The following is a 144,179-nucleotide window of genomic DNA, read 5'->3' as shown; positions in this document are numbered from 1 at the left end:
TTACACAGCGAGTCTGCGAAGTTGACTATGACATCAGGTGAATCGTTCAGAGGAGATGCACTGCAGATATACAACCTCAATCTCCTGAAACCGTGGAGAGAGGCAGTTCCTGTGGCTCTAGCAATGGTGTTTCCTTAGAGGGAGCAGCTTTGACCAGAGGTAAGTTCCAAAAGTGCAGCCCAATTCACCCCTGTCCCCTGTGGAGACCACCTCTCACACATTGAGACTCCTCCAGATGTGGTTGTACACAGCCGCCCACACCGGCTCCCTGAACACAAAAAAATGTGGTTCGCAAGGAACTGAAGGCTATGCTCGACATGGGAGTTATTCGAGGAGTCCTACAGTGACTGGAGCAGCCCATGATTTTGGTGCCCAAAACCGACTGGTCAGTCCGTTTTTTGTGGCCTTTACAAAAGTCAACACGGTGTCTAAATTGACACATATCTGATGCCTCGCATTGATGAACTACTCAATCGGTTAGGCGTGACTCCCTTTTATTTGACACTGGATATAACTAAGGGGTATTGGCAGATTCCCTTGACTCCAATGTCTTGTGATGAAACAGCCTTTGCTTAAGGGCCTCGCCCAAGTGCCCTACAGCAACAGCTTGACAGTGCTGGGGCTTGACCCCTGATCAGTAACACAGAGCCTTAACCGTTCAGCCACCACTGCCCACAGTATAGATAATTTAGATAACATAATCTTTTATAGTAACAATTGGCAGCAGCATTTACAACAGTTGACAACACCTGAGGGCTGCCCTGATATCTTATACATGGGTGGGACTCACAGCAAACCCAGAGAAGTGTGTAATCGGGCGGGTGGACATATGGTATCTGGGCTTCCACTTGGGTCATGGGCAAATTGATAAGACAGCAGCAATGGCTGCCTGCCGAAGACCAAAAAGGGGGGTGAGGCAGTTTCTGGGGCTGACTGGCTATTATAGGAGGTTTGTTCAAGTTCAAGGTTGTCCACAGGCCGGGGGAGCAGATGGTGGTGGCGGATTACCTTTCCTGCCGGAGAGGGAGTCAGCTGCAGGCTGGCCTGAGTCAGGCAGCAGTGGGGGTACAGGCATGGACAAATTTGTTGGTACCCTTCCATGAAAAAAGGAAAATCCACAATTTTCTCTGAAATAACTTGAAACTGACAAAAGTAAATTGCATCCATCATTGTTTATTCCATATTTAAAAAACACCAGACTTTGCTTCTGATTTTTGATTCAAACAGAATATTTTAAATGATAAAACAAATGAAAATGGCATGGATAAAAATGATGGGACCCTTAACCTAATATTTTGTTGCACAACCTTTAGAGTATCTGTAGCTCTCAATGAGACTTCTGCACCTGTCAACAGGTAGTTTGTCCCACTCTTCCTGAGCAAACTGCTCCAGCTGTCTCAGGTTTGAAGTGTGCCTTCTCCAGACTGCATGTTTCAGTTTCATAGATTCCATAGATGTTTGATAGGATTCAGATCAGGGCTCATAGAAGGCCACTTCAGAATAATCCATTGTTTTGTTCTTAGCCATTCTTGGATGCTTTTACTGTGGGTTTTGGGTCTTTATCATGTTGGAGGACTCATGACCTGCAACTGAGACAGAGACACTGGGCAGTACGTTTCGCTCCAGAATGCTTTGATAGTCTTGAGATTTCATTGTGCCCTGCACAGATTCAAGGCACCCCGTGCCAGACACAGCAAAGTAGCCCCATAACATAACTGAGTCTCCTCCATGTTTCATAGTAGGTATGGTGTTCTTTTCTTTGAAAGCTTCATTTTTTGTCTGTGAACATAGAGCTGTTGTGACTTGCCAAAAAGCTCCAGTTTTGTCTCATCTGTCCAAAGGACATTCTCCCAGAAACAATGTGGCTTGTCAAAACAAAATTCCAGTCTGGCTTTTTTATTTTTTTCTTTCAACAGTAGAGTCCTCCTGGGTCTTCTTCCATTGAGCCCACTGTCGCTCAAAAGTGCTGGATTGTGCGATCAGACACTGATGTACCTTGACCTTGGAGTTCAGCTTGTATCTCTTTGGAAGTTTTTCTTGGCTCTTTGTCTACCTTTTGCACTATCCTTCTGTTCAATCTGGGGATGATTTTCCTCTTGCGGCCACGTCCAGGGAGGTTGGCTACAGTCCCATGGACCTTAAACTTCTTAATAATATTTGTAAATGTAGTCACAGGAACATCAAGCTGCTTGGATATGGTCTTATAGCCTATGCCTTGAACATGCTTGTCTATAATGTTCTTTCTGATCTCCTCAGACAACAGTCTCCTTTGCTTCCTCTGGTCCATGTTCAATGTGGTATACACGATGACACCAAACAGCAGTGACTACTTTTCTCCATTTAAATAGGCTGAATGACTGACTACAAGATTGAAGCCATGTGTGATACTAATTAAGAAAACAGTTAGCCTGAAATATGACTATAATCTGAATATTTATAATCTTTTCTAGGGGTACCAACAAATCTGTCCATCTATATGTGGCAGCAGGGGCATTGTCGAGCATCAGCTGTGGACATAGAGGTGGCTGGTCGAACCAGCAGGTAACACATGATGATTCTCCAGCATGACGATGCCCATGTGCAAGTGAGATCCATAAAGACATAGCTTGCTAAGGTGGGTGTAGAAAAACTCGAGTGACCTACACAGAACCCTGAGCTCAACTGCACTGAATTGGAATGATGGCTGCATGCCAGGCCTTCTCACTCAACATTAGTGTCCAACGTCTCACACTCTTATTGTTGAATGGACAGAAATCCCTAAAGTACTTAAGTACTTACATTAGCACTTTAAAAAAAATAAATTGTGTGTATATAGTACTTTCAATAACATTTGAGAATGGTCATTGGAGATCAATCATTTAGGAATGATGGAAAACACATGCAATAAACGTCTGCAATCCAAATTAATTAAATGATTAATTTTCCTATGCCCAAACATTTTGGGCTAGTCTCAAGTCTTTTTCTGTGGTTTTCTGATGTAAATATACAACAAAAAACCTCAATAAATAAAAAGTAGGTTACATGATGTACTCATCACTAGGCCCCAGCAGAAAATTAGCAACAGGGATGGCATACACTGGATGTACTCCATGTTTCAGTGTCAAAAATCATCACACACATACACACACACACACACACAAGACTGAAAGTGAGTCTGTTCCTTTTTATGAAACATGTTTCCAGTTTACTTACAAACTGTGTGGGTCTACAATTAAACAGCTACCTTTCAAGTAAAAAAAAAAAGAGTGGGGGTTGGGGGTGGGGGGACATTTTCATATTAGGTTTACAGAATATTAAAACTAAAAATCTTTATAAAATGGAAGTGTTATTAAAGTTATAAAAAAGGCTTACTTACAGGGCTTACTGATTATGCTTAACAGATTAACAGAGAAAGCCTAATAATTAACATACTTTTTATTCTGTGACTCAGTTCCATTATCTATCAGTTTTCATTATCTAATTCCTTAGCCCTATGATAACTGATAATGAGATGAGGGCAAGATAAATTAATTTTCTGCCCTACTTCAATAAATTTTGTGTCAGTGTTTTATAAGCTCAAGTTTCAAGTTTATTTGTCATATGTACAAGTGTCAGTGACAATGTACATTGAAATGCTGTTAGTGAGGCTTAGGCAGTCCACAGCAGTACAATAACAATAACAAGTAACAATAACAATAACAAAAAAACGAAAATACAAATAAGGTGCAGGTGCAGTACTGCTAAAATACTAAAATAACTGTGGAAGATAAATTCTTAATCAAATGCTGAAAGTTTGTCAAAACAATATGGACTGCTACAATGTACAAGAAATGTACAATTCTTGGTTCTTACTTCCATTTAAAATAATAATAATAATAATAATAGGGAGGTGTGTAGAACAAAGGCTTTCATGTCTATGGCCCATCTAAAATATTTTCATGTTCTTGTACACTGGCCTAGATACAGGGAACAGGGAAATTGCTTGCAGCTGAGACACATTTTTCAAAATGAAATTAATCTTCCCTCTGCTGTTTCTCTGAGTGAAAACCAAGATAAAGAACTGCATGAAATGTTTACTTTACTCTGGAGGCCCTATTGAATCCTTTTCTCTGCAGTTTCATGCAGACTTAAACCATTAAAATGTTGGACAAAACATTGTACATTGCACAGGCACTTGCTTCTAACAGCGTTTCAAATAAATCTGTTTTTCCCGACCTATAAAAAAATTTATTACATACTACTACTTAAAAAGTATTAAGAAATTTTAATTGTCAGAAAAGGTAGGAAATGGTGCTCTTAAATGATTGCATTTCCCTTATTTTCCTAAAATGCTCGAGTATATTTGTGTTGCCAGTATAATTCACACAGTTAAGCATGTTTTCCATTAATGTTTAGTAGTTTATATCTGGTCTAAAACTACAAGGTTGGAATAACATTATACCTAAAGCCTTAAATAATATGTGGCTGTGAAAGAATGTGTGTGTTGAATGTTTTATATGTTCTGATGTATATGTAATAAAATTATTTGATTTCTTATTAAATAAAATTAACAGTCAAACTATTTCGGAGCAACCAATTAACCAATTTGACAACTAACTTAAACTCATGCAAACTTTAACCCAATAATAGTAATATTTACCTTCTTCTGTGTTATCCTCTTCCTTAGTCTTTTTCAAAGCAGCCTGTGAATTGTCCTCTTCTAAATCCTCAAGCAGGTTCTTTTTTCTGGGCACAAACCAGGTTGCATGCTGCTCTGCCATAAGTACATCCAAGTCTATTGTGCTTACAGAGCTCTTTCCACCATCCAGGCTGCAGCTACCAAACTCTGCATCTTCACTGTGTCCATTGAAGTCACAAACTTTCTTCCACTTTTTTATAGCTAGAGGCTGGTCTTCTGAGAGGCTGAACTGCTGTCGTTGAAGTTGGATCTCTGCCTGTAATATCTCCAGTGGGTGGACCTCATCCTGACCTGAGGTGCTAGAGGGTGTGTGGTCCTGCTCTATGCCTGGCATTCTTGGGTGATCTACTCCTCTGCAGCATTCTGATGTTGAGATAGTGTGGTCAGTGAGACCTATGCTCTGCCCTGTCTGCGCATCCAACAACCCACTGCCCACCATATGCATCTCAGGCCAGCCACCCAACAGAGGGTTGTGGCCAGTTTTTGCTGAGGCTGGAGCATCAGAACTGCATGAAACCTCATCCTCGTTTACACAGTGAGAGTCTATGTCATTTGTGATGTCAATCCTAGAACAGCAGTCAGCTGATGTAGATATTCTTTGGATGTCTGTGTCCAGGGTTGACATTAGGTCAGGTTGATCACCCAGCATGAGCTCACTCCCCTTTCCCCTTGAAGATGAGGTGAGAGTTTTCTCGTGAGGTGTTTCCCCTCTCCTCTCTCCAGTGCCAGCTGGTAGTATGGCATGTTGGTCAGGACTCATAACAGGGTTGCCACTGTTGGATGGAAAAATAATCCCAGGGCTCACATGGCCACTGTCTCTCTTTCTCCTCCCTCTCCATTTCTCACTCCCTGTCGTAGCCTTCCTCGGACTACATGGTGTACTTTCCATATTGTAACATGGGGAGAGGGAACTGGTGTCCTCTTGCACCGTCTGGTCTGGACCCACTGGTTTGGCAGCACCTGGGAAATAATCTGGCCCAGAGACAACAGTACCATTAGCTGTGCTGTTATTCATTTCCTGCTCTATTGGATTAAGCTTTCGTTTCCCTTTTCCCTGGTTCTTGTTGAATGTAATGTTAATGTTAGAAGCCCCCAGGCTGGCAATCATGTTCTGGCAGGCTGTGGAAAGTGCTGCTAGACAACTCTGTCCAAAAACACTGTCCTTACCACTTGCTTTGTCAAAACTATCCAAGGACAGAGCCCCTATTTTGCTGACTGTGGTTTGCTGTCCTGGTGAAAACTCTGAGTGGGACGTATAATTCCCTGGAGATGTGCTCACTCCCTGGGCAGTATTTTGTACTTCCCCCTGCTGATTCTGACCACCTATAGGTGGCCCTGAAACATCATTGGGATGCTTTTCTGATTGTGTATTAATAAGTCTTTCACCAGACCCAGGTGATTGCATCTGTTCTATGTTTTCCATGTTGCTACCAATTTGTGGGTTTATTCTTGGTGTGTGTAAGCACTGTATATGGCCTTCTTCAGGTATTCTTATAGATTCCTGCATGTCCAAGCTATTAACACTTGTGGCAGCACCATTTTGCTGCCTATTATGAGCTCCTGCCTTTCCACCAGAGCCACCTCGGTGCCCGTTCAGCATCTCACCAGATAGGTGGGCCCCAGAAAACCAGCCACTGTCAGAGCCCAGGTATGAGTTCTGCCCATCAAAATTCACTATTTTCCCACCCCTGTCTCTCTCAAAGCCAGACTGAGACATGTCATCCACAAGCCCACCGTGTACCATAGTGTTCTGTTGAACATCTCCAAGGTGACCAAGCTGCTGCTTTTTGGGCTGTTTCATTCTCTGCTGCTCATTTCGAGAGGCCATTTGCTTGATCAACATGGCAGCATTCTGCCTCTGCTGCACTGACTGGTGGTTAGGCCCTGCATTTTTTATTGGCAGGAGACTGTCGGGGGCAATGAACTCACCAGAAAGACCTAGGTAGGCTGAGAAAGAGAGGTTCTTCAATCCAGGTGGGCTGTGCATGCTAATGTTCGTTGGGCCCTCTCCTCCATGGGCATTAGGAAAATGTAACCTAGACCTTTGGCCCTTATTCAAATAGGGAGAGTCACAATGCTGCCGCCTCTGACTGGAAGTCTGCTGGAGAAGGAGAGGCTGCTGTTGCATGTTGAATATGGGGTCCCCATAGGAATGCATCCCTTTGTTCTCTAATCTCTGAATTTGATATTCAAGCTTATGTTGGCCAGGCATTACAATGCTGCTCTCGTGCATACTGGTATTGGCGGAGCCAGTGTCGTGTTGTTGTGGTTGGGGAAGAGAAGACGGGCAGAAGTTTTGTCTGGCTATCACCTCTGTCTGCTGCTGCATTATAGGATGCCTGGCACCATGCTCCATCCCCATTGGCATTTTGCACACACCTCCAAATCGTTCAAAGAACACATTATGATGTGATGGGGACTGCTGCTGCTGAGCCTGGTGGTGTCCTATAGAGAGGCCCGGCATTCCTGGAGCTTGGGACAGGTGTGAGATGTGAGGAAAATTGGCCCCTGATAAATGTCTCCCTGTCCCAAAATGTGAGGGCTGAGAATCTGGCTCAGAAGAGGAAAATACAGATATGGTGACATATCCAAGTGGTGCTTCCTTGGAATAGCTGTCCAAACCCTCCACACACTCATGTTGGAGCATGTGTCTAGTCTCAAAATTCTGACTTTCTGATGATGATGACAATGACGATGAGGAGGAAAAATGGCCATGAAAGGAACGAGTCCGATTCTGTGACTTGTCCAGAGGTGAACAGGGGACAGGTATGAGGTGGTTTCCACTGGAGGGTGTGTAGGGTTGATGGTCTGACAATGAGCATAGCCTTTGGTGCTGCTGCCAAGAGAATGGATCCCCTGACTGGCCCTCTGCAAGAACGTCAAATCCTTCTGTGAATCCCTGCTGAGGACCCACACTACCCCCATAATCCATTGCCCTACCTTCAAGTAAGCAGGAGGATCCAGCCCCAGGGTCACCAAAGTTTCCCCTGAAGAGTGACTGATGTTGATGTGCATGGGCCTGATGGCCATGGGGAGGGATGCAAGCTTGCAGATTATTAAAAAACCCACGAATATGTGCCTCCTGTTGCTCTGGCTGCTGCTGAAGTCCTCCTGCATGCATATCTAAATGCCCTTGTGGATGGAAGACACTGTATTCCTCTCCTCCATTCATATTCATTTTGAGCTCAAGGACAGTAGTCTCACTATGGGGATCCATTCCAGGCTCAACTGTACCTGTTGGGCCTCCATAATTAAAACCTGGGCTGCTTTGATGGGATCTCATGCTTGCTTTTGACTGGTGTGCCTTTTTTCAGTGCAACGAGTGGTTCCGCTATTAATGTGGTGATGGAATTGTTTGAGCTCAAACATAATTCCCAAGGTCAGTTCCATACTAGGGCCTGACTGACTGGAAGGCAGCGTTTGGTGTCATCCTTGCTTTTATTCTCAATCAACTCAAGATGGAAAAACGGGTGAAAATATTTTTAAACAATGCAAAAAAAAAAAAAAACTATCACTTGCAATATTAATAGTCGTTGAAATGGAGCGCTGAGCAAATTAAATATTAATGTTGCTAACAAACACATCAATAAATTTTACCCTTAACTCACCAATGAAATTCCCCTGCTTCAGAACATGCACTGCTATGTTTTCCTTCAGCTGAATGATATTCACGACAGTGCTGTCAAAGCAATCGGTTGTCGCGTCCGAAACTGAGGGAAATTATTTATTTTTACAAGGAGGAGCGATTTAAAATATACTTTATACAAAAGATCAAAGAAAGAAAATAAGAAAATCTCGAGGTCTGACGGACCATGTCCCCTACAAAAAACACTTCCACTTTGCTGTTATATGCTCCGAGCGAGAGGACCTCGAATTCATAATCCTTACAATGAAGTGTGAACTGCTGCGCTACACAAGCATTCTTTTCCCCCAGTGCCACCACAACAATGCTCTGGTGAACCTTTTCTACGTCCTTTAAACTGCATCCAGGAAAGAATTTCCCTGGGTTGGTTTGAAAGCACGGAATGCGCACGCTCCAGTTCCGTGCGTTAAGGACTAGACTGGAAAATACAGTCGCAATGTGCGTCTTTCTCCTGTATGCATCAGACTCAATAAGGTTCCATTAGAGCTGCACATTTTCTGTGCGACTGCGCCGTCCAGGTCAAATATCTTCAAAGGCAGACGACTCGGGCGCGCGCGTGTTGTGCGCGAGTCTGCTTTCAAGCTGCGCTACTGAGAGCTAGACTCCTCGCTGTTCCAGCTGGAAACAGTACGTAGTGTGTGACATCCCGCTGTCTAAACGCTCGGCACTGCGCGCAAACAGCGCGTTTCAGATAAGCTGCAACAAGTTTTGCATATCTCCGAGCTGCTCAGGCGACCAATCACAGCTGCGAGAGTTTCGGCGTCAACGGAGGGAATGAGCTCTTAAGGTGATACAGGGGCTTAGCAACGTACACAATGAGTGCTGGAATTTTCAGCCAAAATTTTTGTTGTTACTGATGCGTGTTTTGTTGTAGCATAAACCACTACTCGTGATAATTGTTTGAGTGTATTGTTTTTTCTCCATACCGTTATTTACATATAGGCCTAAAATCTGCCTGCAAATTGAATACATTGTTTGGTGGAATAATTTAATTTCACTGCAATTTCATTATAATCTAACAATATGTCTCCAAGTAAGTGTTTAACCAAGACTCAGATCATAATCGCCTTATTAACGCACTTAAAACAATGCATTAGCATTTCTATTTAGATTAATGGTTCTATTAGCCTAATTCTGTTTGAATTATAAATTAATCCAATTTAATGCCTTGACATCCAGGTTTTGAGGTAGGCTTATATTAGCGCTTACCAGGGGAGAAGACAGTGGACGCCCTTTTCGTTTTCTCCCCTTCTGTTTTTAAAAGTAGAATGCATTTACTTGCATTTGCATCAATATTCCTTTGTAGATGCCCGAGCTCTGGCTCTGTCGACACTGGTTTGAGATTTATATCGCTATCAGTTGTAGTATAACCTGACTTCGCCGGTTGCTGGCTACATTTGAGAGAGAGAGATGTTTATTATTTCAATGTTTGAAAAAAAAAAAAAAAAAAAAAAAAAAAAGCTCCAAAGTCCAACAGCTGATTTTAAAAACTCAGCTATTTATATTCGTGCTTGACTGTGTTTCACTTTGTTTCTTTGTTACACTTTGTTACACGGAAAGACCCCATTTTTAATGAACACCTAATGCCTAAATTTAACTTCCACTCATCACAGCTTTCCTACGTATAAAGACTTCCTTAACGACAGTGCCATCTAGCGATATACGTGTTGAATGGACCAAAAGAGGCAAATAGGTGGTCTTGAATTCCCTCAGCTTCATAGCTCTCATAGGTCTCATCGCAGCTTCATATCTCTCATCGCATTTGATCCATCTTGATATAAGTACCAGTTTATACTGACAACATATCGCAAGAAAACTTTCATCTATTAAGTGTCCCAAGAGAATTAATATTTTTAAAGACCAAAATAAGAACAGTTTTGACAATATGCATAAGAAACTATTCTAAGTTATAGACGTGTTCAAAAATTACTTTATGCTACTTCAACTCATATCTTGACCTTAGTAGTATAAGGGTGGGTGAAAATCTCTGTGAAAATCTGTGTGAATATCTGTTTTGAGATATGGTGCATCAAAGTTTTGACATTCAGCTAGAAAATCTTTAAAAACCAGGGACAAATTTAAGGGTGGAAGGAGGCTGAGTTGCTACCATAACCGCCCCCCATATTCCCTACGCCTGACTAACTCTAGCCTCAACACTTTTTTTTTTTAAGACTTTTAGTTTTCCTCATTATCAAGTAATATTAATTAAATCATGTATCAAACTCAAGGTCTGCAGGCCACTGCCTCGTTTCATTTGGCCTGAGTGAACTTGAAAAAAATATCAGTGGAATGGCCTTCAATACCTACTACTCAACTACTACTCAACATTTTCACACAATCTAGAATCCATGTAGTGTAGTGACAGCCACCAGCATGCGGGAGCTCACATCTCACAGTGCTGAAACACTCCTTAAAATCAATCTGTTGTCAGCTGTGTTGGACGCAAGTCATACTCACATCTAAAACAATTCAGGTACATGTTGGGTGTGGGCAGTGTTGTAAAAAGGAATTACTTTTGATGGGATGGGGACATATACAAAATAAAATCATGATTGTTTTTGTGATCATTTTAAGGTACAATGTACCAGCAGTGTTTCCATTTTAATAATGTTGCCATAATGTACATTTATGATAGTTCTACTAAAATAATGTTAATAACAGAGGGAAATTACACATTATCTTATAAATCCTGATCTACTTATTTTCCTCTTACTGCAGTAAACATCCAGGAGGCTATTTCATTGTGCCTCATCTAGATATCTCTATGCTTTTAGTACGGCTATTACGTAATAGTGCATATATTTAAGTAGTTTCTGTTAGCTCTTCTTCTTCCTAGAAAAAGAAGAAGGAAAGAGAGAGAGAGAGAGAGAGAGAGAGAGAGAGAGAGAGAACATTTCTAAACTATTCCTTAACAAGATGTTTTTACCAAGAAGTTGTGATTACCTTTCTGATCCTAGATGAACCCGGGGGTTCTATATAATATATTTGTTTGGGACAGAAAATATGTTTTACCAGCATACAGTATTTCGATCAAATACTGTATGCCCACTACACATCAATAGAATCCCCAGTGCCCAAACTTAAGTTGAGACTGGGACAACTTCCTCAGTCTGATGCTCATGCTGGCAGGGCTGAACTTAACCATACACTGCCTAATGTTAATGTATATATTTTGAACATTGTTTCCCTTGAATATATAATGTTTTCTTTGGATCGAACTATGGTAGGTTATATTGCTAAAATTGGACAATTATATACATTTTATTAATGTCAATAAATGTCAAAATCATATTCCAGCAGTGTTCGAAACAGTCAACCACAAGACTCTCTTGTCCATGCTCATGAGTCCTGGAATTTGTTACATGGAATCGCAGTGGTTTACTTCCTACCTGGAGGGAATCTGAAACTCCCAGATGATGCATCCCCATATCAGGATCTTGCGATCTCCCTGGACAACTCTCAGATCTCACCATCTCTCACTGCACACATTCTTGGGGTAACCATAGAAAATCTCACATTGCTAATCTGACATGCTCACGCCAGTTTCTCCTTTACAACATCATTCGTCCATTTCTATCCACGGAGGCCACTCAGGTGCTTGTTCAGTCCCTTGTAATTTCGTGGACTACTGCACCATGCTTCTGGCAGGTCTGCCTCTGTGTGCCATTCATCCACTGCAACTGATCAGAATGCAGCTTCATGACTAGTTTTCAGCCTTTCCGAGTTTTTCGACACCACCCCATTGCTACACTCCCTCCACTGGATTCCTGTAGCAGATCAGATTTAAAACACTGCTGCTTGCTCACAAAGCCAACAATGGCCCGAAACCCACCTACCTTAAAGCATTTATCACAACCTGCTCTGCACCACATTCCCTCCAATCCTTTAGCACTGCTAGGTTGGACCCACCAAGGTGAGTACAAGGAAGGCATGTATCAAGGCTCTTCTCTGTTCTGGCAGCTACTGGTGGAATGAACTTCCCCTACCTGTCTGAATAGTCCCTGGCTGTCTTCAGATGATGACTAAAGACCTACCTCTTCATGAAGTACGTAAATTAGCACTTTGATATTAAAAATAAATAAACAATATAAAAAAATCCATGTGTTGTGTTTTTTTTTCATATATACTATCCTCCTTAATACGGTTTTTAGACTGATAGTACTCTTAGTTTCTGATCTACTGAAACAGTATATGAGAATACATTCTCACCTGAATGTGAGAAACCTGCTCTGCACCACATTCCCTCCAATCCTTTAGCACTGCTAGGTTGGACCCACCAAGGTGAGTACAAGGAAGGCATGTATCAAGGCTCTTCTCTGTTCTGGCAGCTACTGGTGGAATGAACTTCCCCTACCTGTCTGAATAGTCCCTGGCTGTCTTCAGATGATGACTAAAGACCTACCTCTTCATGAAGTACGTAAATTAGCACTTTGATATTAAAAATAAATAAACAATATAAAAAAATCCATGTGTTGTGTTTTTTTTTCATATATACTATCCTCCTTAATACGGTTTTTAGACTGATAGTACTCTTAGTTTCTGATCTACTGAAACAGTATATGAGAATACATTTATTGATTGAGACTTCAAAGCACTTCTGTAAGTCTCTCTGGATAAGGGCAAATGCCATAAATGTAAATATTAATATCATGGAAAGGTTAGCACATAATTCTAAACTGTTCATGTGTATAGAACCAATCCCGGTAAAACCGGGCGCAAGGTAGAAGAATTCACCTCGGATAGGACACCACTCCATTGCTGGGCACCATGCACACACACATTCAGACACTTACTCACAGCAAGGGGAAATTTAACATAGCCAATCCACAGACCTGCATGTTTTTAGACAGTGGGAGGAAACCCACACAAATGTGCAAGACTCACTACAGACTGTAACCAGAGTGCAGCATCAAACCCAGGACCCTGAAGCTGTGAGGTGGCAATGCTACCCACTGCACCACAATGCCACCCAAATGTGTATACACAAAAATAATTATTGTGAACACATTTAAAAATTAGGTTGTTTTGCTACCATTATAAGGCCTACAGTTTCAGTAGTATGCATTAGAACTGGTCCCCCAACAGAATTACTATATTATTTCATATGGCAGTGGGGGTAGAGCTGTCTTAGGCAATCAAATATACCCAATTCTATTTGTTAATGGGTTTCTATAGAATCAAGCAATGCAGGAATAAAATTTGAGAAAACAAATTTGTGAAATTACAATTTTGTAGACGTTATTGTATCGGAATAGCACTACAAATTCAAAAACTGTTTTCATCTTGATAGAGCACTGAAAAAAAGTAAAACATTTCACAAATCAGGCTGGTTGTTTTGAACTTGCTTTATATATGTAGATGTTCAGCAATTTGAAGATAGATGGACTGATGTTTAATTGTGTCTTAGAATATTTAGGTGGATATAGCTGTATTGAGAAATCTAATTTGCAATATTTGCATGCAGAATGATTAAAATCATTAAATCATAAATGCAAATTCAGTTAGAACCTACACTATAGAAAATATAAATATAGACTAATATTGGCAGATTTCATAGTCAGTGATGATATTATCAAAGAAGACAAGATGTATCATTACCATATGTACTGTACTGCACCACGGATTTATCTTCACTGCAGTGGAGGACACAGCATCTTAATAGGAGACAGTACTTATCTCAAAAACCAAATTTTATATGCATGTTGATATAGAATTTTTACCCTATATCAACTGTGCATAACTGATATTATTAGGTTTTACAGCTGAACATAGTTTCATTACAATTTGTTGTGAAAATCAGGGAATATAAGTCCACTCATAAGCAATGCACACTGTCATGTCTTCATTAGACTTTTTCCAGTCTTCAACTGTATCAATACGTATCATCTCATCCTGAAGCATCAGACACCAACACCCATGCCACAAGTCACTGACCTCACACTTTTTCCCCATTCCGATGATCTTAACATTAACTGAAGCTCTTGACCTATTCCTGCGTTTGAATGTCAATGAGATGGATCCAAGGGGCTTTACAGAGGAAACAAAAATGTCAAAACTATTGCAAGGGAAAGCAAAACTATTGCGAGGGAATGCAAATATTATTGTGACAGAATGCAAAACTATTTGCAGGAGAAGCAAAAATTACTGAGAGATAAAGTAAGAATGGTTATCGCAAGAATAACCATTGTGGTAAATGATAACTTGGATGATAAAATAGCAAATTTGTGCTATTACCACTTCTACTAGGCGTACTCTCTAACATCCTCCCAAAATGCAATGTAATTGTACAGATCACACATTGTTTTATTTAAATGAACTTGATCACACCACTTGGTATACTTGTGCGAGTTCCCTCAGAAGTAGGAAGTCGGAGCTCTGAATTACACAATTTTGATGTAATAAAACCGCCATGTATTCAAGCTACAAAGTGGACGCCTCCATATTTTGCAACAAGCTGGCCAGCCAACTGTCATGAGTGATTTTCCTCCTCAAAGCAGCAAACAGTATAGTCATATATAGCTTATTACATAATAAGCAAACGTCTGTATGTTATGCAAATATGTGTATATAGTGAAGTGAAGTGAAGTGAATTGTGGCCAAGTATGGTTACCCGTACTCGGAATTTGTGTTCTGCATTTAACCCATCCAAGTGTACACACTCACACACACACACACACACACACACTGTGAACAAACACCCGGAGCAGTGGGCAGCCTTTTTTGCTGCAGCGCCCGGGGAGCAGTTGGGGGTTCGGTGCCTTGCTCAAGGGTCTCACCTCAGTCGTGTTATTGAGGGTGGAAGAGAGCGCTGGTCATTCACTCCCCCCACCTACAATGCTGGACCTGAGACTCGAACCCACGACCTTCAGGTTCAACCTTTGGGTTGCAAGTCGGACTCGCTATCCATTAGGCCACGACTGCCCCCAAAAAGGGGCGGTTTGTTTCTGCCTGGTTTCAAACCAGGGACCTTTTGCGTGTTAGGCGAACGTAATGACCACTACACTACAGAAACCATATACTAATTCATTTAAAGGTAAGAAGTACTACTTTGTTACTGTTCATCCAGTGAGCAGCCATGTTGATTTGACGTCACTTGCTGAACTCAGAGGGACTCGAAGTAGAGAAGACCATCCAGAGTTCCCAAATAGGAATTCTGAGTTGAGGGGACATTTTCTTTGTTTTTTTCTTAGTAGGAGGTCAGGAATTATGAGATACAACTGTTAGTCAAATGCAGCATGGATTTTATGTTCAGAGCATGCTTAGGGAGAGACAGAACAAGTGGTGGTCAAGCAGCAATATTCATATACCACAGATGCATATACCATGCATATACTGTTTTCAGGACAGGGCTTCCCGTGCTGTCAGGAAATAAACTATTTTTCTCAGGGGTCACTCCAATAACATCATTCAAGAGCAGCCATTTCAGAATGAAAGGGCACAGGGGTTAAGCAGCATCTGTCATCCAGAGGACAACAATTATGCATGGACATCTGTGCATATTTTTTCATGCATATTTTTTCATTTTTCAAACACACTAGTTAGACTAATCAATGTTAACACAAAAAATGTCAGACTGCTTAGGCTTCATAATTATTAATTACTATTATTACTACTATTAAACATGTTTACACCAATTAGCAATACTTTTACACCAAGTATCTAGGTACATTGCACAAAGCTCTTTATTATCATTATGATCACAGGTCCTAATGTTCTCAAAGAAAATACCACTTTTAGAATACAATTTTCCCAATCTTTCTCGCATTGCAGGAAGGAATAAGTGGGATTATCTGGGGCCTGATACTAATCAGTGTTGAATGTTAGGAAATGATACTTTTACATCCAAACACCAGTAAATAACCTTGTGTTACATGTGACACATGGTTACATAGTGTTCCTGTGTAAGTCTGGTTCCATCACAATGATATCTCAACCACCAGTAAGAATGCTGAGACCCTGCTTTTTTTGTTGCCTCATAACAATGGTGTAATCCATTCATTCATCTTCATTAACTACTTTCTCCTGGACAGGGTAACAGTAGATCCAGAACCCATTATAGGAACGCCGAGAGCGAGATGGGTACACACAGTTGAAATACAGTTGAATACACTGGACACCAGCTCATCACAGGGTATCATGCTCACACAATCACACCTAAAGCAATTCAGCATACCCAGTCCACTTACTGTTTTGTTTTTGGGATATGGGAAGAAACCAATGAACCCAGAGGAAACCCACAGAAGAAACTACTGATGTACCTGGAGGAAACAGAGACTCTGGAGCTGTGAGGTGGTGTGAGAATGCTATATGCTACACCACTGTGCAACCCCTTTCTTTTGTTGCACAGCATTTTGGCTTATTGCATGAAAGTCTTGTTGCTTGACATGGGCCATGCCTTCAGCTCTGAATTGGCATCGATTTGTGGGAATATCATTTGGAAGAATGGTGTTCTATCCCTCCAGTTCAGTTCCAGACTTGTAGATTCTATTCATTGAAGCTTTTCTGGTGGATCATGGTGGCCCAACACCTTACTAAAACACTTTGTATTGTTTTTTCCTTTCTGTATATCCTGAATACCCAGAATATTTAAATATATAAATACATAAATAATTCCATTTACAGTAATTCATTTATAAACAATGCATTTTCAATATCTTTATCTGTACAGTGTGGGGTATTTTTGAAAAATGAACATCCAAATGCTCCAAACAGTGTGAATTAGTCAGCATGAACTGGTGACATTGGACAAGCATGCCATTCTGCAATAAAATAGTATTTACCTATGATAATAACATACCAAATGAAGCCTGTTCTGCTATGGATAGCCTGCTCTGACTATTATTCCTCTGCCAGTTGGGGAAGAGAGGAAGAAGTGGGTAACAGGATATCTCTAAAGGCAGACCAGAAGCATTTCCTATGCATATTGTGCCAATTCAACTGGTTTTTCCTAGTCCCCTGATATCACCGAAATAGTTACATGCATGTGTCACACACACACTTTGCAAGAAAAAAAAAACAATTGTAAAAAAAAAAACAAATAGGTTCAACTGTACATGAAAATACAGTTGAATACAAATAAAAACGTGTTGTAACTAATAATGAATGTATGTGCAGAAGACAGTGGTTCTCGATTCCAGTCATGGGCCCCATACTCTGCATATTTGTAAGAGTCCCCATCTCTAATATCCTTAATCTTCAGCTAATTATGAATACCTTTATGATCTGATCAAGTGTACCAGGTGAACAAGGCTTTACTAATTACTAAGAAGGCAAATAAAAACTGATGAATTGTGGCAAAAGCAGACCCATGGGTTTTTAAATGCTGAATTCCTATAACTCCAATCTTTTCCATTGAAGATGAGATTAATTTCTATCGGAAACCACAGTATAACTCATGCACACACATTTTATTTGTAGCTCGTCTTTCAAGGCAGAGAGATGGCAAAGGGTAAACAAGAAATTCCATTTAATAAATTACAAAGTGAGAAAGAGCAGATAAAATAATTGAATGAAATGCCTTCAAGTGCACCTCCAGGAAACCTGCAATTCTAAGTAACTCATTATGTACCAGAAGATAAATTGCAGATTTTCTGGGCTAGTTTTCTTCAAGAGAAACAAACATGCAGTAAAAGGAAACACACACAACACAAAGTGTGTGTGACTATTCACTATAAGTTTATAAATTCAATGCAAAGAAAAGGATTGTGAATGTGTGTGTTTGTGTGTGTGTGTAGCATGTGTGTAGCTGCACATTGCCTTAATTACTCTACATTATCAGTGCAGGCACTCAATACAATCCCTGCAGCTATGTCTGAGACTAGTGACTGATAGGGCCTACAAACCCAGCCAGCCTGAAGTGATATCGCCACACACATACTAGACACACACACTGTGGAAAGAATTCTGCCATTAAGTATTTAGAAATATATAACAACCTTTAAAACTGGAAGAGTGGGAAGAGGGGGCCTGCAGGGGCTATATATATATATATATATGTATATATATATATATATATATATATATATATATATATATATATATATATATATATATATATATATATACATATATACATACATACATACAAACACACACCAATCAGCCATAACATTAAAATCACTGACATGCTGATATGTGACGTTAATAACATTGATTAGCTCGTTACAATGGCACCTGTTAGGGGGTGGGATATATTAGGCAGCAAGTGAACAGTCAGTTCTTGAAGTTGATGTGTTAGAAGCAGGAAAAATGGGCAAGCATAAGGATCTGAGCGACAAGAGTCAAATTGTGATTATTAGACAACTGATTATTGTTGAAACAATTGTGATTATTAGAGCATCTCCAAAATGGCAGGTCTTATGGGGTGTACCTGGTATGTAGTGGTTAGTACCTACGAAAAGTGGTCCAATGAGGGATAACCAGTGAACCGGCAACAGGGTCAAGGGTGCCCAAGGCTCACTGATGTGCATGGGGAGCGAAGGCTGTCAGCACAAATTGCTGAAAGTTAATGCTGGCTATGATAGAACGGTGTCAGAACACACAGTGCAACACAGCTTGCTGCATATGGGGTTGCGTAGCAGCAGACCAGTAAGGGTGCCCACGCCAACCCCTGTTATGTGTGTGCATATTTGCATTGCTCTAACCCCTCTCTGTAATTCCCGCCTTCTCGCACACCAATTGGTCAATTATAAAAAACTTGTAGCAACTATTGGCCAAATTCCTGCCTCTTAACCATTAGCCTACTCTCAGCGAATGCATGAAAGCAAAGCGCCGTTGTGTACGGTTGCTTGACAATAGCAGCAACGGACAGCTGTCCTCAGTTGAAACAATGCCCAAACGAAAGGGCAAATTTACAGGGGAATTACACAAAAAATTGCCATGCTTTCGTCCCAGTCGAGATCCATGGGAAGCAGAATGTTTGAAATGTAAAGCTGGCACTTATGTGTCAGTCGCGAGTAAAGGTCTAAGCGATTTAGGAGGCCACATTAGCTCCACAAAGCAAGTGTCAGCAAAAGGTGAGAGTTCACCAGCTAAATTAACTGACTACTTTTTGAGACCAGGTTAAAAAAAAAAAGATGCAGTGACTGCTGCTGAGGGAGTTTTTGCATTCCACACCGCTAAAAACACGATCGCACAACACATCAAAGAAACTCTGGACCAGGAGGGTTTTTTTTTCCAGATGCGTTGCATTTACAGGTGACAACTGCAATACGATGTTCGGGGGACTCAGATGACCTGAAGAGGAAAAGAATGTGTTCGCAAACTTAAAGATGTCAGAACAAGGCTCTAATTGGGGTTGGCTGCCCAGCACACATCTTAAACAATTATGTTCATTACGGGGCAGACATGTTGTTGATGTTGAAAACATCATCTTCAAAATATACTTTCACATCTACACTGTGCGCACAGAGAGTACTGTGAATTTGCTGATATTGAATACAGAAGTCTCCTTTCTCACAGCAAGACACAATGGCTGTCACTATACCCAGGTACTGAGAGGCTGCTACAGATGCTTCCAGCCTTGAAAGCATTCTTTTTGTCACAGGAAAAAACACACTCCTTGATCAAGACGTTTTTTGGAGATTAGTTCAGTGAGATTTACCTCTGGCACATGCACTCTCTCGTGTGTATTCCAATCGCACATTCAAGAGTTGGAAAAGAACAACTCAGTTGTGGAAGTGAAGAAAATTTTTCAACCACACTATGCTTCTTGAATGCAAAACCAACAACTTAATGTCACTTCAAGTGGGACAATTGGCATAAGCACAAGGATAGACTTGATAAGAAGTGTGACCAGTTCAGTACTCAAGTGCAGGGTCTGTACAGGTCATTCCTGGAGTATCTGGAGAAGTGGATGGAACCCATGGAGGAGTTCTCGTCCTTCATGTGGATGGATCTGAGTGAGCGACCTGACTGGAACAACGCGGAAGCCTGTATTAAACAATTGGGAGAAAAGGGGGTACTACGTGACGATGCAAAATTCCTTGATCAGGTCACCAATCTGAAGAAATTCATAGAAGATTGTAACAGTGATGGAGATTTTGGTGATCTGCAAGCACACCAGAAGTAGACCAAGTATTTTGAAAGGTCCAAAAGCATTGAGTTTCATTCCAAGCTGCTGAAGACAGTTTTTTTTTTCCACTATTCCGTCTCATAATGCTAATGTAGAGAGAGTGTTTTCACTGATGCAAAGCCAGTGGACAAAGGAAAGGAATCACTTGTCTGTTGAGTCACTGAAGGAACATCTATGTATTTATTACAATTTTAAACACATGCCTTGCAAAGACTTTCATGCCTACTTGATCAGTCATCAAGGACTGCTGGGGCAGATACGATCTTCAGGAAAGTACAACTGCTCACAGCAAGAGGACTGAAAAGTCAAAAGTGTCAAGGCACAATTTTTTTTTTAAATGCCATGGCCATATAATGTAATTTTTAATTTCATGTCATCACAATGCTTCATATTCCATGACCATTCAAATGTGTAAGTGATTACATTCGCCGTAGAAGGTACAATCGCCAAAAAAAAAAAAAAGAGGCATATGTATTTTTTTTCCATTACGGTTGAATTATTCAAGTAGCTAAAGGGAGGCAGAGAATTATTTCAGATAGCTAGTCATGTTCATTTTGTTTGTTTTAATGATGCTGAAAAGAAAGAAAGAAGGTATAAGGCATAACTGCCGGATGATGACCCTGTAACAAGATCAAGTAAAGTGATGCGGATGCTATACCGATTATACTGTATGTCCTTACACTGTAGTATATCAGTGAGAAATATCACATGGCATCAGTTATTTTTAATCACTCATTAATTATTCTTTGAATAAAGTATCATAAAGTACAGTTTAAACTGCAGAACATACATTTGGTTAATTTTAAACAGTTAATTATAAGTTAAGTTTAAATGGTTAAGTGTACCTTTAAACATAACTATATAATAAACTAATGATATAAACAAGCATATTTATAAGAATTATTTAAAATCTACATTAAACTACACTTTATTGCCTAAATAAAAAAAAATAAAAAAAAGATTAAATTAAGTTGATGTGACAGTTAAACATACTTTCATTTCAGTGTGAAAAAATACATTCACTGAAGGGTACTTTCTAAGTTGTATTAAAACATACTTAAAAGGCATTTATTTAAAATATTTTTTTTAAATAATACATTAAAAATGACATGGTAGTCAAGTATACTTTTGTTTAAGTATGCTTCAGCACGTGAAGAAATACATTCACTTAAGTGTACTTCTTAAGTTGTACTAAAGCATAATTTAAAGAAATTACTATAAAATATACTTCTTGAATAATACACTTAATTTGCATTGACAAATATATTATTGTTTAAGTATACTTTAGTATGTCTAGAAATACATTTATACAACTGTATTTCCTTACAGCATACTAAAGCATAATTTAAAATGTATTGCTTTAAAATATACTTTTTAAATAATATACTTAATTTGAAATGACAAAGTATACTTTTGTTTAAGCATGTTTTTCTATGTTTAGAAATACACTTATTAAAATATATTCACTTACAGTATACTAAAGTGGAATTTAAAATGTATTACTTTAAAATATACTTTTTACATAATACACTTAATTTGAAATGACAACGTATTATTTATGTGCCATTTACGTTGAAAACTATATTTAATGTGTATTTTCATAAAGTACATGAAATGAAAAATGTACTTTTAGTATTCTTATAAACTTAAGGTAAACTTATAATATACTATTAAAGCACTGAAGTATGCTTCCTTCTCACAACGGCAGACAAAAGAACCATAAGTTTATTGTAATTTTTTTGTGTTTCTTTGAATGAAAGGATGAGAACTGTCTTATTTACCATGTTATTCGGAGGAAACGTCTACTTCTTCTTCTTCTTATTATTATTATTATTATTATTAGTAGTAGTAGTATCTTGTCTATCACAGATTCATTATTTCCAAATGGACTTGGTTAATAATATGGTTCAGGAGTTCACGACAGTCAAAAAGCAGCTAACCCTAGTGAAGAAAAATATGCATGCAGTATACATGCAGCCAGACTAATTGTCAGTATATTTTAAGTGTGTTAATGATTAGTTAACTTGAAGTGTGCTATTTTGGAACAACTAATTCTGTGCTAAGTATATTTTAGTTGTAATTAAATTGTAGCAAAGCATAACTTTAAGTGTATTTAGTGTACTTTTATGTGCCAAATTGGAACAACTTCAAGTATACTTAGTACACTTTAAGTATATGCCTGTGTAAGATAATTTTGCATGCTTGATTAGTGATATTAAAGTGTACTTTTTTGAATTACAAGTACATTACAAATTAATTAAGAGTGTCTTCAAAACACACAAGCAATATACCATAAATATATTATTTTTGAGTAAAAATATGCTAATTTTTTTCCCCAATGCTGAATGCGCTTTTTGTCAGGGTCATTACAAATACCATGTAACTTCAATAACAGACATTTGTATTTCAACCCAGTGGCATGACAACAAAAAAAAAAGACCGGCCCCCCGGGAATCCTCCCGCTGCTCCCGATTAGCCAACCCGGGCCTGTACCACCCGTCACTTACCCTGCTCCTCATCACAGACCAAGAACTGTTACTGTTGCCGTTAGAAATAAAACTTTTTGTCGGGTTGTTCACCGAGTTTCTGCCTCTTCTTTTCCTTGAAATCTCCGTCGTACCCTCTTCCAGCATCGCGGGCATCTCGAGGCACAGCACCGAACTTTAGCAACGTCTCTCTCTCTCTCTCTCTCACTCACACGACTAGCTAGCTAGCTAACAGGCTAAGCTAACTGGAGACTGAGATGATGGCTAATTCGCGGCCTCGCTGTCAAAAACAAGAAGTGTGAATAGCAACTTTAAAAAATGCACAAATCCCCTCAGACAAGAGCACAAACAGTTAAACATCAACTACCAAGTGTGTAAACTGCAACGCTGCCTTTATAAAAAGCTAGCTCTATGAAGTTAGCAATACCAAGCCAACTAAGTTCCCCGAACAATATTAAGTCTATCGGATTAGCTAGTAGGCTAACTGTTAGCACTCTGTAAGCTTCAGCCACAGCACTGATAGCGAGCTAAGCAAAATAGCATCGGCTAATGCTAATTTAATTGCTCATTTCGCCCAAAATTCATCTGAAACATTTCAAAAACACATTCGATAAAAGGTTACTTTCCTGTAGAACACATTTTCTTTTGTTCATATGGTGTGCTGTTGGTATAAAATTAGTCATGGATTGATGTTTATACATTGGACCTCTCTGTGCCATTGTATAAATTTATTAAAATACTTAAATCACAATTACAAGAGTAGCCTTTTGTGCAGTGCATACACTTTATTTAAAAATGTTTTAAATGGGCTTTCAACGCATTTATCATATGTTTTATTACTTTCTGAAAGCAGTAATGAAGTGAATTGCAAGCATGAAGAAGTCCACTTAAAAATTACTCCAAAATTTAACTTGAAGTATACTACAACTTCTAGGTTATTTAATAATGTACTTTGAAAGTATACTTTCAATGAATTGTTACAATGGTCATTTTCAGCACACAGTTAAAAATAATACTAAAATATATTTACATAAAGTGCAAATAAATACACTTTTAAAAAAAAATAAAACGTTCAATTCAAGTATATTCTTGCCCCATTTTCTCTACTTGTTGATGGCCTTCAGCAGTCAGATGAAACCAAGATGTCAAGAAAATCCTACAGGAACAGTTGATCTTTATTTGGGTGAACCTGAAGGTTGTGGGTTCGAGTCTCAGGTCCGGCAGGGATTGTAGGTGGGGGGAGTGAATGACCAGCGCTCTCTTCCACCCTCAATACCACGACTGAGGTGAGACCCTTGAGCAAGGCACCGAACCCCCAACTGCTCCCCAGGCGCCACAGCAAAAAAGGCTGCCCACTGCTCCGGGTGTGTTCACGGTGTGTGTGTGTGTGTTCACTACTGTGTGTGCACTTGGATGGGTTAAATGCAGAGCGCAAATTCCGAGTATGGGTCACCATACTTGGCCACAAGTCACAAGTCACAATTAACCACACCTTGATTTGGCAATTTTATTCCACTCTTCCTTGTAAAAATATTCCAGCTCTATCAAATTGCAAGGGGATCTCCTGTGTCAGCCCTTCCAAAGTCATTCCACAGGTTTTTTATAGGACTTAGATCTGGGCTCTGACTGGGCCATTCCAAAACATAGATCATGCCTTTGTTGACATCCACATGTGCTTTGTGTCATGATCATGCTGGAAAGTGAAACTTTTCATGATCTTCAGCTATCTAACAGCCAAATTAGACAAATTAGACTGGAATTTAGAGTGATCTATGATTCCCTCTCTCTTGCCGAGAGTCCCAGCTGAAGAGAAACAGCCCCATAGCATGATACTGCCACTACTGTGTTTCACCATTGGTATAGGGTTCTTTGGTTGATAAGCTGTCTTTTTTTTTGCACCAAACATATCTTTTAGAATTAAGCCCACAAGGTTCTACTATGGTCTCATCAAACCATAACACATTTTGCCACATAGCTGTTACAAAATTTAGGCAGGCTTGGATGTTGTTGTTGTTTTTTTTTTTTTGTTTTTTTTTTTGTCAGGAAAGGGTTTTGTCTAGTCACCATACCCCATAGCCCAGATATGCGAAGAATACCAGAGAATGCCAGTGACCAGTACGTACCAAACATTCTTTCATCTCCTTTAATGCTGCTGTAGATCTCTAGACAACTTCCCTGATTTTTTTTAATCTTATTCTTTTGTCAATTTTGGAGGGATGTCCTGTTCTTGGTAATGTGATGCCCCATTTTCTCTACTTGTTGATGGCCTTCAGCAGTCAGATGAAACCACGATGTCAAGAAAATCCTACAGGAACAGTTGATCTTTATTTGGGGTTAATCAGAATCACTTCACTGATGACAAGTGTATGAAAATTACTTCTGAACATGAATTTGAATGTGATTGGTTAATTCTGAGCACAGCCACATGCCCCATTATTATAGGGTGTACATACTTATGCACCCAGGTTTTTTCTTTTTTTCCCCCTTTGTTTCTGCAGTTTCACCAGCCCTAATCCAATCAGAATGACTAGACCACTCAGATACTTCATTATCACTGAGACAAAGAAAAGTCCATGCCTCAGGTATTGATGATCATTAACAATGGCCACCAATTCAAAGAATGAGGAAGTAGCACCAAGAGCCATCACAGACAAAAGCTGATAGCCTCAGTTACCATGCTTGTTTGACTCACAATAAAGAGAGCAGGAATTGGCAGAAACCTCCTACTAGAAACTTTGCTCAACATAATCATTCAGCTGATGCTATACATATATAGGAAAACAGTTACTCTTAAATTTGTATTCCTACAGTTCCAAAAGGAATGTCAACCATTACTGATGTCTGAATCAGAAAAAGGTCTTTAAAGTACTTTAAAGTGTCATACGGTCACCATGTGACTTTGTGTTGAAGATCTCACAGTGTGTGTGTACTGTATGTGCACAAGAAGGTACCCAAGTAGCCAGGGGAGGTTATCCAGTGTTCATAGAACAGAGTTACATACATAACCATACAGAATTACGTTCTTTTAAACATTTTTCAATAATTGATTTTACTAATATGTCTAATCATTACATGATATTACTAAATCTGAAACATGTATTTTGTAACTGTACTATAAGCAATTGCTGTTAATTTACAGCCAATTTTCAACACTACTCTACTGTATTTATGTAATATGGTTTTGTACTATAGTTAGCAATGCATTGTGGGCTGGTCCATTTGAAGCAATTGCACAGTGGCACTAAACAGTATGCTACTGTTTTAAATTACAGAACAATGCAGTATTTTTTTTTTGGAAATTGGGTGTTGCACAGTGAATATAGGAGTTTGAGTACACGTTTGACAATAAATTGGTATAGTCTTAATTCTAAATACTGTTTTGTCAAAGTTCGTTTGTTAAGTTAATTTTCCGTTAGAAAAAAAAATCAGAAACAATTTGCCATTAGGAATGCATGAGGAGATTTTTTTCAGAAACATCATTTGGAAAGCAGTTTTTCCAGAGGAGGACGCACAGTTCGGAGGACATCTGCTATATATATCAACAAGAAGTCCTGCTTCATCTGCATCAATCAGGTTGTGCATCTACAAATTAGACGGTAATTAAACACAATCTTATTTTCCTCGCCAGTATCTTATTCGTAAAAGTAGTATTACCAGAAGTAATGTTAGAAATCAAACTGATATTCAGCATGCTGTCTAGCTAGTGACTCTATAATTTTACAGTGTCACTTATCAGTGAGGCTGAGATTTGAATAACTCAAACATTTATATTTAAGTTCATTTTAGAGTCACCAAGTTTTATCAATCTGTTTTGGATCATCTGTGAACTTTCTTAAGACTGGAAGTTGTTGTTGCTAGCTAGCTAGCTGGCAGTCTTTTGCCCATTGTTAATAACTGCAAATGCAACAAAAAACACTAAACAAACTTGATGGTTGAAATGGTGATAATTTCAAGTTTAAAAGTGGCTTAAGTTTAAAAGGAAAGCGAGCTGATAGTGTTTACATTTAAAACACAATATAACTGATACATTGATTTCTTTCACTGTTGACTTCATAGCCAACCAAGGTTAATATTGCCACTTGGTTTGAGATTAGAAATTTGATTACAGACTTTTTTGTTTATTTTCCTCCTTAAAAACATCATTTAAAATGTCTTTGTCTGTTCCCTACAGGTATGTACCACTGCAGCTAATGTTGAGACAACCCTCACTGTACCTCCAAGTCCTCGCCTGATACTGCTTTTATGCATTTCATTGATAGACATATTATATACATAGACATATTGCATTGCTATTATTCTTTGAGTTTACAGATGTTTTTGCAAGGTGAGATGCAATCTGATGTTGCTATTACTTGAAGCTTCAGGTGGAACAGGGCAAGTCACTAGTGGGGCGCTGGATGATCACGCTTGAGGGCCATGTCATATCTGAGGGCATCACACCAACTTTTTTGATGGGACTTGCTGCTGTGTTTGCAATTTATTATATAATAAAAAAAACCTTCAGTATCAAGAAGAAGTGGCCTGTACTCTGGAATTCATTCAGAGGTAAGACTCCTTTAATTTCCTTGTCGTCAATATAGATTTTTTTTTGACAATTGCAATTCTTGAAACCTGAATTACCAGAAATCATTACTTTGCATACTTAAAGGGATAATTTGGATTTTTAACATAAGACGGTATTACTTACTTACTGGTATTGACACAGACATTAACTCAGGCAGGCCCGTGATCAGAAATCTCCCTGCCAGCTGGTAAATTTTTGGGCAAAAATGAGTAGCGGAACATGGAGTCAGGTACCGAAAACATTTTAAGCCACAACACATCAAAAAACATGAAACATTCTCACAAGAATACAAATGACATAGAGTATATTCAGTGACTCTTACTGCTTGTTGCCCCTGTCTGATCTCTCTATATCTTGAAAATATTTTTTTTGTTGAATTATGCTAGTGTATTACTCAAATTACACAGCCTGTAAGCTTGAATAGAGGCATAATATGTGAACTGGCTCCAGTGCGTAGTAATACACTGGCAATTTTCAACAAATAAATAGTTCCAAGATATAGAAAATCACGCAGCAGAATTCTACAAAATACCTCATGTTATCAGTACTGGTTAGAAACCTAATGTTAGAAAACCCAAATTACTCCTTTAAGACTACAAGGTGTTCCTAATAGTTTTCAATTCAGTCTCTGATCGTAGACTATTCTGATTTCAGGTGCTTCCTTTGTATCAATCCAGAAAGAGGAACAAAGGCCATGTTGTTTCAGAGATTTATTTACAGTGGTAACACTGGAATAAATCTGGAAGAGGAACAACAACCAGCCGGATGATGGTCATCTGTAACAGACTGGGAAGGTTCCTCTCTCAATCAGGACTGTCAACACCCACCCAAGCTATTTCTGAAGTTAAGCATGCACCTACCTCACAGGTCTCGTTTTAAAGGTACAACACCTGCCTCCTCACAGGACTCTTTTAAAAGGTAAAAAGGAACCTGAACAGCCCCCCCCCCAAATGTTGTTATTAATGCTAATTTTCAAAATGTTCTTATTTTTTCGTATATTTTCAAAATGGTCTTAATAGTGCAGTTTGATTTCCAAATGTTGCTAATGATGCATTATTTTCACAATGTTCAAACTGATGTATATTTTCACAGACAGCAGAAAACAAACTGTAGTAAATTTATATATTTTACATATTTTAAATTGCTTTTTGAGAGAACATAAGTGTACCTCACAGGATTCTTAAGTTAAAGACTTCCTCTGTATTAGTTGGCTCGGCATTAAGGCCAATTGTTTGATACAATTTCAAATTCAAGATAAATCAATTATAACAAATATTTGGAAGGAGTTTCAACTAGGTCTCAGGTGTTTTCATCTTTTGCAAGGAGCAACCTCTGACATGCAATTTATGAATTTTAGTTTACTGCCATTGTTTCGAGCAGACATTAGGCAGCTTTTATTTTGCTACTCAAAATCTGTTTGGCTTGTTTCTTGGGTCGTCCAACAGGTCTTTTTTGTTTTGTTTTTTACAGCAGCAGAATTTATGTTGACACTGCCCTTTTAAATAAAAATTATTTTGATTTATAGCCTTTGTAAATTGTTTATTGCTTATTTTACAGATTTTTCAGAATAATGTATTTAAAGTATTTTAAGCAGCTGTCTATAGCCCACAGAGCAGTAATGTTCTACTGTTAATTGCATTGAAGATAGATAACTTAGATTTTCTAAACAGCTAAATTGAGTTAGTGTATTATCAATTATGCCTTTCTACAATAAACAGTGAAAATTTAAAATAATCTAATTTAAATGCATATACTGCATTTTATTTTTATAGTAAAAGGCTATTAAGTAATTTCACAGTATGAATACTGTAGAATTACAGTATATTGCTGGCATCTCTGCTGCCAGTATTTTAGGCATATAGATATACTGTGAACAATACCCAAAAGCAAGTGTAAATGGTGTTTTTCAGCCTGTTAAATGTTTTTTCACAGTTAAAGGGCAAAATGTATTTAATATTAATAGATTTAGATAGACGTTATTGGATTTAAAGCCCGGGCTGTATTAATTTATTGCTTTTCACTTTTATAGTGACTACATAGAGTAGTTAAACATTCAACACACTATTGTTTAGGGTATAATAGATAAGGATTGGATTGAATGCTGCTTATCAACCAACATACATTTCTGCAAGCAAAATCCTCAATTAGATTGATGAACTTAATACTTCTCATTAGATCATATTCCAATTACATTATAGTTTAACAGACAATGTTTTTTCTCCTTTGTGCCACTCTCAAGGATCCTGACATCAAAACTGCAAACTACAATATAACTAGCCTACAGGTTTCGTAAGAAAGCCAAAATGTTTGTGCAGGTTTTGTGTGAATACTGATTATCTGTAGTAGAATATTTAAGGCAATTTTTTCTGAATAAGATAAATGTTCTGTTATGTTTTCTTTAATCCATTTAATATTTTGTTCACTCGTTTAAAATCTTTTTTTTTTTGGCACTACTGTCATGGTTTTTGTTCTGTTGTTATGGAGTGCTCTCTTTTCTCTGCAAATAGCTGCATTACAAACAGTCCAATACTGGTTTTTGTTCTGTTGTTATGGAGTGCTCTCTTTTCTCTGCAAATAACTGCATCTGCAAATAGTCCAATACGACTATTTGCCAATTTATTGTAATCACATTACTTCACCCTAAAAATCTTGTAGGGTACAAATGCAATGTTATGTAATATATATATATAAAAAAACAGAAAATACCAATACAGTGCTATGTAAAGATGGCAAGCATTCAAATAAACACCTAATAGTAGTCTAGTATATTGCCAATATATTGCTGCAGGAATAGTCCTAGTTGTAATTATCACAGTAATCACTGTAATGCAAAGTTGTCTTAATTTAACAATCTTGCTTACACCCTCATTATATTCTAATTAATATCCTATTATTTTGCATGATGAAGTAGAAGTACATTTTCAGAAAGTGTGAAGCTTATTCAGGGCAGAAAACTAATACTGTTGAGACCTACAGCAAGTCACTGCACAGGCCACAAAAATATATACTTTTTTTTTTTTTTTTAAATTGTGCACACAATTTAATCAGGTTCGTGAAATCATAATGTGCATGGAATGTAGGCATTTTATCATGCATTTAATTCACTATTTTGAGCTGTCAAATTAATAAAATAATACCAATATTTTTCTTAATTTGCTGTGCTGTCCTGTAAATGAAAATGTGCTCATAATTTAAAGGTTGACCAAGCATTCATCTGCTATGGTTACAATTCACTTTAAGTAAAAGCAGTTCATAATGTTTTCCATATAAAATTTGGACCTTCAGATAATGTCTTGGATTACTAATGATTAATTAATTAAAGTCATATTTATTATTATTATTATTATTATTATTATTATTATTATTATTATTATTATTATTTATTGCCCTTGAATCCATTTAATAGTTTTTTGAGTGCATTTGCACAAAACATGAATTTCATCATGACATATTGTGGTTACATCAAACTGACACAGAGTGGCACTGGACTTAATAACACTCTTCACTGGAGCCAATATCATGCAAGATATTACTCAGTCCCATTGCTGGTATCAAATAGGACTCTTGGTGGAAATCTCAGAAATCTTGGTACTGAGCATGCCTAGATCATTTTGCAAAAAACTGGTTTGTCTTCATTTGGCCTGCTTCATCATTCATTTTTATTCGGATCTCTGTGTACTCCCAGATTGCAAACTCAAGACAAATTGGGTTAGTAACAATAGTAAATTAACTTGATTATAAGGGCTAAAACTATTAAAGACGGTCAACCACAAAATATTTTCAATATATTAAGCAACAACTAATTGTTTATTTAAATCTCGCCTACTTCTCATTTCTATATTATAATATTAGATTTATCTTTCTTTTTATTTGGTGCGCATGCAACATCATATTATTTCAATAGTATCACATTAATAAAATAGACAGCATGATTCACCACATTATCAACTGCCCTTTTTTTGAGGGGGGTACTTAAAGGCAAGTACTAGTTTTGAAGCGCATGTCCTAGATGCAATTAAAGAACTCCTGCCCCAAAGACTCAAGAAAAATAGTGACCTCAGCGGCACACAGGGGATTTCAATAATCTGACTGGGCTGTCCAAAAAATCTAGTTCTGCACCTATACTGCACACGAATCAATATTAGAAACTTAAAAGAAATTTAACTGCATGCATTTGTGTACTTTTGCTTCAGTTTTTGTGGTTAAGGCATTCCCATAATTTACTTGTCTCCCCAAAATATTCACCATGTCAGAGGCACATTAGGAGACTCAGGGGCAATGTTAGATGAACTAATGGTATTAGTACATATGTGTAGTTGTTTAGTGGTGCCACTGAAAGACCATAAATTTTAATACAAGTGAAGGTCTAGGAACTGGTTGGAAAAAGCCAAAGTAGCACTACAGTTAGGTTAATCATATAAGCCATGCATATAGAACAGGGCACGAGCCTTAATCGCTGGAGACATGATTCTCATTAAGTAAAGTGTGCCAGCGTTCAATCCTCTTGTCTTTGTTCTTGAGACACTCGTACCAGTGCTTAAGACGCTCGCCTTTGGAACTGATGCCTAGCTGACATCCCCCTGTTAAAACATAAAAACAACACATTTTGAAAGTATACCTCACAACAAATGATAATGCCACCAATAATCATTAATTATTTATATATTAAGCTCTTTTAATTCATATACACATTGGATCCATTCCTGTCTGTGTGGTACAACACTAAAATGAGGTTGAGTGAAAATTAATACATTGTCAAGAGGTATGGATAGGTGATATCCAGTCAATTCATGTCCTTTCACTGACTGAATGAAAACTGAATTGGCACTAGTGGGTCGGCACAGTGACCCACAGTATTTTCATAATGACATATGATTAGATTTTAGTTAGAGGTTTCACACTGATATTTCAGTGGTAGAAAGAAATCAAATGTCACATTTGTGAGCACTACAGGACATAGTGTTTATATTAGCTAATTGGCCATATAGCAGTAGATTTGACCAGGGATTAATTAGTTTAGCTAGGCATGATATTGACTTGCTAAGTTATAATATTCTGTTGTGTAATGGCACATCAGTCTCCTTAAAAATGAGTGATCACATTACTGTCAAGTGTTAGTGTGCTACAGAAACTAAAAGCCAATCAGATAAAAATGGATGTGAAACCTTTATATAGACCACTACAAGGTTTGGATTGATATTCCTGTTTAATTTTTTTCACACGGCAGATACGGATGGAGATGCAGGTAAACAATGGCATTATTTAACAATCTTGCAGGATAATCCAAATATGAGGGTCAATGCCAAGAGCTGCAGGTGGAGTGGTGGGGGGATGTTCTCTGTGAGGGGAGCTGGTGTTCCTGGCTTCTGTCATGACACATGAATGATGGGGATAGGTGGCTGTGACGTGGCAGGTCCAGGTTTGTACGTGACTTCATTTATTCACTGTAGAATCTTGAATGGCCCGATGTAGCGATGCGATAGTTTTCTGCACCCTTCTGTAATACGGATGTTTTTGGTGGATAGCCAAACTCCGCCACCTGGTTTGTAGCATGGAGTCTCGCCTCTGTGATGATCTGCGAACTCCTTGGTTACCTGGGCGGTGTGTTCAAGCTGTTGGTGGGCTTGTTCTCATATATGCTCACTCTGCCTGAACCATTCATCCACTGCAGGTGGTCGGATTAGCATTGGAAACGGCGGTGGCTGGTATCCCAGAACACACTGGATGGGGGTTAACTTGGTGGCTGAGTGCCAGAGTGAGTTCTGCGCATACTCTGCCCAGGGAAGGAATTGTGCCCAGTGTTCCATCAGGTAAGGTACAAGGTACATTGCTTTGGGCACAGGAGGAGCATGAAGAAATAAATCTGTGAATATCTCAGAGAATTTGGGGCCACCAGTACTTGCCCTGGTAGAGTTGGTGGGTCTGGTGAGTGCTGGAGTGTCTGGTGGCCGGGGAGGCATGAGCCCAAGTGATCGTGGAGTTTGTCGTGGAGATAAGCGGCACATACTTTTTCCCTGTTGGGCAAGACATGGAAGTTCTCACCTCTGGTATGTTCTCGACCTCTCGATCAATTTCCCATGTTATAGCCCCTACAAAGCTTGATTGTGGGAGAATGCACTCTTCTGTGGTATTTTTTGGGAGGGGCTGGGTATAGTCAAGAGAGAGAGTCTGCCTTGGTGTTCTTCAATCCAGGTTGCCGACGTCATAATTGCATTCTGCCGGGGACAGCTTCCGGGAAAAGAAGGTCACTGGATGGAGCTTGGGTTTTTCCCCAAATCGCTGTGAGAGGACAGCCCCCAGCCCCGTCTCAGAGGCGTCTACCTCCACTGTGAAAGGCTTTGAAAAATCGGGGCGCTTCAGAATGCGGGCCGAGGTGAGTGCTGCCCTGAGGTGTTCGAAAGCTTGGTCTGCTGCAGAATTCCACTGCAGCTTCTTGGGTCCCTTCCTCAGCAGAGCTTTAAGGGGTGATGCGATGATGCTAAAACCTCTGACGATATGATGCTAAAATCTCTCAGTGTTTGCAAATTCAGGGAAACTTTACAATTCTTTGAAATTGGTGGAGGCCAGTTAGTGATGGCTGAGACCTTGTCTTGGTCCATGGAGACCCCCTCTGGGCCAATGAATTTACCAAGGAAAGCAATCCTTGCCATATGGAACTCACACTTTTCTCCTTTGAAGTAGAGTTGGTTGGTGAGGAGTTTGGCCAGCACCTGTTAGACATGGGCGATGTGTGTCTCCTTATCTGGGGAATAGATGAGGATGTTATCAATGTAGGCGATGACAAATTTCCCCAGCATATCCCTTAGGACATCATTAATCAAACACTGGAACACTGCTGGCACTGAAGACAGCCCATATGGCATGACACAGTATTTCGAAGTGGCCAAAGGTGGTGCTAAAGACTGTCTTTCCTCACGGTTCCATACCAGGTTGTTTTACTTGGTTGAGGCCTTGATAGTTCATGGCTTGAGTTTCTTTCGTGGGCAAGGGGTAAAAACGGCTACGAGGTGGTGTGGCTGAGCCAGGAGCTTGATGGCACAATTGCAGGGACACTGTGCTGGCTCTGACCTTGCTTAAGACCTCCTTGATTTCATGGTACTCAGGGGAATTTCCACTTGGGACTGAATTAATTTTTTAAATCATATCATTTTTGAACATCTAGCCATTTACATTTATAAGTAACCATAGTTTCTTTTGTCCTCATGTACTGGAAACAAATGGCTTACAGTCAGTGATATTTCAGGTGAATTTTAATTAGTGGTTAGGCCACAGCCCTCTCACCACTGCAGCCTGGGTTCAATTCCCGGCCAGGGAACCAATCCCAGTGCAACAGTGCGCTCTCAGTGCTGGTCCCAAACCCATATAAATTTGGGGAGGGTTGTGTCAGGAAGGGCATCCCACATAAAAACTGTGCCAAATCAAATATGCAGAACAATGATCCACTGTGGTGACCCCTAACAGGAGTAGCTGAAAGAGGAACAATAACTGAACATAAAAAAAGTTGAAAAGATTCTTCACTTGACTGGTGGTTCCTTTAAACAGTTATTTAAATATTACCCCTTATTGTTAGACACACCCTATCCTTTCCCTTCATGAGAATTAATGTTAAAACCAAAAATTTTGTGACAATCAAAAGCCAAAGAGTCAAATTTGCAAACAGCAACACACCACACTTGATGTGTTCCATCTCATGTGCCCCTTGCACCTCTGTTGCACCACACTGCTCCCCAGCTGGTGAGGGAGGGTGAGGGAGGCATTCAGCATCTGGTGAGGAACTGCCCTTAAGGATACCTCTTTCATGTCTCATGTCTCCAGCAATTCAGGGCTGGGGCCCCTTTCCTGAGATGAGGACATATCAGTGTTGGTGGTGTTTGGGGTGCACTCATAGGCTGATGACCCATTTCTGAAAAAATTCCTTAGGTCTAGCAGGCTCCACTGGACACGACTGCCACAGCTGCAGTCAGCAGGCCTAGCACTCTTAGTAGGAGATATCATCAGATACAGTGGCCCACTAGTAGAATCGGTGCTTCTGTGTTAAGGAGCTCTTCTGAGAGTTCACTCTGAGACTGTATCTGGAGGTGGAACAGAAGAGCTAATAGTCCATGTTTGAGAGAACACTGATACCACTGGCCATCAAAGGTGACAAGGCAGCCTGCATGCCTCTCAAGAACACCCAAGTGGCTAGAGACAGCCTGAAGGGTAGAACTTTGAACTGATTAAAATTGTTAAAATTGTTAAAACACCCCTGTTAAAATTGAAGGTTACTGTGATGTAGTGTGGCTGGTAGCTTAAATCTACCACAACCAGAAAATGGAGTAAATGGGGCACCACAGTGACATTACTAGGAACACAATGTCCCTCAAAATTTGGCAAAACGAAAAGAAAAAACAGCAACATTAAAGGAGCTGCAGGAATATATTGCAAGTACTGGTCAATCCCTGCATGTGACCACAATCTCTCAAATTCTTAACATGTTTGTGATATGGAGTAAGGTGAAACATTCATCTAAGTCTGCCTAAATTTTGCCAAAACATACATACAATCACCCCAAACCATGTGGCAAAATGTGTTATAAGGTATAACTTTTCGGGCATAACTCTAAAAGATATCTTTGGTGCAAAAACATGACGGCTTATTACCCTAAGAACACCATACCCATGGTGAAGCATGGTGGTGCCAGCATCATGCTATGGGGATGCTTCTTTTCAGCTGGGACAAGGGCTATAGTCAAGATAGAGGGAATCATGGATAGCTCCAAATACCAGTCTATTTTGGCAAAAAAAAAAAAAGACATCTGAAAATAAAGAAAAATAAAGAAAATTTTCATCTTCCAGCACAATAATGACCCAAACTACAAATCCAAATCACAGTTTTGGAACAGCCTAATAAAAGCCCAGATCTAAATCCTATCGAAAACTGAAAACTAATGACTTGAAGAGGGCTTTGCACTGGAGATTCCCTCCCAATTTGATAGATCTGGAGCACCTTTGCAAGGAAGAGTGGAATAAAATTACCAAATCAAGATGTGCTAAGTTGGTAGACTCTTACCCAAAAAGACTGAGTGCTGTATTACAAGCAAAAAGTACTTAAAAAGTATTAGTTAAGGGGTGTGCACACTTGTGCAACCAGGTTAATTTAAGTTTTTTTTTTTTTTTTTTTTCCTAAAATGTTTCTATTTGTTTTTCACTTGAATTTTGTTGGTTGCTATATCACATTAAAGATGAAAAATATTTTATCCTGGTTTCATTTTTTTACATCACAAAACCCTGCAATTTTAACAGGGGTGTGTAGACATTTTATATCAATGCATTGCAATGCACAGAATCAAATCCTGCAGCAAAGGGCAAGGTATCTTCACTGCAATCCTTCCCAAGTGGATGTTTTGTTTTAGAGGTTGATAAAATTACATGATATATATTGGGTTGTTAAACTGATCTTCATGCAGTTACAAAAGTCAGTTTTTGTTCAAATGTAAAGCAAATCGCATATGCACATATGCAATGTTTAGTCCATTTATGTCATCACTGTATTGAAACAAAGATCTGACAGTATCGAAAGTTCTGGAATCGAACAATTTTTCTTGTCTTAGAATTAAAAATTGGTAAAATTACCATAGTTTCAATGCATCATCAAACGCTAGACATGGGGAAATGGAAACATGGATGTATGTACCATGCAGGCCCACGAATGTGTCTTATGGCTACATGGCAAGAACTATGTAGGTAAGAAAACCATAATCTTTTTTTTTAAGAACATACTATGAGAACCTTTTCTAAAAAGCAGGGTCTATTTTCTTTTATCTTCCCTTTGTCCAAGAGGAAAAGAACTTCCTAGACCAGTACAGCAACATTTTTGGGGTCTGAAATTGATAGGATGCTGAGGCATGGGAAAGTCAGGGGCCAAGGATATAACTAGAGTTTGTATCCCTGTGGCAAGGAATACAGGACAAACCATGTAGGGCCAGCCACACCTGACACCATGCGTTAAACAAACTGTTGGAGAGTTTCCCCAAACTCTTCTGCCCTGCTGTTAGAGGTAAGGCATCCATCAACTCCGTAGGGGCCAGCTTCAGGGGTCAGTTTCAAGATGTATTTCGGATGTTTTTCTCAACATGTAAGCCACTGTTGAGCCTGAGAGTTTGTGATTTGAGGCCTACCCAGGTCGGATGTGGGTGGCCACAGAATCGAGGTGTAGGCCTGCTAATCACTATCATCAAGTCAGCCTAGACATAGCCTCACATTCAGTGCAGGGGCCTCGAAGCTGAGGGTTCAGAATCAGAATCAGAATCAGAATTAGCTTTATTTGCCAAGTGTGCGCGCAGACACACAAGGAATTTGTTGTGGTTTTCTTTAAGGTGCTCTTGGTACATACATACATATCTTACATGAGAACAAAAAACATTTAAATAGTAAGACTTAACAATAAAAAAATAAATAAATAAATAATAATGTGTATGAATCTGGAACAGAAGATTTATGTACATATTTGTGCATTATTTACTCTATATACAGCTGTATAAATAAAGAGATATGCATATGTATTTACATAATACTTGAGAAAGAGGTAGTAATTAGAGATGGAGGATGAATTACAGAAATGAATTATAGAATAAAAAAACACAGGTAATGATTCCTGTGTTAGCTGTTTAAGCTGGAGATGGCATGGGGGAAAAAACTGTTTTTATGCCTAGATGTTCTAGTGCACCAGAGATCTGTAACGTCTGCCTGAAGGGAGGAGTGCAAACAGGTTGTGGCCGGGGTGAGAGGAGTCTGTGATGATGTTAGCTGCCCGTTTCTTCACTCTGGAGTTGTACAAGTCCTGAAGGTTGGGCAGGTGCACACCAATGATCCTTTCTGCTGTCCTAACAGTCCGTTGCAGTCTTCTTGTATCTGATTTGCTGGCCGACCCAAACCAGACAGTTATAGAAGAGCACAGAACCGACTCAATAACAGCTGAGTAAAACTGTGTCATCTGCGCCTGTGGCAGGTTGAACTTTTTCAGTTGACGAAGGAAGAACAACCTCTGCTGGGCCTTTTTCACAATGGAGTCAATGTGAATGTCCCACTTCAGGTCCTGAGAGATGGTGGTGCCCAGGAACTTGAATGACTCCACTGCAGCCACAGTGCTGTCCATGACGGTGAGAAGGGGGAGAGCAGGGGGGTTTCTCATGAAGTCCACTATCATCTCCACAGTTTTGAGCGTGTTCAGCTTCAGGTTGTTGTGACTGCACCAGACAGCCAGCTGCTCAACCTCTTGTCTGTAAGCAGACTCGTTGCCGTCCTGAATGAGACCTATGACTGTAGTGTCATCTGCAAACTTCAGGAGTTTGACAGAGGGGTCCTTAGAGGTGCAGTCATTTGTGTAGAGGGAGAAAAGCAGTGGGGAGAGAACGCAGCCCTGAGGAGCTCCAGTGCTGATGGTGCGGGTGTTGGATGTGAATTTTCCCAGCCTCACTAGCTGCTGCCTGTCTGTCAGGAAGCTGGTGATCCACTGACAGATGGAGGTGGGTACAGAGAGCTGTGTCAGTTTATTTAGAAGGGTATCTGGGATGATGGTGTTGAAAGCGGAGCTGAAGTCCACAAACAGGATCCTTGCATAAGTCCCTGGTTTGTCCAGATGTTGGAGGATGTAGTGCAATCCCATATTGACTGCATCATCCACAGACCTGTTTGCTCAGTAAGCAAACTGCAGGGGGTCCAGCAAGGGTCCAGTAATGTCCTTCAAGTAGGCCAACACCAGTCTCTCAAATGACTTCATGACCACAGACGTTAAAGCAACAGGTCTGTAGTCATTTAGTCCTGTGATTTTTGGTTTCTTGGGTACAGGGATGATGGTGGAGCGTTTGAACCTGTGTGATCTGTTGTCTCTACAAGTGACAGTGTGTTGGGTATTTTAAGTAAGTACCACATCACTGTCATCACATGACTTTGTGGTAAAGGCCTTGGCATATGCGCACATGCACAAGAGAATATACAAGTGCTAAACATCACCGCAGACAGTTAAAAGGGGTGGAATAGAACCAACATTTGTGGAACTGTGGTAAAATAATTAGCTTCCTAATAAAACATTAGCCACTTTAATCATGTGAGGTAAACAGAATCCAGAATTCATCTCTGCATAGTTGAGATTTGAATTTTTAGTTTCAGGGAGAAAAACGGTGTAGTTATCAATTCAAGGACTTTTCTTTAAAAAATAAAAATTAGATATGAATTAACAGTAGCCCTGAAGCACCTTCATACATTTGTTTTTGTGCCTCAGTACTACTCTAATTGCATAAGGTAAGACATATTATATAAACAGATTTCATAACTCAGATGCATATATGGTAAAACACCACTCATTTTACATTACATTTGAGAAGCAGAAATTAAATGGATGTAGAATGGATTGTATTCTTAGCCCTCAAATCTATGATAGTTGCTTCCTATTTTGGTTGAACTGTTAAATTATTACAAACAAGTAAAAAAGGACAGATTTATAAACTGTTTTCTGAAGCTCAGACCTTAAGTCCACAACCGTGACATAAAACTAAATACTGCAATAAGATTAAAAGCAATTAGTCCTTATGATGTAAATTAAATGATTAATTAAAATGATGTGCATATGCTTCACATATAAAACAAATAATTGTATTCAACAAGTATTTGTTGCAAAAAATACATTTCATTCCAAACATATTACTACACCACACACTCATACTGTACCTATGTAATCATTGGATTTGCCAATATCGTAATCCCAGACTGAGATATCTAAGGTCTTCTTGGCCAATTCAGCATGTTTTATTTCATAGCTGAATTCCTGCAAACAGGAATGAGACAAGTATAGAAATGTCAGTATACCTGGTTTAGCCTAGTTTCTCAACTTAACTTCCTTGTCATTTGGGGCTATTGTTCTAGGAGGAATTATGACTTATGATGAAACATTCAAGAGAAAATGCTAGTAATTGTGAAGTATGTGCCATATAGCTACATAACAATCTGAGTCCTATCACCATGGGTCATTGTTATATCAGCAATTTTCTAACAGCATCCATGAGCAACATCTGTGTTAACTGCTCTATGTTAAGCCTCAAAATTGCTAATCACCCTTTGAATTAATTCTAAAATTGTCGTGAAGATTGTGTATTTGTTTATAGTGTATGTTTTTCAGCTCTTACTTCATTGAACACAGGGTTTAGAGTTTTCTTCTTAATTTGGGTCTTGTTCTTAGCCTTCTTCCCCATGTCCGGCTTTAGGCATCTGAAACCATTGGATTTGTAGATAGTAGGACCATGCACCAATACACTTTAGATCAGTGGTTCCTGATCCCAGTCCTTAAAGCAGGTCACATTCCCCAAAATAATGTTGTAATATAATATACTCTAATATAATAATATAATTTGGTTATGACATGCACTTTCTGTACTTTTCCATTTTCCATTCATTGTTCATATTTACAAATATTTAGTTACATTTGTGTCAATCTAAACAAAGCTGTTACTCAGCTGGGTATAGAAAAGTGAATCATAAGACGATTATTCAAAAAAATATTGTAGTAAGTATAATATATTTTTCTAATATGAATAATATGGACTTTAAGTTGAAATGCATTGAAATGGTTTTACTGGAAAGGACTCACATTTTGACGAAAGGGTCAGAGTAGCCATTAGTATCCATGGCTGCTAGGTGAACACAGCGTATTACACCAACAATGAGACAACTCTGGTGGCTGTTATACGTTAGGGATATCAGGATACGACCTCTCTCCTGTACCTCTGCTCCATCCTTTCCAGGCTACACAGACACATATAGTCACAGATATACACACAGACAAATACAACAATACAAAAAGACTGAGCAAGAAAGTGGCAATCAATATCTTTTCATGATTTTTTTTAACAAAGAGCTATATATATGATGACAAAGGTGATGACACGAAATATAAATTGTCTTCTTGAAGGTTCGTTGTGATATTAGAATTATGTAATATTACTTATTAAGAATTTAAGTATTATTAGGTTAAGTCATATAACTGAATTCATTAATAATGGTTCAAAATGCTTCTGAGAACCTGGAGTCATTAAAAATTTGTACAAATGTAAACAAGCAGGGGCAATGCAGTTTTAATTTGTTGATTTCAGATAAATAGAAATATAAAATGATTTTGATATTTCTTTAAAAAAATGTAGAATTGTTACAAATTTGCAAAAATATATACCTCATCCTCATAAAGGGATATTCCTCTTGCAGGACAAACAGCTGCAGTCCTCTTTGTCTATAGGACAAAGGTAATAAAACATCTATAGTATGTAATGAACATAAAGTATTAATGATTTTCATTTTCATATGTCTGAGAGAGAGAGAGAGAGAGAGAGAGAGAGAGCAAGCGAGAGAGACTCACCAGGACAGCTCTCTCTAAACATACATTGAATTTTTTTTTCTGATTATATTTGAGTTTCTTCAGAGCTACTCTGGTCTCCCCAATAAACTGATTGTGCCCAAACTTGTCTTCATCACAGACAGAGATTCTAGCAAAAAAAAAAAAAAAAGACAGAAAGAAGAAAAAGAACAAACTTGGAACAGACCAAGGATCAATGTGTGTATGTATGTGTTTTAAATCAATATGCTCATCATGAGGTATCAAAGATGAAAAACATTTAGGTTTGGGTATTTTACTGGACAAACTTTATTATATAATATGTACCATAGTACAGATATTACTAAATGATATGTAATGAAACAATACAACACAACATTTATGAAAATGAAATCTCAACTTTTTTTTAAATGAGCAGAAAATAGAATTAGTATTTATGTATATAAATTCCTCTTCATGGATTGAGACCTTGTTGTGGTGAAGGGCCTTGTGTTCTTGGGTAAACCTCAGGGCTATGTCATCAAGACCTTAATGATCCCGGGGGGGGGGGGAGAACAGATGAGCGCGGAGAAATATTAGACAGAGCGATCCTTGAAAGGACCCTCATGAAATGTCCAAAGAAGACTGCGTACCCTGCCTGGAATAGGAATTCGGGGCCCCATCACTGAAGCCGGGCCTAGGGGTGGTGTCTGCAGGGCACTCATGTAACCCAATCAGGCTCAGTTCAAAATGGTGCTATGGAACTGTCTTGTGGCCTCACCAACTTAAAGATGAAGGGGGAAAGGGGGGTCAGATGCAATGCCTGGGTGGCAGGCATATGGTAGACAGTTTAAATGGACTAGATCCTTGCAATAGAAACTGGCCTTGCAACTGTGGAATGTCACAGTTGAAAGAGCCTGAGTTAGTGTACGAGATGGAAAGGTGTAGGCTAAATGTAGTCCTCCTTACATGCACATAGTAAGGGTTCTGTTACCAAACTACTTGATCAGAGGTTGTCTCTCCCACAGGAGACAGGCCTCAGGTGGCTGTGGACATACTCAATAATCCCAGGCTAAATAGCAGTTCCAAGTATTCAGCCTTCATGGAGAAGGTGGAGCAGGAACTTTAGAGGGTACCACTTACTGATTTCATAGTGCTCCTAGGGAACTTTAATGTTCATGTTGAGAATGCTGGAGATACATCAGGAACAGCACCCAAGCAATGAAACTGTCACAGCCAAAGATTGTCAATAACAAACACATTGTTCAAACACAAGGGTGCTCATAATTGTATTTGGTACCAGAGCACCTTGGGCCTAAGGGTAATAATAGATTTTGCAATTGTATCATCATACTTGAGGCCATATGTTTTGGACACTCAGGTAAAGAGAGGGGCAGAGCTGTTAACTGAACAGTGGTGGTTGGATTCAGCAGAAAAGGCACCAGCCAGATTTACCTAGTACACCCAGAAGAGCATTGGTTGCTTGGGTCTACCTAGTAGAACCTTCAGTGAGAGACACATTTAACTCCCACCTCTGAAAGGACTTCTACTGTTTAGTGAGTGAGGTCAGGAACATTGAATTTGAATGGACCATGATCAATCGTAGAGGCAGCTGCAAGAAGTCCAGAAGGCTGACAGTGCATCCCATGGTGGTAAACCTAGGATACCTTGGTGAGGGAAGCTGTCAAGTTGAAGAAAGAGGCCTTCCAAGTAATGCTCATGGAGGCCTTTGCTGATTCAATTGAGAGGTATAGGAGAATCAGAAGGGCTCATGCAAAAGCAGTTGCAGAAGCAAAAGTTTTTGCATGGAAGAAGTTTGGAGAGGCCATGAAGTTTGGTGCTGCCTCTGGCTGCCATAGAAGTTCAGTGCTCTCTTGTTTTTGTTTGTTGACTTTTTTTGTTACTCTCTGGAAAAAAAAATGCACTGTGTTTATAGTCAAGAGTTACTTATGAATCTTAGGGTGATCATGCCTGCTAGCATGATACCCAAGTCCTCACAACAATATTTGCTCTCCCTGGACATCCCTTATACACCAGTGGAGTTACCTCAGCAACTCAGATCATACAGTGAGCCAGATGGTGCCTACATGACTTCAACAGTTGAACAGAGTCAAACCAAGCAGGACTACAGTGAGAAGGTGGATCCCTGAAGCAGTGGAAATGCTCCAGAACTATATGAGGACCACTTCTGATGTATAGGTATTTAAGGAAATACTTTTCTTTTCTTTGATATTACACCTCCTACTTGTGTTGCTGTGTCAACTTGAATGTCCCCTGCAGGGGATCAATAAAGGTACAGCTTATCTTATCTTAGTAGCTACTGTATTGTGTTATAGAAGCCTTGCTTTTTTCTGGTCCACCCCTGGGTATCTGGGTTGCTGCTTCATGTGTTCCGGTCTCTGTATGAGTGCAGTGACAGTTTTGACTGCATTCTTCGTATTATGTCGAAACCGTTTAAAATCAGTGTCCATCCAGGGTGTCTTTGTCTCCACCGCTGTTTGTGGTTTTTATGGATTCAGTAAAGGGGCAAGCAGTAATGATGTCCCCTTGGCACCATCCGAAGTGGACCTCTGTGAAAATCAACATCTATTAATCTGAGGCCAAGGTTCTCTCCCAGAAAAGAGTGGGATGCTCTCTTTAGTTGAGGGGAGAGACCTTGCCCTTGGTGGAGGAGCTTATGTATTTCTTGGGTTCTTAATCACCAGTCATAAAAAAGAGAGTGTGTGGGATTGACGAATAGGTTGGTTCAGTGACAGCATTGTTACAGTCACTGTACTGGGCTGTGTTGGTGAAGCATTAGCTCAGTTTGGGGACAAATCTCTCTGTTTACAGGTCAATCTATATTCCTATCCTATGGTCACAAGCTGTAGGTAGTGAACAAAAGAATAAAGTCGCAAGTAGGGACGGCAGGAATGAGGTTGCTCTGGAAGGTGGCTGGCTTTCCTCTCCCTGAGAGAGGAGGAGCTTGGCAATTCAGGAGAGCCCCAGAATAGAGCCACTGCTCCTCCGAATCAAGAAGCACCAGCTAAGGTAGTTCAGGCTCCCACTAGAGATCAGGCATGTCCCACTAGACAAAGACGCTGGTGCTGACCTTTTCAGCCTGCTGCCACCACAACCCCACCAGGTAAAGCAGAAGGAAAATGAATGAATGAATGAATATAAATTGCTGTTTGGTAATATGAAATACTAAACGAAAATATGAAATACTAGAAATAAAAAGTTTTAACCAACTTTAGTCTTTCAGGTTATGAATCCTTACAAATTCTCTTCATGTGACTTTAGCTCCATGTTTTCTAAATTAATCTGGATAAGAGTGTCAGACAAATTACTAAACGCAAATTTTAATTTTGCAGAGGATTTTGTACCAATGGGCCAGTGACTCTTCTAAAAAGCACCCAAAGACAAAAATGAAGCAATGTCAAAGAATTGTGGAGCATATAAAAGAGTTTCAAAACCATTCTACTCACTTAGCTGGGGCGTAGCACTCAGAATTGTAACAGTGTAGCTCAACAGTGGAAGTTAGATTCACAACAGTCAGTGTGAGACCAAGAGTAGGTGAGTTAATTTTTTAATTGTTAAATGCCCACAGATGCAGTACGTGATAACTAGTATCCTTTTTATATATTTTTACAGATATTTCAGGTATGACAAACAGATGGAATTGATATCAAAACTAATAAAGACTAAGCCCCAGTACCTCCATTTGGAAAAGTCAACTCTAGTTTTGCACCAAAAAACCAATACAATAAATTTTGGGATTATTGTTTCTGCTGTCACATTTTTTGCAAACATTAATGAAACATTTGTTCTTATCAAATTTAAAATTTCCTGCATTTTCCCTCCTAGTGGCTTAGATGCCAGCAACTACTATCTTTCAATTAGACCACTGTCTTAAGTGCTGTCCTAAAAAAAATCTGTTTGACGTTTCTTAGTAAGCACTTTGCTCTCTGCATATGAAATTTCAGACTGCTATGTAAAACCATTTGTGGAAAATGAGCTTTGCCATTTTCTTCACCATTTTTGTTATCAAAATTCATATAATTCATATAATCTCTGAACATGCAGCTGCAGAATGAGGCTGTGCTCATGAAGGATGAAGATTGCAGTACATGCTCATGTACTGCAAACTTTTACAAGTTCTGCAAGTAGAACTACATCCTCATGTAGACTGAAAAAATGCTTGCAGTGCATGCTTATGCAGACAGAAGACATGGGAAAAAATGCCTGTGATAGAAATGCCTGTGATGTGGACATAAGAAATGCTCATACAGAATAAAAAAAAAATACTGCAGTATTGGGAAACAAACATTTGTTTAATAAGCCAAATGCCTATTAAATAAAATAAAATAATATGGTATTTGAAAACTTAACATGGTATCTTTAACATGGTATCTGAAAACTATCACATACCTACTCATTTTCATACATATTTCATGTCGTTCCTCCGATTTTTAATTGGATTTAATTCTGGCCTTCTCAGCCATTCCGAAACACAAACCTTTTTCCAAGCCATTCTTTTGTAGTTTTTGCCCTGTGCTTTGGCGCATTGTCATGTTGGAACATATTCAGTATTTTTGCTATAAATGCTAATGGCTAGTTGACAGAAGCATGTTCTTCTTAACATTTGCTTGAATTTTTCTCCGTACATGTTGCCTGTGGTGGTAACAAGCTTTCTAGTTCCTCCTGCTGCAAAGTCACCCCATAGTATGATGCTTCCACCAACATGCTTGAGCACAGGAATGGTGTTACCTGGCTGTTGGGCTGTATTTGGTTTGCCCCAGACATTACACTTTCGACCAAACAGTTCAAATTTTCCTGTCATCAATCCACAAAATCTTTCTCCAAAAGCTCTCAGATTTTCAATCTTGGTCTTTCACAGAAGTGGCTTCCTCTGGCCACTCTCTCCCTAGAGGCCAGATCTGTGAAGAGCTGATGATGTTGTCGAGGTCTGCAAAGGTTCTCCTACTTCAGGCTTGGTCTGTAATGCCTTCATTGTTGTAACTGGACTCTTGTACACTTCTCTTACAATTGCCCTTCTTGCCCGAACACTCAGTTAGGCATGATCTTGGTGGTGTCTGGATTATGCCATAGTTTATTCCACTTAGTTATAATGGCTTTGACAGTGCTCCTAAGAATGTTCAAAGCTTTGCCAATGACTTAATAACCTTCTCCATCTTTTTGCCTCCTAACAACTTCATCTCGAAGTTTCATGGGCAGTTACTTGGTCTTCATGACAGCAGGACTGATCTGATCTGCCATTTTACCTGCAAGACCTCCCGAAATCAGAGATATTTATTGTACAAACATACCCTGTTTAACATATTTATTGTGATCTCTCAAAAATGACTAGGTTTTATATTTTGGTCCATTTCTCATGAACAGCAAGTCCTACAAACAAAATTCTTTTTCCCACTGATCCCTTGGGTTCTCCCAAACAAAAACACATCAATAATCATTTAGCTCCACCCACTTAGATTTTTTTTGCCAATTTGCATAATATGCAAAACCTACTTTTGTGAACTAGTCCTAGGATTTTTGGGCTATCTTCACAAATTTGGTGTCAAACTACTCAGCGAAGTGTGCAACTCAATAACTATCAAAAATATGCTGACATTTATAAACAATATGGCCACCTCATGTCAATCAATTCTACTGAGGCGGAGCCTAATTTACTCAAACAGCTGTAACTCATGACTACTTGTGCATATTCACACAAAAATTGAAAGGCTTATACAAGACCAGATTCAAAGGTGAGTTGCATTGTTTGGGGTGTAGTCATGAAAAGGGGGTGGAGCTAAGGTCAGATAACTGTTTCTCAGGAACTGCAAGTACAGTCCAATCCAACAGTTGCCTTTTGGACGATTTGAGTCTGCCCACTTAAATTTGTGACTTTTGCGTCCTAGGATTTTTGGCCAATCTTGATAAAACTGATGTCAAACTACCCAGGAGCATGTGAACATTAATAATTATCAAAAAACGTTGATATAAATGGCCACCACACATCAATCAATTCTAAAGAGGCAGAGCCTAATTTACTCAAACAGCTGTAACTCATGATTGCTTGCTTGGATTCGCATGAATCTTGACATACACTTTTAACAGAAAACATTGCTAGCTCTTGTACACTAGCTGACAAGATATCTGTTAATGCAGGTATTATTCACCTTTTACCAGTTCCAGGGCTTCAATCAAAAATTAAACATAAAGAGCTAGAAGCCTCTAAAAGAGAAAAATCAAGTTTCAATCTTTTTTCAAATGCCAAATAATAACATACAACATTGCTTTCAAATCCTTACTTTAAGGTCCCTCTGTCATCTATAGGAAAAAAATCCACACTGAAACATTTGCATGTCCAATTTGTTGGCCTTTTAGTTATATGGGCAGCAGTGAATGACCTTGAATGACTAACTATTGACTCCGTTCTCAAATTTGAAGCGCATGTAGATAATCTGAGATGTTTGATAGTGTCGCCCCAAAGGTTTGTTGATGGAGTAGAGGGATGCTAATGTCCCATGATGGTCTCAATCCTGTTACCTTTTGTTTCTCACTCTTATTTATGCTGTTAAAGCTAGACACAGTCCCTGTATTCATTCTGATCACAATGTTTACCATTATACATTGTATAACAAGGCCATACCTAATAATCTGTTATCTCACTGTCGATTTGTGCATGCAATCCTGCAGCCGGATGTGATGCCGGATCCTGTCACACATCTAATACTGTGGGTCCTCTGCTCTAGACCTACCTGATTCATGCTAATGCTGTACTCTTGCTTGTTCCTTCTACTTTCTGCTTTCCTAATTTTTAGTCTGATTTGCCTGTTTTCTCATTTATGCCACTGGATCCATGGATTAGTCTAATACCCACATCTTTGACCTCTTGTCAGTTTTTTCTGATTTGACTATGATTATCCAAATCTTCATGTTTGTGACAGTACCCATAAAATACTGACATGAAATCTGGAAATAACAGAAAAGATATATACATATATGTGGGTGATACATTTATTATCTAGCCCACTAGACAACTGAAAGCCTTAATGTTCAGCAAGTTTTTGACCACCATTGACCTGAAGTATCTTCACTCCGCATTGCATATATTATTGGAAAAAAAAAAACAGTTCTTCCCATAGTAGCACAGCAGTTATGCTCATACCTACATATGAATAACATTCAAGTCAGGATTTAGGCCTTATCATAGCAGATGGCACTGGTTAAAGTGGTAAATGACCTCCTACTGGCCTCTGATCAGGGTTGTGTGTCCTTACTTGTGTTGCTTGACCTTAGTGCTTTTGACACCAGTGATCATACTATTCTCTTTGATAGACTAGAACAAGTTGTTGGAGTTAAGGGAAAGGCCCTCTCCTGGCTCAGGACTTATTGGACTAATGGTTATCAGTTTGGAAATGTAAATGGTGACTTCTCTATGCATACTAAAATAAAGTTTGGTGTTCCACAAGGTACTGTTTTAGGCTCACTGCTTTTTTCTCTATATATGCTACCTCTGGGTAAAATTATTCATAAACATGGTATTAGCTTCCATTGTTATGCTGATGACACACAGTTGTATGTTTCAGCAAGGCCAGATGAGAGACAACAGCTTGCTGAGGAATGTGTAAAGGACATTAGACACTGGATGCTTATTAACTTCTTTCTATTTAATTCTGACAAGACAGCAGTACTTGTACTAGGACCACATGCAGCTATAAGTAAGCTTTCTGATTACATAGTAACTCTGGATGGCCCTTCAGTTACACCCCTGTGCAGCAGTAAAAGACCTTGGTGTGAATATTGACTCCAGACTTTCATCTCAGAAATATTGCTAAGATAAGTAATATAATGTCACTACATGATGCAGAAAAACTAGTTTATGCTTTGGTTACCTCTAGATTGGATTACTGTAATGCCTTGCTGTCTGGATGTTCCAGCAGGTGCATAAACAAGCTCCAGTTAGTCCAGAGACGTTACCACATCACCCCAATATTATCCATACTGAATTGGCTCCCAATCAAATTTTGCATTGAATATAAAATACTACTATTGACTTATAAAGCACTGAATGGTCTTGCGCTGCAGTACCTGAGCGAATTTCTGGTCTTTTATGATCCACCATGCCTCCTGTGATCAAAAGATGCAGGCTATTTGTTGGTACCTCAAATAGTGAAGGCTACACCAGGGGGCAGAGTTTTCTCTTACAAAGCCTCATAGTTATGGAACAGCCTTCCAATTAGTGTTTGGGACTCAGACGCAGTCTCAGTGTTTAAGTCTAGGCTGAAAACATATGTGATTAGTCAAGCTTTTTGTGAATATTTTTTTTCTTAGGTAATGGAACAGATCTGGAAGATTCATGGGCATAGAGTGTTTTGGTGAACTGGGATGTTTGGATACTGTTATCCCCCCAATCTCAGGCATTCACTCAGGTTTGTTGAAGGTGGAGTGGCAAGCTGCTTTATGTCCCAGGCCACCGTCATGTCTGTGTTACCTTCTGGCTCTTCCTTTATTTATGCTGTCATAGCTAATATTGCTGTACTCCCTGCTTGCACCCTGCACACACTGTACATTGTCTTTAACCATTGCATGACAATGAGCATATCTAATAATCTCTCTCTTTCCCTCTGTTGAGTTACACATTTACTCCTTAAGTAGCAGTGATCCTGACCCCTTCTGCTCTCCAGACCTGCCTGATCCATCCTGATGCCCTACTTCTTTTTGGATTTCTCATCACCTGAAAACCACTCACTGCAGCTGAGGATGGCCCCACATGGACAGCCTAAAGATCAATGAGATTATTGTGTATGGTACCTCATAGAAACCAAAAAGATGGCTGTGGATGTTCTTCCTTGGATAGCCTTAGGACTGCAACTGCTACAAACAGTTTTGCACTCAAGTCTCCATCATTGAACAGTTGACAACTTTAACAAAATAGGCTTCAAGTTAAAACTAGAATGAATTCAGAAATAACTCTGATGCTCAAATTCATAAGTTGCTTATCAGCTTATAAGTTCCTGGTTGCACAATTGCACTTTTTGACTATACAGTATACAGTTACAGAAGGGAAATTATTTACAATCGTACTATCTGGTGTCATCTAGATGAGGAGGTTCCCGTTTGAGTCTGGTTCCTCTCAAAGTTTCTTCCTCATATTGTCTCAGGGAGTTTTTCCTTGCCACTGTTACCTCTGGCTTGCTCATTAGAGATAAATGCATAAATTTAAAATTTATATCCAGAATTTATATATTTCCGTAAAGCTGCCTTGTGAATATGTCTGTTGTTAAAAGTGCTGTATAAATAAACTTGAATAACTGAATTGAACTGAATATTATTCAAGTCTGGTCTGGTGTCTTTTTCTTCATATGACAGCTCTACACAATGCTTTATTTTGATTGATTGTCAGTGTATCCACAGATCTGTGTGTTGCTGATTCTGAAAAGGTAATATGTTATCCATGCAAGCTGACTAATCAGACTAGTAAACGCTTATATATGTGCAGCAGGTGGTGGGATTCAGAACGTAGCATGCAATATAGTTAGCATCAAGTGTGTTGCACCACTGTGAAATGCACTTTATTTAAATATACATTCACTGTCCACTTTATTTGAAAAACCTGTACACCTGCTCATACATGCAAGTATCTGCTCAGCCAATCAAGTGGCAGCAGCACAATGCATAATATCATGTAGATACAGATCAAGAGTTTCAGTTAATATTCACATCAGACATGAAAATGGAAAAAAAGAAAGTGATCTCAGTAACTATGATTGTGGCATGGATGTTGGTGCCACATGGGTATTTGTGAAATTGCTCATCTCCTGGGATTTTCACACATAGCAGTCTCTAGAGATTGCACGGAATGGTGTGAAAAACAAAAAATAAAAAGTGTTTGCCTTAATATTGGAGATTGTGTTCAAGTTTGAATACCGACAATGCCACAACCATCCATGTCCAGGAGCCAAGGCAGCTGGTGGAACGGTTGGCATACTCTTCTCTGTCAATCACAGCAACACTAGCCAATTATGGGCATCTGTGTCTGTCCAGTTTCAGTGAGCCTGTGCCCACTGTAGCCTCAGATTCATGTTTTTGGCTGACAAAAGTGTAACCTCATGTTGTAACCAAATTGCCTCAAGGATCAACTTGTTGTGCATTCTGAGATGCTTTTCTGCTCACCACAGTTATAAAGATTGGTTACATGAGATACCGTAGCCTTCATGTAAGGAACTAGTCTGGCTAATCTCCTCTGACCTCTCTCATTCACAACACATTTATGCCCACAGAACTGCCACAATTGGATGCTTTTTGTTTTTGGCACAATTCTGTGTGATAGTTGTGCATAAAAATCCCAGGAGATAAGGAGTTTTTAAAATAGTCAAACTAGACCATCTGGCAACGACAACCACGCCATGGTCAAAGTCACTGGGATCATATTTTTTTCCCATTCTGACAATTGTCATGGACATTAACTGAAGTTGACCTGTATTTGCATTATTTTATGCATTGAGCTGCTGCCACATGATTGGCTGAATGTATTACAGGTGTTCCTAATAAAGTGGATGGTGATGTACATACCAAATAAAAAAGCAAATAGGGTTTTTTCTTTCACTGGTTTTGATGCATGTTTTATGACTTGATTGTAATTGTAGGACTGCTAGGAATAAAGCCTTAATAATTCATTTGCTCTTTTATTTAAGCAAAAACTGTATCCCATACAGGCGCACAGTCGATCAAGAGCTAAAATATTGCCTCACTTCCTGATCAGTGGTCCTTCTAAGTTGCAAAAGAAAGCACTGGTGAGAAATGGACTGTTTGGTAAATTTGTTGTTGTTGATATATATGAAGTGTCCCGCATATTAAAAAATGAGAAGATTTGTAGGAGAAGTGGTGTTCTTGTTCACTAACTCATTACATCAAGGACCCTTAGCACCTTCCAAGGAATCAACAGAAAAAAATCATAATTTCCTGTTGAGCAGTTCAAAAATTATGAGCAGTTTTACTAATTTACCAATAATTATAGCACCCTGTAGAGGTGAATTTAGAAAAAACTTGGAGTCCCTTAGGTCCTGGGGTCTCATTTATCAACCATGCTTATGCATAGTTTTGTGCATAAACCATGCATGCACATATTTTGATGCATAGAATGTAATCTATTAAATCATTCTTGTGTGCGTGTCTATATTTATCAATGACTGTCTATGTGAATAAACAACATGGTACCATTTACTTGCATTGTGCTGTTTTGAAGCTTTTTTGGTTGAAAGCTTGCATCTTGACTGAGTTTGAGCGGTAGGTCAAAATTAGAGCAAGATATGGCTGGTTGGACAGTATCTCTCGTTTGCCTATGTAGGTCGTGGACATGCCCCTGCTTCAGGCCGGTAGTGTGCACACTGAGAGCCATTACTGGAAGTGCAACTTAAGATGGAGCATCCAATGCTATCTTAAAGGGGTAAGTACAATGTTATTAATTAAATAGTTAATTTGTAAATTGCTAAATTGTGGTTATATAATTTGCATAAGTATATTGATTTCACCATTGTCAGGAAAATATTTTAGAGCTTTGGGTCATGACTGACTGAACTACTTTTTTCTCATATTTATATTTTCTGGTATTTATATCTGATATTGGCAAATCCATCATGTTAAACAAAGTAATGTAAGTAAGAGCAGTTAATGCCAGTTAATACCAATCTGAAAATATACTGGTAAACAACAGTCAATACAATCTATTTTTTGAGGAAAAAAATTGCTGTCCTTCATGATATTCATCTAGCTCTGACACCTGCAGTAAGTTACAGAGGAGTGCACTCTTTTACACTCTGCTCTTTCTTTCAAGGGAGTTTGAGTGACTAACCGTAACAAGCTACATTTGAGCGTTAACTAAGGTCATACAGTCAATAGTAAATTGTTATTAAATTTAGCTAGTGTTAACTTAGGGTTGACACCTTCAGTGAGTTACTGTATATAGTCTAATATAATAATTTTGTTATAATTGTTATAATTTTTTATATTTAGTTGTTTGTTTCTTTGTTTTTGGTCCATATACAGTTAAACCAAGGGTGTCAATCTCAAATTCTGCCCTGGCCACATCAGCATTTCTTTGAGAACCTGAAGGCCAGTAATCTAAGGCTATTCATTTTTTAAACATATTTAACACAGTCTGTCCACTTATACCAGTAACCTAGGCTCTGAAATTAGAATAGGACATTTGTAGGAAAAAGAAGAGCTAACAGAAACTACTTAAGTATATGCACTATGATATTATATTATTAATACATTTTTATACTAATTAAAACTATTTTAATAAATGCATTCATTTATGAATGATTTGTTTAATCACTTTTTTCTGTGATGTAACTGGAGCACGAGAATGCACACGTAGCCATAAAATTAAATTTATTAATTTTTTTTTTATTTCTTAGAGAAACCACTTGTAAAAGTGCCAAATAATTTTAATTTTACTTTGTGCAACAGTATTAGCTTCATTGGTGGTGAAGTTCATCTTCTTAGACAACAAGCAGAGCCATGAGCAGGGTACTTGGTTTTCTAAACGGAAGCTTTTTACCATATACAGCGTATTTGGTGGCAATTCTTTACGCAAATAATGAGGCCATGCAGGATCAGAACAATTAGATCGAATGTGTGGGATTTATCAACATTCATTGCATACAGCCGTGCATAGGCATGTGTGACAAACTTCCTTATGCATACTGGCATTTTTTACACACAAATATAGAACTTGTTCTACACATGCTTTGATACATGAGACCCCTAGTCCTTCACTCACATACTGAATATGTCACACCAATGCCAAGATTTACACTCTCTTCCTGTTTTGTGACTTCACTGTCAAATTAATGTGCAAGTTATAGACAAACTGTCCCACATACACTGATCAGCCCGTTTACTGAGTTTGGCTGGACGACCAGCTCTAGGAAGAGTCCTGGAGGTTCCAAACTTCCATTTCCCAAACTTCCAAACTTCCACTTCCAGAGCCCACTGTGCTTCTGGGAACATTCAAAGCTAAAAAAAAATGGTTTTATACCACTGCCAAGATCTGTGTCTCAACCCAATTTGATCAAGGAGGTCTACACAAAGATAACTGGCCTTAATGGCTTGATTTTTGGACATGGGCTAGGAATTCTGGGAATTGTGGGACAGGTGTGTGCCTTTCTAAATCATGTCCAATCAATTGAATTTACCACAGGAAGACTCCGATAAGGTTCTAGAAACATCTCAAGATATTCAAAGCAAAAAGGATGTACCCGAGCTCAATCTGGAGTGCCTTAGCCAAGACTCTGAATAATTAAATAAATAAGAGGTTAGATTTTCATTTTTAATAAACCTGCTCATTCATGCAATTATCCAATCAGCCACTCATGTGGCACCATTGCATGGAAACCATTCCATGAAGAAGCTGTTCTGCGAGCAAACAGGGGTCCTGCCTAGTATTAGACAAAACAATAGTTAAAATTTTTATATATTATATTATATAATAGAGTTATCTATCACTGGGAACACTGGGAGCAATATTCACAAAGGGGCAATTTAGTGTAGCCAATCCACCTATTGGCATGTTTTTAGGAGATGAGTGGAAATCCAGGGACATGGGGAGAATATATAAAACGTGCACATGCAGTAAACAGCTCAGGTTTGAACCAGGGGCCCTGGAGATGTGAGGCAGAAACACTGCAGTGCTATGCAACCCTGCCAAATAATATAACATAACATGTTATGTATATAATTAATATATAAAATAATATAAAATATTAGTTTATCTTTACCAGACCTAAGAGTCTTGCGCTGTATGTCTTCGTCTGTCAAGCCATGGTACACCAGTGTCTCATTCCAGTTGGGGTTACGGGTGTTGTGGAGAGTCTTGGTGCGTAACTTAGTCGACTGCATTGACAACAGAGAGATGCAGAAATACTTAAAGTACCAATATAATTATCTTTAAGGCTTGGAGAAAGGTAAAATTTGGTAATTATTCTAAGCTGCTGTACATATTAAAGTAATTATATGACCATGGAGAATTTCTGTTTTTAGATAACTGGCATAGATTGATTAAGTTTACTTTCTAAATTTCCTTTCAGCAGTGTAAATATTCATTGTTTCATTGGATTCCTCATTGTTCCACATTTATTTATTATAAATTTCTAGACTTCCTTTGTATACTATTATAGGCTTGCCAGGGTGACTAATAATTAATTCATTTTTTAAATAATAATTTTATCTATTGCACTCCTTCTAACGACCTTCAGAGATGAAAATCACCAGGATACCTTCTTGTGCATGTGCACACACATTCCGAAACGTTCAACAAAGACAGCTGGTGACTACGGTCAGAGCTAAAAATAACCTGTCCACCAAATCTGGCAAGAGCATCTCCTCAGTTCAGTTCATCAGAGCTTTACTGGCATGAATGTTATAAATCACATTGTTGCCAAAGCAAACAGTGCAAGTAGATTAAACCAAAATTCATACTAAAACAAAAAAAACCCACATATATACACATATTTAAACATTACAAACATTATAAACAGGAACAGTAATATATATATATATATATATATATATATATATATATATATATATATATATATATATATATATCAAACAACAACAATAACAAGAATCTGACAGGTGAGTGTGTGAACATGGTGTGTGTATTCAGGGTGTGTGCAGGACACTCGGTGTCTCGCTGTCCCTCAGACTCCTCTCCTATTACATTATCCTATTACATCATCTCCTATTACATCATCCTAACATCTCCTATTACCTCCTTTTGTCTCTTCAGGCTGTGGTGAGCACATCTGTACTTTTTGGGTCCATTCAGAACTACATGGCTACTAGCTTGTGTTTCCTTGGTGGTTGCTAGCTTTGATATCTATCACTTCCATGCTGTCTGCAAGTTACCTAGGAACAGTTCTGTACCTCAGTATTGGATGTGTGTTTTCCTGACATTCTGAGCTCCCCCATCATCTGTAAGTTGTGGGCCTATGGATACCTAAAGTGGTTCTCCATGTCATTCTGCACGCTCCTCCAATGAACTTGTGAAGTTACCTGGACTCTGCTACTATGCCTGTAGGGGCCGGAGTTGAATAGAGTTTCCTTCTATTCTACTCTATTCAAATAACACTGAGAAAGTATACATAATGTGTCAAAATCTTATTCAATAAAAAGTGGAAGTAAAAAACATGTTTCGCTTGTCATATTCATGACTTAGGCCCATTCGATTGACATATAGCATACAGTCACTGGCTAAATAATAGAAAAAGAGACTGTCAAGATTTGTAACAAGTAATTTCAAGGTCTAAATAAAAATTGAAGGATTAAAAAGTATGTTTTTTTTCTGGGAAATACACTTAAGTAAGTGTATAAAGAATATAAATGCCCTGAATAAATATAAATACCCCGAAATAATACTTAAGTATAGTCAGGAAGTGCCTAAGTGCATCAAGCCCGCAACCCACTGACAGCAATAAACTGTTGCATTTTTTTTTTTTTTTTTTGATGCTTTTCGAGGCTTGTAGCCCAGCTTCTTTCTGTTGTTGTTTGTTTGGGGGTTTCTCCCTACAGTCTCCTCTTCAGGAGGTGAAATGCATGCTCAATTGGGTTAAAGTCTGGTGATTTACTTGGCCACTGTACAGAGGAGGGTGGGACAATCGGAGAATCAGTTCTCAGGCTATAAGGAGTGCCAAGGGAAAGAGCACTCAGCAGTACAATGACAGGTGAGTTCCATATTGAGCAACAAAATAGTTCATAGTTAACTCATGGACAGTGTGGGAGTTATGGATAACAAGGTCAGCAGGCTAATAAGGGAACCCAACTTAGCTAGCTGCCATTTAGCTGGAGTAGAGTCCAAATGGCTCCAGAACATATAAAGTATACTTCAGCCAGGAGCCTATCACCAGTTTTGGAGGACAGGTTACCTAGCAACCATAGTCACAAGCTCTTATGCAGCTCTTATGCAGTTCTTATCTTATTTCTTTTCTCAATGACTTTTCATGCCCACTTGACTTCTGAACTGATTGTATATACTTTGCAACACTTTTTGACACTGGAAACTTACTCCCCACTTTTCAGGGATTTCTTACTCTGAACCGCGCACCCTTTCCCCGTATTCTGCTCGCAAATGTCCAGTCCCTTGAAAACAAGATGGATGATATCAGTGTTAGAATTAAATTCCAGTGGAACTTTAGAGACTGCAACACCCTTTGTTTCCTAGAAACTTGGCTGACAACCCTCATCCCGGACCAAACAATTACACCTCTGGGGTCCTTCTCTGTTTTTCATATGGATAGGACTGTCTCGGGCAAGTACAAAGGTGGAAGAGTCTACATGTGCTATGAAGCTAGCTTCAGCCCACTGTGCAAGTGCAGCCACTCAGAGCATGGCATGACAAAGGTTCTGAAGAGGGTAAATGACAAAAACGCTGCCGTCCCTGACAGTATCTCTAGCCGCATTCTGAAATCCTGTGCTAAGCAGTTAACTGCTGTGTTTACCTCAATCTTTAACACATCTGTTGCTCGGTCTGTGGTTCTCTCATGCTACAAAATTTTCACCAATCTACCAGTGCCCAAGAACAACACATTGACATGCCTGAACAACTACCATCCTGTAGCTCTGGCGTCCGTGGTGATGAAATGTTTAGAAATCTTAGTGAAGGACTACATCTTCTCCGCCCTTCCCAGCTCGTTTGACCTGCTCCAGTTTGCCTCCAATCCCAACAGAGGTACAGATGAAGCCATTCTCACCAGTCGTGATTGGTCTGATCAAGAACAGTGATGAGCAGGCCTATCTGAAGCAGGTGGACAACCTAGCTCAGTGTTGCCTGGCTGATAACCTTGCACTGACTGAAGGAGGTTTTGGTGAAAGCCTTTTTTTCCAGGAAGCAGTGAGCAGGAAACTACCCACGACTAATCACTGATGGGACTGCAGTGGATAGAGTGACCAGCTTCAAATTCTTCGGTGTCCACATCACCGAAGCCCTCTCCTGGTCAATCCATACCCACAACACAATAAAGAAGGCAAGGCAATGAATTTACCATCTCAGACATCTCCGGAAGTTCAAGGTATCCTTCCACATTTTAAAGACATTTTATACCTGCGCAATGGAGAGTATCCTGAAGGTAACATCATTACCTGTTATGGGCACTGCTCCATTCATGACTGCCACACCCAACAGAGAGTAGTATGTTCAGCACAACATATGACCAGAACTACACTTCTCTCCCTGCCAGATACCTGCAGCAGACGTGTCACGGTGGGAGCCCTGAAAATCATCAAGGACACTTCCCACCCTAGGCACAGACTGTTCAGACTGCTGATGTCAGACAAACGCCTCTGCAGTCACATGGCCCACACTGAATGGATCAGGAGGAGCTTTTATCCACAGGCCATCAGGATCTTGAATGCCCACTACCTGGACTTCAATTACTTTGCACATGCCACTTTAGTGCACTGAACATTAGACTGTCTGCCTGCCTATGTACCTATACATACACTTTCTCTATTATGCACTAGGCTCATTGTACACCATGTAACCACTACTATTTGAACATGGCAGGGTATCCCTCCTCTCCTACTTTTAGTGCCTGATCTTATTTATCATATTCTTTATTATTTTTCTTATTTATTACACTCCTTTGCATTTTTCTATATTTTACTTGTTTACTATCTTATGTCTATGTATATTTATTTTATCATATTATTACCTTTATTACTCTTTACTCTTGCTTATTTTCACAGTCCCACTCTGCATTTGACAAATAAAACCTTTGAATCCTTTGAAACAAAAAAATTGTATGTGTCCTGTGTCCTCTGTCTTTCTCTCTCTCTCCCTCTTTCTCTCTATTCCAGCATTCAACTCATTGCTTGTTCCCCCCTTAGATCACTGGGCTGCACCGTGTCCTTACAATGGACTTGAATTTTTCCACAACCTTATTCATATGTGGGGGAGGGGGTGAGTGGGGTGCTATCCTGCATGAAGCCTGCACAGAAGCCGCTCCTGCCTTGCATGAGGCCTGCACCGAGGCTTCCCCTGTCCAGCCCAAGGCCTATGCTGGAGGATGTCACGTCGCCAAGGATGTCACTCCGCCCCGGCTCCTTCGTGGATGTTGCTTCACCGAGAATGTCGGCCCTCCTCACTTCGCTGAGGATGATGCCCTGCCACCCGCCTTCATGGATGATGTCACCACTCTCTCTGCTCCTGACTCCGTAACTCTGCTTCCTGCTACTGATTTTGATGACAATGCCTGGAAAGCCCTTAATAAAAAATCCTCTGAGTTTATGCACTTGCATTCTGCCTCTGACCACCCGTTAGCTACTGGAATGTTATTAATTGTTCACTATAGTATCACAGTAAATTTCTGACCAATTAAAGAACACTCATGCATGCAAAGGCTCTTGAAAATTGCTGCAGTGTGAAGCCAACCTGACCAAATGAAACAGATATAAAATATCACTTCTAATGTCAACTCTAGTGCACACTTTACCAAACAAACTAGGTGTGAAAACAGCCGTAGTCTTCTATTCTCTATCACTAGAGAAGTGACCTTTGTAATTGAAAGGAATTGAATGATTGCAGATAAGTACTTGTTTTAGTCCCAGTTTTTTTTTTGTTGGGGATGATTTTCTTGTGCAATGTTGTGACAGTAAGTGAAACACAAATAAAAACAGAAATCAGTGTTGTAAATGCACTTTGACCTGTATTATTCAAAAACAGTACAGAGATAAGAGATATTTAATGTTGTACTTTATCAGCATCATTGTTTTTCGTAAGTGTATGCTCATTTTGAAATTGATGCCTGCAACAGGTGATTCAATCATGCGTGGGTATAAAAGGGGCATCCAGCAAAGGCCTAGTCCTTTATGAGCAAGGATGGGTTGAGGCTTGCCATTTTGCCAAAAATGCTACCTGGACTCTACCTGGACTGATGCACAGTAGAAACATGTATTGTGGTTGGACGAACCAAACAGTCAGTTTGTTTAAGGAAATACAATAATGGACATCATTTTCTCTGGGCCATCCAGATTGTTACCAGCTTAAAGTTCAAAAGCCAGGGTCGGTGATGGTGTATTAGTGCCCATGGCATGGGTAACTTCTGTGAAGGCACCATTATTGCTGAAAGATATATACACATTTTGGAGCAATATATGCTGCCTTCTAGGCGACTACTTTTTCATGAACATTCATGCTTACTTCAACAAGCCACATTCTGTATGTGTTATAGCAGCATGGCTGTGTAATCTGAGAGTGTGAATGCTAGACTGGCCTGCCTGCAGTAGATACCTGTAGGGAGTGATGGTGCATTATGAAGTGCAAAATACAAAAATGAATGCCCCATACAATTGTGCAGCTTGTAAACGGAAGAATGGCAAAAATTCCACTTTTACAACTGGTTCAGTTGGAAACCTGTGCAGAATGAGAATGAGACAGGTGGGTGTTGTAGTCCTTGGCAGCCATATTTGTAGGCCGTGCGTGTCGCCCTCAACCCACACCTGCTTAAGGCAGGTCCATCTACATAATTATTATTATTTTCCATTCCTGTTCAGATAAGGCACTAAGAAGGTATCTTTACCTTTTTAGTGTTGATCAACTTGTGGAAAATAGCCATAGCCAACCCCCTAACGGCCCTTTTGGAAAAAGTTCCAAAGAAACTTAAATTCCACTCAGCAACTGACCAATCCTTGCAAAGCCTCAAGGAGGCATTCACAACAGCATCCATCCTTAAACACCCTGACCCAGCTAAGCCTTCCATTGTGGAGGTAGAGGCCTCTGAAACAGGAGTGGGTGCCTATCACAGAGGTTCAGAGAAAATTCCAAGCTGCACTCAGTGGCCTCCATCTACAAATACTCACTCCCACCAAACAAAACTATGACATCAGGAACTGCTGGTCGTGAAGCTAGCTCTGAAGGAGTGGAGACACTGGCTGGAAGGCGCACTACACCCGTTCCTCATTCTCACTGACCACAAGAATCTCGAGTATCTAAAAACTGCCAAATGGCTCAAGTCCCATCAAACAAGAACGGCCCTCATCTTTGCCAGGTTTAATTTTAGAATTTCATTCCTACCTGGCTCCAGAATAATCAAAAAAATCATCTCCTCCTGCACCACATGTACTCCATCCACTAGAAAGCTAGTCCCTTTGACAATCCCACAACACCCCTGGTCAAACCTTGCACTAGATTTCATGACAGAACTCCCAGACTCCCAAGGAAACACTGTCATTGTCGATCAACTTTTCAAGTCACTCAGCCTGATCCCCCTACAAAGTCTATCCACAGCCTTTGAAACTGCAGAGCTACAGTTCAATCATGTGTTCAGATATTTTTGCATACTAGAGGACATTGTGAGAAGCACAATTCACATCCCTACTCTGGAAAGGATTTATGGAAAATCTGGGAGTGGCCATCAGTCTCACCTCTGGATATCACCCCCCAAGCCAATGGTCAAGTTGAACAACCTCCAACCTTTACCAACCTCCTCTGTTTCCCTGGAACACTAACCCCACAGATTCTCCTTCAGTGTATGTGTGGTTCAGGTGGAGTGAACAGTGAACAAGTTTTCCTGGTTTTTGTGATTTTTACCTCTGCCACTGATATCTTGTTTGTTAATCGCTGGACCTACTGCCTGTCCTTGGCCAAGTTTAACCAAGAGTTTCTCGGATTTGTTCGTTATTTGCCAACTTTAATACAAGAACCGACAACTGCAGCCATCTTTCTCACCTGACAGTTGTTGGTCATTGCTGCAGTGTTTTGGCTGAATTGAAAGAAAGACAATTCAGTTCTGCCACATTTAAAGCGCTACACAGTGGAATGCAATACCGCATGAGCTGACTGCATTTTGAGTTTTGCAATACTGATACAAATAAAGCATTTCATTGTTAAAAGCAAATCCAGATACCATTTTTCAGTTAGGACATCATGTGATGAATATCTTACTTTTGCTCATTGCATTTAACATTTTCCACTGTAATAATTTTAAGTGACATGAGTTCCTCTCCATATAAGACATTAAAAGATGACATCTTGTTTTCTAACCAAATTCCCACAAATTACTTGTTTTAACACTTGCTTGTTCAGCTAAGTGGTAGTCCACATTTATTTTCCTTTAAAAATGTTTTAGAGCTCTATCTTTAACAACTTTATGGTAAGGTAAAACATCCATGTATACCACATACAACCATATATATGTATATGTATACCACATACAACCATAATAACAATTTAGTGCATTGTATAATACAGCAACACAGCTAACACTGTGGCCCTACAGTGGTGGTTATCTGCATTATGCTAAGTGGTTCTAACAAGTTGTCTAATGTCTAATAAGTCACAGAGATGAAACAGCTAGAAGCAATAAATGCTCTTTTACAAACCTTGCTTGCACCAGGTAGCAGATGCAGCTTGACATAGGGATCAGCTAGTCCATTGGAGTCCATTGGTTTCAAACCCTGAAAGAAAAAAAATGCATTCTTTTAAATAGGTCTATAATCAATCCCTGGAAAATGTGTCAAATTATTATATATTAAAATTATTTTAGGGACAATTGAATAGAGCTCTTATTTTGTTTTTTCCCAGTTGCTTTTGCACTGTCACTTTCAACATTCTTCAACTCAAGTTGCAAAACACTATACACAATGCTCAGTGTATAAGCACAACAATCAAAGTAAGAACACTGGAACATTTTTTTTTGCTAATACATGGAACAGTCTTCACCTGGTTTAACAAGATCAGTCACAAATCTATGCTCAGTTCTCCATTATAAAATGGTCACAGACATGTACAGAAAAAATGTAGCAATAGTGGGCACCTAGGGCAAGAGGTGAAGGAAGACACAGAGGTAGAGGAAGAGAAAAACAATACATTTCAAATGAAAAATGCCACACTGATTGAAAATGTTATTAATCACGGAATGGGCATGTGGGAAGCAGCGCATCCCAATTTGAGCTGCTTCACTGTAGCAGGAATCATCAGAACCTTCAGAACAGAGAACAGTTGAGTAGGTAAACTTGCAGAAAATCTTGCTCTCAAGAAACAAGATGCTTTCATGTTTGAGCATGACCTTTCACTGTTCAGAGTAGACCAGCAGCTGGTGGATGAAACTGAATGTTCAGCTGAGAACAAGAGGCTGAAATTGTGGACATGATTTTTGGCAAGTAATGCGATGAGACATTGAGATATTCAATTACATATACTGGAGGACAATGAATTCTTTCAAAATATACACAGCGTTTCCATAACTAGCATTGATCAGCATATAAGCTTACATATATAGCAGTGTGCCTTTGACATGCACAAATTCAAAGTATTCTCCTCACTGTTTCTTTATGATTATGTTTATTCAAAGAATCCTAGAACTTGATGCAAGTGCTACACCAGCTGAATTCATCTTTACTGATGAGGCAGGATGTATTCTGTCTACAAGGCGCTGGTGGGGAAGGGGTGGAAATGTCATCCTTTGTGCTGCACTTGGTCAGAAAGCGGTGATCCATAAGCATGCAAAGCTTGGGCCTGATAAAATATCTGCTGTTCTTGATGCACTCTATGACCAGTTGCTCAAATGTAATGCCCCAGACAACACCACATATCTTGTTGTATGGGATAATGTAAGCTTCCACTGTGCAACGTGTCAGATAATGGTTCACCGACCAACTTCATATCAAAGTAATCTTCTTCCACCATGTTCTCCTTTCCTTAATACAAGTGAGGAGTTTTTCTCAGCGTGGCATTGGAGGGTGTAGGATCGAAATCCCCATAAGCAAATCAGTCTAATGCAGTCATTGGAACAAGCCTGTGGTGATGTTGGTGCTGACACTTGGATTTGTCATGCATGAAGTTTTTTCCCCAACAGCTTGGCCAAAGAAATCATTAACTGTTAAGTGGATGAAAGCCTATGGCTGAATCCAGAAGACAGAAAAGATAATCACTGATGTACTGTAGCAATTGTAGAACAGTTCAAATGTTCTGAATTGCTTTGGTAACTCATTGCTTTCCTACAAGAGATTTTTTGACAATAAGTGTTTTGTGTGAGTCAGAATTTAAGTGTGGCATTCAAATCTGATAGTTGGTGCTTCAAATGTGATAGAGGACTATGTCTGTTCACCCACTATGTCATTGTTCCCTGTGTGTATAGAAATTTGCACATGGAGTATTTTGTAGTGCCGGCAACAATTTTGTGACACTTGTGTATAGTGTTGAAAGTTGTGTGTTAGCAACTGGGGAAAAACTGTAATACGAGTCCATGCAAACACAATTAGTGCTTAAATAGACATTAAATATCACTACTGTTCAATTACACATAATGGTGTACTCCATCTGGTGGATAAAGTAGTGATGGGAATTCTGACTCTATTTAGTAAGTTACAACACCCAGCTCAGCTCACAAATAACAGCCTTTTACAACTTTTATGGCTTCTGATTGACTCATTGTAGCTTTTTTGTCATTACTTAAATATATTTCATTTAAATTGTTCAGTGTGGTCTACTTCTGACTACACTTTTGTTTTAACAAAGTAACATAATATATGATATAACGTCTATTTGTGTAAATGTAAAACCAACAATCTGCTACATATTTGCATTGACAAATACAGTTATACAGGGTGTCCCAAAAGTCCCCATACATGGGGAAATTAACGCTTTTTAGCAAAATGTCTTCCAAAATTTTTTATAGTTTATATCCTATTTTTTTCAGATAGCCTTTAAGAATGCCTTTGACAAAAGAAGAACGTATTGAAATCATCAGTTGGCTGGATTGGGAAGCTGTCACAAGGTTGCGATGGACTTTAAAAGCAAACATGGCAATCACATCACACTCGACACTGTTGCCAAAAAATTCACAAAGACTGGAAGTGTTGCAGACCAACCAAGAAGTGTATGGCCACGAACATCCACTGATGAAGGCACAACCAATGTGGTGCTGGCATATATAGTCCCCTACATATGGACACTTTTGTGACACCCTGTAGTTTCTATGTGTATTTATTGTCCCTGCTTTGTCTATGCTTAACTTGAACTGGAATTTGAAAAATAGTACAGTTACTTTACCCTTCTATTCATTTCAACACATTACACTACGTACAGTACATTAAGGGTTATTTGGCCAATGACCCCAAATGGGCATTATGAGTTTTCTGTGACTCCATTTTTTAAAAATTCCTGATTAATAATTTAGGACTACATTTTACATTTTTTTGTAACATTTTATTATGTCAGTAACATATTGTGGCAGGTGGGGGCATGGTCCAAACAGCTTGTTAATATGCATTAACAGATCAGCCACTGGTGTGCCACATTAATTTGCTTACTCCCCCACTTCCCCCTGATAGGGGAAAGACTAAAGTAGCAGCAGAGCAGTCAGTTGCTTTTACTGTACTTGTTATTCTGTTCTAACCAACATCAAACAAACAAATGCTCTTCAGAAATGTAAGTCAGTCCTGAACGTTTACCTATTAGACTCATTCGTGAATTGCACATTACTAGGAGGAAGAAGGTGTATACATGTCTTTTATAGACAGGCATTTATAGACTTTTGCTACTATTACCTTAGCTCTTATAATGTTGCACTGAAGGCTGTTATTCTCTTGCTCATAAAGCAAGCTGAACTCGAGAGCTCCCAGCGTTGCTGCAACAAACACATTTTCACACTTTGTTAATTGTATAAAGAGTATTACTAATATAAGAGGAAGGAATACATATATTTTTTTCAGATCAGATGTGACTATACTATGACATTATTCATGCTTTTCATGAATCTTAAATGAGAAAACCTTCTCAGAAAATCATAGTCATTATAATGAAATGCTAACCCCATTTGGACTTGGAAAAAAAAAAAAAAGCAAATGTGTCCCAACTTTATAGCAGATTCTGATATCGAGTACTGCATATTTTTCTGATCTTAATGGAATATGGAGTAGATATGGAGTAAATATGATAATATGTCATTATTCTTGTCAATTGTAGCCTATAGAACAGTTTCTCAATTTGGAAAAGACATCACTGCTTTGAAACTGTTAGCTTGCTTACTCAGTCACATTAGATAGAAACATAGAAAGCTTGCCAGAAAGTTCCACAGGAGCTTTGGTTCAGGAGTTGTATAAAGTTATGTTCTGCAAATTGCTATTTGTTGTTATAATTTGTGAATGAAAATGACTTCTTTTTCCAGAAGCCCTGTTTTTCAGTGTTTTCCATGATGCTTACTAGGCACCATTATTATAATAATTGAGTAATGGATGATGAAAATTAAGTAAGTCTGGGGCTGCATCTTTGGTCACCAGAGGGAGGCACAGGACTGGTCAGAAGTAATCAGGAGCAATGAGCAACACCTGGCCTCCTGGCTACTTAAGAGGAGCATACAAGCTCTTATGTGTTTAGTCTTTGTTTCAGAGTTCTGGCAAAAGACTTGGCTGGTAATTTCTGGTATTTAAAAACTAGAGCTATATTTTAGTCCTTACTCTGCATTAGGTTGACCTTGCCTTGTCACTCTCTCGAGTTCTCGAGAGAAAAAAAAACATTTTGTTTTCTGGTTAGCTCCCTGTAGCGAGCGGTCAGAGTTTTTTCCCCTGGCAATCCTGAAGTTTATAACTAATATAAGTTTGAACGTTTCCCGATTAAGTCTATAATTTTAGTTCCACCTTTTGGTTTTTGTTTTCATGAACCCTTCTGTTTTTGTTTTGGTTGGTCTTGGGTGAGTGTCAGACCTTTTCAACCTGGAGATCGCAAGTTCAAGTCTGACACTGGGTGATCTTTAATTTGTAATTGTCTTCTGTTCATCCTTCCTATTTGTTCTGCACTTGGGCCACACCAATTAAGCACTGGTTGGTGTCTCACTCAGTTTGCGTGGGTCTTCCATACATGGAGGCCTGGATTCAATTCTAGCACAGGTTGAGTCACCACATTACAAATACTTACTTTTTGTGAAGTACACTCTGGTTATTTAATGCTTCTAATCACTCTTAAGCAATTATAAAGTGTCCTTGAAAGAAAATGTGCCACAAAGCAGATCATTAATCATTGTTATGTAAGAAGAGAATTCATTAATGTTTTGTCATGGTATCTTTATATATCTAAAAAAACAAACAAACAGAAGACGTAAAGAAACATGCCAACATCATCTGGAAGAGAAGTAATTGACAAAGAAGTAGAGAGTCATTGCCTTACATAACAATTCACTAATATCATGAGAGCACAGTTGAATTCTCAAATCTGACTGGTCCGAAGGTGTTGTCTTATTATCCATAACAGCAGCTTTGGCAGTAGTCAATGGCTTTGACAGCTTAAATTCAAATTAATTGCAAGCAGCATTTTCAGGGGCCAAGCACCCAGACTTGGTAAGCCACACGCTCACAGACACGCTACAATTGCTGCCTAAGAAATCACAGGAAAGCAGAGCCATAACTCTGCAAAGAGATTCAACAGTGATTTGTAGTTTCACTCATGATGTGTATGTTTTACCACGGACAGTGGTGGAATTCACTGACTGTAGGAGGAAAGGTCTAGATGAACAAATGGGCAGCACAGTGGCATTGCTGCAGCATTGTTTAGACAGGTGTTTGGTGAAGATTGGACAAAATTTGGAAGGGAAGTACCAAAAATTGCAAAACTTCTTGGGTACATTCAGGGCTTGGTCCTGAAGACACTTTTTCAATTTTCATGATGATACGTAGATGCATTGCTGAGATACACCCTCCCATCCAATTCTTTTGATAACTTTTGTGAGGCTTACTCTGAAGATGAGGGTGCCAACTTTGGTGATGATTGGGGAAAATTTGTAGGAAGTACATTTGAACTTCAAATGTTGGTGTGCATTCGCTTCAGCATACTCCAGGGAATTATAGGAAAAATGAACTGAATTTATCAAAAACTCTGTAAAAGTTGTTACAGTTCCTGACCACAAGGTGGCCCGGTCACAAGACTTCTTGGTTGCATTCAGGGCATGGTCCTGAAGATACATTTCTAGTTTCATGATAATACTTAGCTGCATTGCTGAGATACACCCTCACATCCTGTTTTTTGTATTTGCCAGCGTGTTGCAGGAGAACGGGTTTGAATATCAAAATTCTTTTGATAACTTTTGTTCAGACAGCTGAACAAATGATGTCAGCCAAATGTTATGAAGTTTGGACAAAGTTTGGAGCACGAGTAGCAAAAATGGCAGTTAGATGTAAGAATTTTTGACATGTTATTGCAACTTTTGACCAAATTTGTTGCATAGTCTCAGGTCATGGTCCTGAAGATGCCTACCAAGATTTGTGTCAGTTCGCAAAATCGTTGCTGTGATAAAGCCTCACTTCCTGTTTGGCGGCTTTGCTGTCAGATTCGTTGGCCCATTACGGGCAAACCCTGTGGACCATTCAAAATTCTTTTGATAACTTTGAAGATGATGGGTGCCAAATTTGGTGATGATTAGACAAAATTTATAGGAGGAGTAGTGAAAAAAAATGTTTTGACAAAATCCAAGTCCGGAAAACCTAATTAGGTGGAAATTGACATGGTATTGAACTCGTCTCAACTCAGGGAATCCAGGGATGCCTGGCTTTTAAACTTTGGACACACAGTTCAAAAGTTATGACCATAAATGTACTTCCAAATTAGGCCCAAATTTGACTCGATGGTGGCGCTAGAGCATTGGCAACACTTTGGTCAGAATGTTCCTTAGACTCTCCCCAATAAGTGTGCCAAATTTCACAACTTTTTACCAAACGGTTCTATGGGCTCCCATAGATAGTCTAGCCCCTAGCCAGAAGAAGAAGTAGAAAACATAGAATAACAATAGAGTGCCGATGATTGGCCACCTAATAATACTATAGAATGTTATGGTTTCTATATTTCTATATAACATTTAATTCACAGTGACTTGTATGGTGGACAGTATAATAACAAACAGACTTTTTTTTTTAAACTGTGCCATTATTTATGAAAGAAAAATGTATAAAAAGCTCTTTTTATGAAGATATGTGCGAAAGCGTGTTCAAGCGCCGATTTGTGAATGGAGGACGAAGCCGGAGAAGGTGAGTGGTAAGGAATGCACACCTGCGGGGAGTTTGACTAATGAGTATTCCGCGTTGTAGTGAGCTGGGGCGAGGATAAGCGTGAGAGAGAAGAGCGCCTCGAGAGATAGAGCCCCGATCCAGCACAGAGCCGTGTGCGTGCAAGTGTACTGTATGTGTGTGTTGAACTTAAATAGACAGTGGAAAGCGGAGAAACAGAGAATAAAATGCCCAAGTTGTTCTAAGCCTGCCTCCTGCTTCCTCATTTTCACCCAAACCCGGGAGATTGCTACAGTATGTATTTAACATTTATGGAAACATTCATGAGTGTCATTGCTTTGTAAACAAACTAGTCTCACAGGACACATTTGCATGCAACATATATGTTGCACCTTCTATACGGTGAATATCAACATTCTGTTACAAGCGTACATTACATAGCAACATATCAAACTTTCATATGCTCTATATGTGACGTTCTTCACCAACATACTTTAACCAAGCCCACCTCTACCAATACGCTATTTGATATATAATAAACAATTTTACCTATTTTGTAAACACACTGGGCCTCATTTATCAATCTTTTATTAAAGTTGTGTGTAGATCTTCGCATAAGCAAAACCGAACAAAAATTTTCTGCCGGATTTCGGAAACGCCTATTTTCTTATCATATCATCTTTCGTATCATACTTGTGTGCATATGCTGCTCGCCCACAAAGTGCAAAGCGCATTCCTGACACAGCTCATTTGCATGTAGTGACACCCACAAAACTCCATAAAACTTCAAATGCACAGACAGCTGGAAGCATGAAATGAAGATCAGGTTAAATGCTGAAAGGTAGATATGGAAGTTATTTTGATTCACTTCTATGTCAGTAAATATTTAACAATATACAATATTAATAATAACAAACATGCTCTAAATCTTCTGTCAGCTAAGGCATTTCTTCATGGCATATGGATATGCACAGACAGACCTGCCCATCCTCTGTTTATACAGCGCTATTTCTTTTGTCATAACTGAATGATTCATTTTATTTGATTATTTTATGGGTTTGTTTTGACTCATATTCTATATTTTTAATAATCTTTAAAGAATGCCAATAATATTGTAATTCTTAGTCACTGACCTGAACTAGCATGAGGATGTGTTTTTGATAGTGACTGTAAAACACTTCTACAGTATAAGTGGATAATGTATTAAATGTATTATCTATTAGATGCTGCAAATGTAATATGTAATATACTAAATGCTGTAAATGTAATAAAAATAAGCAATTTAAACTTGACAGTATATTCCATATATAAAAGTGCAGTAATCCATGCAAATTATATCATTTGAAGTCCATTGAGTTTACATTAGTTAGTCTTCTTATGCATGAATTTACACACGCTAATGAGGACGAATAGAATACGAATATTTTTCCAAATTTACAGGATTTTCATGAACACCACCAAAATTACTTAAAAAATTACTTCATACATTCTTCGAATGATTTACGATCCTTTAGTATCCAGCTAACCCATTGTGTTTTATTACCTACTCAGTAAATACTTTAACATATCAACATAAAAAGTCAATAAATGACAGTTACTCTTTATTTATTTTAATTCTAATATTTATTCATTTTTCCTGTTTATTCAAATGGCTAAATTGTTGTAGTTAACAATTTGCAAATACGTATCATAATAAAGTAGGTATTGTTAGTTCTAGTTAGTGCTAGTTCTTTAAATCAAGTTAATTAATGCTTACATTAATGCTAATATAATGTTTATTAATGCACCCTCACTTAAAATACTTAAAAATGCTTCATAATACATCAACAATATGGTAGTTATCATTACTATCCTTAGTTAACGGTTAACAGACATACTGTATTACTTAACAGTTTAGTCATCCTTACTACTGTGTTAAGTAATGTTTACCAATGTACACGTTTTTGTACTGTAAAGGGTTATCAATATATGTAAATAGATATTTATTAGAATCAGCAATATGTCTAAACAAACAAACACCATCAACTTCTCTGGTGATTATGAAAATATTTTTTTTTAAAAATGTCTGGCACAACCACACATACCAATGCTGAGATTTTACAGATTATTTTGGTGTTACAATAAAGAAAATAAGCCACTTAATTAACCTAATCTAATTAAACATAATATTATTAGATTAATCAATTAAATAATTAGCCTATATCTAATTAATGGTTACTGTATAAAGCTGTAATTGGTGGTGACTAACATTCATATGGACATGGTGCCAATCTTTCTGCAGCAAGAGATATTTCAGTTCAAGCCAAATGTAGCATGCATCCTTGAACTATCTACATGTACCTATGCTTTCAAGTTGGTCACAATCAGTTATCTCATACTTGTCAGATGCCTCAATTATGAGTTAATTGAGGCATCTGACAAGTATGGAAAACTTCAAAGAGAGACACAGTTTTTTGTCTTCAAGTGTCTTCTGAGTTAGAGTGTCTGAAAGCAAGACAAAGCCAGAGAGAAGAAAGTGTTGCTCTGTTTTGAAAGTTGCATGGGCTGGCTAAAAATGCTGCCATATGAGTGGTGGTATCATAAAATTTACAAGAAAATTTTAAAAAAGGCTCAGGATAGCTTGATCTTACTGGTTTCATCAGAGTCATAGCTATTGGTTTCATCCTCATCTTCCTCTCTTCCAGGGGTCTGTTGACAGGCATGTGCCAGACTGAAGCTGTCAGGCTCACTCTTTTCCTCTCTTTCCACAGGGGTCACTTTCTCCTGCAACCCATTGCCCATGAAGGCCCCTTTCTCTGTTATTTTTGGGAAGATATAAACCAAACAAAATAAGAAAACTAGAAATCTTCAGACAAGAAAGTTATAACTATGAGTAGTATGGCATGATTTTAACTCACTCTGTTGAGTTACACAGACAGTAGTGGATTGGTGCAGTTTTATCATAGCAGATCTGTCTGTTTCTGAATAACAGGTACCAACAATAATGGCAGGCTTTGGAGCGACAGATGGCTTGGGAGCAATAGTTGGATGACCTTTCAACTCTGGAGCTACAAGACAGATGCCAAACATATCCAATGACGCTCATGTAGATAATATGAATATGACTGTTTTATATTTTTGCTTATTGAATAGGTGAATAAGTAAGCTGTTTATGGTCTCTAATTAAGTGGGAAGCTAGTGAATGATAGATGGTAGTCAGCTGATTTACACTCAATGTGGAATTTGTATTTGTAACTCAGTTCATTTAGCTTGTTTTTAGCTAGATTAGATAGCTAGTTTTAGCTAATTGTTTTAGCTAGAGAACTCATGATAACTGGTAGTGACTAACGAGAGTGTGTTGGTGAATTTCTCTAACTTCAGTAATCTCAAACTAGGTAATATCAGATGATATATCAGTTATTTGTGCCCTCTGCTCATCTGATCTGTGTTTTTTCAATCTCTAGTGAGTGTTTTAGCTAGTGTGCTAACATCTGCTTTGTGCCAAACTTTTTTGACAGGTTGGAGAACAAAATGCATAGAGTAAATAATAAAATACACAGAGAGCACAGACTGGGAAAAAAAAAAAAACACAACCAGGCTGCTGTATCAGGCAGTCACAGTAAAAGCAAACTGATTGGCAGTAACTATCTAAAAGACTAGCTCTTATTGAGAGGTTTTGCTGTTTCATCTGGTGCTCTAACTTTGACAGTTACACTGATTTGCTCAAAAAAAGTTTTTAATGTGTCCTAAACTGCATACTATCTCACTAAATAGTATGTCACTAGACTATTGTTGCTACTGCTTTTTAGGCATACTACTTAGAGTGTGTTTTGTTGTTTGGACACAGCCTTGAATTATATCTGAACGTGTGCACATTCAGCCCTGAGATTAATGCATGCAGTGGTGAAAGATTATAATACAACCCACATTGCAAGATATTCTTCTGCAATTAGCTCAAAACAGCGTTCCAAAAATCTTAATATAGCTTCAAAAACAAAATAATGCACCATTTTGAGTAAACAGTTGTAATATTTCTAGAAAAAATACATTTTAAGAATAAAGTTTTTTGGGGGCAGAAAACAACAACAACAAAGACTTAGCAGAATCCAGTTAAATGATATTAGTTAAATGTTATAAGTTACCTCTAGCCTGCACTTGAGTCTGGGCAGCAGCTACAGATGTGGCAAGAGCAGCTTGGTTCTCAGGTATTTTCTCAGAATTAGGCTCTTTGCACTTGGCTGTTGGCATGGCAGAAGGCAAAAACTGTTTAGGGAGGCCCTTAAAGAACCAGGCCCCAGATCGCTTCCATACCTTAGAAAGAAATATGAAACAGACAAAATTAGGAAATTGCATATTTTACATGAAATCACAAGATCAACCTGTTTTACATAAGAAATTGACAACAACAAGAAGTCAGTTGGGTGTTATAATTCACAATATTCTTTAAAGAGCTTTTTTACAATTTTTTCTTTAATTTGCTTATTTGCAATTTTTGGAACAAACCCTATATGGAAGTTAATAAATCTCTCCTTTACCTCTCGTTGTTCACTACAGATCTTGCACAGCCATACAGATGGTGGTCGGCTGGTAATATGCATGCCACATTTGGTGCACATGTTCTGCAGAAAAACATATTTTTCATTAAATTTCATTCATTTGTTTTGCCTGCTGCCTCCAAAATGGAGTACAAAAAAAATGGATAAACAGTTGGTCCACTGCAAAATAAATTAGAGAAAGAAAATGTCAACCATGTCAAATTTATATCATTTAGGCACTTTTTATTGACAATTATTGATTGATCTTTCTGTTCTGAAAAAGCACAGAGACTCATCAAGGATTGCTTATTGCACCCCAAACTGTGAAATAAAATATAAAAGTTGCAAATCTGGATTACGACATGCGCCTATACCATCTAGTATGTTCATGAGGAAGTCTTCATGAATTGTACTTACTATTGATGTTTCTACGAAATTTTACTTGAATTTGGTTATGGCAAATTAAATGTCTTCCCCACCAAGTCCTTGTCTGATTGGCTAAGCATAACATGGCAGCCAATTGATTGTATTCATTTTAGCTTCACTGAACCCCAAATAAAGACCAGCTGTTTCTGTAGGATTTTCTTCACATCTTCTTGGTTTCATCCAACTGCTGAAGCCATGGTCCGCAAAGAACTTACAAAGCATGCATGGTACTTGTTGAACGGTATCAATCAGGAGAGGGGTACAAAAGAATTTCCAATACAACAGATGTACTATGGAACACCATAAAGGCCATCATTAACAAATAGATAAAATGGAGCACCACAGTGAAATCAACAAGAACAGAATGTCCCTCCAAAATTCATAACAGTATAAGACAGAAACTTACCAGGGAAGCTGCCAGAAGACCAACAGCAACATTAAAGTAGCTGCAGGAATATCTGACAAATACTGATTACTCTCTGCATGTGGCAACAATCTCTCATATTCTTCACATGTCTGGGCTCTAGGTGGTAGGGTGGCTAGAAGGAAGCCCTTTCTCGCAAAAAACATCCAAGCTCAACTAAATCACCCAAAACCATGTGGCAAAATGTGTTATGCTCTGATGAGACCATTTCCAAAACGCATAATAATTCCATAATTCCAAAAGTTATGTTTGGTGCAAAAAAAAAGCACATCACCAAAAGAACAGAATACTGACGGTGCAGCATGGTGAGGGCAGCATCATGCTTTAGGGCTGATTTTCTTCATCCAGAACAGGGGCTTTTATCAAGGTGGAGGGAATCATGAATAGCTACAAATACCAGTCAATTTTAGTGCAAAACCTTCAGGTGTCTGCTAGTAAGTTGAAGATGAAAATGAATTTCACCTTACAGCATGACAACAACCCAAAGCATATATCCAAATCAACAAAGAAATGGCTTAACCAAAATAAGATCAATGTTTCTGAATGACCTAGCCAGAGCCCAGAACTGAATCAAACTAAAAATCTGTGGGGTGACCTGAAGCGCGCTGTGCACAGGAGAGGCCCTCACAATTTGATGGATCAGGAATGATTTTGCAAGAAAGAGTGGGAAAATATAGCCAAGTAAAGATGATAGAGTCTGATAGATTCCGATAGCCACACTGATGGACTCTTACCCAAAAAGACTGAGTGGTGTAATAAAATCAAAAAGGGCTTAAAAAATGTATTAGTTTAGGGGTGTGCACACTTATGAAATTAGGATATTGTAGTTTTTTTTCTTTTTACTTTTTTCCCTAAAAAAAATTCTGATTGTTTTGCACTTTATTTATATACTTTGCAATTTCACATTAAAGATGGGGAAAGATCTGACATGATTTATGATTTATCTTAGTTTCATTCTTTTACTTCACAAAAAAACTGCCATTTTAACAGGGTTGTGTAGACCTTTTATATCAACTGTGGAACTCCGACTCCAAAATATTATGTAAGTCAGACAGCCCACCATGCAGCTTAGCTAAGTGATCACTAAATCATTAGAACTAACTTTTCGTCTGCCCTCTAACTGAAGTTGCTAAAGTGCCTGAATGCTTAGAACATTTTTAAGAACTAGTAAGTTAAACAAATGCCTAGCTTGAGTTGAGGATAATATTCTGCTAGTTGTGTTTAAAATGAACCTCTGACAAGCACTTATAAAGATTACTGCTTGCATGTCTAGTATAGTAACTGTTTCATACAGTACATGCTTAGATAAAAGCCTCTGACACTTGTTGCATGGCACATACTTAAAAGCTAAATATACAGTCAAGTCCATAAAATAATGGATATAAGCTCAAAATGCAGACTCTCTGCTTTTTGAGGATATTTACATGCAAATTGGGTGAACAGTGTAGGAATTACAGCACTTTTTATATGTGGTCCTGCCCTTTTTAATGGACCTATTTGGTCTCCTTATCTTCTTACCTGAAAGCCCTTTTCATTTGGTTCAACGGGTCTTTCAGATCTTTTGTGATCCAAGGTTTGTTATTGGGAAAACAGTCACTATCTTTGTGGATATTGTATTTTCTCAAGGTAATGCAAATTTGTTGTCTAGCTTTGCAAAGGGCTCTCTGTGTTTTCCCTGGTTAAGTGACCCTTCCTGAGCCTTTCTGACCACATCTACATCTGTCTCTGATAGAGGCACACACACCATACACATCAAAAATGCACAATGGTCCCTATCCCACATTGAAAAACTTCACAAGTGTGACTATGAATGAAGCCACTGAATCTAATGTCCAAAAGACCTAGTAAAGATTTCATCTAGCCTTGACATCTGACTTCAGCTGTCTATTTTGTTCATCACTAAATTCTTCTGGAGTCAACATGCATCTCAACATCTTCCGATATGAAGCACAACAAGTCCAATGATGGGACTATTATAGTAGCTTCTCCATTGGAGAAGACCACCTTAGCAGACATGATGAAACGAAAGTCAGTAAGTGATGTGCTAGTAACCTCTCCCACTTGGTGCCACATGCTCCACTCTGTGACAGAAAGTTACATGTGAGCAAGAAGAACTAAACAGAGATTGATTAAGAGATTGATACAGCATTTAAATTAGTGATTATAAATAATCAGAGAGGGTGAAGGTGTACATTATTCTTTTATCTAGCTTAATATTAATTACTAATCACGTAATTATTAGAAGTTCATGATTAGTACTATGCTTAAGTGTGGTGTTTAGCAGAGGAATGTTTTAGGCATATGTATGGAGATGTTTTCGGTTTCTTCCACCTAGCACTAAGAAATACATTTAAAGTTAGAGATTCAATGAATGTGGAGCTTTTGAGTATCTCCACAATAGTGGGGTTGATGTGCAGAGGAAAGTGATGGCCATGGATCCTGAAATATAAGATCATCTCTTTTGTTTTGTTCACTTTAGAGTGTAACCTGATCCACCTCCTCATACTCATGCGAGGTGTTTTTGAACTATCTGGGTAAAAGCTTGTGACTACAGTCAGAGCTACAAGTGGACCTGATCTCCAAAGCTGGTAAAAGTTTCATAAAATCAGTTACAAGGCATGTGGTGGAATGGATTGTAATTGCAACGTAATTCCACACATAGTGCTGAAAGTGAACATGACTGGAGCGGTTTTCCTCTCACATTTCCACAATAACAGTGCTGAGTCATGAACGTGGTTAAACGGTTTTCCTCTTGTAATTCCATGCTCATAACGCAAAAAGTGATCCTCAGATATACAGCCTGGAGTGAGTGCCTCCTTTAGCCCTGTAGCTATTTCTGAGCAAATTATAATTGGAATAGTGCTCACAGGGATGAATTGCAGAATTGAAATCCCTCTATTCATAATACACTGTGGTATTTGTTTAGAGCTTTATTCCTAAAAAAACTGCACTCTGAACAGTGCTCTTAGTGGACAATCGCAGTAGGATGGTCCCACTATTCATAATATACTGTGGTACTTTTCCTTAGTGCCATATACTGCGCAAGGCACACTCAGAATAGTGCATTTAGCAGGATACACTTTTGTGTGGACAATCTGGACTCTCTAGAGGTCAGAGACCAACATTAATTCTGTATTAGTTTGTATTAGACTTTCTGACATGCTTCAGCTGAGAAGGACAGAAATTCACATGGTGAAAATTCACAAGGGCAGAATTTCACAAAACACCAGTGTGACTGCTACTTTGACACACTTAGTCAATTCTGGGTGTGAGCATACACTGGCGTGTCTGTCTGCCACTATTCTCCATATGCTCTAAATGTTTTTCTTTTATTTCTTTTCCTCTTTACAGACACAGGCATTACATTCTTGAAATGATTTCAACACTTAGGACTGTTTTAGTTCGACAGAGAACTACTCCAGAGCTCTATATTCTACTGTACTCAAGGGGCACTTTTCCCCCCAAGATGATGGCGTAGTAGCAGGCAGCAACTACTTGGGGTCCACAGATATGGTGCATGTTATGTGTAGTCTGCACCAATTGAGAAACTTTTAGCAGAGATAAAAGTCGCATCGGAAGCACTGCTGAACATGCCTACCATTCCTGCTAAGGAGGAATAAACAATGGACTGCGAGAAGAGCTCCATTTGTTACGTTACGTACAATTTCATTAACCACGGTACAAACACTTTACACCTTGTTTACATGAACATTCACAGTGCTTACAACTCTGCACCCCGCTGAAAGGCCACTTCTGAAATGTGCCAAACTGGTTCTGAAGCAGGTGAGAACCTGGTCTGAGGGAGTCATCTCAGCACTTCAGGACCTCTTTGAACACATAGACTGGAATATGTTTAGAGAGGCTGCTGCCACAACACCACAAACTTTGAGGAATACACATCATCAGTGACTGGCTACATCAGCAAGTGCATAGATGATGTAACTTCCTTCAAGACCATCATCACACATGCAGACCAGAAACCGTGAGTGACTGCTGAAGTGCACTTGCTGCTGAAAACTCGAGACACTGCCTTCAGGTCTGACAACAAGGCAGCCCTCACAGCAAGGGCCAATCTGTCCCAGGCTATCAAGGAGGTGAAGTGCAACTATTCAGAAAGAATCCACCGTCACTTCCTAAATACCAAGGATACAAACACATACGGCAAGGCATTCAGGCCATCACAGACTACAGAGCACCACTTGTCTGTGATTGTGACGCCTCACACTGAACAATTTGTACGCACGGTTTGAAGCATAGAACAATATGCCAGCAGGGAAGACCACCCCAACTCCCACCGACGAAGTACTTTGTCTGTCTTCAGTAGACATCAGGAAAACTATATCCAGAGCTGGAAATTTGCAGGTCCTGACAACATACCTGGCTAGGTGCTCAGGGAATGTGGTAATCAGCTTACAGATGTCCTCACAGACATCTTCAACCTTTCTCTGAACCAAGCAATTGTCCATGTGTGCTTCAAGAGGACCACCATCATCCCTGTCCCAAAGAAATCATCTGTGGCGTGCCTGAATGACTATCATTATGAAGTGCTTCAAGCGGTGTAGCAACTCAGGGCTGTGAGGGGCCGGGGTGGTCAATGACGGCAGCTATGTGGTGCAGTCAGCGGGTCAGTGAGTCAGTGAGCTGGGCCTCAGTGTGTCTGGCTCAGGAGGCATCATTGCTGTCTGTGGGGGAGAGAGACAGGCACATTAGTTGGGAGCAAGAGCGCACTCCCCCTCTCTGTAGCAGAGGAGCCCTTTTGTAGTACGTGGTCTTCTCGCCGATGGTAGAGAGCCTCAGCCGCAGCAATTGGCTGCCAGCCATGCACAGTTGGGCCACTCTGCCTTAGAGTCATGTGTGCTTCAGCTGCCCAAAACACAAATCCTGAAGTGGCACTGTCCGTTAAGCACTCAGACGGCAGCTGAGTGAGGAGCTCTTTTTCTTCTTTGTATGAGGCTCTTTGGCCCGCCGTCACAGCGGCTAGTCATGAAACACATAAAGAGCTGCAAACCTGTACCTTACAAAGCTGCATCAGTCACTGTGATTCAGTCACTATATTATGGAACTTGTTTTTGCTGCCAATACTGCTGCTATACTTATTGCTGCTACACTACAAAATAGTTTACAGTTTACAGCCAATGTTTTGTGTATATATTGTCCTGAGTATTTGTTGTGGACTTATTAACCTGCGTAACTGTTGTTCTGTTCTGTGGATTTATTATCCTGCACTCGTCTTGCACTGTTGTGTAGTGCACTTTATGTAGTCTTGCGTACTGTTCTGTGTTGCACCATGGTCCTGGAGAAACAACATTTCATTCTGATGTATACTAGCTATATAGAGGAATGACAATAAAAACCACTTGACTTGAGTGGTCTTGCTGTTTCGGTAGCACAGGAGAGTGGCACGTGGTCCCTCAGGTGAGACAGCAGATCCAGGGACACGCCTTTGCCAACAGAATGCATAGTTCTCCTTAGTGGGACAAAAAAAAACACTCGAAGACAGGGCAGAGTGGCCCACAATGGACCTAGTGGCCTACTGTACATCTTACCACATCCTTTACTGACTCTGCCCACACTACAGAGCATTCTGCAATCAGATCTCAGTGGCTTACTCAAGGCAAATATAACCACTATTCCATAATTCCACTGCTGTTCTCATAAAGACATTGTCCACTTGGAGCTTTAATCTTATAAACAATGTTTCCAAAGTGAGCTAGGGCCTTTCATCCACCACGCTCCTCGGAAGTCAGATGTGGGATCTTCCCTGTGTGTTGGAATTCCTTAATATCTCTCTGTACAGACCCAAGCAGGATGTTCATCTGAAAGGAATATCATTATAGACAGCCCTTTTAGCTGAAAATCACCTTAGAAAAAGTCTGAGAGAACTGCATTCCTAGACAATAACCTAATCCGGCCTGCACTAATGACTACAGGGATCTGGGACAACCATGTGACAGAAATCTAGATTCCTGCCTAAGATTTGGTGCCTCAGACCAAAGAAGCTTGTGAAGGACATGATGTGCTACAGTGGTCAATCTACAGAACATTCCCCACTGTGCCCAGAACACACCTTATGGGGCTATGTGGCTCATAGAACAACTAACTGGTTATGGAACCAGCTATTCATCTGGCACGATGTCTGTCTAAAGCAGAATTTTTGGACCGCTGAGTGATGGGACATCACCATGGACTAGAAGCCCAGTTCTATGGTGACAGGCCACTCCACATCCTCATGGACTCTAATGAGAGATATTCCACTCCAGGAGGTCTTGCACTTGAGCCTTTGGAGAGCTTATAAGATCAACTTCTTCTCCCAGTGGGGTGAATGTGATCATATCCAAACGCCCTTCCAGTCAGTCTGAGGGTGAGCTGGTTCCTCATGACCTATTCATAAAGGTTTTCTAAGTGTTGCAATGCTGCCCCTGGCAGATAAGAGAGGTGAAATAGTACATTACATGTATTATGCATGTAACCATATTCTATGTATTCGGGATAACCACCAAGGTTTCCCGTCAATAAGCCAAAACCACAGAAAGAAGGTTCCAAAAGGAATGTTGGTCATTACTAATGCCATTTTACAGTATCATATGGTCACCATGTGACTTTGTGTTAATGGTCTCAACATGCACGCAAAGATGGTATGCATATGTTGAAACACAACCCCAGCAGTTATCTGGAGTTCACTGGACATGGCTAAATGTGTAACCTGAGATTTTATATTAATATAACAATTCCATCATTATAATAATATAACATTCTAACCTTTTTACAGTCTTCACAGACGACAGACTGGACTCCTAGGGCACATAACTGCTCCCCACACAACAAGCAGTGGGACATCCCATCCCCACAAACAGTCTTCTTCAGATTGTCCAAACGACTCATTAGACGCCTACCATGAACAGAAACAAGAAATCATACTTAATTACTTTTTTCATTTCAGTATTCTTTTTAGTATAAGACCAAATTATATTGTTGAGTGAAATTAAATACTTGACAAGTATTTCTGTCTAAGCATGGAAGCATCAGAACTTGACATACAGACATTGTTATGTGCATGACCAGCATGACCAGCATGAATGCATCCTTCCACTTCTTACCTGATTCTCTCTTGCTCCATGGCCTCCATTTTCTCAGCCCGAACAATCACATTGTTAATGATCTCCTTTTCTTCATCAGTCAGTTCTGAACTGTGGCCAGATCTTGGCTGAGAGTGGACATCACTCATGCCTATCACAGTGTCTGTCATGGAGACCAACCAGTGGGATCTCATTTGTAAATTTAATGGACACATGTTAATTGTCATTTACACAAGTGGCATGATATTACAAGCTATAGAATGCATTTAATTATTGTTAATCAGATGCTGAGAATTAGAATTTACCCACTGATTCATGAGCAGCTCATATATTACTATAGTAATTGGTAGGGTTATTCTTAACAACATAGTCTGAAACAAAATTAAGTCAAGAGGCTATCACACTTGTGCTATAGGCTACTATCTATTGATATAATAGGCAGTTGAGAGTCAACAAGATGTCAATACACTAGAATTACACTATGTACTCCAAATTTCAATGAGACAACAGAAAAATGTAAACTGGTATTAAAGCCAGCACCTCAGCACAGACAAACTGCCTACCAAAAAGTCAAATATAATAATTCCCTTAGTGGATCTAACTGAACAAACTCAGACATACATCGATCAGCCATAACATTATGACCACCTGCCTAATATTGTGTTGGTCCCTTTTGCTGCCAAAACAGCCCTGACCTGTCGAGGCATGGACTCCACTAGATCCCTGAAGGTGTGCTGTGGTATCTGGCTCAAAAATGTTAACAGCAGATCCTTTAAATCCTGTAAGTTGCGAGGTGGGGCCTCCATGGATTGGACTTGATGGCCAGTGCACCCCACAGATGTTCGATTGGATTGAGATCTGGGGAATTTGAAGGCCAATTCAACATACTCTTTGCCATGTCCCTCGAACCATTCCTGAACAATTTTTGCAGTGTGGCAGGGTGCATTATCCTGCCGAAAGAGGTCACTTCCATTAGGGAATACCATTGCCATGAAGGGGTGTACCTGGTCTGCAACAATGTTTACGTAGGTGGTATGTGTCAAAATAGCATCCACATGAATGCCAGGACCCAAAGTTTCCCAGAACATTGCCCAGAGCATCACACTGCCTCCGCCAGCTTGCGTTCTTCCCATAGTGCATGCTGGTGCCATCTCTTCCCCACGTAAACGATGCATACGCACCCAGCTTTCCACATGATGTAAAAGAAAATGTGATTTATCAGACCAGGCCACCTTCTTCCATTGCTCCGTGGTCCAGTTCTGATGCTCACCTGTCCATTGTAGGCACTTTTGGCAGTGGACAGAGGTCAGCATGGGCACTCTGACAGGTCTGTGGCTACACAGCCCCATACGCAGCAAGCTGTGATGCACTGTGTGTTCTGACACCTTTCTATCATAGCCAGCTTTAACTTTTCAGCAATTTGTGCTACAATAGCTCTTCTGTGGGATCAGACCAGACGGACTAGCCTTCACTCCCCATGTGCATCAGTGAGCCTTGGGCGCCCATGACTCTGTCGCTAGTTCACTGGTTGTCCTTCCTTGGACCACTTTTGGTAAGTACTAACCACTGCATACCTGGAACACACCACAAGGCCTGCCGTTTTAAAGATGCTCTGACCCAGTCATCTAGCCATCACAATTTGGCCGTTGTCAAAGTATCTCTAATCCTTACGCTTGCCCATTTTACCTGTTTCCAACACATCAACTTCGAGAACCAACTGGTCTCTTGCTGCCTAATATATCCCAACCCTTGACAGGTGCTATTGTAACGAGATAATCAATATTATTCACTTCACCTGTCAGTGGTCATAATGTTATGGCTGATCGGTGTAACACTGCACCTCACTTCTATAATTTGCCTCATCTGTGAAGAACTTTAGCTCATTGATTTTTCAAGTATGCAATTCTTTCATTCACGGCTTTATTGAAATCAGACATTATACTTTTTTGAAAGCAATTATGATAGACACATTATCAACATAGTTATGCATAGGTAAGAGCAATAATAACTCTACCAAGCTGAATGGGGCAGTGAGTATGCTGTCTCACAATTGGGCAACATCTAGAAAGGTGACCAAATCAGTGGAACAACAGCAAATATCTGTCAAATAGCAACATTTTTAATTGTCAGTTACTCAAAAGAATTAAATAATATTTTACCAGAATTTAAAACACATAGGGTTATGAATGAGGACTTCATGAATATTGAAGTTTGTTGAGTGGCTGATATATATGGATTGACTCTGCCCAACCTGCAATCACTATACAACTTTTGGTTTAAATTGTAGTATGCTTTGAAACTGATCAATAAATCTGCTCAGTTTGCACACACACTCATTTTATAATAATTTTTTTATCATAAACAGCTTTGATGAAGAAGGACCTTCCAAAAACATTGTATCTCCATAAAATTGATTTGGATATCAATAGAAAAAAAAACATTTTGGCACCGGAAAATTCTACAGTGGTACTATAGTCCAATACCTGCAGCAGGTGTGTCTATCGAACACCCTCTTCTTTTGATGCTAGGTCTGGATCAGTCCTTGGCAGGAATTGTTGAAAAGGAAGCTTCCTATTCTTATCTGTGGCTCTCAACTTCAGTGATGAAGGGCTGAATTATCAAAGAAGAAAAAAGAAACAGAAAGAATGAGGGGGTAAGCACTAGGTGAGTAACACTGCAGTGATGAAAACTGCAAGAGCTAGCATCCAGTCTGAGACTTACAGTTCCCTCCAAAAAGGGCAAGTCCAACTCTTTTGTTTTTGCTATACACTGAAGACATTTGGGTTTGAGATAAAGATGAGATATCAGAGTGAAACAGTAGAACAACCTAGAACATGGCACCTTTGGTGGAAGGCCACCCAATTTTTATGTGAACAAAAGTATAAAAACAGATAGTCTTAAAGTAAGTAAGACTTAATTTTAGTTGCATATCCCTTGTTTGCAATAAAAAAAGTCTTCCTCTTCTGGTGTGAGTATGCTGTGTGCATCTGGCTGCCGCTTCACACCAATGTTCACATCACCAAACTGTTGTCATTGTCATCCTGCATGATGAAGTTCCTCCCAATTAAATTGGCAGACAGGATGTTTCTGTAGCCTTCTGAATTCAATCTGCTACTACCATCATGAGTTACATCATCAGTAAAGAATAGTGAGCTCCTTCCAGAAGCAGCCACACAAGCCCAGCCATCCAAGTCCTTTCTTTCTCCACACTTTATCCTTTCCATTTACTTTTCCAATTCCATTTACCTTGGCAGAGGTTAATCTTGGTTCCAGAACTTTTGTGGCTCATCTCTGTATTTCTTTGTGAATTCCAAACTGACCTGCCAATTCTTACTGCTGATGAGTGGTTGGCATCTTGTGGTATGGTCTCTCAAAATTGTACTGTAATGGCTTGGGACTGCGATTGCTATAGTGGCTTTGGGGCTGCGGTTGAGCAGCTTCGTACTCAGGACTCCATCAGTGGACAGTGGATAGATTTTAACCAACCGGACTTCTTGCGAAAACTGTGATGAATTTATTGGTTGCACAATTGCACTATTTGTCCTTATAGTACACAATAATAGAAGGGATTTATTTATAATTGCACTATCCGTTGCACCCAGATGAGGATGGGTTCCCTTTTGAGCCTGGTTCCTCTCAAGGTTTCTTCCTCATATCATCTCAGGGAGTTCTTGCTTGCCACCGTCACCACTGGCTTGCTCATTTGGGATAAATTCACAGTGATAAATTCAAATATTTACAATATATTATTGTGAATCCATTTATTTCTGTAAAGCTGCTTTGTGACAATGTCCATTGTTAAAAGCGCTATACAAATAAAATTGAATTGAATTGAAATCTTCTTTGAATGGTGGATTGTGATACCGTCACCCCTGCCCTGTAGAGGTTGTTGGTGATGTCACCTAATGTTGTTTTTGGGTTTTTCTTCACAGCTCTCACAATGTTTCTTTCATCGACTGTTGTTGTTTTCCTTGGCCAACCTGTTTGATATCTGGTTGTTAGTACACCAGTAGTTTCTTTCTTTTTCAGGACATTCCAAATTGTTGTATTGGCTATGCCCAATGCTTGTGCAATGTCTCTGATCTATGTTCCCTCTTTTCACAGCTTCAAAATAGCTTGCGTTTCTCCCCTAGATGGCTCTCTGGTCTTCATGTTTATCCATTTAAAAAAAAAAATGCAGTCTTCACAAGTGAAACTCAGGGCTCAAACCGAGAGTAGACATTCATAGCTATTAATTGTTTAAACAATCAATCTAACAGGGCACACCTGAGCACACTGTTACTCACACATTGCAATATTTTCGATATGGGTGGGTTCAAACAAAAGATGTTTCTATGTTGTTTATCTAGATGTAAATATCAGGAAATGAAAGCTGAAATTCAGATCTACTATCATATTCAGTGTATAGCAAAAACAAAAGAACTGGCATTGCCATTCCAATAGTTTTGGAGGGGACTGTACATTTATATGCACAGCTACTCTAAACAATTCACACTAGGGCTGTCACAATTGATTATTGATGATATTGATTATTTTGATAATCGATTATTTGACTGTTATCTTCGATTAATCATAAATTCTTTTTTATAAAATTCACAACAACGTACACACTCCGTCCACTTAGGAACACCTGTACACCTGCTCATTTATGCAGTTATCCAATCAGCCAATCATGTGGCAGCAGCAGCACAGTATATAAAATCATGCAGATACAGGTCAAGAGTTTCAGGTAAAGTTCACATCAACCATCAGAATGGGGAAAAAGTGTGATCTCTGTGACTTTATCTGTGGCATGGTTGTTGATACCAGATGGGCTGGTTTGAGTATTTCAGAAACTGCTGATCTCCTGGGATTTTCACACACAACATTCACTAGAGCTGGACTCACAGATTCTCTCTGTTCAAGGTCATGCCCCGTGGCATGTGTGTGTGTGTCTCACAAGCACCCCCAGCCATATCATGCTCTCTCTTGCGCACACGTTTAGACACCGCATTGACTTTTCTAAAGTCCACACAAAAACGGACCGACTTGTCGGTCATGGGCACCAAGATCACCAGCCTGCTCCAGTCACTGTGGGACTCCTCAATTACTCCCATGCTGAGCAAGGTGATTCAAGTCAAGTGGCTTTTATGTCATTTCAAACATATACAGCTGGTACACAATGAACTGAAACATCTTTTCTCCAGCACCATGGTGCTATATAAACAACACAAAACTACATGAGACTACACAGAACTAGCTAAAGACTACACAGACCTACACAGGACTACATAAAATGCATGTGTGCAAACATGTGCAAACAGTTCAAGTCAAGTACAAATTTCCTAAGACAGGACCCCCATGGTAAGGATGGGGTGGGAGATGGGCTTTTCTCAGCCTTCATAGAAAGTAGAGACACTACTGGGCTTTCTTGGCTATGGAGATGGTGTTGAGGGACCAGGTCAGATTCTCCACCAGATGAACAGAAAGGAAATTGGTGCTCTTAACGATCTCCACAGAGGAGATGCTGATGTTCAGCAGAGTGTGGTCGCTCCTTGCTCTCCTTGAAGTCAGCAACCATCTCTTTTGTTTTGTCCACATTCAGAGACAGGTTGTTGGGTCTGCAACAGTCCATTAGTCGCTGCACTTCCTCTCTGTATGCTGACTTGTCATTCTTGTTAATGAGACCCACCATAGTCTCTGTCATCAGCAAACTTGATGATGCACAGTCATGAACCAGCAGAGTGAACAGCAGTGGACTGAGCACACAGCCTTGGGGGCGCCAGTGCTCAGTCTGGCGGTGTTGGAGATGCTGCTCCCGATCCGGACTGACTGAGCTCTCCCAGTGAGGAAGTCCAGGATCCAGTTGCAGAGGGAGGTGTTCAAGCCCAGCCAGCTCAGCTTTCCAATCAGATGCTGAGGAATGATTGTGTTGAATGCTGAGCTGAAGTCTATGAACAGCATTCAAACATATGTGTCCTTTTTGTCCCGGTGGGTGAGGGCCAGACAGAGGGTGGTGGCAATGGCATTGTCTGTTGAGCGGTTGAGACAATACGTGAACTGCAGTGGGTCTAGTGAGGGGGCAGCAGGGTCTTGATGTGCCTCATGACGAGCCTCTCTAAGCACTTCATGATGATGGGACAGTAGTCATTGAGGCAGGACACTGAAGACTTCTTTGGCATGGGCACAATGGTGGTGGCCTCCAAGCACATTGACATGACGGCACTCTTCAGGGAGATGTTGAACATGTCAGTGAGAACATCTGCCAGTTGGTCTGCACATCCTCTGAGCACTCTTTCAGGAATGTTGTCAGCAGCCTTCCGTGGGTTGACTGTGTGTAGAGTTTTCCTCACATCAGCCATGGTTAGACACAACACCTGGTTGTTGGGAGGAGGGGTGGTCTTCCTCGCCATCATGTTATTCTGCACCTCAAACCAAGCACAGAAGTTATTCAGCGCATCTGGAAGGGAGGCCATCTTGGTGAGCGTTTCCCAGGTTTTGGCACCACTGTAGAACCCGGTGTGTGATGGTGTAGAGGAAGACTTGAGAGACAGGCGGAATTTTAGCTGAGCCCCAGGTTAACATTTGTTCAGTCTGCACTTTTCAGTGCACTTTAAAAAACTCAACAAAACCAAAACAACTCAGGAGAAACAGGTCTGTCCCAGACTTGCAGCTGGAGAAAACCCACAGGGAGAACATGGAAACTCCACACAGACAGTAACCCAAGCTCAGGATCGAACAAGAAACCCTGGAGCTGTGAGGTGTGCCGCTGTGCCACTGTACCACCCTCTCCTCATATTCAGCTCACGAATACACTACACTATGTATACATTATAACAATCAGCAGAACAAATTTGCATTTCTAGATTATGTCAAGGAGCAGCAGCCAGTGATGCAGATGGTAAAAGTGTGACAACATTGCAGAAGGGAATTTGCTCTTTAATGAAATGCAATTGTATCAACTTAACCAGTAGGATGAATTCAGATAGTCCCCTCCAAAAGTACTGGAACAACAAGGCCAATTCTTCTGTTTTTATGATACACTGAAGAGATTGGGGTTTGAGATCAAAAGATGAATATGAGACAGTAGATAAGAATTTCAGCTTTCATTTCCTGATATTTACACCTAGATGTGTTAAACAACTTGGAACACAGCACCTTTTGTTTGAACCTGCCCACTATTCAAGTGATCAAAAATATAGATGTGACTAACAGGTGTTTCCTGTTGCCCAGGTGTACCCTGTTAATAGCTCTGAATGGCTATACTTGGTTTGAGCCCTGGGTTTTGCCTGGGAAGACTGCATTTGTTGTTTGTGACGAGGAGGAGGGAGGGGCCAGGCTGTGAGGACGCACACCTGGCACTGAGTTGTTTAATCAGTAGGAGAGAGTAATAAAGGAGTGGCTGGAAACATCTCAGGGAGAGAGAGATGCACGAGTGTTTTATGTTTGTGCTACGTTTGTGGGTTCTGTTATGTTTGAGATCTTTATATTATTAAAACTTTATGCTGGAGTTCACTCAGTTCCCGCCTCCTCCTTGCCCACCTGCGAAGTTTGTTACATTGGTGCCGAAACTCGGGAGGGAGGAGGGACTTGCTGTCGCTGCGGGAGGATTGCAGCACTGAGGAAGTGTGGTGTTGAAACGGTTGCCGGAGGATGGAGGAGTTGCTGCCATCGGCCTGAAAAGGGGAGGAATGGCTGCCATCCGCTGCAGCCGCATCTCCGTCTTCCCGCTGGATGTCAGCGGGTCCTCCCCTTTTCAGGTAGACGGCAGCGATTCCTCCTCTTTCAAACATAACAGAAACCACAAACATAGCACAAACATAAAACATGAGTGCAGCTCTCTCCTTCAAGTGTTTCCAGCTACTCCTTTATTACTTTATTACTTTTTACATTGTAAAAAGGATAAACCAACATTAAGACCAGTGAGCTGTCTATGGGAGAAAAGCATAGCAAATACAACAATTTGGAATGAAGGTCGGCCAAGGAAATCAACAGCAGTAGATAACAGAAACATTGTGACAGCTGTGAAGAAAAACCCAAAAGCAACATTCAGTGGCATCACCAACAACCTCCACAGGGCAGGAGTGAAGTTGTCACAAACCACTGTTCAAAGAAAATTATGAGAGAGAGCAGTAATATAGAGGCTATACCACAAGATGCAAGCCACTCTTCAGCAGTAAGAATCAGAAGGCCAGATTGGAATTCGCAAAGTACAGAAATGAGTTCCACAAGTTCCACAAATTCTGGAACCAAGATTAACCTCTACCAAAATGATGGAAAGGAAAAAGTGTGGAGAAAGAAAGGATCTGCTCATGATCCAAAACATACAACCAGGTTCTTGTGATCAGTCCAGACCATGAATGGGTGCTTAGATCCCTCCAGCCAATGCCTCTATTCTTCAAGAGCAAGGTTAACAGCAAGGAGCTCCCAGTCCCCAATATAATTTCACTCCAGCAGGATAAGCCTCTGTGAATAGAATGCCCAGGGGTGGAGCTTGTGAGAAGGGCCTGATCATTGTGAAAGAACCACTCCCACACCTACGTCAGAGGGATCAATCTCTACAACAAACAGTTTCTCAGGATTAGGCAATTGGAGGACCAAGGAGCTTGTAAGCCTCCTCTTGAGCGCCTCAAATGCCTCCTGACCTGGGGTCTTCTAGGTCAGTACGGTTAGAGGTTTTCACAATCATACTGAAGTTTCGGACAGTTGGCTGCAAAGTTGGCAAATCCCAGGAAGCGCTGGGCCAGTCTGAGGGAGGTGGGGTGGGGCCAATCCTGGACCGCTCCGAAATTAGTTGGAATTATGCTCAGCGTCCCCTTGGAGATCATGAATCCCAAGAAGGACACCCTGGAAATATGGAACACAGACTTGTCTAGTTTGTTATAAAGGCGATTCTCCAACAACAAATGGAGAATTCACTGACATGGCCTATGTGTTCTTACCTGGACAGACTGTAAATCAAAATGTCATCCAGGTACACTTATGTATCCAATGCCTTCCTCAGGACCTCGTTAATAAACCACTGGAACCCGTGGCTAAGGCGCCTTAAATGTACTCCTCCACAGCCACCCATTCAGGAGGAGACAGGGCAAACAGCCTTCCTGGGGTAGGGGGGAAGCGCACTTATATGCTGTCAGCCTAAGCGATCAGCCAAGGCAATATCAATAAAATTTGCCACTGTCCCAGAGTCAAGAAAAACGGGAGGGGTGTTGACCATCCCAGGACAGGGTGACCTTTAAGAACACCCTGGTGCTATCAGGAGGGTGTTTTATGTCCATCACAGGCCCTCCACCCTGTGACCCCACTGGTATAGTGAACCGGGGGGAAGGGATTGTTGAACGTTACGAGAACTCAGGCCCCGGGTCTGCTCTCTTTCCCTGAAGCAGTTATCAGCCTAGAAGTCCAGTTTATAGAGGGCCTCTAGGGTTGGTGGCAGGTCTTGGGTAGTGAGAAAGACTCTGAGTTCCAGTCACTTTCGGGGGCCAGGGTGCGGAACTCCAGCATATAATCGGCTCTTGACCTACCCCCCTGTTGGATGCGAAGCAGTCAAGCACTGCTTCCTGGCCCCCCTCTAGATTGTAAAAGGTGCGGTGCAGGGCCTCAGTGAACCGTGTTACTTGAATTGCAGCTTTCTGACCCCTGTTCCCACTGGATGAGGTGAGTCAGCTGCTGCACTATTTCTTGCAGCAACTGCTCATGGTGCCCTATGGCCGCCCCATGACTCTGAATAGTGCACTGGAGAGGATCCAGGTGCTGGATCTACTGACTCCACTGGGTCTATTTCTGGTCACACCCTTCTGTAATGGGACAGTTAATTGTGGACCCAACAAACTCAAACCAGAGATCTCTGGGTGGAAAGGCTACAGATGGGACAGGCATGCCAAAACCAAACAAAGGAGATGTCAAAATGGCATACTCAAACAAAGGAATCTTCCTTATTAAACTGGAACAAATAAAATATCAAAAGGGGAATAGGCTTCCAAAACTTTGGGCTCTTCAGAGAGGGTAGCATTCATATATATATATTTTATCTTTTAGTTTTCCCTTCTTTCCTATTCTGTCTTGTATCTTATCTTCAGTTCTCACGTATCCCTTGCTTCTTCTTTGTTCTTTCTCTTTCTCTTTTCCTTTTTCTTTTATTTTCTTTTTTTCTCTTTTCAGTTCCTTCTCTTTCTATTTCTGATTCCTATTTCTTTTTCTTCTTAGTTAAATTTCGAGCAAAGCCCTGACATACCGTACCAGTCAACCCTTTACGAAGGAAGACCAGTGTCATAGGCTGGGTTCCTCTGGATGGCCACTCTCACTGTGCGCCACTGCTGACCTCTGCTGCCTGTAGTGTGGCCTCTTACACTTCTAAGGTTTAATCACAAAGTATGTTATTTGTATGATATTTCCATTTTACATTCTCTTTGAATATTGGTTACTATAGTTCAACAGGTTTTGCTGTAGTTGGTGTTTTAACCTTTTGATCCATGGGCCCCTTTTTAAACTTCCAAAGGTCTCTGCACGGCCCTATTAGCAAGTAAAAATTTCTTGGATGTGGGCAAAAGTATCTAATATTTCTTATTATGGGATTATTATACATTAAATATAATACTATTTTTCAGATGCTTTTACACATTTCAAGTGTTACATTTTCTTATTCTACTGGCAGATCTTTTTGCTTCTTTCTAGAAATAAAAGCTTAAAATTATTAAAAAAAAAAAAAAAAAGTTCTGCCAATGAGTAAAACGTCTAGAAATTTATTTATAATAGGAAATACTAGATAAATTTGACTATATTCAAAATATTTTCACTTGCTCATTTTTAGGGTTAGCTTCCAGTTTGATTCTGACCTGGCCCACTTACATGATGTTGCATTAATTAAGTCATGTTATTTCTATCATGCACTTACACTGCAAGGGCCTTAGTTTTGACCTTCACTCATCAAGCCAAAAAATAAATGCTTGCTAAGTTTAAATCTCCAAAGTTACCAGATCTCCAGGTAAACTCACCCTATACTGGACATTAATTCCAATTTTAAAAAAAGCCAGTGAATGTAGCTACAAGGTAGGTGTACCTAATAAAATAGCCACCGAGTGTATAATAGTAATTTCAAGTGTTTAAAGAGAAAAGATAAAAATGTGCAATACTTGGCAAGATCAAAGTCATGGGGCGTGTCACATACTACAGATCTGGCGGGCATGCCAAACTGCCCACAGATACTACATCCTTCCAGCTTTATATAAAACTCGTCACATGTAACTCATTTTCGGCACCGTTTACCAGAAGTGCGCGTACGTCGTCACAGAGACGCCTCCCTTTGATTGTGAAAAGAGGCTAACGTACTGCCTACCAAGTGACCAGTCAACATAATTAAACTTCAAATGCATCGCCAAAAAAAAAAAAGGCTAGAGTATGCTTCACGTCGCGAACTGCATGACAAACCACAGGCGACACCACTGACCAGAAATCGTATTCAAACAGATTTGCTAAAAGCCAGCCGAAATGTGTGTAGTGTAAAAGTATTTGCATCGATTCGTGATTTAAACTAGTAAATCAACGAAATTCGCAGCATATAAGTAATTATCAGTGACAATACTAAGTATTTCATCTCCGGTTTGATAATGCCAGTATCGTTATTTTTGCAAGATTAAGTCAAATTCAGTACGTCTCCAACACGCTCGACCTGTGCCACTTGCTGCATAAACTGCCTGCATAAACTGCCACTGACAATCCATATGGAAAAACAATATGTTCAGAAATTGATTTAGTGTCCTTACCTTACGTTCCTGCCCACTAGTTACATAGGATGCCAGCAGACGTAGCGTAATAATTCATAGTCACGACAGAAGGGGACGATAGAATCAGCAGTTGCGGCAAATAAACAGAGCGTTAACAGACACGGCTGAAGATGCTGATTAGCAAAATACCATAGAGCTAAACAGCAGAGCTCTGTTCAGGTCTGACCAAAAGCCAGAAAATATTGGACAGACACTACTTGACGACACAGTGCAAGCGTGCAGTCCCACTGTATGTACGCCTAAAGGTGCGACTGAAATAAAAACGCTAATACTGTGAAAGCAGTATTATCATGGCGTTTAGAAACAGTTATGACCATTTTCACAGCGGCGCAGCCAGGAACAAAATGCGGAGCTGATGAGAGGCGGGGTGGGGTCCTGTGGGGGGGTTGGGGGGGGGGGGTTGGGGGGGGGGGGGGGGGGGGGGTGTGTGTGAAATAATAATAAAATAAAATATAAAAATTTACTAATTATATTGCCGTAAAATACTTTATGACAGTTCAGTTGAAAATTATTAAAAATAAGGATAATAATGTAATGACATGACATGTAATAATAACATTTTGTCTTATCTACATCTTATCCATATCTGCACTTGTTTTTCCGTTCCTGCAGTAAACATCCCTTTCTCTAGCCAGTAACACAGGTATTTTCAAAACGTGAAAATTCTCTCTAGTTTCTATAGCCTAAAGAATTTACAACCTAAATAGGCCTTCTTTGTGAGTCTACCTATTTCCTTTTCTTGAGTTGAGCAGTCCCTGGTTTAGGATAGAATAAAAAAAAATGTTTCATATTTACTTCATTTTTTGATATTGCAATGGTGATTGCCGGCATTCTAAATTTTCACAGATTTTTTTCTAAAGGTTATAATTACATTATATTAATCAGGCAAATATCATCAGCTACTGAACAAAATAACCAATCAGCAGTCTCGCATCATCTTTTTTTCTCTTACACTCTTAGACAGAATGTGTTAAAACTGACACAAACTGTGTTAAATTCTTACACATCAATGGGTGAGTTTTGGGACAACACTTGTGTTAACTGTGACACATTCACTGTGTTAATGATGTTAGGGAGGTTAACATAAAGATGTGTAAACGTGTAATATTAACACATTATGTGCTGTCCTCGGCTACACACGCTGTGTTTAAAAAAATGTACCTAAAACCCTACACAAAAATATGTTATCATTTGACACACAATTAGTTCATGACAATAAAATAAACAATTTATGACTTCAACACATTTATTACATTATTATCATGAAATATTAACAATAAAATTCATAGAAATACAACAATAAACATAGAAATTCATAGAAATATAACAATAGAATATAACAAAATTTTAAGCAGTAATAAAGGAAATGTCCAACATAGAACAAAACAGTTCTTTTTCCAATTTCATCAGGCAACATGACACATAACCCCAACATCATTTCACTTATTTCAAAACTTTGTTTTTTGGATTGAACTCGTCTGAATATTCAGGTGCTGGGAATCTGACACACCAGAATTTTTACAAGTCTGTACTCCTCCATCTTTTCCACAGCATGTGAGTAAAAATGATCATCAAAATATTTAACATTAACGGTCTTTACAAAAGCCAACACAGTGTTTTTGTCCACCTTTGGGAATAAATGAACAACTTCTCCAAAGATTGGTTCCTGTTCAAAACTGGCTGAAAACATCAGAATGCTCCCTGTTCTGTATGTGTGTCCCCCAGACTGACTTAGTTTGACACATGAACTGTCCCTGTTGACTCATCTGCAATGGAGCTCAGTTCTTCACTGAAGATAAATTTATCAGGATAAAGTTCTTTGAACAACTTATGATGATCTGTGATAAGCTGTTTCAGGAACACCGCAAGACCTCTGGTTACAACAGGAGCAAATATAATGCTGCATATCTCTCGTAACAAAATGAACAACTGTCAGTGCAGGCTATCAGGATTAACAATGTCCCCCAAAAGAAAAGGTAAGTTTTATATGAGACTCCACATCTGTGCTGATGTTTGTTTGATGGCCGTCTCGATTTCAGGTTAAGGATGACACTTGGTTTGTTTTTTTGTGTTTGAATACCCATAATCATAGCTGGCTATTCTTTCGTTCAACTGTTCCAGCCACCACAGTTTTTCTTCATAAAAGTAGTGTTGAAGTAAAAGTTTAACTTCCAAAGGTGCAACACCCTCAAGCACATCATGCATCATGTCGACCCCTACGTTTTCAGTTACATGAAATTATTCCAAGGAATTCAAGCATGAGTCTTCTTTGATTCCTGCAATAGATACATCGTTCAACACAACATGCTGCTGGTAATTATGTCTCTCTGTCTCTCTTTTCAGGATCATCTTCATTAAACATACTTTGTGAAATTGTTATATCAACAAGGCAAATATGGCAGGACTTGTCTGCAGAAAAACTTTCCAAACAAGATTGACAGGAGTAAAAAGGCATACTGCTTCTTGTATTGTGTGTGGTTCTCCTCTTATCTTAATGTTAATGCCTTGACTCTCTAAGATTTTTATGTCATCTAAAAGAGGCTGAAAAATTTTTGCTAAGCCATATTTTTGCCTGTCAATAGAATTGAAAAGAAGGCAAAGATGAATGTGTGCCAAGCTTGAATTATACACAGGGGCTAAGTTTCTCAATGAAAAATACATTGCTCCCATTTTATGAACGTTTGATTTTGACCCAGGTGGATTTACTGTCTCCAGATCATAGCTGAATCTGTAAAGCATTGTGATGTGTTTTGTACAGATCATGCCTGGCAAAATGAGCACCATCACAATAGTCATCCATCTTACCATCCGTTCTTCTATGAGCCCGCAAATACATGGTCTGAAATTTCTCATTAACAAAGATAAATCTTCATGTTTTGAGGATGGAAATATACTGAAATACATCAGCTGCAAGTGTTTGTTGTGCAATATCTTTTTTTATGGTGTAAGCTCTGTGATCTAAGAAGATCTCTGTTAGCTTAACAAGAGAATACTCAGTTTCAAAGAATTTTGCCATTTTATGTGGGTTATCTATATTCTCATGGCACTCTGTAGCAGTCTCATACTCTTTCAACTCCCTTACTGTCATCTGGAACAGCCAAGCTTTTAAACAATGCAGTGGTAGATGCTTGAAGGCTGTCAACATTCCTGTCCAAAAGTTCTTTAGTGCAAGTGACACTTCTTTGTTCATCACTCAATGTTATATTAGAACGAGAGTACATCTTTGCAGCTGTACACACTGCATCCTCCTCACCATCTGATGTTGTGTCAGGTGTCAAATGAGTGTTGTCGCTGATATTTTCTTTGTTGTCCTCTATAAGGTTGTCTGACACAACTCTTTCTGAAAGCTGGGTAGCCATTTTTAGTAAGCTATCCCCTGATGAATGCTCTCTTTCAAGATGCTTAGAATAGGAATTTATGCTATGGTATGAACGCTGACAGACATTTTGTCTGCAAAATATGGTGTAGTCCTGTCCGTCAGACAGGGAATGTTCAGCACGAAGATGCCAGCTTAGTCTCCTGATATCAGAGCTACCTGGCTTTTCACATATTGGAAACAATACATAACAAGCTGATTAGGCTAAAGCCTGAAGCTTGTTAATGATCTCCAAGAATTTAGATCTTCTTACAGTCTTAGACATTGGCAAGTCATATACATACTCCAGAAAGATGAAAACTGAAGTAAGCTGGGGAGGATATGTAAGGTTGTAGACCCAGTAGAAATTGAACAGCTTATCCAAGGAACAGGTTAGGCTCTCATCTCCCAATGGAATTACAGTTTTGTCATTTTTAGCAACAATGACAAACTGGCGGGCTCCACAGGTCAGGTTTCCAATGCAGACTAATATTATGAAGAGGAAGAGAGAGAGAGTTAGTGACAGAGAGAGAGAGAGATTTTGTATAGCATTGTGAAAGAGATGGAGGGAGATGAAGAGAGAGAAGGAGACAAGGAGGAGACAAATGCAAAGAAATGGGTAAAGGGAGTCATTAGGGGAAGGAAGTAAAAACAACCAGAAATGTCAATTACTTTTTGCATGCTGCACATGTTAAAGATAACTAAATGTTATTATCAGTGATCCTACAAGATACAAGATCACACTAAATATTACTAAAAATTACTGGCACAAAGTCCAGCAGATATGAAATGGCAGATCTGTCACTGCACTGGATTGACACTGCACCTCTTCCTGTAGTTGGTGGAAGCAAGTGTATCAAAACCTGCAGCATGGTGTAGCACTTAACGTAAAAGAGCACAAGATGGTGGTTGTGACTGTTAGTTACAATTATGCCTGCAACTAATTAATTAATGCATTGTTTATTCTATAAATGTCAAAATGGTGATGCCCATCACAATTTCTTAGGCCTAAGATGAATTGCTTAATTTGTCCAACCAACAGCTTTCTCCAACTGAGTAGGTTAGAGAAAGTTCATTCACTTTTTTATAGCTCTCAGCTCAAGTTGAAACGGTTGTCAAAATTTAAGTCAAAGCTGATTAAAACTGATCAATAATATAAGCAGTTAATTATTACTCAGCATTATTACAGTTTGCAATCTGATCCAAGAGAGATTGTGTATGAGTGTAATGTCATACACTGTATGAGTGTAATGTTGTGTATAGAATAGCATAATGTGAGTTATTTCCAAAAAACCTTGTAATTATTAAAATTACACTTTTATTTAAAATTCCTGTGGTAATTTTCGAAAAGGAATACGATCCCACATTAGTGTCAATAAATTATTTTTAACATCAACCATACTACAATTTGGAATCTACATTTATATTTTATCTATCTATGAACATAATGCAACACATTTGATAAAATTCAACACTGTGTGCTGATCCAATTCCATTTTTGTAAATTCAACTATTATTTTCTCTTGTGGACTATATGTAAACATCTTTTATGTGAAATATCTTCAGGTCAGCACTAAATAAACAATAACATGCATTTTGTATGATCCCTCTTATTTTGGTAAAATAATTAACATTTTGCAGATTCTGAAAGGGGGATGTAAACTTTTGACCTCAAACTTTTGTACATCTAGATGTGTTAAAAAACCTTAGAATATGGCACCTTTGGTGGCAGACCACCCAATTTTTAGGTAAGCACAAGTATTGGAACAGATAGTCATAAAGTAAATAACACTTAACACTTGTTGCATATCCCTTGCTTGTATGTATCATTTGTTAATAAGTATTATATCAATCAGTATCTATGCAACAGTATTCAAAAGTGACCTTAAATCACCTCATGTATTAACTGTTAGAGCTTCATTTATATACTACACTGTACCATTTCTAGTGGATTTAGAAAGGTGACTCTAGGCCTGTGGTCCTGCAGGGATGTTTCTGTGAGAACGTACTGGTGTGACCTCGTAGATGGAGTTTTTTAAGGTGAAGGCTAATGTTGTTTTTGAAACATAAACTGACTGAACTCTCGCTACGGTTAAAACTAAGATAAGGGGACAGTGAAATAATTGTGATGAGAGGCAGATGTGTGATTAAAAGAAAAAAGAGAAAACTCCATCCAATGAGATTATTGTTTTAGAATTGTATAAAAGCATGGGCCACGATTATGTAAATCAGATGCTCTGCAGACCATCTCGGCTTTGTTATTTGATTCAATAAAGTCTTTAGATTTTTGGCATCCAGAACCCCTTGTCTTTGTAACTCATTTTTCTTATTCTGATTTGCAGAAGTATTTGCCACGACACTTGCAATAACTGACATCACTAAACTGTTGCTTTTGTGATGCTTTTCCAGGCTTGTACCACAGCTTCTTTCAGTTGTTGTTTGTTTTGGGGGGTTTCTCCCTTCAGTCTACTCTTCAGGAGGTGAAATGCATGCTCAATTTGGTTAAGGTCTGGTGATCGACTTGGCCAATCTACAACCTTCCACTTTTTTCCCTGATAAATTAATTTGTTGTGTTGGCAGTGTGTTTGGGTCATTGTCTTGCTGCATGATGAAGTTCCTCCCAATTAGATTGCATGCATTTCTCTGTAAATTGCCCAACAATATGTTTCTGTAAACTTCTGAATTCATTCTGCTGCTAACATCATCAGTTGCATCATCAATAAAGATTATTGATCCCATTCAACAAGCAGCCATGCAAGCCCAAGCCATGACACTACCTCCACCGTGCTTGACCAGAGAGCTCGTATGTTTTGGATCATGAGCAGATCCTTTCTTTCTCCACACTTTGGTCTTTTCTTCACACTGGTAGAGGTTAATCTTGGTTCCAGAACTTTTCGGGATCATCTCTGTATTTCTTTGTGAATTCCAATCTGGCCTTCTGATTCTTACTGCTGAGGAGTGGTTTGCATCTTGTGGTATGGCCTCTATATTTCTGCTCTCTTAGTCATATTTGAACAGTGGATTGTAACAACTTCACCCCTGCCCTGTAGAGGTTGTTGGTGATGTCACTGACTGGTGTTTTTGGGTTTTGCTTCACAGCTCTTACAATGTTTCTGTCATCAACTGCTGTTGTTTTCCTTGGCTGACCTGTTTGATATCTGGTTGTTAGTACACCAGTGGTTTCTTTCTTTTTCAGGACATTCCAAATTGTTGTATTGGCTATGCCAAATGCTTGTGCAATGGTTCTTCGATTTTCCCTCTTTTCTCAGCTTTAAAATGCTTTCTTTTCTCCCATAGACAGCTCTCTGGTGTTCATGTGGGTTTATCCTTTATCCAGTCTTCACAGGCAAACCCCAGAGCTCAAATCAAGTGTAGACATTCAAAGCTATTAATTGTCAAAATAATCAATCTAACATAGCTCACCTGGGCAACAAGCAATACTTGACAGGCACATCTTCCTATATTTTTGATCACTTGAAATATGGGTGGGTTCAAACAAAAGGTGCCATGTTCTAAATTGTTTAACACATCCAGATATACAGTAAATATCAGGAAATGAAAGCTGAAATTCTGAACTACTCATCTTTCATCTCAAACTATCTCAAATTGTATTCAGTGTGTAGTAAATACAAAAGATCAGGGGGAAAATATATGCCTTTTATTTGAAATCACTGTATGAGAAGTCCTATCTGAATAGAAAATTGTTCCACTGTAATGTAAAAATGCTTTAATCTATGCAATTGGCTTATATGTGCACTGTTTTTGGGGGCTAGAGAAGGTAACTATATACTGGTAATATTGTTATCTGTAATTCTTATCTGTATGTATATCTATATACTGGTAATATTGTTATCTGTAATTCTTATCTGTATGTATATCTATATACTGGTAATATTGTTATCTGTAATTCTTATCTGTATGTTTAGGGTAAATGGTGGTAGATACAGGCCCATTATGTTTGGTTAAGTAGACATCTAAGAAGTTCATGTATTTCCACTGTAAATTGTAAATTGATAAATTTTGAATTTAAGAATTGCATAAATTAATTTAATTTTATTTCCATTCCATTCCATCCCAAATCATAAAGCAATCATCAGTATATCTCATCTAACACATAACGTATGGTGTAAATATATAGTTAGAAAAAATATAATCCAATTCAAAGTTTCCCATAAAGAATTAGCATAATTTGATACTAACGGAGTACCCATTGCTGTACACTGAATCTATTAAATAAAAAATTTTTTGCAACAGTTTGGTGATGTCATTGGGTCGCTGACTTGATGCAGTTATTGCAAGCAAGGGATATACAACTAAATATTAAGTGTTATTTAATTTACTTTAAGACTATCTGTTCCAGTACGTTTGCTCACAAAAAGGGTAGTCTGACATCAAAGTTGCCTTGTTTTAAGTTGTTTAATACATCTAAATGTAAATATCAGGAAATGAAAGCTGAAATTCCGATCTATGATCTGATATTCATCTTTTGATCTCAAACAGAAATAGCTTCAATGTATAGCAAAAACAAGAGAATTGGCCTTGCCTTACCAATACTTTCGGAGGGGACTGTAAATTATGTATGGAATCCAGACCACACCCTTTGGGTGTTCTGTGGTGAGGGTGTGTGAAAATCTACCCAGTTCAAGAATGACCTACCTCTACATCTTCGTGTTAAAAGCTTAAGCTAAGTTTGACACTTTCCATATGATTCAGTGAAGAATAGAATCAATTTGGGGAAAAATCAGTCTTCCTACTACAGTTTGGGTAAACAGTACATATAAAGTTTGAAACAAGCATCTTGCCTGCTCGGTTAGCCTGTAGAGTCTGCCTCTTTGTGTCTAACGCTGTTCAGACCTGGCATTAACATCGGTGTTCCGATCACCAGAGGACAGCCAAGACAGGTAGCCGTTCACACCTGCTGTTTTCATGTGTCTCGACTGCGTCTCACTGACCACTTGTGATCGCTTTTCGTCAGACACAGGGTTGCCAAATATGCCAAAAGCAACCCGATGTCGCCTACAAACCCAAATAAGCTACTAGCTAATACCAAGCGGAAACTCAAAAGACTTGTTTATATTTAGCAGTCGGATGTTTTTTCCTAATTAAACTGTTACTATTGTCAGACCTATTGTTGTTATAGAAAATTAATCAACCGGACAATAAAATCCACCCGTTACTTGTATCAGCAGGCTGAAGAGTACAAAGGTAGTTGGGTTGAGCGTGAAAACAGCGAACTTGGCAACACTGGTGATTAGGCGGCTGTAGGAGTCGCATCGAGACGCGTTAGCGTTCACACTATGTAGTATGGCCACAGGCGTCCCAGATTACTTCTACACGGGTATTTTGCGCCGTCCGCTTGTGATCCGATTACCGGAGACAGATGTTAATAGCCTACCTTATCTGGAAAAAGCGGTCCAATTAATTTTATTTTTGTCACGCGATTATCTCTTGACCATGAGAACTGGGATTCGCCTTCAGTTGGCACATCTTATTGTGCTCTCTTCCAGGGCTCTAATTTCGGACACCAGGAACCACGAGATTTTTTGTTTTCGCACGAAGTCCGAACTTGGACGCACTCAGTGTAGTTTTCTTCGAAGACCATCTGCGGTAGCATCTGTTCTTCTTTACTGGACCATTTGGACAGCAGAGCATCGTGTTGAAGAGTGTTCTATAAGCGCTGAGCCAGCTTTGATTCAAAACTATATGTCAGTATGTCATGAACGAGGCATCTGGGATCTACATAAAACATCATCTCTGCGCCTCAATATAACTCTGCTTTTGGAGCCTGACAGTCCATGTGACTTTCGACCAATTGCCCATGGCAACTTCAGGTGGCATAAGTACTTAGACACAGGCTATCAGGTGGGTTCTGAGACCAGAATACGCCAGAAGCGCGCTTGGATCTTACCCGGGACCCTGTGGTGCGGCCGCGGAAGCCGCGCTGGTGACTACGAGCAGCTGGGTGAGTAGGCTATAGCTTACCTGGAAGGTCAGTAATACTTTTCCGTCACAACTTTCATACAAAATAATTTAGTAAAGTTGCCGCAAATGTATCGTTCTGTAATACAAAACTTTCAATGATTTAAGAAAGCTCGCTGCTTCAAACTTATATATTCAGTTTATAATACCGGAAAGCAAAAATAATCGCTGTAAATTGGTTTCGTGTTATTTATTACTTGTAGGTATGTTTGAGCGTGTCGACAGATGCTGCCGAGAGCATGATCACTGCGACAGCATCATTCGCCCCTTCACTGTGAACTTCGGCGTGTTTAACCCAACTCTCTTCACCATTTCACACTGCGACTGTGACTACAGGTAATAGCTGCTTCGCTTAGGGCATGGGTTTGCATTCCATCCAAAACATCTTTATAGCTCGCAGCAAGACTCCTGAGAGTAATAATTTATCATCTTGTCACCTGTATATTAGGCAGCTCTCTTTCTCGTACGGGCATGAAACGGAAGATTTTAAAATGACTGAAAAGATCAATCTTAAAAAATAAAGTTGCAAGAATGTTTCTATACACAATATAAAATACATTTCACGTTTGGTGGATGATTCTTTAAATACTTTTGTTAGTTTTCTTAAGTTTATGGCAGGTAGTTAGGCGGCATTTAGGTATACTGCTATATATTTTCGTATCAAAGCATAGTTACTGTTTTGCACCCTTTTCAGATTTGTATAACTGTGCAGCATTATTTTCCATTTAATTTCAGTGAACTTGGTGTCTGGATCGACAGAGTGGTATAAAGTCAGAAATATCTTGCATATGTATTTTCAATAGCCATGCAAATAGCTATGAAGTTTTTTTTTTTTTTTTTTTTTATGCAGGTCTAATAGCATATTTTAGAATGCCCTGTCAGCCTGGTCACATAATTCATTTTTGTGTTGTAATTTCAGTTAAAGAGGAAGTTTCTATCAAAATTTGTGTATTTTTTGTCTTTACCTATTTATTAGGTTTAAGCAGTGCCTTCTAGACATTAATGACACAGTCTCAAATATGGTGGGCTATACATTCTTCAATATCCTTAAACTCCACTGCTTTGAGCTTATCCAGAAGAGAAGGTGCACCAAGATCAACTGGATTGGAATGTGAGTGTTGAATAAGTGCATTAGTCGAGTGAAATGCTAACAGGGTGATTCAACTAAACAGCCTTCTTTGCTTAGAATTAGTTAACGTATTTTAACAACTGTTATTTTTAGTCAGGGGTGGACTAAAACAGCTTTGAGGTTCTGTTTAACCACAAAACTTGAAGACTTTTTTTTGAAGAGCTACTGTAAGAAATGTCTGACATTATTCGCATTTAATTGATCTAAACAATTTACTGTGAAGTTTTAAGGGTAATTATCACAAGCTTCTTCTTAAAATTAAGGTAAGCTTTTCTAGGGACTCAAATAATCACCTAGACATAGATTTTACCACTGTAAGTTTTGCTTTCCATATTCCATAATTTTATTATTAGATAATATATAGATGTCATTGTGGACTCAGGAAGGCATAAAAGACAAGTGAAGCACTGATATTGAAAGATCTTAAGTTAAACATTTGGTTGCATGTGTTGACTTGCTTCTTTGTGCCCTCTAGCAACACAACCTCATCTTTATTCCCTTCCCATTCCTTTCCATTTCCATTGTCAAAGATATCATCTTCTGTTAACAATTTAAAAAAAAAAATGCAAATTTTTTTGACTCGTGTACAGGTCTTCAGGTCTTTAATTTTTTCTTATAGGTGCACATCAGATAAGGTTGCCCCTTATGCAATCCTCAAACATCCAACAATATATAATGCCACGACTTCAAACGCTGGTATTCCTGAGCCACCAGTTTGTCAGGGAAAACCTTCAGCTACCACCAAACAAAAAAAGATCAAACTTAAACAAAGAAAGCAATCAACATCTCAAAAGAGCTATGTTCCAGGAGCTTCTGCAGCAGGGCATACATTTCTCTTGAGTGAAATTATTGGGCAGCCTTATAGTAAACCAAAGACAATTTCACCAACGTCTACCACAGGACAGCCAAATTGCCTGATGAACTTTAACACAACATTGTTCCATCAGAAATCTAAACTTATAAATCAAAGAACTCCATTCTCAACAGCAGCAAGTACTGTTCATGTGCACACAACAACATCTATAGCACCTACAAAACAAATGGCTACTCCATCAAAGAAAATTACACCAAACAAAAGCAAAAACATTACTCAATGGCCCATTACCACAGTACAAACCAAGCTCATCAAAAGATATAAACCTCTAACATCCAAGCTGAATGTTGGCCCACATGGAGGTGATCATTTCCAGCCAAAACAACAAAGGGGAAAGGATGGCAAGCAGGACAGTGCATCTTTACATGGCACTGTATCTCCAAACTTCATAACATTATCTCTGGCTAGCAAACTTCCAAGGACTAACAAATTCTTTGAAAGCATGTCACAAACAAAAAAGGAGACAAATTTTCCAAGTAGAAAAAAGGCATCCAATGCAGTATCAAGCAGAAGTCACCAACTGAACACAAGCAAATTAGAAATGAAACAAAAAACAGCTGAAGTCAGCAAACTACCTAAGATTTCGAATAACACCAACTCTGCAACTTATAAATCAACAGGTAAAGCACTTATTTATGTGCATTTTTATGTACCTTTATGTAGTTAAGAGTAATAAATGAGTCATATCATGATTTTGTATTAAGTGGCTCCTAAAATTTGTTTTCCTATATTATTAGACATAATAGCATTTATTATTATAGAGTGAAGAATGCCTTTTATTGAAAATGCATCTACATCTTAGCTATTGTCATGTATTGCAAATATAAACTGCAGCAGCCATGACCGGAGGCTACAGGTATGTACTGTATTCTGTCTCAGTGTCTATATATATATATATCTTAACATTCCTGAGATACCAGTGAAGCGTTGGCGCCTCTGGACCATGTCATTATTCAAGCTAATGGATTTCTGAATTAAATGTATGCTCTTACAAAATGCTTCAGGTTGAACTATTTGGGAATTAATCAGTTTACCCGTAAGGTAAGAGTCTTCAACGATTGTGTTCTTAGAGAGTCTTAGAGAGTAGATTACATGAATTGCATTTATAGCTTTGAAGCACTTTAAACTTGCACTTATACATCTTTTATCTAGGTTTTCAATAAATAAATTATTATAGCACACTCCTATTATGAATATTTTAATCATTGTTGTGAAGGCTGTATATATAGTAAATAACAGCAAGTTCACAAATATCAGATTTTATAAGTAGATTAGTAAACTACTTATCCTATCCTGGATTACTTAACAGCCGAAAACCTCTTCACTGATCGAATCATTTTGGCAAATTGCACATATTTGTATTTATAAAAGAAGTCAGATTTCTAGATTATTGACAGGTTGACAAGTGGAAACAAGTTGGCTGAAGCTGTCAGTGCCCTAAAATGGTTCTTTTTTCTACACATGTACAACTATATTTACACACATTTGTCACCTAGAATTTCAGATACAGAGACAGCTGTGGATTTATTGCTTTTGTTCTCTAGCAATATGTGATGTAACCAGCCATTTGGATGACTGCAAATATAGGATCCATCCCATGGAGAAGTTATATGGACATCATAACACAGAGACAACTACAATCTACCATTGCGATTGCATACACAGGTCATTAAATGTGACAGTAACAGAAAAAACAATCAAGCATACATTACACTGTTGATTCATATGCTTTACCTGTAATGTACTTGATGTACTTTTTCTAACTGCTTAATCATACAGCACACCACCACCCCTTTCACACTTTCTTCTTCCTCACAGGTTGACTGAACATTTAAAGCAACTGGAGAGCATTGCTTTACTGGAGAAACTTCTATGGAAATTTGTGTCCATGTCCTGCATTGAAATACCAAATACCAAGGAATGCAGCAATGATACAAGGTTTGGAAATGAATAATAATGTATTAACCAGTGCACAAACATTTTGCACTGGGTTTGCATTTTAGTCCCGTGGTTCTCAAATTGGGGTCCAGGGACCCCAAGGGGTCCATGAAGCATAGCCAGGGGGTACAGCATATCACAACCATTATCAAAGTTAATAATTCAATTATTGTAATTATCAAGTTTGTTTGACTGGTCACTTGAGTTGAAAGTTCAATCCAAACCTCAATAACTCAAAAACAAATAGGCCTATAAGTAATGTCAACCTGAATCTAATTAAACTTAATAATCAAAATGTGTTTTGTGTCATGTGGTAGAAGTAGATGCACACAATCCAGGAATGTAGGACAAAAACAGTGGTCAAAAAATGTGCGAATGGGCAATCAGCAAACAGAACAGACTAGGAAAACCAAAATCTCTAAACCTAGTTTAAACCTCTAAATCTCTAAGCCAAGTAAGAATAACCAGGATATCAAAACACTGTGACTAAGGAATGGCACATCAGGAACAAGAACTATGAACATCAGAGTGGTGGTTGGTGTGTGTGTATATGTAGAGGTGAGCAACGATAAAGTCCAGGTAGTCGGGGAACTGTGAACGTGACAGAGTGTGTGTGCTGGGAACTGAAGTTCATGTTGGCCATGTTTATAGGCTCTGAGTTGGGTTGAAAACTGGAGTTCAAGGTGGCCATTTTTGTAGTTTGGGGTGGAGTCTGAGAATTGGAGTTCTTTGCTGATTATGATGTAGACATGACAGACCCCCCGTTCAAACAGCTCACTCCAGAAGTAGATTGTCTCTTGGGCCTAGCTCAAGAAGCTTAATGTTCAGAGTGACGGGTATAGAATTTGTTGCAAAGGAGGGGGTCTAGAACATTTTGGACTGGTACTCAGCATCGTTCATCTGGGCCTTAACCCTCCCAGTCAATAGTGGAGATTGCCGCACTTACGACATGAGTTGAGGACCTCCTTGACGACATGAAGCTGGTTGCCACTCAATGTCAAGGGTTTCTGGGGTTGCTGTAAGTGAAACACTAGCCGCTAGTGGGCCTGGGGTGTCAGCTTTCAATCAGGACATGAATGATGGAGCTAGGCAAAAGTGACGGGGCAATTCCAGCTTGTTAGGTCACTTCGTTAATTAGAGGTCTTGGGTTGCCTGGTTCATAGCTTGGGTCCTCTCTTCTGCATCTGTCAGCAAACTCCTTATAGATGGAATAGATTCATATATCGCCTATGTAGGTGATCACAAACTTGCCTAGTATGTCTTGAAGGATGTTGTTAATGAGACACTGAACACTAAAGGTGCACAAGAGAGGCCATAAGGCATGATGCAGTACTCAGAGTTGCCAGAGTTGGTGCTGAAGGCTGATTTCCAATCATCGCACTCTCTGATGCAGATAAGGTTATGTGCACTTCGCAAGTCCAGCTTGCTGAGCATGCACGCCTCTCAGATTTGATCTAGGGCTGATGGAACCAGTGGAAGGTGGTAATGATACTTTATGATGACTTGATTTAATTCCCGATAGTCAATTCACCCCCCTATCTTTTCCACAAAAAAAAAAAATCCTGCTGATGAGGGCGACATGTAGGGTCAAATGTAGCCCTGTTAAAGTACCTCGTCAATTTAGTCTTCCATTTCATTTCTGATTCTCAGGGGCTGTCAATGGGTAAATGTGGTTGCGTGGTGGTGTGATGTCTACCATGAGCTCTATGGCACAGTCGTAAGCACGATGAGGGGGTAAGCCGCTGGCTTTACTAAACACATCATGGAACTCATGGTAACAGTTGTTAGTTTCCACCTGAGTGGATGTTCAGGGACTCTTGATGAAGGTGGATGTGGTCAGAAGCTGTGGGGTTCTGAGGCATCCACCATGAAAGTGAGGGGACCAGAGGATGATTTCTCTCTCTGCCCAGGAGATCTGTGTGTTGCGAACATGCATACAGGGAAAACCAAGGATGATGGGAAACTTGGTGGTGGTGATGAAGAGGGATATATGTTCTTGGTGGAAGGTGCTGACTTGTAGTTGAATGGGTTTGGTGTGGTGCGTGATGGCACCACCTCCAATTGGCCCTCGTCGAAGGCTTGGATTTGGAGTGGTGACTGGACAGGTTGGGTGGCAAGGCATATTTTGTCTCCTAGAGCCAATCTATGAAATTACCCTCTGCTCCTGAGTCAATCAGTGTTGAAATGATGGAGCAACCTTCTGAGTGTCTTATCTGTACTTTTATGGTAATAACTAGGCATGAAATGAATTGAATAAGACTCACCCTTGCTGAGAAATGGGATGAGCTAATTTGCTCACAAAGTGGTTGCATGGCCAGCGGTAGAGGACATTTAGGGCATTGAATGACCTGGTGCTTGGAGCTGCCGCAGTAAAAGCAAAGTCCTCCACTTTGCCGCCGGTGCCATTCAAAGGTACAGAACTTAGTTTGACTGACCTGCATGGGCTCTATGATGCTTGGGTTAGGAGAGGGGTTTTCTTTAGTGGGTGATCTGTCTTGCCATTTCAGAAGCTGGCCGAGACAGATGGCGATGAGCAAATCTAGAGTGGCCTGGTTGCCTTGGCAGGCAGGCTCCGTTAAGATATCTGGATGTAATCCTTGTCAGTATGCTGCATTTTTAACACTGTTTCATTCCGTCCACTGCAGGCAGCCAGTGTCCTGAACTCTAGAGCATACTCAGCAATGTTCCGCTTGCCCTACTTGATGTAGAGGAGCTTCTCCCTGATTTCCTTTTCTTTTTGGGAGTGATCAAACACTTGTTGAAAGCATTCTATGAAGCCTTCATAAGATGAGACAGGCTTGCCTTATTGAGACCAGATTGCCCAGGTGAGTTCTGTAGGCTGTGAGGTGGGTTGGGAACTGGAGTTCTTGTTGGCCATGTTTTTAGTTCAGGTAGCAGACTGGTAGTTGGAGTTCCTTGCCAAGTCTTGTGTAGACAAGACATTTTGTTATTGTACACATTCAAATAATGTGCCTAATACTTAAATAGCTGGATTTTGTTGATAACGTAAATCTTTACAGTTAAAGGGGTCCCTGGCTGAAAACGGTTTGAGAATCCTCGGGTAATGAACAAGACCATTTATTTTCCTTTTCAGCTTTACTTTGTGACAAAATTTTTTTTTTATGTTCATAGGTGTTCTACCATCCTATACACGGCAACAGAATTAGAATCTTCACTGATCAAACTGGAAGGTCAGGTTACAGTAAAAAATAGAAAAATACCTACAAATAAAAGAGGCTCCAATCAACTTTACAAACGTTGTCTTAGGATTTTACGTCCTAGAAGCCCAAAACATGTAAAGCATGGTGCTTAACTAGTGCCAACTGGAAACGACTGAGTGGAAATATTTAAAATCAGTATTCTTATGTGTAAATTTCTTTTTAATTTCATATTATACTCATCAGAGGAACCCAGGCTATTAAGCCTGGGTTCCTCTGATGAATATAAATACAAATGGAATATTGTGTGAAAAGATGGATCTCAAAATCATACAGTCATTGTTGGAAAGGGTTCAAATACACAAAAATGCTGGAAAACCAAAGAATTTGTGGGACCTGAAGGATTTTTCTGAAGAACAGCAGGCAGTTTAACTGTTCAGGACAAACAAGGGACTCTTGAACAACTATCAGTAAACAAAAAAACACAGCTGTGGATCATTCAGGTAACAACACAGTATTAAGAATCAAGGGGATGTAAACTTTTGAATGGGGTCATTTTTATAAATTCAACTATTATTTTCTCTTGTGGACTATATGTAAAAATCTTTTATGTGAAATATCTTATTCAGCTGAGCACTAAATAAACAATAACATGCATTTTGTATGATCCCTCTTATTTTGGTAAAATAATAAACATTTTGCAGATTCTGAAAGGGGTATGTAAACTTTTGACCTCAACTGTATATGTGTCTTTTGTGTTGGAAGTTCTTTTGTCTTTGATGATGACGTTTTTTTTTTCCACAAATGACATTTTGTTTGCATTTATTTCAAATATTTCTTAGGCATATCAATAATTTTGGCACATATATTTTTGATAGAAAATAATATATAAAAAAATTAGATCTACTGAGAATGTTTTTATGTTAGAACTAAGATAACTGTTTTCCCATATTGTTCATTCATTCATCTTCAGTAAGTGCTTTATCTTGTTCAGGGTTGCTGTGGTTCTGTGGATATGCTATAACATAACAATATTTTTTTCTATTTTTTCTACGACAAATATGCTATTATTATTATTATTCTTATTCTTATTATTATTCTTATTATTAATAATAATATAAAAAAAGCGGCTTTACATGCTCTCTATTTTAAGATATTTAATCCGATTTCTCATTGGTGCTTTTTAACTGTGTGTTTATGCAAAGCCGCAGTGAACGCTGGGAAAAATTTGGCTTCCAATAATATAGCATCATGGCGTCACACTGACACCATTATAGGTTTATCTTAGCTTACAAATAGATAAACAAGCGTTGGATAATTAAAACAGTATATAGAGTCTGTGTATGCTGCTTAACTGGTTGCATTGCACTGTGTAGGAGAGTATATCTGACGACCTGTCATCTTTCTGAAATACCGGAGTAAAATTTGCGAGCTTAAGCAGAGTAGCAGGTCGGCTTTCTATAGTTAGCGCTCATTGTAGCTTCTCGAGCTAAAGCTAAAGGCAGATAGCTGGCTAAACGGGCGGAGTCGACACTAGTACCGCTATAGTTTCTCGAATAGTTGAATTACAGCATAACGTATACAACCGGCTAGAGCTTAGTCAAAACGTCGGATACTTAGTTTTAATGTTCGTCAGGTTAAGGGTATTCTTCGGGGGAGAGAGATGGGATCAGGGGCCCTGGATTCGACCCAGTGGTTGTCCGTGAAGGAAGAGACTATTTTTCTTCACGATGGGCTGATGCGGGTCACGGACCTCGCCGAATTGCCCAGCGAACTTGGAGTCTCTGAACAAGGAGACACCGAGCAGGAGGTAAACTTCACCCTTTGCTTGTTTAAGTTAGTCATTGAAACTATGACTTGAATCGTCCTCTATTATTGATAGTTGTAGGCCAGGCTGAGGCGTTGGGGGTGGCTCATAGCCACCAGTGTGGACTTCCACCTTCATCTGACAGGCGGATGCTTGCCCTGTAAACACGCCTCTGTCTGATCGCCCGTCATGAGCTAGTTAGCCAAACTGCGGAAAAACATTCCCTTATAACGGTAACCATGTAAGATTATACTGCTGACTAGTTAACAAGCGTAGACGAGGTTAGCCGGCTGGTAGTGTAGCTTCCTCGCTAAACCTGTGTAAGTTATCAAAGCTGACCGATTAGCTCAGGCTCTGTTACATAAGCTTTTTATTCACTTTGTATGACGGTAATCAGATATTAGCTAGACCTGGAAGCTCATGTTAACAAATCTAGCCCGCTAGCCAACCACATAATTTGTGTAGCTAACTACTGTATGTCACCTGGAATCAAAGCTGGTGTTTGAGCATGATGTTAGCAGTTTTTCAGCCACGCAGGGCGTGAGTTAACGTAATTAGTGTTACAGCTTGTTGGATTACAAATGGAAAAACACGGGAAACTGTTTTATTGTCAGTTAATTAGATTATTCGTGTCTTTTCGGTGCAATTCGTACAGCTATGTACGCTACCTTGGGTGCTTTGTGTAGACAGTCAGCATCTTTCATCTAAATATAGCTTGGCAAGCAGCTAATCCCTGACACTTTAGGCCAGTTGCTCCTGTCAAGAGTTATCAATTAGTAAAGTTATACTCACACTTATACTCTCATTCCCTTTATGGAAATACAGTTTAGCATTTCAGAACAACAGTACAGTTGTAAATCTAAGATGGAAGCTGTTTCTTTCTGCATTAGAACAAACTGTTGACCTCAGTATTATGCAGGACTTTATTTATTTATTTATTTATTTATTTATTTACTACTAAAGTTAATTATCCAACGTAATTCATGCCGAAATAGTAGTGTCATGAACATGACATGTCCATTTAACCTTACTGCAGTTTAAGCATAGCCAAGTCTACAGTGATTTGCAACCTGAACCTCCAGAGGACTATAATAACCTTGTAAGAGATGGAGGGAAGATAATGGAATGGCAATAGGACACACAGTGTAGAATGTGATGTTGTTACAGAAGTCAAATTTGAGACATTTAGGACAGACCCCAGTGTAACACTGGGCTTTTTCAAGCAAAACTGTGCCATGTTTGTTCAAATATAAATTATATTCAAAGAAAAGAAAGTGGTGTTTTAGAATAGCTGAAGAATACTATAGAACTGAGACAAACTTGTGTAGGTACTGGACATGCACTACATTGAGGGCTGTATCTAGGATTTGATTCTAGGAAATTATCTAGAGCAGGGGTTTCCAATCTTATCCAGAAACAGCCGGTGTGGGTGCAGGTTTTCCTTTGAGCCAAGCAGAAGCCACACCTGATAGTCTGTTGAAAGTCACTGATTAAACAGCTGGAATCAGATGTGGCTCCTGCTTGATTGGAATGAAAACCTGCAGCTGCACTGGTCCTTTCTGGATAAGATCATCCCCGATGGCTGTACCATAAAGCAAGCTTAAAAACCTTGGGGTTTCAGTATGACAGCTAGCTTCACTTAACCAAACATTTACACGCAGGCTTAATCAGTATCAAGATGTGGGTTAACAACTCGTTAAATTGAGCTTTAAACTGGCTTTAAAAAAAGGGTGGTGCTCCCACTGGCTCAAATGCTTGTTGTAAAAACTGGAGCTGGAGTTCATTAAGGTGTTTTTTTTTTTTTTTTTTTTTTTTTAAACGTAGGTGACATTAACACTTTTTAGCAAAATGTAACTTTATTTTCAAAACATCTTCTACATGATTACCATTTCTTTGTAAACACACACAGAGTCGTCGCTCCCACTCATGATGAACTTGTGTTAACACATCTTGTGTTATGCATGTCCATCGGAACCTTGCGACAGCTTCCTGATCCAGCCATGAGAATAATTTCAATACATTCTTCTTTTATCAAAGGCCTTCTTAAAGGCTATCTGAAAAAATATAACATAAACTAAGTATGAAAAATTTTGGAAGACATTTTGGTAAAAAGTCTTAATTTCCTCTATGTATGGAAACTTTTGGGACACCCTGTATTACAACGGCTTCCTGACTTTGTAAATGCCTAAGTTATAACAGATAACATTTTATTTTAATTCACATGGCAATTAAAGTAACTGTGATTGCAAATAAAATAACTAGCAGTAAATTGTCATTAATAATTGTGGCTGCAATCCCAACTGTGTTAGGCAGTCTTGGCAGCAGATAAAGAAAAACATAAAAATATAAAAATATTATACATGATGGTAACTAGTGGTCTTAAGCTACTTGTTTAAAAGTTGTTCTCCATATACTCTCTTCTTTATCTGATTGTTGTGCTTATGAGAACATGCTCTGGTGATATTTCTTACAACTAATAGGAAAAAGAATTTAAAAAATGATGGTGGGCCTTCCTCCCTCCAGATTATACACTGGTTAAAGAATTGGCACTTTAATGGAGGACCATACCTCTGAATTACCTCTTCTGACCCAGATGGCTCCAGCATATCAAAGTATGATGCAGAAGTTGAATAGAATAGAATAATTATGATGCAATAAAATGTTTATTTTAATAGTTGTGTAAACATTAACAAGTCATCTTTTTTCTCTTTGTTTAATAAGACTGCTATAGCTTCAGAGCACTACACATGAGGTGACTATTGTTCGAGCACAAGTGAGTTTAATGTATTCAATACATTTATTGTAGGCAACTTTGAACATATTACAGATTCCCCAAAGTGGTGGGGTCAAAGATGATAATCATGATACAATCTGTGTGATCTGAGAGGTCTATGTGGGTACTCATTCACTGCTTTCACATGAAATTGCCACAGTATTCTACAATAAAGTCGGGTAAGTTCAAATTTCTCTAGTAGCAATATTATTTTTCCTGCTTAATCCATGGTGTACACAGCAACAGACTTCCTCCTGTAGGCATAGCAGGGTAACCTCAGAGTTAATCAATATTTTAAAAAATCTGAATTATTGAGCATTTGAACATCTCCCAGGTGTGGGTAGTTTTTAATGTACTGGTGATATACAGAAGAACCCTAGAAAGAGACATAGAGTATAACCTCTTGCAATTTAAATAAATCAAACTGTAAATTGAATAACTGGATTATTGAAAAATGGTATAGTATTGCCAGGTTGAAGTGGACTTTAATGTACATAATCTTAATATCTTAATGTGACCTTTCCTTTGCTTCTTCTCCTTTGCAGAAAAACTAATCACTAAATTACAAAATAATTGGTCAAATAAATATTTTGGCCACTGTTTAATGTTTGGTGTTTGAACTGTAACATAAATTCATTAAGTAACAAAGAATTGTTCAGCAAATCAGTCTGATTGTTCCATGGTGACAGGATGCACCAAATCTGGGAGTTTCTCCTTCATGATTGTGCTTATACACATGCCTTGGCTGGGTCCACACTTAACAGTCTTAAATAATTGAAGTGTGACTTGAGAATCCCAATAGAGGGGGGAAAAAGGTCTTCTGGGGTTCTATATTCATGCACCCACAGGGATGCTCTAATAGTGATGTGTGTGCAGTCCAGTGCTGCGATTACTCTGAGAAATTCTAATAGGCTACAGAAGAAACAGAAAACCCTCACCGCACACAATCTTACTTTCTAGCTCTCTGATTGGACAGGAGGTAGGCTTTATACATGCTCAGTGTCGTTAAATTCTACTTAACCTTCCCCAGAGCAAGTTCGGCATGTGGAGTCAGTTAGCCATCGTCATGGTACGGTTAAGTCAGAGTTTTAGCCAAAGTTAACTCATTAACCCTGCAATCCTGCTTCGTGGTACACTCCTCCGATCTAGAGTTTAGGCCAAAACATCAGAGACTTTGTAGGGAAACTTGGAAGCTAACAAAAGTATAATATGAATTTTGTGTGTCAAAATTATTTATACAACACATTCAATTCAATTCATTTTTATTTGTATAGCGCTTTTTTACAAAGGTCATTGTCTCAAAGCAGCTTTACACAAACAAAAGTAAAGTGAAGTGTGTGTGTGTGACGTCTCTGATGAGCAAGCAGGGCGACGGTGGCAAGGAAAAACTCCCTGAGATGGTGATAGGAAGAAACCTTGAGAGGAACCAGACTCAACAGAGAACCCATCCTCATATGGGTTTACACTGTAGTGCGCGTGTGTGTGTGTACAATGTGCGTTTGTGTAGTCCATAGAAAACAGCTGAAGCGTCTTCGTGGCAGTGTGAAGCATTGCCGGTGGACAGGTCCAGAGTGAAGGGGGGGGGGGTCTGGATCACCGGCAGCTCGGGAGTGTAGCTCGGCAGAAAGAGAAGGAAAGTGGTTAGGTACACTCACAGTCACCGTGTGGAGATAAACCTTAATGAGGAGTGCAGGGGACTCCGGCAGGACTAGCTATAACAGCATAACTAAAACTAAAAGGAGAACCAGGGGGAAACACAGACGTGAGAGATCCCCAATATGTAAGGCATACAGTCACTCTGCCGTCACAAACCTGAGTGACTAACGAGAGTGAGGAAGACAGGATCCAAACACACCAGATCACCATAACACTCAACATCCACGAGTCCCCCAGATCTACTCCTTTGTCTAAAGCACTAAAACACTAGTCGCTAAATGCTAGGTTAAATAAATAAGTCTTCAACCTCGACTTAAACACTGAGACCGTGTCTGCTTCACGTACATTAACTGGGAGGCTATTCCATAATTTTGGGGCTTGGTAAGAGAAAGCTCTGCCCCCCGCCGTGGTTTTGGCAATGTGTGGTACTGATAGACAGCCTGCATCCTTAGAGCGAAGTAGGCGCGGCGGAACGTAAGGTACTAACATATCGCTTAAATACTGCGGAGCGAGACCGTTTAATGCTTTATAGGTTACGAGTAATATTTTAAAATCGGTGCGGAATCTTACTGGGAGCCAGTGTAATGTAGATGAGACTGGCGTGATATGCTCATACTTCCTAGTCCTAGTAAGGACCCTTGCTGCTGCGTTCTGAAGTATCTGAAGCTTATTTATGCATCTAGACGAACATCCAGATAGTAAAGCATTACAGTAATCTAATCTGGACGTGATAAATGCATGGACTAGTTTTTCAGCATCACTTAGCGAAAGCATATTTCTAATCTTAGCGATATTTCTGAGGTGGAAAAATGCTAACCTGCTTTTAAAAAAAGCATTAAATAATTTTTTTTTCTTTGGTGTATATTAAATATATTTACATTTTTATCAGTGTTTTTTCTTTGTTTAAAATTAGGGGTAAGATTTGTATTAGATTGGTAATGTCTAATATTGAACATAAAATTAAAAATTACAGGTAATGGTTTTGAGATAAAAAAAAAAAAATCAGAACTCTAAATACAAATCTTAAAAATTCAAATTAGTGTGTCACTAGTGTGTCAGACCACTGAGGCTGAATGCTGAATTTGAACACTCTGAAAACATCATCTTTTGCCTCACAGCCAGCATTCATATTTTGTCTGAAAAGTGGTCTGTTACGTAATATGTTACTTTCTTCACTGACATACAAACATTCTTCTGTAACATTTATTTTTGGTTGGAAAATCTAAAACGTTTTTACTGACCCAAATCCTGGATGCCTCACTTTTGGCCTAATTGACAGAAATCTGTATTTTGTAGCCAGCTCACTTAGTGCTGGCTCCAATAAAGTGTTGCACAGCAGTTAAAGAAGATGCCATGGCAAACGGTACAGACTTGGACACCATGTAAGCCATTACAGCACTTCCTCCTTTTATACAGCTCTATTTCATCTTGATTGAATGACTGGTCTTATTTATAAATTTTTGGATTTAATTTGACTTGCTTTCTTTATTTTTTCATATTTAATATTTCTTTAGTTAATGCCATTAATATGAAAAGTCTGGGTATCACAAAATCTTCATTAAATTTGTGGGCGTAATTGAAATAAATAAGCAGTTTAAACCTGACAGTGTAATCTGTATATAAAAGTGCAGCAACTCACCACAAATTAAATGATGTAAACCTTGATTGATCAGTTTCAAATTAGTTAGTACTAATTCTTATGCACAAATTTACACACACTCAGGAGCATGAGTAGGATATGAACATTTGTGCAAACTTACAGGATTTTCATGAATGCTAGATTTCTTATGTAAATGTTCCTACGAATGATTTATGCATAAATCCGTTTGTATCCAGCTTGACAAATAAGGCCCATTGTTTTTAAAATAAATTGGAAATTTTTATATTGAGCCTGATAATCTCTGATTTAACACATCCGATATCTTTCACATCATCCTACAAATTTATCGCACACTGCATTTTTTTGATATTGTGCAGTTCTGATTTTTCAGTCTCAAATCTGTAACCCATTATTTTCAATGAAATGTTTTTAAAATGTAATTTTATTAAATACATCACCAAAAAAAAAGAATTTTATTTAGCCTCATACACTCATTGATCACTTTATTAGGAACACGTTTATACCTACTCATTCATGCAATTATCTAATCATCTGGCAGCAGTTATTGCATAAAATCATGTGGATACGGGCCAGCAGCTTTGGGTAATGTTCACATCAACCATCAGAATGGGGAAAAATGTGATGATTTTGATTGTGGCATGATTGTTGGTGCCAGATGGGCTGGTTTGAATATTTCTGTAACTGCTGATCTCCTGGGATCTCCTTTTCACACACAACAGGCTCTAGAGTTTACTCAGAATGGTGCAATAAAGAAAAAATGTCCAGTGAGCAGCAGTTCTGTGGATGGAAATGCCTTGTTGATGAGAGAGGTCAATAGAGAATGGCCAGACTGGTTTGAGCTGACAAAGGCTACAGTAACTCATATAACCACTCTGTACAATTGTGGTGAGCAGAAAAGCATCTCAGAATGTATATGTCGTACCTTGAGGTAGATGGGCTACAACAGCAGAAGACCACATTGGGTTCCCCTTCTGACAGCCAAGAACAGAAAGCTGAGGCTGCACTGGATGCAGGCTCACCAAATGGACAGTTGAAGACAGGAAAAACACATTGTGTCAACAGTCCTGGTTGGTGGAGGTGTTGTAATGGTGTGGATAATGTTTTCTTGGCACACTTCACTCAATCATCGCTTGAATGCCGCAGCCTGTTTGAGTATTGTTGCTGACCATGTGCATCCCTTCATGGCCACATTTTACCCATCTTCTAATGGCTACTTCCAGCAGGATAATGCACCATGTCACAAAGCAAAAGTCATCTCAAGGTGGTTTCATGAACATGCCAATGAGTTCACTGTTCTTCAGTGGCCTTCCCAGTTGCCGGATCTGAAGCCAGTGTAACACCTTTGGGATGTGGTAGAAAGGGAGATTGACAGTATGAAAGTACACCTGAAAAATCTGCAGGAATTGCATGATGCAATCATATCAACAATCTAGACCAGAAACTCAAAAGAATAATCTTCTTGAATTCATGCCACAAAGAATTGTGTCTGTTTTGAGAGCAAAAGGAGGACCTACCCAGTAATAGTGGCTTTTGTGTTGGTAGAGTACTTTACTGTTCTAATAATAATATTAATTATAGTGCTTGTGTTGGCAGTTGGTTTTGTTGTCCGGTTAATTGCCCTGGACAACAAAATGATGGACGTCTGATGATGGAAGTTTCTATTTACAGCTTATGAGGAGGCGTGTTTTAAAATTATGTAAGGTAATGTACAGTGGATATAAAAAGTTTAAACACCCCTGTTAAAATGGCAGGTTTTTTTGAATAAAAAAAAGAAACTAAGATTAATCATGTCAGAACTTTTTCCACTCTAAATGTGAAATTACAATCAGACATTTTAGGGGGAAAATGGGGGGGGGGGGGGGGGGGGGGGGGGGGTTACAACAACCTAAGTGTGCACACCCTAGGTTATTGTAAGTTTTTTTTTTTCCTTTTTGCCTCCTGTAAAAGTTTCTGATTGTTTTTCACTTTATTTGTGTACTTTGCAATTGCACATTAAAGGTGAGAAAAGATCTGACATGATTTATCTTAGTGTCATGCTTTTGCTTCACAAAAACCTGCCATTTTAAGTTAAGATTCAACTTTATTGCAGAGTAGGAGTACAGAGCCAATGAATTGCAGTTTTTCACATATCCCAGCTTGCTAGGAAGCTGTGGTCAGAGCACAGGGTCAGCCATGATATGGCACCTCTGGAGCAGATGTGGTTAAGGGCCTTACTCAAGTGCCCAACAGCAGCAGCTTGACAGTGCTGCAACTTGATCCCCCAACCTTCCGATCAGTAACCCAGAGCCTTAACCATTCAGCCAACACTTCCTTAACAGGGGTGTGCAGAATTTTTTATATCCATTGTATATGTATATAAATGTTTCATCAGTCTGTCTCAGTTGTAAAATGTATAGTGTTTAAAAGGAATTTGAAATGTTAAATAATTATTTTCTAAAAAGCTTTAACATTTTGGTATATTTTTTCAAGTGTATTAGATTGACCTAAAATTAGCTGGGAACTTGATAATTCTGGTGTTTAATTTATTTTGTGACTTTAGGATATTCCAGTGAGGACATGTTCAGTTTTTAAGGTAATAAAGGAGTGTGTAGTCTTCCAGAAGGGCTGTTAGTTAGCTGATTAGATGAATCAGGTGTGTTGGAGAAGGGAAAGCTGTTTTGAACATCTCTGATGGAGACAATTAAATATACAGCCTCCTCCGAAAGTATTGCAATGGCAAGGTCAATTATTTTTCCTATACACTGAAGACATTTGGGGTTTAGATCAAAAGATGATAATGAGATGATAGATCAGAATTTCAGCTTTCATTTCCTGATATTTACATCTAGATGTGTAAAACAACTTAGAACATGGCACCTTTTGTTTGAACCCACCCATTTGTTCAAATGATCAAAAATACTGGAACATGTGACTGATGAGTGTTTCTTGTTGCCAGTTAGATTGATTGTTTAATCAATTAGTAGCTCTGAATGTCTCCTCTTGGTTTGAGTTCTGGGTTTCACTTGTTAACAACAAATGCAGTCTTCACAAGGATAAAACAACATGAAGACCAGAGGGCTGTCTGTGGGAGAAAAGCAAGCCATTTTGAAGCTGAGAAAAGAGAGAAAATCTATCAGAGCCATTCCAAGCTGTGTCAGCCAAGAAAAACAAAAGCAGTTGATGACAGAAACATTGTGAAAGCTGTAAAGAAAACCCCAAAAACAACAGTCACTGTCATCACCAACAACCTCCACAGGGCAGGGATGAAAGTATCACAATCCACCGTTTGAAGAAAACTTTGAGAACAGAAATATAGAGGCCATACCAAAAGATGCAAACCATTCATCAGCAGTAAGAATCAGAAGGTCTGATATGAATTCACAAAGAAATACAGAGATGATCCCGAAAAGTTCTGGAACCAAGATTAACCTCTACCAGTGTGAAGGAAAGACCAAAGTGTGGAGAAAGAAAGGATCTGCTCATGATCCAAAACATACGAGCTCTTCGGTTAAGCATGGTGGAGGTAATGTCATGGCTTGGGCTTGCAAGTCTTCTTCAGGAGTATGCTCACCAATCTTTATTGGTGATATAACTCATGATGGTAGCAGCAGAAGAAACATTCTGTCTGCCAGAAGTCTGCACAGAAATGCATCCAATCTAATTGGGAGGAACTTCATCATGTAGTAAAACAATGACCCAAAACATGCTGCCAACACAAAAAAGGACTTCATCAGTGGAAAAAGTGGAAGGTTTTAGATTGGCCAAGTCAGTCACCAGACCTTAACCCAATTGAGCATGCATTTCACCTCCTGAAGAGTAGACTGAAGGGAGAAATCCTCAAAACTAACAACAACTGAAAGAAGCTGTGGTACAAGCCTGGAAAAGCATCACAAAAGAAGAATGCAACATTTTGGGGTTGGGTCGCCAGCTTGATGCATTCACTGCAAGCAAGGGATATGCAACCAAATATTAAGTGTTATTTACTTTAAGACCATTTGGTCCAACGCTTTTGCTCATCTAAAAATTGGGTGGTCTGGCAAAAAGGTGACATGTTCTAATTTCTTTAACATATCTAGATGTAAATATCAGGAAATGAAAGCTGAAATCATCTCATCTATCATCTCAAATCTGACCTATCATCTCATATGTGGACATGACCTTGATCATTTTTGCTGACCTCTGTTGCCCATTGTGTTTACATGCGTGTTTGTTTACATAAGAATGAAGGTCACCAACATTTAACCATTCACGCAGCTTCTGTCCTATTGTCTGCTCTAGGGCTGTCAAATTAAAATTCGAACTTCGAATATTTGTCGTATTTTAGATAAGAATGCACATTCGAATGCAAAAACGTACTGTTGAAAAAATGAGATGCAACATATTAACAATGAAATTCAGTATATTTTGTCCTACATCTCGGGAACCGTAAGTCGTACATTCAAAATTCTTTTTCCGCTTATTTCTTGGCTTCTGTTGAATTTAGCTAGACCCTGTCCATTAATTTCCGCCATGATGCATTTTTTGCTAATATGCATAATTTGCAAGACCTGCTTTAGTGAACTAGTCCTAGGATTGTTGACCGATTTTCACAAACATGGTGTCAAACTATTCAGGAGTGTGAACATCAATAATTATCAAAAACATGTTGACATTTGTAAACAATATGGCCGCCACATGTCAGTCAATACTAACGAGGCATGAATGCTTGTGTGCATCCAGATGAAACTTAAAGGGTATATACAGGACAAAATTCTGAGGTCATTTGCAAAGTTTTGGGTGTGGCCTTGCAGAGGGGGCTTGAACTAAGGTCCAATCATGCTGAAATTTGGTATGGTGCATCATTATGCTAATCTGTAATTTTGATGATGACCTAATTAATTAAAAAAACATGGTCGCCACAGGCCAATCAGATTTCAGTTGGCTTTTGACAGGGTTAACACTCAGCTATTATCACGGAACTGAAATGATAGGCTTAAGTATGGACCAAATACTGTCTGATGCAGTCTCACTCAAATGACCACTGGGGGTGCAATTTATGTTTTTCTTATAAAAAGGAACATATCTCTTGGAGCCACAGTGAAATTTCTTGTTTGTGCTAATTCCTTGGCTCATGCAATATAAATTTGCTTGAGTGAATCATTTATCTCCACCCACTCTAATTTATAATAATTTGCAAAACATACTTTTTCAAACTAGTCCTAGGATTTTTGTTGGATTGCCACATATTTGGTGTTAAAATTCTCAGGAGAGTGTGATCCTTAATAATTATCAAAAACGTTGAAGTTTGTAAACACTCTGGCTGCCACCTGCCTATCAACCCAAATGGGGTGGAGCTAGTTTTCTCAAACAGCTGTATTTCATGAATGCCTGCACGGAATTACACAAAACTTTAAATGTATGGCAAAGGATTCTGAGGTGATGTGCAAAGTTTGGAGCATAACCATTGACAATTAGTTAAGTGGAAAAAAAATAAAAATAAAAAACTTACAATAACCTGGTTGCATAAGTGTGCAGGGTATACTGTGAACAGAGTATGCTGTTCTTTTGGTGATGTGTTTTTTTTTTTTTCTTTTTTTTTTTTTTTCTTTTTCTTTTTTTTTTTTTTTTGCGCACCAAACATACCTTTTGGAATTATGGAATTATTATACCTTTTGGAATTGGAGCTACGATTTTTTTTTTTCTTTTTTCTTTTTATTTTTTTTTGTGTGTGTGAGAAAGGGCTTCCGTCTAGCCACCCTACCCTATAGCCCAGACATGAAGAATATGGAAGATTGTTGTCACATGCAGAAAGTAATCAGTACTTGTCAGATATTAGTGCAGCTCCTTTAATGTTGCCATACGTCTATTTGCAGCCTCTCTGTTAAGTTTTTGTCTTGTCCTTTTATAAATTTTGGAGGGATGTCCTGTTCTTGGTGATGTCACTGTGGTTCTCCGTTTTCTCCACTTGTTGATGATGGCCTCCACAGTGTTCCATGGTACATCTAATGTTTTGGAAATTTTCGTGCCTCTCTCCTGATCGATACCTTTTGACAGTGGGACTCTGTACAGGCTTTGTAAACGCTTTGCATACCATGGCTTCAGCAGTCAGATGAAACCAAGAAAATCCTATAGAAACAGCTGGTCTTTAGTTGGGGTTAATCAGAATAATTTCATTAACAGCTGTATAATAATTACTTTGAACACGAGATTGAATGTGATCAGTGTTCATTCTGAACACAGCCACATTTCCAATTATAAAAGGGAGTGCACACTTATGCAGCCAGCTTGTTGTAAATTTTTTATTTTTCCTATTTTTTCCTAAAATGTTTCCAATTGTTTTTCACTTAGTTTTTATACTTTGTAATTTCACGTTAAGGGTGGAAAAAGTTCTGACATGATTTATCTTGGTTTGATTTTATTTTTTACATCACAAAAACCTGCCGTTTTAAGACGGGTATGTACACTTTTTATATCCACTGTAAATTCAGATAAGTGTTTCTCGGGAACCGTATGTCCAACTGAGCTTAAATTTGGTGTACTGCATCTCTGTGCTAATCTGCAAGTGGATTTTTGTTGATGACCTGATTATTTAAAAAACATCAAGTTTCAGCAGGCATTTGACAGAGGTAATACTGAGCTATCCTCCCAAAACTTGAATGGTTACCATTCAAGGACCAGTTAGTAAATGCGGTCTCGCTTAAATTGGCCACAAGGGGGTGCTCTTCATTGCAGATAAAATCAAGCATATGTCTTGGAAATAAGTTGTGTATTGTAGTTTCTTTTTCTGCTGATTCCTGAATCCACCAGTTCAGCACTGCAAAACCTTAAGCAGCAGTCCACACTAGGCTTGGGAGAGCACATGCAAAATCCTGATAGTGTCGCCTGTGTCTTTGTTGGGTTGTGTGCTACAAAATTATTATTATTATTATTATTATTATTATTATTATTTGAATTAAAGGACAATTCTGGCATAAAACTAGAATTTAATTTATTTGTCAATGTATTTATTATTTTGTTGCATGGGATTGTATCACTTAATATCAGCATTTTAACAGAATTTGTGATTTTGTGTTGTTTTTCTGTTTTCACCCATTAAAGTAGTAAAACTGTAATACCCAGCATGCAATACACGAGTGCGTATTCAACCATTGGGAATCCCTACTGTGATCAAACAAGGCAGACCTTTGAGTGAGACACATTCCTCTCATGCTGATGCTTATTCCCGGAAATAAAACACAGTGGTATGGGATAATGTGATATACGATGTGATAACATTGTGACATCATGGAAAACATAACAGGAATTTGGTGAATTTTAAAAGCAAGCCAGGCTTTGTTTTCTAAAATGTCAAATCAGATCGGACACTTTTCCAAGCCAACAGAAGACACCTGTGGTTACGGGTAATTAGGAAGGTTAATTCTGGTCTGAGTAGCTTTGTCTTTGCAGTGCCCATTTCAGTTCAGTTAAGTATCATATCAGTAAAATTTGCATGCTAAGAATTTAACAAGCTTAGCTTGCTAGTCAACTAACATACCTAATTTATATTGCTTTGACAAACATACATATCTCTACATCAATCCTTACTGTGGAGTTGTCTGTAATGGACCAATGGCCATTTATCAATCTTATAGTAAAGTTGTGTGTAAATGTTTGCATAAGCCAAACCAAGCTAAAATTGTCTGCCGGTTATACAAAAGTTTCAGAAATGCTGATTTTCTTCATGCTTGGGTATGTGGATCACCTGTAAAGTGCAACACGCATTTCCAACAGAATTCATTTGCATTTAATGACACCCAAAAACTCCATAATAGTTAATGACACCCAAAATCTCCATAATAGTTAAAGTGCACAGACTGCTGGGAGCATCAGGGTAAACCTTGAAAGGCAGAAGTGGAAATTATTTTGATTTACTTCTAAGTCAATAAAAACATGGAATGTATAATAATAATAAGCACTGGCTAAAGCCACCGTCAGCTGAGGCATTAGTTTAGGGCTTATGGCTATGTGGCCCATCTTCAGTTTATATGGCTCTATTTCTTTTGTTGTAATCTAATAATTAATTTTATTTGTCCTAATTTATGGGTTTGTGTTGGCTTGCTTGTATTTTTTTTTTCATTCATTTTTTTCATTCATTCTCTAATTGTTATTATGAAATGACTTTTTCAGAAGTGAAATGACAAGTTTTCTTGATATTCTTAGTCCTAAGAATAAACCTAATAAACTATCATGAGGATATATTTTTGGTCTTGAAGTCGCTCTGGATAAGGGCGTCTACTATGTGCTGTAAACGTAATAAAAAAATAAGCAATTAAATTAAATAAAATTAAACTCTATAGTATATTCCATATATAAAAAGCACTAATCCATGCGAATTATATGATTTAAAGTCAAGGTTTACATTAGGGTAAGTCTTTATATGCATAAATTGTCACACACTCAAGAGCACGAGTTGGATGCAAATGTTTTTTAGAATATGCATTTTTTTAAAATTTATTTTTATGAATGCACAGCTTGCACAGTTGATTCTGCCGGTCACCCAGTGGGTCCACCTCATGCCCAACCACTTTGGTCATACCCCTAATTCAAGTTGGTAGTGTGCATATGGAAAGCCATTATCTGTATAAAGTGCTTAAAATGGTGCATTGAATGCTATCTCAAAGTGGCAAGTACAGCATTATTAATATATAAAATCTAATTTGTAGTTGTATAATTTGTGCAAGTATATTACCTTAACTGTAGTCAGAAAAATATTTTAGAGCTTTGAGTCATGACTGACTGAGTTTCTGTTTGATTGCTAGCTGACATTGGCTAATCAGTCATGTTAATCAAAGTAATGTAACTGGCTAGTATAATGTACTAACTGGAAATATGGTGGTAAACAGCAATCAACATTTACACTCAACCTATTTTGAGGAAAAAAATTGCTGTTATCCGTGATTTTCATTTAACTCTGACACCTGCAGTAAGTTACTCATCTGAATAGAGAATTGCACTCTGTCTAGGGAGTATGTTTAAAAAGGAGTGTCTGGCTAAATGTAACAAAGCTACTTCGAGTGTTATACAGTCAATAGTAATTTGTAAATAAATTTAGCTAAACCCCAGGTTTATGCCAGGGTTTCCCAAACTATGGGTTGTGACCTCACTGATAAGCTCTTTCTCTCTTTAAAATTATCTGCTGTTGTCATGATTGTTGTAATAAGCCGGGTTTCAGATCAAAAACTCTGGCCTTACATTCAAAAGTATTTATTAATCTAGAAAATCCAGAAGACTGGTATGCAAAACAGACCTTTCAAGTAAGATTGAAGCATACATGAGAGGTTTTTAAAATTCAAACACTAACTGTAATAGGAAATGCAGTTAGTGTTAGCACTCAATAATGGCCTAGAATAGTACACAAGTATGCAATTTGAAATAGACTCACTGTCTACTTTATTAGAAGCACCTGTACATTCATGCAGTTATCCAATCAGCTAATCATGTGGCAGCAGCACAATGCAAAAAATCATCCAGATACAGGTCAAGAGCTTCAGGTAATGTTCATATCAAATATCAGAATGGGGAAAAATGTGATCTCTGTGACTCTTGTGGCATGGTTGTTGGCACTAGATGGGCTGGTTTGAGTATTTCAAACTACTGATCTCCTAGGAATTTCACACAGAACAGTCTCTAGAGTTTACACAGAATGGTGTGAAAAACAAAAAACATTGAGTGAGCGACAATTCTGTGGACAGGAACACCTTGTTTCGAGCCACCAGGAAGGTTATAGTAACTGTAATCACCCTTTACATCCATGGTGAGCAGAAAAGCATCTCAGCCTGCACAAAACATTGACATTGAGGTGGATGGACTACAACAGCAGAAGACCACATTGGGTTCCACTCCTGTCAGCCAAGAACAGGAATTGGAGGCAACAGTTGGCACAGGCTCACCCAAACTAGACAGTTGAAGATTAGAAAAAAAAATCATCTGGTCTTTTTCCAGTCTTCAGCTGTCTAGCTTTGGTGAGTCTGTGCCCATGATAGCCTCAGTTTCTTGTTCTTGGCTGACAGGAGTGGAACCTGATGTGGTTTTCTGTTGTTGTAGTCCATCCACCTCAAGGCTCGTGTTCTGAGATGCTTTTCTGTTCACCATGGTTCTAGAGAGTGCTTATTTGAGTTACTATAGATTTCCTGTCAGCTCAAACCAGGTCATTCTCCTTTGATCTCTTTAATCAATGAGGTGCTTCAGCCTTCAGACCCTCCTCACAAAGGATGGTTTTTGTTTTCTCACACCATTATGTGTAAACTCTAGAGACTGGTGTGTGGGGGTGTGAAAATCCCAGGAGATCTGCAGTATCCGAAATACTCAAATCAGCCCAACAGTCACCAACAACCATGCCACGTTTAAGGTCACAGAGAACACATTTGTTCCCCATTCTGATGTTTGATATGAACATTAACTAAAGCTCTTGACCTGTATCTGAATGATTTTATGCATTGTGTTGCTGCTACATGATTGGCTGATTAGATAACTGAATGAGTGTGCAGGTGTTCCTAATAAAGTGGATGGTGAGTGTATTTCAAATGGCATACTTGTGTACTATTCTTGACCGTTATTGAGTGCTAACATTAACCAGGTTTCCTATCACAGTTAGTGTTTGAATTTTAAAAACCTCTCATTTGTGCTTCAAACCTGCCAAAAGGTCTGTTTTGCATACCAGTCTTCTGGATTTTCTAGATTAACAAATACTTAATAAATATGATTTGAGACCTGGCTTATGACAACAATCATGATGACAGTGTAAAATTTTAAAGAGAGACAGAGCTTGTCAGTGTGTTTAATGTCGCTGTGTATGAAATTGTTAAACATTTTACAGTTCAACCTGGAAACCTGACTGACAGGAATGTTTTGGCTCAGCTATGCTGTCTAGTGAATGTCACTTTTAAATCTTCCAGATGTACATAAGATATGTAGCAAGTGTGTGAACGATGCCACTCAGGTTACCACTGATGCTGCATGCACATGCAAAATGCAAGAAGTATTCTTTTGGTTTTAGTCATTTATGTTACATGACATAACTGACATAATAACCTTTAGAACCCTGGTGTGTGTGGGTGAAAAGGAGGACTCAGGAGACATTTTTACAAAGCTTTGCGAGAGCTTTTCAGAGTTTCCTCATTCATGGACACACACATGCACAACATAAACAGCTCAGCTCTCTCTCTATCTGGTTCTTCACCGCGTAACTTTGCCAAAATTACAGTCAGGTGAGAATCATCACGCTCTACCTGCCGGTTCAACCCGCCTCCAATCCATCCACAGCTGACACTCGACCACGCCCCTACTGCCACATATTCTCACCTCCCAACTCAGGATGGGGAGCTGCCTGGCCTGCAGTCTACACCCCCCTTCTCGACACACCTTCTGGATTGTGCTGTACTTGCTCTCCCTTACCGAGAGCTTCCGGCTGATGTACAGGAGGGTGCTCCTCCCCTCTCCACCACCTGGGACAAAACAGCCCTCAGCTCTTTTTCTGATGCATCAGTCTGCAGAACAAAAGGGAGTGAAAAGTCAGGAGAATGCAACAGCAGGCCCCCACACAAAAGCCGACTTTAACTGCATCACCTCTATCTTTTTGCCTTACCTCGTAGTCGACTTCTCTGACTCACCGTGTGACCTCAGAGTCCTTGCTGCTTCGCAAGTAATTTGAGTTTGACGTAGGTAGTGAAACAAGTTCCTTATCTCCCAGTGGAAATTTCCATAGCCGAGTACCCTCCCTTGTACGGCCAGGACAGTCTTCTTGGGCCTGCTGTTGGGTAACTTAAGGTGTGAAGTTTTGTTCTCAGGCCCAGAAAGTACTGAATTTTGTTTTGGGAAGAGGGACCCTCATCTAGTAAATTTTCCTTCATGATGTTGAAGACGCTGTGGGGCTTGCACTCATGCAATAATTCCAATGGAGAGAAACCCTTGGACGCTTGTGCAACCTCTTGTACTGCAAATAGCAGGAGTTCGAGCCACATATCCCAATTCCGAGCATTGTAATGAACAAACTTATGAATCATGTCTTTTTAGGGTTTGATTAAACCATTTACCATCTACAAAAGGATAGGCTGGTCAAACACTGGTGGGAATAGATTTAATCACAATAAATCATACAGTTCGTGGCCATGACTCGGTTTAGTGTCTTATCCTGCCCCAAATGCCCAGCTTGGTTAGGATGAGCCGCATGGAATAGTATTTCTCTTCAGAACCAACAGTTGGGTCCTCCCTCCCTTGTTTGAGTGTCCTGTGTCACTCTGTGTAATCCGGGGCTCTAGACTAACATCTGAGAAGAGTGGCACTGGTGCCACCAAGTTGTACCTTTCGTGGCACTGGCCCTTAATTTGGTAGCACCATTCCTGGGTTAGGGCAAGAATAAAAGAGACACTGAAACTACATCCAAACATGTTTAATTCATTAATAAATACATTACAAATAAATACAGAAAATTTTCTTGTTTACACTTAACAAAAATCTCTTTAAACAACTTTACCACAGTCATAACACATCTTTAACTTACTGTAAACAATTATATTTATTGTAGGCAACTTTTTCTTAATCTCTTGTAAACAACTTTACTTGATTCTGTGTTAACAAGTTAAAGATATCACAGTCCCTGTGGTATCACCACAAGAAAGTCCCCCTGATCTTTGAGGATGATATCTGGCCAGGACTTCTAATTTGGCCTTCTAGACCTTTGAGAGCCACTCATTAACACTTTTTCTTCTCAAAGTCTTCCAGTTCTGGGTATTCTATACTTATTCTGATGAGGTCCTCTACTGTGTCTGGGTTGAGACAAGACTTTACATCAGACTTGATCTGCTTCTGTGCAGAGAAGCCCCTCTCACACACAGTAGAGGACACAGGGAGTACCAGCATAATATAAACTGAAGGATGTTCTAAAGAATAAGACAGATAAGATGGTTGTAAATACGCTGCTTTGAATAACAGCAAAAATCTGTTGTTATAATAATGATATAAATACTTTATAGTCAGAGCAGTATGGTTCCTTTGACAGCATGATGTCCCACAGTCTGAAGTAGCTCTTGTCCATGAAAGAGACTGTGATCATTGTTTTCAGTGCCTGAAACTCCTCTTTAGCTAGATCTTGGTCACATCCATTCCTAATGATAAAAAGAGATTGTTCTATTATTATTAGCATACATGTTAAAATGTGTAAAATATTCAGGTGTACATGATATGAAATTGTGATAATCACCTGAACCTTACAGAATGGTACATCATCCTCTTTTGTTTGTGCCGTTCCCTACTGCCACACATCTGTTATGAATTACTGGAGTCTTCCTCCTGGTTTGGGCCTTATTTCCGTTGCTTCAATGTTCACAATGAGGTTTTGAACCCTACTGACAGCCTGTTGAGTCAGGTTATTTATAGGGTTGTTTTTTGTCCATTTTATTTGGTTGTTATTTGTATCACACCCAGCAGAGGAGAAAGAAACTGAACTGGCTGAAGACAGAAAAAACATCAGCAAGGAAGTGGTAGAAGGCTGCAAAAGTTCCATTCTCCATAGTTTTCTTGATCTGAAATACAGGACCAAAGCGAACATATGCTCAACCAAAAGTAAAACAGCATTCAATAATGCTGGACTACAATAAATGGTAATAATTCATATTCTTAGATCACAAATAGTTAATATAATTTTTTTAGCCCTCCAAGCAATGTATTCACTGATGCACTGGCCAAGTAATCCATGTGCACATAGACTATGGTAAACTGTCCAGGGTCCTGAAGAGAACCTCTCCTCTCTCCAGGTTTTAAAAATGTGTCAGGAGCCCTGGACACGTGTGGCTGCCACAATTGGGGTACTCACTTTCACCCCTAGCTCTTGCCCAAGGGCCTTCAACTCACTCATGGACTTGCTGCTGAAATGGAATGTTTTCCAAAACATATTAAGTAGATTGTAGTCTTTGTAAAAGGTGTAGTAAGAAAAAGTGTAATATGAAAATGCTCAAGAAAAGATCAAGAAATTTATAGGACTGATAGTTATCTTTATGTTTACTTACCTGTGAGGCATACAATGGAAAGCTACAATGTAGTTCCCTGCGTCTGCCTGGACAAGGGATATTACTCCTCCTTTGTGTTCAAGATTTACAGCAGCACCATCTACGCCCATGGCTACAGTTTTGTTCAGCCATTTTTTTGCACTGTGGCTCACTGCTGACTCGGAGAATGCCTCTTTTGTTGCTATGTAGATGCCTTAAATAAGAAGAACAAATTAGTTTATAAAGTTGCATTATTCAACCACGTTTGAGTTCACTTTTAACTTTATTAGTCATATAAACAACATCCATTGAATAAACACTTTTATTCTCATTATTTCAATTATGATAACTTTAATTCCATTACATTATCTTATAAAATAGTTTTAAATAGTTATTTTGAGCACTTACCTTGAGCACTGGCATGCTGGACCTCAATATGCCCAATCAGGATGTTAACAGGTTTGCCCATTCTGAACAGCTGCGCATAAATTATCTGGTATTCCTTCATAGACACATCTGTGTCTCCGACAATCATAAAGGATATATAAGGGGGCCAAAGCAAGTTTGCGCGCGGTCTTGCTTTTCATAGTGTCCGCAATGACCCCAATAAATTAGGGTTGCGCTGTCGTTCACGTATTTTGAATTGAGGGGAAGTCTGTTTGTCTTTTGAAGAAGTATCTCAGACTTGAACATTGCGAACGGCATCTCACTTTTGACAGTATGATAAGCCTTGTTGAAAAGCTTGGTCGCCTCGCTAGCTCGACATGCAGTCTCTTGTCTCTGAAAGCCAGCGAAAAGCTGTGCTTCGTGTCATACAGGCATCCCTGCAAAGTTTATTCTTTGCGCTTTTATTGTTGAGCTTCATAGTTTCTTGTTTAAAGTTTGAACACTCTGTTGCAAATTTTGTGTTTCCTGCACTATCTCTACATTACATACAATACACGCAATGCATTTCATTGCGCCTCGACTGGATGTGCCATAGACTTAATTGCGCAATAGAACATTCCAGGATATTAAAATAAAAAATATATATTGGTCAATTTTGCAGTCGCACCGGTGTGACCTCCAAAAAAAATTAGTCGCCGACTGGAGCCCTGTAATCCTGAATAACTGAAAAATACTGTTGGGGTAGCACAACATTGGGTCTAGTCATGCTACTGCTCCAAGGAGAGATTCCCGTGAACAGTGGAGTGGAGCACTCCCTACCGTCCATGTCCCCCTGACACAAAGCTGATGTCGACAGCCTGGCAATGCCCCTCCAGCCAATGCTGCATAAATTCCACACTGTGCCTTGCTGCTGCAGGACCCATCCTCAAACATTTCTCATACTAACGTCATCCTTGGGCACACGCCAGGAAACCTGCCCGGGCTTTGCCCTGGTCCTGGTGGGCACAGGAGGTTCACCTTGTGTGGAGAGAGGGAGTAATGGGGGAGTAGCCCTAAAACTTGAAACATGTTGATTTTGTATTTTTAAGTTTCTCTCATCTCTTTGTGGACTGAGATCTGTCTGTCAACGTTCATGCCTGGGAATCTCAGAAGTAGGAAAAATGACCTATACCAATCTCTAAACAAGGCAGACCAAAATGCTTACTTAAAGCTTATAACTTAGGTTATACATGATTTAATTTCAAATGACATTTCTGATCACCAACTCAATTTTACATTCTTGTTTCTCATGCTTTGTTCTGATCTTTGTAAACAATGACAGGTTTCTTAGTGCTCCAGAGAGTGAACTAGCAGGCTGTTATTTACTTGCCTTGAATTTCAGCCACTTAGCAATGCTAGGTAATGGTTCAGAGTTGTACAGGAAACTGAGTTTAGATAGAGTATGGCTGGGGTTATACTTGCTTTTAATTAAGTGGACAAGATGTTTGCAATGTGTATCCTGCTTTCTTTTGGGCGTGTCAGTTGTGAGTGGTGCTTTGCACTGCATTTGTGTAGAAAAGGCAGAAAAGAATGAAAGGATTCTATCCCCAGCATTGATGGGCCCTGTAGCTCAAACCATGATCACAAGCTCCTAAGCAAATGGCTTTATTCTGTGTTCATTTAGTCCATCATGCACAACAACAAGAAGGAAAAAGATAATGATTGCTCTATGAGGGCAGTATCTATAGTGAATGTGTGTGTGTGTGTGTGTGTGTGTGTGTGTATGTATATATATATATATATATATATATATATATATATGTATATGTATGTATGTATATGTATGTATGTATGTATATACACACACACACACACACACACATATATAAAATATATGTTTATGTGTGTGTGTAAGTATGTACAGTCAGGTCTGGAAGTATTTGGACAATGGCAGAGTTTTTGTGATTGTGCCTTTATACACCACCGCAATGGATTTGAAATAAAACAATCAAGATGTGATCGAAGTGTAGACTTTCAGCTTTATTTTAAGAGGTTTCACAAAAATATGGCATTTAGGAATTACAGCCATTTTCAACCAAGTACCTCCATTTTCAGGGGCTCAAAGGTAACCTTCAGTTGCTGCTTGTTTGTAGGTCTTTCTGCCTTCGGCCTTGTCTTCAGTAAGTGAAAAGCACGCTGTATTGGGTTGAGATCAGGCAACTGACTTGGCCATTGAAGAATATTCCACTTCTTTACCTTCAAAAAGTCTTGAGTTGCTTTCGCAGTATGTTTAGGGTCATTATCCACCTGCACTGTGAAGTGGCATCCTCTCAGTTTTGTAGCATTTGGCTGAAGGTGAGCAGAGAGTATAGCCCTATACACCTCAGAATTCATCTTGCTACTTCTGTCAGCAGTCACATCATCAATAAACACCAGTGAGCCCGTTCCGTTGGCAGCCATACATGCCCATGCCATAACACTGCCTCCACCATGTTTGACACATGATGTGGTATACTCTGGATCATGAGCTGTTCCTTTCTTTCGCCATACTTTTCTCTTCCCATCATTCTGGTACAAGTTAATCTTGGTTTCATCAGTCTAAAGAATCTTATTCCAGAACATGGGAGGCTTTTTTTTTTTTTTTTTTTTAGATGTTTTCTGGCAAAGTCTAATCTGGCTTTCCTGTTCTTGAATGTTACCAGTAGTTTGCACCTTGTTGTAAACTCTCTGTATTTACATTCATGAAGGCGTCTCTTGATTGTAGATTTTGACAATGATACGCCTACCTTCTCCAGAGTATACTTGACTTCTGGTGATGTTGTGAAGGGGTTTTTCTTCACCGAGGAAAGGATTCTGTGATCATCCACTTTAGTTGTCCTCCGTGGTCTTCCAGGCCTTTCGATGTTGTTGAGCTCACCAGTGCTTTCTTTCTTTTTAAGAATGTACCAAACTGTTGATTTGGCCACACTTAAGGTTTTTGCTATCTTATAGATCTATGTTGTTTTTTCAGCCTAATGATGGCCTCCTTCACTTGCATTGAGATCTCCTTCTACTTCATATTGGTAGCTCCAGTCGAATAGCTGCCAAACGCCAACTCAATACCTGATATCAACTCCAGACCTTTTATCTGCTTCATTTGTCTTGAAATAACGAGGGAATGGACCACACCTGGTCAGTTATCTTCTTGTCAGTCAATTGTCCAAATAACTTTGAGCCCCTGAAAATGGAAGTACTTTGCTTAAAATGCTGTAATTCCTAAATGGTAAATGCCATATTTTTGGGGAACCTCTTAAAATAAAGCTGAAAGTCTACATCTAATGTAAGACTTGATTGTTTTATTTCAAATCCATTGTGGTGGTGTATAAAGGCAAAATCACAAAAACTCTGTCATTGTCCAAATACTTCCAGACCTGACTGTGTGTATATATATATGTATATATATATATATATATATATATATATATATATATATATATGTGTGTATGTATGTATGTATGTATGTATTACGCATACATATGCAAACACAAACGCCGACTCCAGGAAAACAAATGGTCAAAAGCAATTTTAATAATAATTTAACATGATAATTTTACATTTAAATTCGTTTGAGGATTTGTTTTTCTGAGTGGGTCATTTTTACCCACCCACCAATAATTTTGGAGTTGAATAAAATGTTAATATCCATAAACAATGTTTTCAGATTTTATTATAACTAAATTTCATAGGCAGATGTTTGTTTTTAAATGGCTACTATAAGTTCTTACTCTGTATATTTAGATCCTGACCTTCGAAACCAAGAATCCTGTGGAGTTAGCTGAGCGCTTGCGTTCTGTCTGTGGTAACCAGAGCAACGCTTACGCACGTCTCTTGGAGTACCGGCTCAATGCCCTGCGAGGCCTGTGGGGGGCTCAGCGACAAGTGGCCCTGGATGAGCAGCAAGAGCGAGATGGTGTAGCAGCAGGAGCTGGCACTGGAGCAGGCACTGATGAAGAGACGCTGACCTTTCTGAAGCGTCAGGGCCTCCTGCAGCAGCAGTACCAGCAATCCCATCACCATCCCCCACTGCCCTCCAATTCAGATCAAGCTCCGTTCACATCACGTGTGGGTTTACTGCTCATCTTCCCCCTGCTGCAGTCACAAACCCACCATGACCCGGCGCTTGCTGGTGTTACTGCTGAGGTACTGCTGGCCTGTCTGCGTGACTGCCAGCCACTTAGCCTGGGCAAGGAGCCTGCTGACTGCCTCAGTGGCTTGGAGGGACTTCTGTGCTCATGGTTGGAGCAGGGGGGTGAGCAAGCATCAGCAACACAGGAAAAACCGCTTCTGACTAAGAGACAAAGGGAGAACGCAGCTGCTGCGCTTGTGGCGCTAGCATGTGCCAGGTGCTTACAATATAATTTTTAACAGTATAGATACTAACTGCAAGTGCTGCAAGTTGTGTCATACCAGATTCCATTCAGTTTACTATATTAGTATTGTTTGCGTTAACCCTATAACATTATATAATTCTATATCAATCCTATGACGTATGTTGTTTAAATCTTTAATATAGAGCTAACAAGAGCACAAGGTGGCATGCATGAATAAGTATTCCTGATTGTGGAGCAGTTAATCAAGTGTTTTCCCTTCACTCATCAGGGTCTACTCTTTGCTACCAAATCAGGCAGATTTTTTAGATTTGGGACAGGGATAAGAGTGATGTCCCTACTTCTATGATTGCTTACTCTCAACCAACCATTTTTTTGTTCTGCCAACACGAACTTGATCTCATTCACAGACAAATTCCCAGAATGGGACAGACGAAAGGGGTCACAGTAATTTTAATGTTATCTACAACTATAGCTGAACTATGTATGTAGCTGTTGTATGTAGGAAAACATGATCTGTTTTGTTAGGTAGCTAGTAACAAGGAGGGCCATCATTTTATGTAAATGCCTATATATTTGTTAAGTACAGCATGATAAATATAGTCTGTGACATGTCACCTATACATACATGTAGATTTATATACATAATTGACTTGTACCACTCAAATGCCAATTGTCATAGTTTGGTTTGGGTATATTTGCAGTGTCTTTCATAGATTTGTTTTTGTAATGTCTGTACAAAGCAGTAACTATGATTAATCGATCCCTCTCAACCTAGGGGCTCTCTGAAGACATTCATTCACACAGTTCACCTGCTACAGAAACAGACTGACTTAGGACAGCTTCCTGTTGCAGATGTCCTCTATAGGTAAGTCTTTGCAACTCCTTTTTTGTTTTTTATTCATTTAATTGATGAACCCACCATTTTACTTTTATTAGGTAGCTTGTGTAAAAAATATTACTGCTTTTAAAAATACAATATGATTTATATACAGTGGGGCAAAAAAGTATTTAGTCAGCCACCAATTGTGCAAGTTCTCCCACTTAAAAAGATGAGAGAGGCCTGTAATTTTCATCATAGGTACACTTCAACTATGAGAGACAGAATGGGGGGAAAGAATCCAGGAAATCACATTGTAGGATTTTTAATGAATTAATCGGTAAATTCCTCGGTAAAATAACAATTTGATCATCTACAAACAAGCAAGATTTCTGGCTCTTACAGACCTGTAGCAACTTCTTTAAGAGGCTCCTCTGTCCTCCACTCGTTACCTGTTTTAATGGCACCTGTTTGAACTCGTTATCAGTAGAAAAGACACCTGTCCACAACCTCAAACAGTCACACTCCAAACTCCACTATGGCCAAGACCAAAGAGCTGTCAAAGGACACCAGAAACAAAATTGTAGACCTGCACCAGGCTGGGAAGACTGAATCTGCAATAGGTAAGCAGCTTGGTGTGAAGAAATCAACTGTGGGACAATTATTAGAAAATGGAAGACATACAAGCCCACTGATAATCTCCCTCGATCTGGGGCTCCACGCAAGATCTCACCCCGTGGGGTCAAAATGATCACAAGAACGGTGAGCAAAAATCCCAGAACCACACGGGGGGACCTAGTGAATGACCTGCAGAGAGCTGGGACCAAAGTAACAAAGGCTACCATCAGTAACACACTACACCGCCAGGGACTCAAATCCTGCAGTGCCAGACGTGTCCCCCTGCTTAAGCCAGTACATGTCCAGGCCCGTCTGAAGTTTGCTAGAGAGCATTTGGATGATCCAGAAGAGGATTGGGAGAATGTCATATGAAACCAAAATAGAACTTTTTGGTAAAAACTCAACTTGTCGTGTTTGGAGGAGAAAGAATGCTGAGTTGCATCCAAAGAACACCATACCTACTGTTAAGCATGGGGGTGGAAACATCATGCTTTGGGGCTGTTTTTCTGCAAAGGGACCAGGACGACTGATCCGTGTATAGGAAAGAATGAATGGGGCCATGTATCGTGAGATTTTGAGTGAAAACCTCCTTCCATCAGCAAGGGCATTGAAGATGAAATGTGGCTGGGTCTTTCAGCATGACAATGATCCCAAACACACCGCGCGGGCAACGAAGGAGTGGCTTCGTAAGAAGCATTTCAAGGTCCTGGAGTGGCCTAGCCAGTCTCCAGATCTCAACCCCATAGAAAATAGTTGAAAGTCCGTGTTGCCCAGCGACAGCCCCAAAACATCACTGCTCTAGTGGAGATCTGCATGGAGGAATGGGCCAAAATACCAGCAACAGTGTGTGAAAACCTTGTGAAGACTTACAGAAAACGTTTGACCTCTGTCATTGCCAACAAAGGGTATATAACAAAGTATTGAGATGAACTTTTGTTATTGACCAAATACTTATTTTCCACCATAATTTGTAAATAAATTCTTTAAAAATCAGACAGTGTGATTTCCTGGATTCTTTCCCCCATTCTGTCTCTCATAGTTGAAGTGTACCTATGATGAAAATTACAGGCCTCTCTCATCTTTTTAAGTGGGAGAACTTGCACAATTGGTGGCTGACTAAATATTTTTTGCCCCACTGTATCTGCTATTGTCTTTATAATACTACAGTAGTCAACATTTGAAGTGGATCAAAAAAGTTCATCAAAGTTGTCCTAAGATAAGAACAGGTATTGTCTGCTATTAATCAATGTTGTCATCAATGGAATTTCATGCCTCATCACTTTTGATGGTGCCCAGACATGATTGATTGTCACAAGGTGTGGAGTGGCTTGTCAGACATTCATGAAGACAAGCGTGCACCAAAAAACTGTTGGTTGTTCAGTACTTCTGTGATTCACCTGAAGTCACAAATGGACTGGAAATGCCTCTTTATTGCCTGCAGTGCAATACTGTACTGTACTGTAGTCACTCCGTGTGGAGCATCAGAGCGTCAGAGCTTGAAGCAGGACCCAAAACAGGAAAGAAAGCTTTTTCCAGTTCAGCAAAACAAGATGTTATTGCACATGTTACAGCAGATCAAAAATCTGAGTTCGTACTGTAAAACAAACATGAATTGCATGGTTTAACAAATGCGACAAACAAGTCATAAACAAGAAACAGCAAACGTCATGCATTGAGAGCGTTGTCATCCATAAGCACGAAATCTGGCCACATCGCACCAGCATACGGTCGCACAACTGGTCTCAGGATTTCATCCCTATGCCTTTGGCCTGTCAGGCTGCCATTTTCAACGATGACAAGCTCTGTCCTTCCACCTATGGAGATGCCTCCCCAAACCATGACCGATGATCCACCAAAACTGTCATGCTGTACAACATTTTGTGGCAAATTTCTCTCCCCAGGGCGACATCAGACCCTCCTACGCCTGTCTAGGAAGTTCACACAGAACCAGGACTCATCTGTGAAGAGCACTGTACCCCACACATTCAGTGTCCGCCAGCGGTGGTCTGTGGTCCACTGCAGATGTGCCAGTTTGTGTGCTCTGGAAAGAGGCACCCTCACAGCTGGTCTTCTGGCTGTCAAGCCAACTTCATGAAGTCATCTCCTCACAGTCGGAGTGGACACTTGCACCCCTGTTGCCTCCTGAATGTCATTTCGCAGGCTGACTGCAGGCATGAAACGATTTCTGTGGGCATGCAGGGTCAAGTATCGGTCTTGATTTGGTGTTGTGACCCATTGTCTGCCTCCACCATGCCTTCTACTCACACTACCAGACCTTCTGAACCTGCTCCAGGCTCTGGAAATGACACTTTGAGACGTTCCCACTGCATTTGCAACTTCACGCTGAGTCATGCCTCCTTGCAGCATCCCAATGGCCCTGTTGAGGTCAGAATCCTGCAATCTCACTAAATGTGGCATTTTCAATGCTTTCTGACCTCAAGTGAAGCTTTCAGAGCCTTAAATGATGACCAGTTCCTAATTACGGACACCTGTGACAGGTCACTTGGTACCTAATGGCAAACAATCATGTCTGGAGACCATCAAAAGCCATGAAGGATGACATTTCATTAATGACAACATCGACTAATAACAGACTTACATTCATGTTATGCATGAATTGTGAAAGAAACACATTTTGGTTTTAGGACAACTTTGATGAAAGGTTTTGATACACTTCAAATGTTGACTAGTGTATATAATGAAGAAGAAAACCATCTATACAGTGTGGCATGAAGATTATTATGATAATGTTATGCTGCTCAGATAGTATGAAAGCAAATGCACAAAGCATAGTGCATTTTAATTTCATGTTTTCATCTCCTTTGTCTCAGACTCATTCTTCTGGAAGGGGGTCCAGGCTCCCCATCTTGTTTGCTGGGGGGAAAGCACAATGTCTCATGGGGTTTTGAGGACATGCTTCCCACACCAGATTGCAGTGCCGCAGGAACAGAGAGTAAAGGTAGGACTGTATCAAGGATTGCTTCACCATGTTAAAAGTTCCTTGTCAAAGTTGGTGAATTCATGTTTTTTGTTTGAAATGTTTAGTGAGGACTGCCAGTTTTCAGCATTTCTTTTCCAGCAGTCATTACTGAGTCTTTTGATCCCCAATTATTTTTCCCCAGTGATTTCTCAGGGACTCCTTACACAGGGTTCAGTAATGTCATGGAAACGGAAAAAATGACAGGTCATGGGATATGACAATGATCTACACATTTGTTTGATAACCCCCTTGAGATTCATCCCAAAGGGTGAAGTGAATGAAAAAAAATTTATATATGTGTGGCCTGTCAGATTTCATTGTGGAAAACAGCAAAAATGACAAAAAATACAGCAGTAAATGAAGTCAGTCTGTCTAAAGATGTCTAAAATCTTGCTAGCTAAGTGTGGTTTCATCACACAGTGAATGTCAGACTAAGGATTTTGGATAGTTACAGTCATGGGGAAAAAAGTATGCCCTCCTTTTACGCCCTCCAATTCTATGTTTTTATTTATCAGGGCCTAAATAACAATTGTCGTCCTCACCAAATTTTATATACAAACAAATAACCTCAGGTGACAACAAAAAAACACAACAGATTTCAATATGTAGTCATTTTTTTCCCCCCAAAAAGTAAACCACCTATAGCAACTGTAACTTGAACTAAACATTTTCTGTAGGAGTTTGTCAGTGCTTGAGCTGATTGTCCTGTTGCATGACCCAGAGGTGTTTGTGGTGATACACTGTGTTTGGTTCTTGCCAAACATGGAGCTGTGCATGATGGCCAAACATCTCCACCTTGGTCTCATCAGTCCAAAGGATATTGTTCCAGAACTTTTGTAGTTTGTTCGATGCAATTTTGCAAACCTAATTTGTGCTGCCATATTCTTTTTGGAGAGAATGGGCTTTTTCCTAGCCTCTCTTCCATGAACACCATACTTGTTCAGTCTTTTTCTGATTGTGCTGTAATGAACATAAACATTCAATGTGCTTACAGAGGCCTGTAGTTCACATGATGTGTTTTTCTATGTATCTCTATATAGTATTAAATGGTCTGACCTTGGACTGAATTTGCTTGGACACTCACTCACGGGAAGATTGGCAACTGTCTTGAAGGCTCTCCATTTGTAAACAATTCTTCTTACTGTAAAATGGTCAGGGGGTTAGGGTTAGGGGTACCACATATAAAAGTGCCTTTTATTCGGCTTAATGATACCCGATTGTCATGTTAAAGAGTTTTTTAAAGAGTTTTTCTTGGGTACGTATTCATTAACTCGAAATTAGGCAGAAGGCACATCCTTAATATGATGTCTGGTACTGCAGCTTTTAATGAGTTGATTCTGGATAAACATCTCCTCTCATTCGTGGGCAGAGGAGATACAAATGTATCTAACGTACTAAAATAGCTAGTCCATTTATCTGTGCCCCTTTTCCTTAACCTTTTAGCATTAAACAGCAGGAACCCGAAGAAGAAACAAGATTTTTCAGTATTACGCTGGCTTGTATTCTTACACTACATTACATTACACTCTTTCACTACACTTTCCCTTAAAGAAATAAGCCTGTTACACTCTATGCTTATATGTTTTTTTTTTTTTTTTTTTTTTTTTTTTTTTGCAGTTTTTCTTAAGTATTTTTTTTAACCTAGCCTACTAGGTTTAAATGTTATTATTTTATTGTGAGAGTTGTATATGGTATTTTAATATAAAAAAGCTTTAATTGTGCTGTCTGTTTTGTCTCTGTACCAGTGTTATTGTGGATAGATGTGAATTGTTTGCCCAACAGGGCTAACGGTGTCCTGACTAATCTTAATGACTAAACAGACTTGTGGTGATAAAATAATTCGTGTGTTTATACTCTTTGAAAATGTCTGATAAGTCGATTTCCGCTCAGCCCGTTTCCTTTTAATTTTTTATTGCAGTACACTGGGGTTCCACTCCAGACGTTTAGTTTGATGCTACTTTTTTATTCTCTCTCTCTTTTAGACACAGACCTAGGCCGCTGCTTGGCTACTGATGGCTTATATCTCTATACCACTAACTCATTTGGTAGAGGTTTGAGCAAACTGGGCTCAGGCCTTCATGGAACACTGAGGTAAGAGCCATGTGCAGCAATAGACTCTATGGTCACAAACTTTGAGTTGCTTTGAACAGCTAGCCATACAGTTGTGTAAATGTTTGCATGTGCATAGACCAAAAAGAAGACAAAGAAACTTGATGATAAAACAGCATTTAGTGTCTACACATCCACTTGAAACTTTCCCCTGCTACATTTTATTTATTTCATTCGAGAGTTCCACTGTAGTCTTATAGTGTATAGTTGCAGTCTGGCAAAGCTCAGCAAAACTAAACTTTATACAAATAATCACATTTAGTTTAGCCAATCAGATGAGGGCTTCAGAAATTGCAACTGTTTTTATATTCTCCGAACAGTGTTTGGAACCTCTTTGTCTTCTTTTCTTCCATCAGGCACCCTCACTATTAACTTGCTTCTTAGTCAACCCCACACAGTATAGAATGTCCTATAATACATTGGTGTTTACTGTTATTTAGACCATCTCTCTGTGTCTTACTTGTTGTTTTTATGTGCTCACTCTCTTTCAGAGGTTTTGTTTACTGTAGAAATGAGGAGCTAGAGGCTGGTTGGGTAGTACACAGCAGTAGTTATCTCCTTCATCGTCCTGCCTCCTTTGACACTAAATCCCATCAGCTGTGCCAGGTCATAGACCCCTACACTTTGCAAGTAAGCAATAATATACATGCACACACACTCTACCTTTTAAACATTTTTGCCAGGACATTAAAAATCTAATAAGG

The 144,179-nt window shown here is 39.2% G+C and overlaps 4 protein-coding genes and 1 non-coding gene across 14 annotated transcripts in view; 2 read left to right on the top strand and 3 right to left on the bottom strand.

Annotated features, from left to right (window-relative positions):
• mn1b (meningioma 1b) overlaps window positions 1–9,584 on the bottom strand; it is a 17,994-nt gene extending 8,410 nt beyond the window's left edge. Inside the window, exon 1 of the mRNA XM_053228919.1 lies at window positions 4,619–9,584. Coding sequence (XP_053084894.1) covers window positions 4,619–7,940 — 3,322 coding nt within the window. The 5' untranslated portion in view covers window positions 7,941–9,584. The remainder of the gene's footprint in view (window positions 1–4,618) is intronic.
• A 5,655-nt stretch (window positions 9,585–15,239) lies between these two features.
• Window positions 15,240–15,312, bottom strand: trnav-aac (transfer RNA valine (anticodon AAC)). The gene has a single exon. It is a non-coding gene; the product is annotated as a tRNA-Val (tRNA).
• A 12,081-nt stretch (window positions 15,313–27,393) lies between these two features.
• On the bottom strand, window positions 27,394–94,286 carry rph3ab (rabphilin 3A homolog (mouse), b). Of its 4 annotated transcripts, none has more exons than XM_026939761.3 (17): window positions 93,926–94,286; window positions 84,668–84,794; window positions 82,206–82,373; window positions 81,868–81,997; window positions 74,259–74,342; window positions 73,866–74,034; window positions 72,642–72,791; window positions 72,375–72,539; window positions 66,301–66,380; window positions 63,133–63,207; window positions 55,538–55,647; window positions 41,806–41,932; window positions 41,623–41,679; window positions 41,044–41,198; window positions 40,583–40,664; window positions 40,128–40,224; window positions 27,394–32,003 (listed from the first exon to the last, which is right to left on the bottom strand). In XM_026939761.3, the coding sequence occupies exons 3-17, from the start codon at window positions 82,352–82,354 to the stop codon at window positions 31,873–31,875; spliced, it is 1,761 nt and encodes a 586-aa protein (XP_026795562.1). In that variant the 5' UTR covers window positions 82,355–82,373; window positions 84,668–84,794; window positions 93,926–94,286; the 3' UTR covers window positions 27,394–31,872. The 4 variants fall into 4 exon arrangements, 3 of the variants coding, with proteins under 3 accessions (XP_026795562.1, XP_026795563.1, XP_034154945.1); XM_026939762.3 differs by having other exon boundaries at window positions 82,206–82,347; XR_003404290.3 differs by lacking the exon at window positions 27,394–32,003 and having other exon boundaries at window positions 40,169–40,224; window positions 40,583–40,738.
• Window positions 94,287–101,880: 7,594 nt separating this feature from the next.
• Window positions 101,881–111,041, top strand: LOC113542489 (group 3 secretory phospholipase A2). 3 transcript variants are annotated; one of them, XM_026940063.3, is made up of 7 exons: window positions 101,892–103,263; window positions 103,484–103,616; window positions 104,257–104,391; window positions 105,029–105,903; window positions 106,828–106,948; window positions 107,102–107,221; window positions 110,354–111,041. In XM_026940063.3, exons 1-7 carry the CDS (start codon window positions 102,606–102,608, stop codon window positions 110,532–110,534), a joined length of 2,223 nt encoding a protein of 740 aa, XP_026795864.3. In that variant the 5' UTR covers window positions 101,892–102,605; the 3' UTR covers window positions 110,535–111,041. The 3 variants fall into 3 exon arrangements, with proteins under 3 accessions (XP_053084855.1, XP_026795864.3, XP_053084854.1); XM_053228879.1 differs by having other exon boundaries at window positions 103,170–103,290; XM_053228880.1 differs by lacking the exons at window positions 105,029–105,903; window positions 106,828–106,948; window positions 107,102–107,221; window positions 110,354–111,041 and having other exon boundaries at window positions 101,881–103,263; window positions 104,257–105,022.
• A 555-nt stretch (window positions 111,042–111,596) lies between these two features.
• Window positions 111,597–144,179, top strand: part of LOC113542328 (probable E3 ubiquitin-protein ligase HECTD4) — a 161,291-nt gene continuing 128,708 nt past the window's right edge. For all 5 annotated transcript variants that reach the window (XM_026939767.3, XM_026939764.3, XM_026939765.3 and 2 more), the window contains exons 1-6: window positions 111,597–112,189; window positions 136,359–136,963; window positions 137,727–137,816; window positions 141,218–141,345; window positions 143,349–143,457; window positions 143,967–144,105. In XM_026939767.3, the coding sequence (XP_026795568.1) occupies window positions 112,043–112,189; window positions 136,359–136,963; window positions 137,727–137,816; window positions 141,218–141,345; window positions 143,349–143,457; window positions 143,967–144,105 (1,218 nt within the window). In that variant the 5' untranslated portion in view covers window positions 111,597–112,042. The remainder of the gene's footprint in view (window positions 112,190–136,358; window positions 136,964–137,726; window positions 137,817–141,217; window positions 141,346–143,348; window positions 143,458–143,966; window positions 144,106–144,179) is intronic.

The sequence above is a fragment of the Pangasianodon hypophthalmus genome, chromosome 24, assembly GCF_027358585.1.
Source record: "Pangasianodon hypophthalmus isolate fPanHyp1 chromosome 24, fPanHyp1.pri, whole genome shotgun sequence".
In the NCBI taxonomy this organism is placed as follows: domain Eukaryota; kingdom Metazoa; phylum Chordata; class Actinopteri; order Siluriformes; family Pangasiidae; genus Pangasianodon; species Pangasianodon hypophthalmus.
Note: the sequence above shows the minus strand (reverse complement) of the source record. Positions and strands in the feature narration are given on the sequence as shown.

Excerpts from the sequence above, each read along its gene's own strand:
- rph3ab (XM_026939761.3), bottom strand. The coding sequence starts at position 82,354 with ATGACAGACACTGTGATAGGCATGAGTGATGTCCACTCTCAGCCAAGA. Across the intron at positions 74,035-74,258 it reads TCTGTAGTGAACAACGAGAG|GTATGGAAGCGATCTGGGGC; the intron begins GTAAAGGAGAGA and ends TTTCTTTCTAAG. Across the intron at positions 32,004-40,127 it reads CAAATCCAATGATTACATAG|GGGGATGTCAGCTAGGCATC; the intron begins GTACAGTATGAG and ends ATGTTTTAACAG.
- LOC113542489 (XM_026940063.3), top strand. The coding sequence starts at position 102,606 with ATGGCCACAGGCGTCCCAGATTACTTCTACACGGGTATTTTGCGCCGT. Across the intron at positions 103,617-104,256 it reads CACTGCGACTGTGACTACAG|GTTTAAGCAGTGCCTTCTAG; the intron begins GTAATAGCTGCT and ends CCTATTTATTAG. Across the intron at positions 107,222-110,353 it reads GAATGCAGCAATGATACAAG|GTGTTCTACCATCCTATACA; the intron begins GTTTGGAAATGA and ends TTATGTTCATAG.